This window comes from Cupressus sempervirens, chromosome 1, assembly GCF_028749045.1.
Source record: "Cupressus sempervirens isolate cs-2001-9-10 chromosome 1, ASM2874904v1, whole genome shotgun sequence".
NCBI lineage: Eukaryota > Viridiplantae > Streptophyta > Pinopsida > Cupressales > Cupressaceae > Cupressus > Cupressus sempervirens.
In genome coordinates, this window is record NC_143118.1 from 311,842,959 (window position 1) to 311,987,137 (window position 144,179).

Genomic DNA, 144,179 nt, shown 5'->3' on the forward strand with positions numbered 1-144,179 from the left:
AGATCTCAACTTGTGCTCGCAAGCCACCAAGCAACCTCCTTGTTTCTAAACCACAGTCACCAGCTCTTCTCACAAACTCTATCTAAGATCCAAGTGTAAACTGCCTCACATTCGGCACTCTGTCTACACATTCACAAGTCCATCACAATCTTGTTGTAAACTGCCTCACATTCGGTGCTCTGTTCATAGACTCAGGAAAACTCACTCTTCACTTCCTCCTTCTTTTTCACACCTTGAAGCCTTCCAAGCTTTCCAAGCTTTCCTTCCAAAGCTTCCACTTCTCAAGATTTCACTCCTCGAGCTTCTACTCCTCGAGCTTTTGCAAGCTTCACCTTCCACAACTTTCACCTTTCCAAGCTTCCACTTCTCAAGTTTCTACTCGTCAAGCTTCTCCTTGAGCTTCCAGTTCTCAAGCTACTCCTTGAGCTTGATTAGAAATGCTCATATGCCTTGCTTAAATAGGCACTTACCACCCCATGCATGACTTATCCACAACCTTCTACAACTTCCATACCCTTCTACAATATCCACAACTTTCTACAATATTCATAATTTTCTTGAATTCTTCTCACACAACTCGATAAGTGGAATGACAACCATTTATTTTTTATTTTTTTCTATTATGCCACCTATGCTCCTCGAAAATAGAAATCCCCATTTCCTTTCTTTTCTCCTTTTTTCCCCTTTTAATTTTTTTATTATTTCTCCTCTAATTTTCCTCCCTTTCTCTCTCCTCTAAACTATTTTTTTTCTCAATAATTGTTTTTTTTTTTCAATAATTTTTCACGCAAGATGCTCCTGCATCAGACTCTCCCGGTAGATAGGAAAGTGTGTCCCACACTTTGACGCCAAAAGAAACGTCTTCAACCATCTTTATCTTCACCAAAGGCTTCCACCTCAATAGGGACAATAAAACCACCATGAAAATCTTCCACATCTGCATTACTCTATCAAACACAAAAATCTCAACCATCGAATTAGCATGCTCACTCCCAACAATAAACTCAACATAATGCTTCAACAGAAAACTCTGATCCACATCAGTAACTAGTGAATTCACACCAGTAGCAACAAACCCCACATTAGCAACAACAAACTCCATATCAGCACCAACATGTAGATCTCCATCAATACATGCCAAACTAGAAATATCATTTCTCACAACAAGATGCTCTGCAATACATAACTCACCTCCAACAACAACCGGATCATGCACGACCAAGTACTCTGCAACATACAAGTCACCACCAACATCTACTAGATCATCCATGACCAAATGCTTTGTAGTCTCCATGTCAGACTCAGCCAATTGATCATGAAAACCAATCTCCATCCCAACATCAGCAAGGTTAGAAATATCCTCAGCAACAACCTCTAGTTTCTCTTCAGATTCTACATTAGACTCCATAATCTGATCAACAAAACCAACCTCTTCCACCTTGACCTTCTTAGCTTGATTAGCCAATCTAGCATCCAACCGAGCAAACATCTTAGAAAAATTCCTCTCCACTATATCATGGATTTTGCCAATTATCTTAGGGTCCAACCCTCTCAGGGCCATTTCCAAAGATCTTTGTAAACCCTCTACAAAAAATCCTTCCTACGCTCCTTGTGACAACCAAATTGTTTGCAAGTCAGATTGCAACCTACCCCCTTGCACGAACAATAAGAAACCAAATCACAAGTCTAGGACAACGAATTTGCAATCCACCAACTCTCCACAATCATACCTCAACAAGTTCAGTCTTCCATCTCCACATCCATTGATCAATTTGCATGTCCTCCCAAGGTCTTAATGCAAACTACCTCAGCTTTGGAAATCTATTTACATGCTCAGGAACTCTGATAAACTTCACCCAACCAAGGTCCTGTTACAAACTACCTCACACTTCTGCAATCTGCTTGTACACTCAGGAACTCTTGCTCTGATACCAACTGGTGAAGGTACACTCTGATACCACTTGATGATGGGCCACACTACCCTTACCTACTCACAACCAAGAATGAAGACCAAGAGAAAATAAAATGCTTCCCAAAAAACACTTTTATTATACTTTAAAATCCAATAGCAATTACATTAACATTTTTGCAAGATCTCTCAAGATCTAGTCCAAACCCAAGCTAGTCTAGATCCACACTCCAGTAGAAACCTCTGAGATCTCAACTTGTGCTCGCAAGCCACCAAGAAACCTCCTTGTTTCTAAACCGTAGTCACTAGCTCTTCTCACAAACTCTATCTAAGATCCAAGTGTAAACTGCCTCACATTCAGCATTGTGTCTACACGCTCACAAGTCCATCACAATCCTGTTGTAAACTGCCTCATATTTGACGCTCTGTTCATAGACTCAGGAAAACTCACTCTTCAGTTCCTCCTTCTCTTTCACACCTTGAAGCCTTCCAAGCTTTCCAAGCTTTCCTTCCAAAGCTTCCACTTCTCAAGCTTTCACTCCTCGGGCTTCTATTCCTTGAGCTTTTCCAAGCTTCACCTTCCACAACTTTCACCTTTCCAATCTTTCACTTCTCAAGCTTCCACTTCTCAAGCTTCTACTCCTCAAGCTTCTCCTTGAGCTTCCACTTCTCAAGCTACTCCTTGAGCTTGATTAGAAATGCTGATATGCCTTGCTTAAATAGGCACTTACCACCCATGCATGACTTATCCACAACCTTCTAGAATTCCTCCACAACCTTCTACAACTTCCATAACCTTCTACAATATCCACAACTTTCTACAATATTCATAATTTTCTAGAATTCTTCCCACACACCTCGATAAGCGGAATGACAACCATTTATTTTTTATTTTTTTCTATTATGCCACCTATGCACCTCGAAAATAGAAATCCCCATTTCCTTTCTTTTCTCCTTTTTTCCCCTTTTTATTTTTTTATTATTTCTCCTCTAATTTTCATCACTTTCTCTCTCCTCATAATTTTTTTTTTTTGAATAAATTTTTTTTTTTCAATAATTTTTCATGCAAGATGCTCCTGCATCATTGACTATCATGCCTGGGTTCTTATCCTCTATATAGAGTATAGGAAGAAGATAGCATGGAAGCCATTTGATCCTGAGGCATTAAAGAAGATAGCATGGAAGCCATTTGATCCTGAGGCATTAAAGGCTCCCATGGAGAAAATCACTTCTTTCTACTCATCCTCAGTAACTTTTTTGATCAAATTCTAACTCATATCCTCACCCACCACCAAGGTTATGATTATTAGAAGTTCCTCACTTGTACTCCTATTAGGAGAAAGGTTGGACTGATTGTAGATATCTTGAAAGTATTTAGTAGCCTAGTTCCCTAAATCATCTTCCTCGATATGGTCTCCATTATTGTCATCTTGTAGATTGGTAATAGTGTTATTGTCATTTTAGAGATAGACATATGAAAAAAATCACTATTCCTATCGCCCTTTGTAAGGCATTGGATCTACAATCCTTTCTTCCAAGAGATTTCCTCCCTCTGAACAATTTAATTCCATTTATTTCTTAATTCCCTTTCTACCTTGTTAATATCCTCAAAGTAATCGCCATAGCCATGGCATTGTGAGTATCCTCAATCTTCTTCTTAATTCCTTTTTATGTTTAAAAATGTCCCCAAACTTGGATTTCCTCCAGCTACTCACCTCGCTTTGAATACTTTCTAAATTTCTAGCTATTATATAACAGTTGTATGTTCCACACTAATGTTCCACCTCTACTTGATGCACTCCCTAAAATGAGGGTGGATGTGCCAAATAATCTCATATTGAAAGGGTTTGCGACCCGAAGAATCATGATTGGGCCAACTAAATAGAATCATGGACTAGTCAAAAATTATCATAGGGAATGCACAAAATTGATTATATTTAGTTAATAAATTAGGTTTCGATTGTTCCTTTAATAGCCCCATTTTTAATAAAATATTTTAGCATTATTTAATTAATTTTTCTTATGTGTCGTATAAGAAGATTTGATTAAATGAATATTTGCATTAATTTTGTTAAATAAATATATGCTCTTCCCTTCCACTATGAAATTAAGTAAATTGTCATGTCCTCTGGATTCAATTCATTTAGCTACTTCCTTTAGATAGAATTTAAATTAGTTTTTATTTAAGTCCTGACCTCTTAATGTGAAATATCCTCCTACATTTGCTAACTCCAAAGCAAACCACCCCATAATCCTCTCCAGCTAGCTTAATTACTCTTCTAAATATGTGCACATTCCTAGTCCAAAATAATTAAGATAAATAAATAGTTATGTCTTAAGTCATTTTCTCTCTTAAAAGCACCGTGTCTTTCTAACTTCCCCCAACCACTTGTTGTCCAATGTTCACACTTGTCACCCTTATATAAATGATTAGCCAAAGCCACTCCTTTGAATTTGTTTCTTATTACCACTTTCCAATAAAATAGAACAAAGTGTGTGATTGCTTGACTAAATAGGCTTGAAAGAATGTTAGTGGCTGAAATATTAAAGAGAAGGGTGGGTTTCCTTGTGATAATATGAAAACATTAAAAATATTACTGTTGGAAAACAAGATTATGCAATCTTGATGCTTGAGACTTCTTTTGAAAATCTTTCATTTGTTTCTTATCTTTTAGTAGACCCACAACTTGTACTTTATATTTCTCACTTCATTTTAATAATCTTTACCTATATTTTTATAATGCATACTAATTAAATTATATGTAACTTAAATATCACTCTATTTTATATTCGACTTTAATCTATCGTATTATAAAATCAAATTATTTTCTTAATCAACTATCATCAAATCTATTCATACATTATATCAGTGCCTTGCAAGTATTGGATGGACGTTGACTGAAATACAAGGCATATATACAAAAGACGGCTACAGCTAGGCAACATGATGAAGTAAAATTAAGCTTTGAAGTTTTGCTTATTGGAGTACTAAGAAATTAAAAGTATTCTGAAAATTAATTATAATCCATACATTTAAGTTGTATACATGTATGTGGTCAATTGGGAACATAGAACCTCACTATGGTTCAACCAAAGGAATAATAATGAAAGAGCACAAGGTGAATGTTTTCGACAGAAGGAATTGCAATGTCTTCCGAGTCGAGTTGACAGAATGATACTTTACCAAAACTGCAAGCGATTTGAAATAAATAATAATAAAAAGAAAGCAAAAATGATCTGTAATTATTCCCCAGACACGGCGGAACTGTAAACCTAAACGTATCTTGTATGATAAAAATTTGTTACACACTGTAATTTTAAATTTCAAATACAATGAAAACCACTAGTATAATAATTATTTTAAATTTATTATTGTAACCATATCTTAAAGTGATTTTATTGATAAAAAATTACTTTTTATTTTTATTTTTAAAATGAATTTATAGAATAATAGATGGAAAAAAAAAAAAAACATTATGTTTCTATATATTAAATAAATAAATATAATATAATAAAGTTCTTAAAATTCAAAATAATATCAATTAAATTAAGAGTTTACTTCTTATTATTTGTATAGTTTCAATCATTACTTTGATTTGTTTTACAATTGTTTTATTTTCAATTTAAATGTTCAACATATAATTTAATTTTTATTTAAAAGTATTTATTTTCAATTTGAAATGTAATATTATAATTTTATTTTAATTGTAGTTGAAAGGAAATTATGATACAGGAACAATTGATCAAGATGCACCAATCTAAAAATAATATAATAATTAAGATCAAATATTTTAATAGAACTATAAAATTAAAGAAAATAAAAAATGTATTATATAAGAATTTGTGAAGCTCAGCTTCATAATAATAATTTAGGATGAGGAATGATAATGAGGACAATCCTATATCATATATATAATTTTTTTTCTTTTTATTAGGCCTAGATTAGTTTTTGTTATTTATTGTAATTAATTACTTTTAAGTGAACTCAAACCCAAGACCTCCCATATGCGATGCTCACAAGTTACGACTGTGTTGTAGGCTCTTTTTTTTTTTATAAATACTAATTTAATTCATTAAAATATATTTTTGCTAGTAATAATAGTATAAATTAAAAAGAAATATAATAGATTCTATATTAAATTATTAAGTCTTTCTTTATAAAAGATAAGAATATCAATCTATTTACATATATGCATATTTACATATACATATGCATATGCATATACATAGATAGATTGAAAGTTAGTAATATGTGGATATAGTATGTATAAACACACATAGAGTTCTTAAAGTCTTTAAGTAATGCAAAAAAGACACGTTCTTAGAAGACAATGCTTAATTGTTCAACTACATCAACTTCAAAGATTGGTTCAAATTTACCAATAAAATATTGGTGAGTGAGAGAACATTCTAAGATTCATAATGCTAGAAAAGAGCATGAACATTGTTTCTGATTAAAAGAGGTAGGAAAAGGGTCGTAAATCTGAATGAAGAACAAGGAAGGAAACATCAATCAACTCTTCCCTAGACCATTACAACCAAACAACAAAGAAGAAGAACACGGAGCAAGACAACTAGATAACCAATCAATCAACAAAATTAATCAAAAAAAACTCTATAATTCCAGAATATAAATATCATTTAAAACATCCCAAACAACCAAACCAAAGGTCCGATACGAAATTCATATATAAACTACCATTAAAGCTTGAACAATGTTGACTTCAACAATAATGTCATATTTTAACCTAACACATTAACTCAATAGTGGAAACAATTATAGATTATTTTAATAGCTTTTCATACTTTAACATTAATTTCATATTGTTTCTCTTCTCAACAATTAAGCTAAGAGAGCTAAGATGAATTCTAGAGTGGTGAGAAGGGAAGCAGAAGAATCAAACATCAAATGTAATTTCCAATAGCAAGCTAAACCTGGTTGAAGCTACCTTTATTTTCCTGACGCAGTCCACTGAACTTGCAAAGCCCAGAGATAAAATCATGAATAAGTTCATCAGCGGAACGGAGACCGTTGAGAAGCCCACACTGCTCTGCTCGTAACCAGACTTTTTGAGCAATTTCATCCAGTATAAGAGATACACCGCAGAGCCGATGAAATCTTGCCCGCTTCACTACAAAGTGTATCGATTGACGCACAAATGCGAGAACGCCACACAAAGTAATGGCAATGAGACTTCCCAATACAACCCAAGAGAAGGTCTTTACCTTACGAGCCATCATCACATAGACCGCAGACATAAAACCGTATGCGGTGAATGCAAAGCTGTAGCAAACAACGAAACTGTTGATGGTCATGAACACCATCTTCTTCTCTGTTGTAAGCTGAGAGCTCATCTCCCACATGATACAAACAAAGAGGGAGAGAAAGAAGGCTATGCAGTCAAAAATAATGAAGAGCTTAAACGAAGTGAGGGATATAAGAAGAGGGCTCCCAAGATACTCTTTACCACCAGTCTGATCATCCGAGTGAAAACCGCCTGGGACTGTGAAAGCAGCGGCACATGTCATGGTGGCCAAAAGTGCCGCCACAACGAGCTCTGCATTGCGTCTCTCTTCGTAGGCTTTGTTTGCCATTGACCTTGCATTGCTGTACTTTTTAAGGTTCACCTGTGGTACACAGTAATGCTTCTTCTGCCTCCGTCTAAAATCTCCCAGCTTTTTTATAATCCTGAATGATTCGTGGTACTCAGTGACTTCTCTTGCAATCTCAAATGGTGTCTTCCCCTCACTGTTCTGCGCAAGCTTGTTCACCCCGGGCACTTTTACCAGGAAATTCACCATCTAATCGACAACAGAAAACAACAGAATGCCAATTAGATCCATTCAAAGCAAAAATATCTTAAAAAGTGAAGATTGATGGGCATTAAGACCACAAAAGTTTCTTACGCTCTCGTATTTGTTCCTTCCAGCAATGTGTAAAGGAGTGTCCCCTCGCTGAACAACTGGCTGGTCACTTTCCATGAGATGGTGGGGAATTGTAGCACCATTACCTTCATTTTCTGGACGCGGATTTGTTGGAGGGCAGTAAGGCTGATTGATAAGCTCACAGGTCTACCTTTTTCTTAATTAAATATTCCATTAGCTTTACTTGGTTAAGCTCCACAATGTAGTGCAAGGCGTTTGATGTGCGAGCGATTAACTCTACAGGTCCTCTGGATACAAGGCTTACTGCCAATTTTAGTGGAGTTTCTCCTTCATTATTTACACACTCACACAAATTGGTAGCCAAATCTACCAACTGTTTCATTATATTCACGCGATTTTTTCTCACAGCTAAATGTAAAGCCGTGTCTCCTTTTTCATCGGCCTTTTCTATTATGTTGATTAAACCTGCATGAATCACGCAGTTAAGAAGCAAAAACAAATAAGGCATACCTTTGCAAATTATAGAAAATGAGTTCAGGAAGAGAATGACTCGAATCTCGTAGCCTTTCTGCCAAATCCCGCAACAAATCTGCGTTTTTTATGAGATGAACTTGTTAAGCAAGAGAAACAAGCGAAAAATAGGCTTGTAACTAAAATAAGAGTATACATGAACACATGAAAACCTGCATCTCCTGCAATTACTGCCATATGAAAGCATGTTCTTCCCTCCGAGGTCTTCTTTTGAATTAGGCTTGACAGATCAAGCTGTCCAAGCAGGTTTTTTGCAGCGTCTGCGTCACCCCTTTCACAAGCTTCAAAGAATGTCGATATGTTATCCATTTTTCGAAGAATTTAGCCCTGAACACTGCTTAATCCATTCTACATAGATAATACAGCTTCCTTAGCTCACGGTAGCTGGGTACAATGTATTCACCTTAATGGATCTAGGTAGCCAATTTATTTCCCAGCGGTTGGCAATAAGCATCATGAATAGTATTGGGCAAATTATTACAGCAATTTCATAAATCTTAAAAAATGACTCAAAATTTGTATTTTTATAGATCTTAAAAAATGACTCAAAATTTGTATTTTTATAGTGCTTCCTAAAAAACCTGTACAAGAGGCTAAATGCTTTTAGCCAATAAGATAGCTACAAATAAGTTTTGTTCATTTCTAAACATAAAAATATTGCATCTTCACTATACAATATATTAATTTTATAAGAAAATGTAACAATAATTGATTTCTATTGGTGGAAGTAAAGAGTTTTATTCACTAATTAAGTTAGAGACCTCAAAAAGGGATACAATATTACTTAGCCTATCAGTTAGCTTATCAGCAAGTACTAATAATAGAATTCTTCTTTGGTGAGAAAATACATCCAAATAATAATCTATAGGAAAGTAAACATTGATGAGTAAAGTATAGATTATGGCGAGCGCGAGCAGTGGTTAGGGAGGTTTTCAAAATTTGAATTCTGAAAAGGGTGGGATCCCTCTGGATTGTCGGAATCAGATCCCTGGGCTAGAGCACGAGTTGCAGAAGGGGGACAGTTAGGTGTCATGTATAGGGGATCGGTTAGAGAATGCTAATGGGCACCCAAATGCTGCCCTCAAGGAAGTGGACAAGATTCCCTTGGTTCCCAAAGGTGGTCAGCTAGCTAAATGGTCATCCCTTTTCAGGATCAAGTCTTCACATAAGTCTTCTTTCCCGCCTATTAAGATTCTTCCAGAGACAGAGAAAGGTTCTTGTGTGCCATTGCCATCCTAGATGAAATCATGGATCGCAACATTCAATCCATGGCTTCTACCTTGATTGGAAAATTCCTAGGGCCTATAGTGAATATCGATGTTGTGAGGATTTTATTAAGAAGAAATGGGCTCTTAAAGTTCATGTTTCGGTCACGACCATGGCTAAGGGTTTTTTGTCTTTTGAATTCACCTGCATGGAAGATCTTTTTTCCATTCTCAGCGAAGGTCAATGGGCTATTGGTCATTCCACTTTGGTCCTCTAGAAGTGGTCTTCCAAGTTGAATTTGAATGACTCTTTTTTTGTTCAAGCACCAGTGTGGGTTACACTTTCCGAACTACCTTTAGAATACTAGAACAAAGATGTTTTTGTGGGGCTAGCAAGGTCTTTTGGAGAACTTCTATCTATTGATCCAATCACTGCCTTCAAAAGATGCCTCAACTATGCATGCATCCACATAGGGGTTAGAGAAGGAACAAGCATGCCAGAAACTGTGACTTTCCACTCAAAACTTGGGGTGCATGTCCAAAAATTGATCTATGAAACTATGCCTTTTGCCTGCTTCCTTTGTTTGGAGGCTGGTCATAAAGAAAATTAGTGCACAAAGGCTTTGAAGTAGAATAGTCAAAAAATTCAAGTTCCTATTAACTCGGCCAAAACAAAGAAGAAATCCAAACCCACTGGAACCTCTATTAAGGGAGGGAAGAAACTGATCTAGAGACACAAACCTACTAAGCTACCTGAGAATCGTGATGGCAAGGAGGCTATGAGTAACTCTGCTAGGCAGGATGGAGTCCAAGGTGATAAGAGTGGTAACTACCCATCCCACCCTGACTCAGATACTCAAGTTAGTGTCCAAGGTAGTGTTCCAAAGGAGTCTTTGAAGGACAACCCAATTGTTGTGGCCATAGCTATTGTAGAAGATAATGTGATCCCTGAGAAGGAGCAGAAGGAAGGAAGGTAGGAGACCCCCCAAATGGAGATTCCAAGGATATCTGACTCAGACCCCCAAAATGAAGCTATCAGTAATGGGCCTGGTCAAGTGGGAAGTCTTGGTCCTCTAACAAACCAAGCAGTATCCAAAGATATGGGGACTAAGATCATATAGTTTATTAACAACTCTTCCCCAAAAAAGATCTCACAATGGGAAGATTGGATTGACAGCTGTTCTCAAGATAGTATCAATGGTTGGAGTATGGTTATTAAAAAAAAAAAAAGAACCATGACCATCCTCCTCTATCACTAGCGACAACCAAAAGTAGGGTTAAGGCTGATGTTGGGGGTAAAATCAAGACTCCAGGAAGGAAAAACATGAACCAGTTACTGAAAGAAGAGGGTAGAATGAACTTAGCAGATGGGAGCCAGATAACCATCAAGGAATACTCTAGAAGTAAGAATTGAAGTTCATCTCTTGGAATATAAGGGGCCTAAATGGGGCTCACAAAAATGAGTTAGTTAGGAACATGATTAGAGACTAAAGACCAGACTTTTTACTGATTCAACAAACCAAAATGAGAAAAGATGCGGTAGGCAAGCTCTCCTTCAACAAAAACTTGAGTTGTGAGGCCATAGACTTAGAGGGAGCTGCAGGAGGGGTGTTGATCCATTATACTAGCAAGGCTTATTAGGTTTTTACTATCTATAATGCAGGTAATGCCCTCCTATGCAAGGTGTCGCATATACATAGTAATGAATCCTAGTTTATTTTAAACCGTTATGCTCCCAATTCCAAAAGGGAGAGAGAGGTTTTCTAGGCTAATCTTATAGAGGTTATCAATTCCAACAACATAAAAAAAGGGATTATAATGGGGGATTTTAACTCCCCCCTATCTAATGATGAGAAAAGTGGAGGGATTGCCCAGGATCAGGACCGTAAGTTAGACCTTTCAAACTTCATTAACAACTTGACCTTAATGGATGTTGATCTCACGGGGGGCATATTCACTTGGCCTAATAGGTGAGTTAGGAGGGATTGTATCTAGGTCGGTCTTGATAGAGCCCTTATTTACCCTATTTGGTTGCAAACTCACTCCTGCAAGCTTTCTTTTCTCCCTAGAATGGGATCAGACCACTCCCCCATTTCTCTCTCTGTTTGTCCTCTTATGTTCAAAAGATCCTTCCCTTGCCATTTCGAGAAAATGTGGATTTTTCATGCGGCTTTGGAAACCAAGATTTCTTCATGGTGGAACATTGAGGTGGAGGGTACTATAATGTTCAGGGAGCCTCAAAAATTGATGAATGTGAAAAGAAATATTAAAATTTGGAACAAAATGGACTTTGGCCACATTTTCTAAGAAAAGGATGAGAGGACTGATCAGCCCCGCATTATCCAAGAAGAGATACAACAAGATGGATATAATGATCAGAATTGGCTAGAGGAAAGGTCTATTCTCTCTTACCTTCATAACATCATCTCCAAGGAAGAACATTTTTGGAAGTAGAGATCAAGAGTAAATTGGCTTAAAGAAGGGGACTAGAACACTAGGTTCTTCCACTTATCCACTTTAAATCATAGGGCTATTAATAGGATTTCCAGTATTAGGAAAGGACAAGCTCTGTTATCTAATGACAATGAGATAGCAGATGAAGTAGTGTATTTTTTCTCTACTCTCCTCTATAAGGATCATACTCTCTCGAGGCCTGATCAAGAAGATATTTTGTGCACTATTCCTTCTATTTTGCAAGCCCACCATAACTCTATGTTGAAAGCTATTCCAACCTCGGAGAAAAACTTTCAAGCTCTCATTTCTCTTCTGGATGATAAGGCCTCTAGCCTAGATTGATTCCTGACTTTCTTTTTCCAAGTCTACTGGGAAGTGGTCAAAATGGACATTGTGAAGGCTATGCAGGAAATCTTCAAGACCAGAAACCTTTTGAAAGAACTCAATGCCACCTTTTTGGTCCTCATTCTAAAAATCCTTGGGGTAGATTCGATGGATAAGTTTAGACCCATCAGCCTTTGTAAGTCTTTCTACAAAATCATTTCCAAGGTCCTTACTACTAGGATTCTTAGAGTTCTTTATTTTATTATCTCCCCTTAGCAAATTGGTTTTATTCTTGGGAGATAGATTTTAGATTCTATTATCATAGTGCATAAGGTGATTCACTCTCTTGAAGCTGGCAAGAAGGAAGGTTTCCTACTCAAAGCTTGATATGTCCAAAGCTTATGATAGGGTGGATTGGAATTTCTTGATGGCAGTCCTCCAAGCTTTTGGCTTTGACGCCTAGGTTTGTAAACTCATCTTTCAGCTTATTTCTTCCCCCTTTTCTTTTGTTTTGGTTAATGGCTCCCCTTCAAATTTCTTTTTCCCTTAAAGAGGGTTGAGACAGTGTGATCCCCTATGCTCTGTTCTCTTCATCATTTTGGCTAACTATCTAGGAAGACTTATTTTAAGAAAAAGACAAGACCATAGTTTGCAAGGTCTCAGACCATCGTCTGGTTATCTTTCTTTCATCCACCAGCAAATTGTGGATGATACTATTGTAGAGGGAGAGGCCATGGTCTAGGAGGCTAGAGTGTTCAAGGCCTTGCTTAATACTTATACCAGGGTTTCTGGCTAGGGTATCAATTGGGACAAGAGTTCAATCTACTTCATCAATACTCCATTGGAGAGATAGAGGAAAATTGCTCATATATTGGGAAGTGGTATTGGCACCCTTCTTGCAAGTTATCTTGGTATGCCTTTGGGTTCCAAACCCCCATAATCTTTTTGGAATAGCATCATAGATAGATTCAACAAGAAACTTGTGGGCTAGAAAGGTGCGTCTCTCAGTTAGGCAAGCAAATGCACTTTGGTGAAATCAATATTCCTGAACCTCCCCACTTATGCCTTAAGCCTCTTTGGGATTCCAACTAAGCAAGCTTACAGAATGGAGAAATTTCAAAGGAACTTTCTTTGGATAGGGGTTGAAGAGCATAAAAGATATCATCTAGTTGCCTAGGACCATGTTTGCCTTCCCAAATATTATGGAGACCATGGTATTAGAAAAATTAGACATCTTAAAAATGCCCTTTAAGCCAAATAGATATGGAACATATTTTAGAGTATAGGAGAATGGAAGGAAATTATGATTGAAAAGTATCTGAGCAGGCAGTCACTTATCCTTTTGCTTCATGAGGTTGACATCCCTCAAGGATCTTACATATGGAATGGGATCCTAAAGACTATGACTCTGGCTAATTCCAAGGTGAAATGGAAAGTTGGTAAAGGCGAGAATATCTTATTTTAGTAGTATGACTAGACTAGCTAGGGACCTCTTATTGGCCACCCTAGTTATGGTAGATGGGCAGATCCATGTATAAAAAGATATGGTCTAAAAGTTAGTGATTATAGAATAGGTAATGGATGGCTGGACTTGTTTATGATCTCCCTAGATCTTAATTCTTTGATGATTAGCCTAAATAATATTTTCATAAATAATAAGGAGGATGAAGTCATTTGGGGAGGTAACTCAAATGGCCATTACTCTGCAACCTCTGAATACTTTTCATTGTGGGATAGAATGGAGAAACCCATCTAGGCTAAGGCATGGATCCCTGGCCTTACCCCAAAAATTAACATATTTTTTGGCTTTTGCTCCAAGACAAAATATTTACTCTAGACAATCTAGCTAAGCAAGGCCAGCTCATCCACAACAGATGTAGTTTATGCAAGCATGCTTCGGAGATGGTTAATCATTTATTTATTCATTGCCCCTATTCCTCCAATGTTTGGAACCTCCTAACCAAGGACTTTGGGGTCAGCTGGTGCCCCCTAGCCAACATTCAAGATTTCTTCAACCAATGGAAGAGTTCACATAATGGTTTAATCTCCCAATTAATTGGCTCCTGGTCCCTTCCACATTTCTATTGGGGTATTTGGAAAGAGCAGAATAACCAAATTAATATTTTCATAAATAATAAGGAGGATGAAGTCATTTGGGGAGGTAACTCAAATGGCCATTACTCTGTCACCTCTGAATACTTTTCATTGTGGGATAGAATGGAGAAACCCATCTAGGCTAAGGCATGGATCCCTGGCCTTACCCCAAAAATTAACATATTTTTTGGCTTTTTCTCCAAGACAAAATATTTACTCTAGACAATCTAGCTAAGCAAGGCCAACTCATCCCCAACAGATGTAGTTTATGCAAGCATGCTTTGGAGATGGTTAATCATTTATTTATTCATTGCCCCTATTCCTCCAATGTTTGGAACCTCCTGACCAAGGACTTTGGGGTCAGTTGGTGCCCCCTAGCCAACATTCAAGATTTCTTCAACCAATGGAAGAGTTCACATAATGGTTTAAGCTCCCAATTAATTGGCTCCTGGTCCCTTCCACATTTCTATTGGGGTATTTGGAAAGAGCAGAATAACCATATCTTTAGAGACAGGGAATCCCTTGAGTTTGTCATTGCTGAAAAAATTGAAGGACTAATGAAGGAGAAATTTTCCACCACTAAGGAAGCAAACTTTGAAGAAGGAGGGAACAATAGACAAATGAAAATGGAAAGGGATAGGAAAAGACAGGAGGCCAAGTGGTCTTTTCCCCCAGAAAATTAGTTCAAGGCCAATTTTGATGGGCTGCTAAAGAGAACCCAGGCCCTACGAGCAGTGGAGGCATTATCAAAAATAGATATTGTAGAGGAGTAGTGGCTTTTTCTTGCCCTCTCGAACATCAAATGAACCATTTCACTAAAGCTAGTGCTACCAGTCACATTGTTAAACTAGCCCTAGCTTCTGGGATTGAGAACCTATGGTTGGAGGGGACTCATTAAACATCATTAATTGTATCAATGGTCATGTTATGCCCTCATGGACCATTGTGAATATAATCAAGGAATTAAAGGCTGACCTGAGCAAGTTCAACAAGACCTATATTAGCCACATATATTAGCCACGTGTACAGGGAGGCCAATTCAGCTACTGACTGGTTTGCTAATGAAGTGTTCATTAATAATGCAAAGATGACATGGCATGTTAGCAACATCTTTTCGATGGCAATAATTAATTTAATATTGCAAGATCACATTGAGGGAAGTACTAGAAAAATCCAAAATAAATGATGGGAAGATTTGCAAGATTGCACGTAGGAGAGAGAGTTATTAAAAATCATGCGAAACTCTTTTCAAAAAATAATAGCATGTACATACGACATGCTTTAAGGGTTGTTTTGAATACTACCATTAATACTGGTATTTTTTAAAACATCTTCAAGTTTCACAGTTTGAAGGAGGCTAAGGTCTGTAAGCATTCTATGAGCAAGTGGGGGCTTTCAAAATAAGGGGAAATCATGGTGGGAGAGAGAAGCAAGAGGGAACCATTGGGAGAGGTAGGGAATTGGAAGGAGAAACTGAAGGTTTGGCACAAACTACAAAAGTGCTGAATCATTCAATTTTTGAAGAAGCTTCATGGTTTTGATGTGGGGATAGCAAAGATTATGGTGGATTCTTGGAAAAATGAGAGAGTCAAAATTGATGGGGTCACCCACCATGTCAATGTAGAATTGATAACGTGGGTTGCCGAAATCCCTCTAGAAGGGAGCAATTTTTTTATAGATAAGAAAATGTTGACAAATGTAGGATGAAAAGGAGCTAAATAAGCTCGTCAAGGTGGAGATGTATTATGAGATGGAGTCAATTAAAAAGCTATGGAGGTATGCTCTTAGGATCATCATTGAGTATATTTCCCTGCACCCCAAATTTGATAGGATAACAATGCATCATTTGGTCTTGCTTAATCACTTCAAGCATAGTATCAAAATCTTTTTTCCTTTTTACCTTGTCACCTCCATGAGCAAGGGTATTGAGGGTTTCAAGAGAAAACCTACCACTAAGCCATCTCTTCATGAGGGATTACTCCTTCTAGTTTACAAGCATGTAAAGGCTCAAACGAGGGGAAAATCCCTTGGTGATACTAGGTGTGCTTCTAAGGAAACTAGGAGCTCGAATTCTAAGGATGTGCAGAGCATAAAATTGGAAGAAGAGGATTCTAAATCCAAAGAAGAAGGGAAATCCTTTGCCCACATTCCCTGTAGAAAGAGCCATAGAGGTTTACCCCCCATTCCCCCTAAGCCTGAGCCTCAAGAGGAGGTAGAGGATAATGACTTATAGGAAGAGGAGAAGGGAGAGGATGATGAGAAGGAGGAGAAGAAGGGGAGAGATAGTGAAAAGGAGGAGAAGGATTTAGTCAATGTGTCAGGGAATCTTAAGAAAAGGAAAGCAGATGAGGCCTTTGACACCAAAGACCAAATTCCTAAGATTTTGGGCCCTAGCCCCACTTCTTACCTGACTATAGATATTTTGGGAAAAGAGAGTGGGGAGGTGATAACAAAAAATAGGAGGAGGTCTTGGAGGAATTTTAATTCAAATAAAGCCAAATTGGGGATTGTTAGGGAGCCATTGAATATTGAAGTGATGGAGGACATTGATGGCAAAACCCACTATGGTGATCTCATTGATCCTGGTTTGGTTGTGATATTTGATAATGCTACGGAAAATGGGCTTAACCTTTTGAAAAAAACTAGGAAAAACATGATAGACAACTTTCAGTCTATCAAATGGTTATTCTGTGAAATTGAAGAATTCAAGGGGAGAAGAAACCAGGAGGGTAACCGAAAAAGTGGCAGTTACCAGGGGCACAATGAAGAGGATAGAAGCTAGGATGGAAGCCAATAACACCTCAACATCTAGGAACACAAGGCTGACCAGTAGGATAGAATCACCAAGGTTGAACAAAGAGTCCAAAGGATGGAGTTCTTCCAACAAAACCTAACAAATCGGGTGATTGCCACCTTGAATACTCTGAATGAAAATATTAACAGCCTAGGTGAATCACTAATTAGTGTTGGATTTGGCAGTGAAAAGCTAGAGAAGACCAACCTAGAAAATGGGTAGGCTAAGGATGATTTAATAGAAGCCAGGGACCAGGTGGATGCGTAGAACCAGGACCAGGAGGACATAGACAAAAGAAAAACCATAGAAGTTGTAGAATCCCTATAGGTTCTTGATAAAGAGAATTGATATTTTGGTTGTTGTCTTTTGCTTTCTTAATGTAGATGGTTCTTTCTTGTTCTAGTCTTGCTGGTTTTTCGTTCTTTGCCATGGGCCAGTTTTTAGGGTTGGCTTCTGTTAAGTAGTTTCGCCAATGCTGGACTTTTCTGAATATTTCTATTTTTGATATGCTGTAAAACTTTCAAGTTTCAAGATCTCTGTAAAACCTATTTTACTTAATCAAAAACATTGATGAGTAAAGTAGATGTATAATTTTCTTATGATGATGCAATGTAGAACATATGATAGACAATATTAGAATGTTGTGTAGAACATTTCATCTTTCTACTTATTTAAAACCATGTTTGTTGCATTTGTGAAATGATACATTTCTATTATATATTATCTTTCATATATTTTACACAAAATATGTATTACTTCCAATCTTATCAATCATTTATCTCTAAAACCATCATCATAGACAAAGTTATATCTAGCTATAATAATATATGTCCAATTTCTCAATTTTCATATAATGTTTTAAATTTATACAACTTTTATTGAAAGTAAGTTATTTGAACTATAAAGGTTGAATCATTCCAATTAGTCACAAAGTTATGTGGTAAAATTGAATTTAAGAGCATGGATATGATAAGTATTCATGTTAAGTTTTTAGGAATACAATTGTCTAAGAGAAAAATATGATTCATTCAATAGTAAATAGTAGACTTGAAATTACAAACAATATTTACCATATTACTCATAAGACCCCTCCTAAAAATTGCACACATTATAAAAGTAAGGAACCTAGTTAAGCCATCTCCATTGATCCCTAGTTGGGTCAAATTAAACTTTGACAACTCATCACTTGATAATCAGGGTTGAGAAAGAGGTGGTGGTCTTCGAAGAGACAGATCGAGTGCCATGATGGTGTATATTTTATTAAGCTTGGCTCATAGGTTTCCTACGTGGTTGAAGTGTACATGACTTATCATTAGATAGAGTTGGAAATTGTGTGATATTATACAAAATTTAAAATCGAGCGAGATGCAAAAAATATCATTGTATTACTGGTAGTAAAAATTACATCAAGATGGGAGATAGTTTGCATCGTTGACAAAATTGAATATCTCCTTTCTAGATTAGATGATTACAAATGCCAACACATCTTTAGGGTAGGAAATGACATCATTAATAGATTGGTAACTATGGGTCATTTTACAAGAAATTATCATATCTTTGAATAGGTTACAAGATCTTCCCAAGGTGGTTCATATGGAGATTTCAAAAGAAGGTGGTTCAAGTTAATAATGATGCTAAAACTACAATACTTTCCTTTTGGATTCAGATTTAGTATTTTAATGTTATCTCAATTATTGATACTCATTTGACCTAGGATTTCTTCTATTAAACCTTTATGTGAGGCCTCACGTTGACACATCATAACATAGCTATTTATTTTCATTTTGCATACTTTATATTGTGAGACCTTGTTATACTTTAGGGTTTTAGGGATAGTTATTCAGACTACTAGATGCCATGTGATGATTACGAAATGATGCTTATTTGTGATGATAAGGACTTATTATGATGATTAATGATTAATTATATTCATATACATATTTTCTTATTCTACCAATGGATATGGATTAATGTTTTAATATTTTATGTTAGATAAAGGATATCATGTTCAGTTTCATGATGCACATTGGTTTAGAAATGGAAAATTTTATTTGAAAATTGATTTAAAAAGGTTTACATGGTAATTCAGTTATGAATACAAAATTGATTTAGGATGTATATTATTGACCCTATGATAAGACATATTGTCAATTAGTGACAAACATTTAAGTCATTTAGGAAGATCAGTTAATACTACAAGCTAGATTTCATTTAGTTAGCATGCTTCAATATAGTCCGAGGAGATTGAGGGTATCATATGTTAACCTAGCACTATCACATGGAAAAACATCATAGTGTAAACTAAGTTAGTAGTGTGAACTGAGCTAATAGTGTTCACTAAGTTCTTAGTTCAACCAAGGCATCCAGTGTCACCCAAGTTCCAGAATATCACCTAAGCATCCATTGTCACCTGAGTTCCAGAATATCACCTAAGCTCACTGAACTATCCAAGCATCGACATAACACCTAAGTTGATAGAGTGACCCAAGAATCAACATTTAGCCAACCTAAAGATGTAATTTGATTAGTATAAGGGCATCTCTTGTTTTGAGCCAACTTAGAATGAAAATATTGTTTGATGGCTATTTAAGAAAAGTAAATAATTTTATCTAAGATGTGAATAAGAGTAAAAAGAAGAATATGAGATAGATATAAGTAAGTGGATCAAGCGAATATGAAATAAAAAAAGGAAGATAGAGAAAATTGATACAATGGCTACTAGTAGTATAGATGGAAAAGCAAAGACACATCTATTGTAAGAATTTGGTATAGCTCTGATACCATGTAAGAATTTGTCATAGGGAAAAATGATGCCAAGATCAAGAAGCTCAGGACTAGCACATTATGGACCAAATAATGTATGATCATAATAATATGATAATGAATAATTAATTATCTTTGGATATTAGATTGTTCAATGATAGATAATTGATTTTGTTGATGTGATGTTCAAGTACACTAGGAGTGCCTGTGTATAAAGGCCTCTAGAATGCTTCTAGAATGTCTAGGAGTTAGAAATATGATAACCCTCACAATTAAGCACATGTCCACCAAGAGTGGATTATCCTTCATTAAATATAGGAGTTAGTGTGATAATGAGAGGATAAGCCTACAAAGGTGTGTCACATAAAATTATGTTGTAGACACCATGTGCTTAATTATGAGTGTGAACAACTATGTTGTCAACATGACAACTTAGTTGATTATGCAAACTCTAGTGTTGTAGACACCATGTGCTAAATTAGAGTTTCTTACTCCTATGTTGTCAACAAGACAACTCATATGAGTATGCAAACTCCTAGGTCTCTACCTAATAAATAATAAAATAATACATTTATATCCTAAATAAACTTAAGTAAACTATAAATGATAATTATTTACAATAACACCCCCCCTTAAGTGCAACTTAAAGGAATGCACTTAAGCACACAAAAGCTATGATGAAATGCATAATGGGTCTCAACTACTAGGTCATGTTAGGTACCCAAGTACAAATGCAATGTTGTACATATAATACAATGAAATAAAATGCAATGAAATCTCTCTCCAAATAGAGAAAGAGGGAAAACCTCATGGGAAAAACCCTCTCCTAAAAAGAGAGATATGTACAATAAAGAAAGATGCATGTATGGATGGAGTAATCAAGATGCCCCAATTATGACATATATCATACATATACAAAATTTTGTAGTCGTCATTATCTTAGCCAATGGAAAAGTCTTTGAGTATGGCAACGTTAGGTATGATTTTTTATATAATTTCTTCTTTGCTTCAATGTGTTGTTATTTTGAATGATTTGAATGGTTTGTATTTCTTTTTGGAGAGTGATTGTTTAGTATAAATGGCTACGAAATGGTGGTATTATTTGAAAATATGAAAGAAATAGTTTACATATGTGGAGAATTTGAAGAGATTTATGGTGTTTGAACAAGAAGCCATGGAAACTTTGATTTATTAATGGCTGACTAAGTGTCTTTATATTTTTAAATTAAATGTCTTTGTAAAGAGTGTTGTAAATCTTAGGGAATGGATGATTCTTTTAAGTAGAAATGTAATATTTCGAAGGTTGTGCACTTTAAAAATGTGAGACAACAAGAAAATGCTTTTTAGAAATTTATCAGGCTTTACAGTAGTTGCTAGCATGAGTTTTTGATAGTCTTGATCCTGTTATATAGTAGACTTTACAATATTTGAGAAATTAGGTGGCATAGTGGAAAATAAATGAAAAAATCATGTCAATTAAATTAAATTATTTGTGAGGCATGGTGTACATACAGATATACATTTATGTTGACAAAACATTCAATAAATGCAAAATTTTGTTTGAAGTTACCTCACTACACCATAAAAATGCAATTCAATCAAATGCATAGACATTTTCTTCCAACATGCAGTAAGGTTTCTTATTTGGGCTAAAATCAGTAATTGTTTTATAATTTGTAATACATATTAGAGAGACTTGTTCTATTTTTATTTTCACAAACATTCCACTATAGTTTTTAGAGAATGTCTAGCACAAGCTATATGAAAAGTAATTCAATGTATTTTGTCTACCTCAACACACTTCATTAACCATATTATATCACTTCTTTTGTAGATCAATTAATTGCCACTATAGTTCTTTCATAATTTGTTTGAGTGATTTGGTTCATCACAAGGATCAACTTGACAATGCCACAACATCGACAGTTTGATTTTTGTAGCCGATTTATTACTTTGCTAGTGTTTGAATGATTTGGTTATTGTGTGTATACTATTTATTTAAAAATGGTGATTGAAATCTTTGCATCATAAGTATATGTTTTGCCAACACTATTTGCAATTGGCAGTTTCACAATATTTTTTCTTTGATCAACAGTATTGGAATTGTAAGTAGTTGGGGTTTATTATTATTGTATATTTAAATTCTCTAAGCTTTATCTTAAATGAAAGATTCTATAGGACAAGCAAAAAATGAAGAATAAAATTTGTTATCTATTTCATCCCATCTTTGTTTTGATAAAAAAATACTATTTAGTTTCAGTACTTATAAATTTGTTCTGTAGCACCAACAGGACTAGAAGTTATTTCTACAATGCTTTTGGGATTCAAGTGAAGCCCCAGTCTTTATTGAACTTCCTCGACATCCAACACTTTTAGGATCTTTTCTATACACATCATCATATTTTAGGTACCTTTTCTATATTTTGGACATTATTGTACTTTCAAATTCAAATACTTTGTTTAACTATTTGGTCCTATCCAAACATTTCTCTATACTATCCCCTATTAGAACCATAAGTTAATATTAAGAAATGATTGAGTCTGATTGGTTTCTTGAGCATCACTTTATCATTGTTTATAGTTATATCCTCTGCAATAGTTCCATGGCAGGAAATACTAATTAATACATTGAAAGTGGTTTTGCACAATCCATGAATGATGTCAAAAAATGCTCAAATCATTGCACCTATCATCACTTGACAACATTAATAGTTGTTTCATGGACAGTATTGAATAGCTCAAATATAATTACAAATTATGTCATTGTTTGAGTGTGGAGAGCCATTGTGAGAAATGAATAAAGGATTTCTTGTGAAATTCAGAGAAATAAGGAAATTAGAGCTAATTAGGAGAGGATGAGAGTATGAAAAGCACAAGGTAAAAGGTCTGTATTTTTGCAGCCTTGAAAATGGTTGTGATTTAAATTCATATGACATTTTCCAAATTATCCCCTCAAACAACATACCCTATTAATAATTAGCACAATGCCTAAAACCTATCTACTTTGATAATATTCATTTGATTTGGGAAACAAACCTCATCTTGGCCTTGAGCTCAGTTTTTGTAACACATACAGTATAACATGGGGTAGAAATGGCCCATGGAACAGTCTTTAGCAGTAAGGATGTGTCCTTTCCTTCTTTCACTTCATGTCAAGATGGTTTTCTAAAACATGAATTCTATTAAATTCACCACCATGTTCTCATAGCTATTCCTATAGCTTTCTTTGATCATGACTATTGCTCTGCTGACTGGACTTCACATGGGAGATTCTCACTATTATTAAGAAACATTCTCAGAGGGACTCCATTTTGGACTGAACTTTTTTAGATAATTCTTTGGAAGGTTGCACTTCTTTTTACATTGAAAGAGTTAATTTCTAGAAAATACTTAATTTGGTAGGTTGTTTATTGCAAAAATAAAAAACATAGTGAAGGTTTATTATTTTTTGGCATTACTTTTTGTATGTTATCCACATTACTGCCAATTTGTTTTAGATACTTCAAAACATGCTTGTAAATGTTGGTCCTACATAATAATTTTTGTTTCATTTGTTTTTCTCATAATTTATTGGTGGGTTATGCTAATCAGCTTAGAAACCATTGTTTCATTGTCTAGTCCTTGCATGTAGACATACAAGATCCATACATCGCTTTATTTGTTGAACCAAAAAATGATATGAACTTAAGTTCAAGAAGTAAGGTAGGAAATTTTCTAGAGATATATATAAACAATTGATGCAATGCCATGTCACAGTTAGTCAGAAGCAAGATATTACAGTAGGACAAGTGTAACAAATACCACAATCTAAGTCAACCATGAGGAATCATAGGTGTGCAGACCTTGTATAACAGGTTTATTCCACTTGTCACAACTACACCCTATTTTTATCTAGATATTGAGATAGGTTCATAGGTTAAAATCAGTTGCATAGGTTCTTCATGAATCTAACTGTGTAGAATGAACTGCACAGTTTGACTAGCTTCTGATTAATTTCATCAATCCACTAGATAGGGCATTGTTTTGGATCAACCTATCAATTGGGAAAGGATTAAAGCTAATGAGTCTAGTAGAGAGATCTAACTCATAGTAGTTTAATTAAGATTAATCAATTTATTTTTGTGCAGATTTATCATCAATGAAAGGTTCAAACTAATCGATTTAGTGCAAAGACCATTTTTTAAATTTGACTAAACTTTTGTTCTTTGGGTCTCTACTAGTTCTATCATGATGGAAATAATTGAGATCTTTGGTTCCTCTATCAAACCTATCAAACTAACTGATCACAAGTACCAAACTTGTGGCTTTGAACAATGCCCAGGTGTCTTAAGCTACTTTTACAAATCTTTTCCTATATTGACCAAATGAAATTGAAAACCTAGAACCTTTTCACATTTAATACTACCCTCTTCTTTTGGTTTAAATGATTGAGCCCTATTTTTTTTGTAACATATTATTCAAGTTGTGCCTTTTGGGTTTCCTATCTAACCTAGCCCTAATACTAAATTAATTTACAAGAATAAGCTTAAAGATTCGAATCCATAACCATCTATCTTCTTTGAGGTTTTGGGCATGGGGGTGTTCTTCCAAATTATTTAATTGCTAAAAATAATGTCATTGAAATGAGAGTATACCTGAACAAAGGCCCAGTTGTTAGTAAACTAGAAAATGTATTCCATTAATCTCAGGTAACAGTGAACATGGGAGAAGAAAAATTCATCTTCTCCTTCAACCATATTCATTTCCCGTCCCCACCATACAAAAAATAGACTTATCACCCACCACAAAAGCTAAATTAATTTTTATTCTTTGTATAGGATAATTTTTGGAAATAAGATGTTCATGTTTGATTACAAGGACTTGAAAAACTTCTAGAAAAGTTACTAAGATTGATGCCAAATTGATGCTTCCCAAAGATGTTGTTAGGGCTCTCTGGAAAGAGAAATGAATGTTTCACTGCATTCCCCTTAGATAAAATAATGCCAAAACCATTGCGGTTGTGATGTGCACTATATTTTTTAGTACCTCCATCACCCATCCCAAATAGAGTATGAACGTCGTTATGCTCAGGGCTACATATTTCTAGTTGCCAGAAATAGATCCATATAAATACAATAAAAATGACCCAATAAGAGGGACATATAAGCTCTAGGTATTTCTTAGTTTGGGACAGAGCCTTGGGGAGCAACTTTGATATATATTTTATCCTACAAGTGACATTGGGAAACAATTTATACATGAGAGGGTTTTGAAATATGCATGTTCGCTTTCTTACAATGAATATCCTAATTCCAGATAGGATACACAGAATGCATTGAACTTCTAAGCATTGCACATCTCATTAGTCATGCAAGAGAGGTAAACTAGAGTCACAGTCACAATAATCAAGCACGATATTGTAGTTGAGGATTAGAAAATCATTTTATATAATGTGATTCCTATAGACCTTTTTTGCTAGATTTGGATTACAATTTGTTTCATTACTAAATTTTTTTGTTGTGGTTGTGGAAATCTATTCTTTATAAAAGAATCCTTTTGCAAAGACAATTTCTTATTTTCTCTGGAAGACACTCTTTTCTTATTTATAGGTGTAGATCTAAGTTACAAATTATCATCATCCTATATAAAGTTATTACTCTGATATTGCCAGTTCAATATGTAAAAATGGTGAAATGAAATTCATTGGGTCAATAGATAATAAAAATGTTGACCTGTGATAGATAGTTGTTTGGTTGAAGGTAAATTGTTTCTTTGCAATCTTGTTTTCCAATGTTCTATTTCGATGTATTTCAGTTTTGTATTCTTATGTTTCTCATCACTGAAGATGCTTTCTTATTATTTGATCACATGTGTTTCTATTTTTTGTGGTTCACTTCATACATTGGCTTACTATAAATTGAATATTTTTTTCATCTTGCAGGCAAGAAGAGTGTTTAAGGCCGTTTGAATAAAAACAGCTCACACAAGATATTTATCAAATCAAAATAAAATTCTTTCATGCATACACATTCTAATGACTATGATATGAGGAGAGTGTACATGTGCATGAGTTTGGACACATGAATGATGACTCCATTTCTTCATTCTAATGATTAGAATGATCATAAACTCTATCAAGTTTGTTATTTTTCCTATTGAATGTCATAGTCTTCATAACCCAATTTTTTTGTTGTAGCTTTCTATTTCAAAATATTCGTGGTGTCCACACAAAATGGTAGACCAGGTATTTATGTTGTTTTTGTACTCCTGATATCATTTTATTTAAATGAAATAGTAAATAGAATTTAATATTTATCTCATAGAGTAATATTTCATATCATCATTAAAATGATTAAAATACTAAACTGGTTAGTTTTAATTTTATTTAGAGTAATTTACACTATTTATGAAATGTCTTTGTGACTATGATGAAACCCTTGAAATTAGAAAATACCTTCAAAAATCTTACCATACAATGATTCTATGCATAATAAGTTAGAAAAATACATTAATCTTACATTTGGGATATTGAACTAACATAATCATAAGGTTTGAGGAGAGATTTTTGAAGAGAACTATGTTTCTTAGATGGTGCTTAGGTACGGTTGTGTGATGAGATGGTGGAGATGGTGCTTACCTATGGTCACGTCCTTTTTTTGCTACAGAACTATGTTAAACAACAATACAAATAATTCTAACATATTATCTCAAGTTAGCTAAAGACATAAAAATATACAAATTAGGTTTTCCAAATTTTAATTTTCTCAAGTTGCAATCATGAGCTGTTGAAGAATATATACTATGCAAGTTAAAAAATTAGCACACTTATTGTTGATAGTACATGGTGGATTCAAGAAAATAGGACATTGTCATCATCTGAATATTTAGATGAATGAGCACCAAGACCTGCTCCAGGTACAAATGCATACTTCAATGAAATGATATATTGCACTTGCAAAAGGTGTGAAAATAGGAAACTAAAGAAGCGATGACTTGTTGGTATCCAAAGAATGAAATATGGAGTTTATATAGAAGAGGTATATTGTAATAATATATCTTATAATAAAAATTCATATGCATATTGTTTAATACTTTATTTCTGATCATTTTATTTGATTTTTTTATTTATGAAAAGCCACTTCCAACTCCGAACATCATTGAAGAACCAATGAATGATAGTGATGATAGCCAATCCTGAGATGAAGAGCAAGATGCATTTGTGGATGAAAGCACTTCATAGATAAATGAGGCTGGAGTTAATCAATTTATCCTAGACTTCTACACATCTTCTGAAGAATTTATTGATTCACCCATAGCTCAGCTGGCTAGGATGCCTCTATTTCTAAATGTAGACACTTCTATACTAGCGACACTTATGTTATTGTTGAACTTGAAGATTGCACATGGATTGACAAATACATGCTTTACTGACATATTAAGGTAGGATATATATTGCTATAAATTAGTTCTCTTTGGTGTCTTCATTTTTTTAAGTATTTTGTATACTTATTAAAACTTATTAAAAAATAAATTTCATCACGTAGGCTTCTGGCAAACAAAATACTTTCAAAGGACAATAAGTTGCCTCATTCTCATAGAGAAGTATCTTCAATGATGAAAGACATTGGAATGGAGTACAATACATATGACGCATGTCCAAATGAGCATATATTGTACTATGGAAAGAATGCAAATTTGAAGTAATGTCCAATGTGTCACACAAGTAGGTATTGCCAAGATCAAGTGTCCAAGAAGGTTCCACATAAACTATTATGACATATTCCACTAAAGCCAAGGTTTGAGAGAATGTTCAAATGCAAGGAATTGGAAAAATATATGAATTATAATGTAGATGGGAGAAGTCAATATGGTCTCATGCGTATTGCTGCAGATAGAAAATATTGGAAAGAGATTGAGGAAAAATGGCCACATTTAAGAAGTGAGCCAAGGAATGCAAGGATATCTCTAGCAATGGATGGTGTCAATCCTTCTGGAGATCTTAGAACAACATATTTTGTATGGCCAGTTTTAATTATTAACAGCAATCTTCCCCCATGGATGGAAATGAAAAAGGAGCATGCAATGTTAACTCTTATCATACCAGGTATTAGAACATATAAATTCAATGCTTTCTTGAAGATTTTATACAAATACTTCATTTTTCTTGAAACCAAATAATTTTGTTCTTTTATTTAGGGAAGTATCAAGTAAAGGATATGGATGTATACATGGAGCCCCTCATTGATGAGCTTTGTGAACTATGGAATGGTATAAATATGTATGATGTATCAAGATCAATCAATGATAGAAACTTCCTCTTTCATGCAATATTGATTTGGACAATACATGATGCCCCTGGGCTCTCTATTTGTTGTGGTAATATACAAAAAATTTCATTTTGTAATTATTATTTTCATTGTACCATTTACTAACTCTAATTTCCATTCTTATTTTAGGGCTACAAATAAAGGGGAAACATGCTTTTCCAACATATGGGCCAAAAACCTTACACAGGCAGTCAAAAGATCTCAATAAAATTGTGTATGATGAGTATAGACATTTCTTACCACAAAATCATTGCTATGAAGTGTGTGAAAAAAACAAGTTTAATGGACAAGAAGTAGAAACAAGAAAGCCAAGAAGAATGAACCCTTCTAGGTGGAAAGCGATGCATGACAAAAAGGAAGGGGCAAGATTTCCACTAGGAATGAAAAGGCTCTCAATTTTCTACAAATTAGAATATTATGAGAACTTGCGAATAGCCCATCTATTTGATACTATCCACATTGGAAAAAATGTGGTAGAATGCTTATGGAAACATCTAAATGGAACCAATCATGAAGCACAAATTAAGTTGCGGAAGGACTTGCAAGTTGCCAATATCATGTCGAACATGTGGTTACATGGAGACAACTCATATGTTGGTGTTCCATGGACTCTTACGTCAAGCAAGAAAGATAACATCATTGAAACAATGAAAGTGATTAGATTGCCTTCTGGATTTGGTGCATCATTAAAAAACTTATTCACAAGAGATGGATCAAATTTATCAGGCCTAAAAACACACGATTGGCATAATTGGATAAACGTAACTTTGTAGTATGTTACAAATATTTCAAACCTAGTTAGAAATTTTCATATCCAAGTAATAGTATTAGGTCATGCATATTTTAAAATATTTATTCATCAATGGTTGTGCAGTATGTGTTGCCCACAACAATACCAAGTAGTTTTGATCATGATGTCACATTAACAATATACAAATTGTCGAAATATTTGAGGTATTTTGAATTAATAATGCATAATAATATATTTATCTTATCTTTTTCAGTGCATCATTACTTTTGCCTATGTACGAGCTAATCCTTTTGGTTTTGAAGATATCAAAAATCTTTATCTAATAATTGAAAATGTTTGTAGGTGGGTTTCATCTAAAGAGATACATCAAGATGACTTGAAGTACTGGAAAAGGAATATTTCACTTTTGATGTGTGATATTCAAATGTGCTTCCCTACTAGTTTTTTTAATTCTCAAGAGCACTACCTTGTACACCTAGTAGAAGAGATTGAGTCGTGTGGTCCTATTCATATTTGGACAATGTGGCTAGTGGAGAGATATATGAAAGTTTTAAAAAAAATTGTTAGGCAAAAGGCTCAACCAGAAGGATCCATGGTTGAGGGGTATGTGGTTTTCCAAGAAATGGTTCATTTGAGTGAGTACTTGCCTCAATTGCACCTTGAAGCTCCACAATTATGGAATTATAACCAACCTCTATCATTTGAAGGAGAAAAATTAGAGGGGCAGGGGGCATCAAAGCGGATAAAAGGTATGGAATAATGTTGAAGCAATAATTTTATGTTAAATTTAACAATGAAATAATTTAAATAATTATTAACTTATTGATCAATTTATTGTTTCTTTGTAGATGCTAAGGAGTGGGAGGCATTACATTTATATATTGCGTACAATTCTGAGTTTATGTTGGAATGGATGGAGAAGTATGTTGAACAAATGAAATTAGAGGATGAAAAGGCATGGGCCGACATATATAATAGACATGGTCAAAAAACTTCTCGAGGGCTACCTGCAAGCCATAAAAGAAGATGGATAGATAGATGCTCATGGAATTGGCTAAAGACCAATATTGAACATGAGGCAACAAAAAATAAGAATAGAGTGACACCACAAAAATTAAACTTTGTTAACGAATCAATGAATCAAGAGGTGATTCATATATATTAGCATATTGGATATGTCTACTATGTTTCATTTTATTTTTTGTATAATTGAATCTAATTAGTTCTTATTTTAATGATTTTAGGTAAAATATTACAAAGCAATGTGGAATCTTGGTCATCATTTTTGCATTAGAAAAGTTGACGAAAAGAGACAAAACTATGATTGTGGTGTTTCAACATCATTTGAGGTGGAATGTCATTCACATGCAAATGATAGAGAACCAATCACAAGCACGCTTCAGTATTATGGAGTGTTGGAGGATATTATAGAGCTTGATTTTAGGTCTTTCACGAAATTTGTTTTTCGTGTTGAATGGTACAGGCTAATCAAAATGGGCGAAGATAAAACAATCTTTTTGCACAATAATAGATTCTATATGATCAATACTTCTAGATTTGAAGCCACTTCTGAACCTTATGTGTTTCCAAATCAATGTGACCAAATATTTCTCATTCCAAATTTAGAACAACTTGGTTGGTCATTTGTTATTGCTTATGATCCGAGAGGGTTAAGAGTAACATTTGTTGAAGCAAACAACCATGGCTTACTTGAAGATGCAGAAGTCCCACTTGAAGACATAGATGACAATGATGGTGATGATGAAATTTTTATTTTCAATGATACATATGACCATGATGAAGATCTTGCTGATTTTAATGAAGTGCTTGAAACACATGAGGAAGCACAATGATAACAAGTCCATGAAGATGATGACTTCATTGATTTTCATTTACCTATAGTTGAAGGTGATGAAGATTATAAAAGTGATAGTATTAATTTATTTATGGATTTAGGGCCTAGTAATGATGGGTTATTTATGCCATCAGATGAGGACATTGCATCTGAGGATGATATGGTTTGATACCCATGCTCACTTTAAGATTATTGTACGTAATAAGTACATTAATAGACACTTATATATGAGTATTGAGTTTATTATTATACACAAAATGTAATGAACAATTACTAATTCGAATTCTTTTATAGTGGATGTTTGTAATGTCAATACATAAAACTTCATTTTTTTTCAATTGGATAAGTTTATGTTTAATTGTATTTATGTTTTCTTTCTTCAAGCATTTATTCAAAAAATAATTTTATGTTTGCTGGAGGCACATGATATAACATGCTACAAATTCTCAATTGAATTTCAGGGAAACTTTACACAATCAAAAGCTAGGAACTTTATGCAATCACCACCTACTCAAGATAAATGTAATATTAAAAAACTCAAAAAAATGCATATTGACCACTGCTTATGTTGATGATTAATGAAATTTGTATATGTTATTGTTAATGGAGAACTAAATTTGAATTTTTTACTAATATTGTTTGCATATGTTCTCTAATAAATATGTTCTTATTTTTATTATATTGTCATTGTGTACATCTTCAAGAATGTGGCCCAAAGTGCTACAAATTCTTCTGTGGGGGATCCATTGATTTTAAATGCTGTAGTTGAAATGTTAAAAAATAGACAAGGGCAATAGATAACGATGATGGTTCATGAGGCAAGCTTTAAAATTATTGTTTATAATATCAATTATCAAATGTTACCTTTTATATAATGTTATTTTATATCTATGGAATGCAAGCCATTTCAAAAGTCATTCCAACCCCTATTACATCAGTTAGTACATCTACTACTATAACAGTGGTAAAATATGATCAAGATTATTATGCATTTAATAACCTTATTTCAGTTTATCTAGTTACTATTTTTTCTACTTTTCTATACACAATAAATTTGGAAGTAACTCAATTAAGCATGTATTTTGCTAGTATGCAAGATTCAACTATGCCCACCAATACATCTATTGCTATGCCAAAGGTAGGATGACATGAATTTTTTGAGTAAGCTTGATTAAAATATTTAACTTATTATATCATCAAAATATTTATATTTGTACTTGCAGAATATATCAAGGACAACTCCAACAAGCATGCAATCTACTAGTGTACAGGCTCATGGTAAACCCTCTATGTGTAGAACAAAAACACCTATGACACGAGTTGGATCAAGTTTAAAACCTCATAGCAGACCATCTAAATCTTAAAAAAATGTTCCTAACGAACCTGTTGAATAAAAAAATGACTGGCCCTATTAGGAGCACATCAAATATGGGTTCTTTAAGAATTCTTCCCCCTACATTGGAACACATTTAGTTAAGGAGTAATAAATACTCACAATTCCATCTTTAATATAATGTTATTTTATATCTATAGAATGCAGGTCATTTTGAATGTCATTTCAACCTCTATTACATTAGCTACTACATCTAGTACTATATTAGTGGTAAAATCTGATCAAAATTATTATGCATTTATTATCTGCATTTTAGTTTCTCTACCTACTATTTTTTGTGTTTTTTTTAAACACAAGACATTTGGAAAGTAACTCAATTGACCATGTATTCTTCTGGTATGCAGGATCCAACTATGCCCACCAATACATCTTTTGGTATGCCAAAGGTAGGATCTAATGACATTTTTGAGCAAGCTTACTTACATTAATTTCATCTTATTATACCATCAAAATATGTATATTTGTACTTGCAAAATATTTCAGGGACAACTCCAACAAGCATGCATTGTACTGGTGTAGAGGCTTATGGTATACCGTCTATATCTACAAAAAAAACACCTATGACAAGAGTGGGATCAAGTGAAAAACCTCATACCAGACCATCTACATCAAACAGTAATGTTCCTAATGGACCTGTTGAGTTGCGAATGAATGCCCTTATAAGGAGCACACCAAATGTGGGTTCTATAAGAATTCTTGTACCTACATTGGAACAAATTTTCTTGAGTAATAGAGACTCGCAATCAAGAATGTTAAGGATGTTACCAAATACTCCTAAAAATATTGGAATCAGACAAGAAATGATTAAACAAATTCAACTATGTGATAGGGCATTACTGGAGACTATAGGGACTACCTCAAATGAATAGGTAAAATTACAAAGAGATATAATAAATTCTTGTTCGTGTGAAGTTCATATATTTTTTTAGAAATATAGATTTTAATTTTTGTTACTTTTTAATTTTCAAATATTGAAAGGATTGGTTTATTCTTAGATTTGATTTATCACTGTTAACTTGTAGTGTAAGAGATATATTTAGAATGGAATTTGTTCTTTCTTTTGTTTGCTACTGATATCAATGAACTGAAATAATATTTTTCCTCATCAATGACTTCTCCCACCAACATCATGTTAGTATACAAATATATAGGAAAATAAATAGTCACTTGTTGATTAAATTAGTGTTGTTGTATTCAGTGATCAATACTTGCTATATAATTATTGAACGAGTGAAGGAGAATTGTTGCCAGATTGAAGATTTGATATATATATATATATATATATCAGTAATATCACTTCATATATTTCTTAACTATTACTGTAATTTTCTTTCTTTACTTCTGTACTTGACAGTATAAGTTTGTATGCTCCAAATATATGTTGTTGCATATGGGTGTTTCATATTTATATCATTTTACTGGTACATAGACATGCCTTGTAGAACTTTATGTATTATATATATATATATATATATATTTCAGATGTAAACAACGAATCTGAAATTTTCTACGGCTCTTCGTGTAGCAGCAATATTTATTATATATGTGTGTGTATCAATGTTGACATAAATGATATAATAGAGTAACAAGTATTCCTTTTTTGGCACATGATTATTTGAAAATTAATTCTTATCCTCAGTATAGTCTATTTGTTAGCATTGTCTTTTATTTGATTTCTCAATTATGGATAATGTCTTTGCACTTGTTCTGGATTTGACAATAGTTTAATATTTTGGTTGGGGTTTAACTGATTTCAAAATTTAATTATAAATACAAGAAGTAAATGAGCAAGTGACTGATGTGTTTGTAAGGGGATTTGCCTCAACCCCCAAGACTACAAAAGTATCATTAGTAACTACAAAAAGGATTGCAAGAACTAACAATATTTATCACCTCTAAAGGAAATGTGTTGAAGGATGAAACAAGCCTAAAATACTTTCACTTTATATATCGACATGTGGAAAATTTATTTGGAGATACCAGCCAAAGGGATTGGAGGAATCAACCTATAGATAAAAAGGAAGAATTCTTTAATGATGTCATTACAACATTTGGAAATCATAGTTTTAATAAAGATGTTATTCTAGATATAGCATGTAAGTACATACACTCAAAAAGAGATAATTTAAGGCTAAAATTGGTCAAAAATTTGAAGTACCCACGTCCAGCTTGGATCACAAATCAAGTGACATGTTATGAACTTGTGAAAGATGCCAAGTTTAAGACGAAGGTTGATGACAATCCAAACTACAAGGCATCTATACAAGGAAGTAAAAGATGCCTTCATGATACAAACAATGCAACCAAAGCTCAAGTGTCAAGGACCAGTTCTCATAAATTAGGATCTGGTGGATATAATAGCATTCATGCTAACATGGTAAGTGAATATTTAATCTATTATATTCACTATCTTAGTAATAAGTTTCTAAGTTAATTCAGTTTTGTGAGTCATTGTACCTTATAAGTTTATTTCTCTTTGTTAATATAGGCTCACCATTTTGAAAAGGAGGTAGTAGAGGAGGACTTGAAGTATGCTCTGCTACATGGTTCACAAGGCCTTCGACAATACATGATTGATTAAATGGACAAATTAATCAATAGTGAAAAGTTTGATGTATGTAATTTATATATTTTATGACATGGATTAAATTAATTGGATAAATTATGTTTTAATACCTAAATTGTTTTGTGTATAGGAAGCTAAAAAGTCAAACTCATCAAATGAAGCATCTAGTAGTGAGCATGAAGATGAGATGCATTCACACGATGCAATAAATGTCCCTGAAACTCAAAAGTCTACCATCATTGAGTCTCAACAAATGGGAGAGCAGAATAATGACAAAAATGTTCAATGCAATGAGTAATCTGAAATGACAATCCGTTTAGTGCCTCGTAGAAAGAGAACAAAAAGGAAACAGATGCATACAAATATTTCGTAGAAGATAACATAAAAATAGATAAAATTTAATATGACTTTGCCTTTTACTTATAAAAATAATGCATGCATTATTTCCAGGCTTTGTTTCTACTACTATTATTTGTGCACATTGTGCTATATTCTATTCTTGGAGTTGCAAAAAACTTTAATAAATATGTTAAACTAATGAAGTAGTAGTAATTTGTGGTGTTTGAGAACATTCACTTGGTAATAATCTTTGAACTCTTTGCATATAACATATCTAATTTGATTGTTGTAAAGACATTTTTTCATTTAATTGTTGAGGTTAGTAGAAATTAGAAGAGATCAAGGTAATATTGTTATTCTTTTCTATTATTCTTTTGGGTTATTATATAGTATTGGGTACCACTTGCAGTTTTTAGTATGGGAGGTAATTTGAAATGAGTTGTAATTTTATTTGGCTTTGACACATTTTTATTTTTGTTATAGATCATTTGGTTAAGCTCTCAAATGAGTTTTTGTTGACTATACATTCATAGGAAACATTAAATTCTACCTATACGAGGCACTAGATTCTTTCCATTATCTACCTCTCTAGTGAAAAAACTTTCGTACTTCTAAATTTTAGAGAACATATGGGAGACACTCATACAAGGGTGAGAACTATAGAGACTAACCAAGATATAAGTTGTGTGACTGGGTTGCAATAAATCCGTAAGCAATTTCTGAAAAAGTTTAAATAGGTAAGCCTTTACACATTCTAATTAGGGCATTCAATAAACATATTCTATTTTTGTAATGACAAGTGGGTCTCTAACCCTTTATCTTATCATTGTTTGACCTCAAATGGATGAATTCTGACTTGTATTTACTGTAGGTTTCCCTAGGAGATGATGGGTAAAATGCAAATGGGTTATGTGAATTAGGCAGCACATTCAAATTGATAGAGACTACAACAAACCAATTTAGGTAGTTATTTTAGATTCCTCAACTATGATATATATGAGTTATAAATGTAATATTGAACTATTCTTATTTAATACAGTTATTTGAAGAGATGAGGTGGACCACGTGTGTTGGACTTGGATATGAAGTCCATAATGACTGGTGGTGTGCAAGATATCAATGGAGAAGATGTTGTAACTCAAAACCACATCATTAATTGTTGGAGTACATTACTATTGTCAGGCAATTTTGTAATCACATTTCTTATTGCTAACATTATACTATTTTAGAGATCTATGATATATAGTTTTACTGATTCTGAATTTGATTGTCTTCACTTGACAAGAGATCATTACTTACTATTTGTAGGTAAATTCATCATTAATTTTTTTTCTGCTAACATAATCTTAACTTAGAGATGGCATCATTTCACTAGATATGTATATTACTGATTCTGAATTTGATTGTCTAGATTTAGTTACATCCATCAGTACCTTACAATATATAATATATTTATGTAATGTTAAATTGATGTGTGTATTTATCGTTGATATGGACAAAATATTAACATGAAAGTGTTTATCAAACAATCAATGGGCATGACCAACATAATTATGGTATCTTTAGCATTGCCAGTAACTGGATTATCATAATTTACATACTTTTAGTTGGGACCAGCTTTTCAATATATACATATATATATATTTTAGTAAAAGGTTCATAGACCCGTACTATTATTAGATAGAAGAAAATATTACAACAGTAGGAATGTTTCCAAGCATAGTCAAAACAACATAAAGTACAATGTCATAATGAGAGTGTCATTTAGATCATCAAGAGGATGAAGAAGACTAGGATGCTTGCTTACACATAGCCAACCCTATATTTTTATATCAGCATTTGTTCAGATATCGCTCTTTCAACACAACCTCTGAGCCATTCTAAGGGTAAATGATTAGAAAACCCAAGGGAGGAATCAAATCTCTAAGTAGAAAATCTGCAACTACAAAACTCGACTGGATAAGACTCTGCTCTGTACTCACATTAAAATGGGTATGATAGTTGTTATCCAACAAACACATTGGGTGTTGAAGTTCCTAAACCTTTTGAAAAGTGGAGACCATATGAGAAGCAGGGGCAGGTTGTGATTTCAACATAGAGATGCACTCTACCTTCGAGAGAGTACCCTCTATGGTAAATGTAGCTTGCACTACTCCCTCAGGTACTGCTTGAACCTCCATGGGAAAATAATTTTCTTTCCCAAAAACAAAAGTGGGAATCTCCAAATTTGCCCCAACCTTGGAAAGTCCTTTGACTAACCTACTCTCGTCAGAGGGTGAAGAACTCATAACAGAATCCTTGACCTAAAAATGAAGCCCCTTGCATGATGTAACTTGAACACTCAAATCTGGGTCCAATAGTTGAAACTATACTTGGAGGGGATTTTGAAGCTGCAAATCCTCCTCTGCCCCCCTCAGATGGTAATTTATAACATTCATAACCTCCTATTGGTTATTGATAATGTTTAAATTCTCCTAATGGTTATTGATAACATTCATGTCCTGAGAATCACCATTACCCAATTTGACATGATGTGAAAGACCCTCAAGATCAATATCCAAAGAATTTGTAGTGATAAGTTGACAAGGCTTGTTCTGATCCTCGTGGGAACAATGGACATTTTTTGGGGGTTTATTTCTTGAAGAATTTTGTTCAAGAGAAGATGGATCAGGACAAAATCAATACCCTCTACTGGAACCCCACACTCAAAAACCATATGTGGTAGTTTCATTTGTCTGTCATTGGCCATGTCAGGAGGATCAATACAAAAAATTTCAGCCAAATCTCTCATCATTGATTTGAGAATGATTACAGCAGGCCATTCCTTTCTATTATCTTTGAAAACACAAATCCTTGAAGGGTAGTTACAGTCTTCAAAGAAATAGAGATCTAATCTCAAAAAGATACCCAAGGAATTTCCAATAACCTCTAAAATATCGGTATACCTATATTCCAGGGCTAGGGAAGGAAGTGAAATCGAAGTAGGATAAAATGGCACAAAATTTTCTTTGGGGACAAAATTTATGTGCCATACTATCAAAACAAGTCCTCGACCACCCACAAACCAATCTTTTTTTCTATGCACACAATCCCTAGATCCCTTATCTTTGAACAACACAATAAAATACCCTTCACCATCAATACTGAAAGATTCAAGAGAACCTACCCAATTCTGAGAGACCCATTTACAAATAAAAACTTGATCTGGGGAAAGATCTTGAACCTTACCTATAAGAGCCCTAGCCTTTTAGATCGTCTACCTAATCTTTTAGCATATGATCTAGGATAGTAATAGAGAATCCATTCTTCTTACTAGCATCTAGATTTGTCATTGGTACATTCTTTATTCTATCATTAATTAAACTTCATAGCATCTTTTCATCGTCACTGCATATCATTACTTTGATGATTGCTCACAAGTCACAACAAATGGGCCTCTGTATTAAATCTTTAAACAAACTATTACTTACCATTAATTTCTATTTATGTTTTTCTAATATTGTATATATTTTTTACTAGTGTTCCTTAGTTTTTATTAAAATCTTTCAAACCACTATTCCACATGATGCCTGATAACCATATACCTATTATCTTTTCAAGCCTCTTATTTTCACGTACTTACACTGAAAAAAAGTAGTTACAAACTCCATGTCCACTCACAGTAGAGTATGAGGGAAGAGTATGAGGTAAAGCATATAAACTTTCCTATTTCTGAGTTTCTAGTTTCATTCTCTGATATGCATGTAGATTATATTACTCCCTTAATCTTGAGATACAACTAACTAGGATGTGATCATAAAGTTATTGGTATCTATGTAATCCATTAAGTACACAATCATATTTTTTTAATATAAATTCATCAATATTCTTTGTCATCTTACTATTGACATCAGTGACAAAGATCAACAATATCATGAATGCCCTTGACATCCTTAATACTTCATCAAGTCTCCAATATTATCTCTCAAATAGAGGCAAAAACTTTGGGCTCCATCACCCTTGAGGGCCATTACAATTTCCCAATTGAAATCCTGGTCATCTCTTCCAAATTGGCCATAGGCAGAAATCTTTTGGAACCTCTGAGCTCTTCCCCTCTTCAAATCAAAGTTGATTGCAATCACATCAGGCCTAAAATCAATGGTCTTCTTAAGTATGATGAGGATTTCCTTGTTATGGATCTTTCCAGTTCTCTGTGTGTCCACAAATATGTTAGGAATAAGGTGTCTCAACCTTGTATAATTCCTATTCTTATTATTTGTTTTGTAAAATGTATTTCTTGCAAATAATGTTGATGTGTCGACAACTTGAATTGTGTCTAAGGAGATCATGGCTAAAATAGTTATGATGGATACCTATGACACATAAGAGCTATGTTAGGAAGATTCAATGACAGGTGAAGACATGTGGCATCTAAGATATTTGAGTACTGTACACTCTACCCCAATAGTCAGGTTCGAGGCATCATCCCTAAATTTTTTTAGGGTTCCTATTTTCTCAGAGATTGCTAAAACCCTAATATAGTTTACCTTTGGGAGTACCCTGAAGTGAGGCACATGTTATAAGCATTTTTAGGGTTGCGAAGAGAAGTGATGCGAGAGAGTGTATTGTATTGGTACTGTGAGTTGCTATTGGAGTCTTCTGTTGTCGCTGTTGAGCTTGCACTGCAAGTGTATTGTAACCTTTTGTTGAAGATAATACATTGTGCAAGTTCTGAAGGGGTGGGGTTGTTTTACTATAGCATTTTTCCCCACCAAAAAATCATTGTGCCATGTGTTTCTTTCTCTATTTATTTTCTTTATGCTTTCTTGGCTCAAATATTGTTTTTTACATGATATTGAATCTATAAGTGCAAAAGATTTTAATAGGATTTGCACCATACTTCTCTTAAGAGATTAGTTGTTGGGTAGGGTTTTTTGAGCTAATCTCAAGTTGAGTGGGACCCTTGTGTAGAGCATCCTGAATCTTATTTACAGATTGAGATGGCGAGTTCATCATATGGAAGAATGGAAGTGGAGAAATTTAATGGCACTAATTTCAAGTTGTGGAAACTCAAGATGGAAGACATGTTGGAAGATCATGACCTATGGTAAGTGACTACAAGTGCTACAAGACCAGCAACTATAGCTCAAGCAGATTGGGATATCAAAGACCGTAAAGCTAAGGGTCACATAAGACTGTTTAACTGATGTAGTTCTTTTGAATGTTCTAGATGAGAAAACCACATATAGTTTGTGGGAGAGACTTCAGGCCGTGTATCAGGACAAATCTTTGGTGAACAAGTTGTTCCCAAGGAAGAAGTTGTATTCTCTGTGAATGGAGGAAGGTGGATCCTTAATAGATCATTTATATGCATTTAATCTGCTAGCTGCACAATTGACATCAGCTAGTGTCATGTTAGAGGAGGAGGATCGTTGCTACACACTTTTGTGTTCTTTACCGGATTCCAAGTGTGGCACAAGACCTATTATCTATAAGTATGGTAAATGATGTAGGTGTGCAAGTTGTTTTTTTGAAAGAAGGATGCAAGATGATGAGAGGATCGATAGTGCTTGCAAGGGGTACTAGGAGAGGTACCTTATTTCAGCTAGATGCATGTATTCCTCTATGTAATAGTTCTTCATCCTCACCATCTGAACGAGCAGTGAAGAATACTATGGTTATTGGTTCTGATTGCAATACAAATACTTTGGAAGGTAAGCTTCCTACAGAAAAGACAATGTTATGGCATTTGAGATTTGGTCACATTGGTGAAAAGGGTCTCAGAACCCTGAAAAATAAAAATCTTGTTGAGGGGTTAAATGATTGCAATCTCGAGTTTGACTTCTGTGAACACTATGTCTATGGTAAACAAAATCGTGTTCAGTTTTACTATAGTTCTCACAAATCTTCTGATGTTTTGGATCTTATTCATTCTGATGTATTTGGTCTTGTAAAAGTTCCTTCAATCTCTAAGTCTATATTTTTTGTATCTTTCATAGATGATTACAGTAGAGGGACATGGATTTATTTCCTTAAAAGTAAGACACAAGTCTTTAGTCAATTCAAGGAATTTAAAGCCCTTGTAGAGAATCAGACTAGTAAGAAGATTAAGTGTGTGAGAACTGACAATGGTGGTGAGTTTTGCTTAGCAGAGTTTGAATAGTTCTATAAAGAACAAGGTATCGAGAGGCATAAGACAACTCCTTATACCCCAGAGAAAAATGTATTTGCAGAGAGAATAAATAGGGCACTGATGGAGAAGGCTAGGAGTATGCTTAGTGGAGCTAGTTTAGAAAAAAGGTTCTGGGCCGAAGTTATGGCCGCTGCTTGCTATCTGGTTAATAGATCTCTTACATCAGCCCTTGTTGGTAAGATACCCATGGAGGTGTGGTCTGGTAAGAAGCCTTCGATTAGACATCTTCATTTTTTTGGTTGGGAAGCTTATGCACATGTTCCAAAGGAGAAAAGATCTAAGTTAGAAAACAAAGCTATTAAATGTATTTTCATTGGATATAGTGCTGGTGTGAAAGGATACAAGCTTTGGGATCGTGTGACTAGTAAGGCGTTTTATAGTAGAAATTTTATTTTTAGAGAGCTAACATCTTCTCCTATTGTGCTACAACTAGATGAAAAAGAAAAGGAAAAAGATGTTGTTCAATTGCCTCCTACCCCTGAGAAGACTAAATAGAGAGACCATGTTGGGTCTAATGATGAGGAGAGATCTAGCAACTCTGACAGTTTAGAAAAAGAGGAAGAAAAACCTCAACCTCAACCCTTGAGGAGATACACAAGAGAAAGAAAGAAACCAGAAAGGTTTGGTTATTCTATGTTAGATTCCAGTTGCGCTTTTGCTTTGATTACTAACACTGATGAGCCTAGATCTGTGAAAGAGGCTTTGGGCATGGAAGATGCAGGTTCCTAGATTGAGGCTATGGATGATGAGATGGCTTCATTACAGAAAAACAAAACTTGGGACCTTGTACCTTTTCCTAAAGGGAGAAAATTTGTTGGCTATAAATGGGTGTTCAAGAAGAAATTCTGTGCAGATGGTAGTGTTGAAAGGTACAAAGCTAGATTGGTTGCAAAGGGGTATTCATAGGTAGAGGGAATAGATTATGGTGAAATATTCTCTCCTATTGCAAATTTGACATCCATTAGATTTCTGTTATCTCTTGCTGCATCATATGATTTAGAGATAGAATAGATGGATGTGAAGATAGCTTTCCTTCATGGTGATTTGGAGGAAGAGATTTATATGTCATAGCCTGAGCACTCTCCTAGGATGTGGTACCTTAAGTTTGATGCCTTTGTGTTGTCAATTAGATTTTTAAAATCACAATTAGATCATTGTGTTTATTTCAGAGTTGAAAATGATCGCCTTCTTATTGTTGCATTATATGTTGATGATATGTTGCTGTTTGGGAAGGGTAAGGGTATGATTTCTAATTTTAAATCTCAGTTGTCAGCACAGTTTGAGATGAAAGATCTTGGGGCAGCTAGGTACATCTTGGGTATGGAAATCAGTAGAGATAGGTCTAACAGAAAACTTTGGTTGAGTCAGAGTAGGTATGTGAAGTCTGTGTTGGATAGGTTCAAGATGGCAAATTGTAGACCACTATGTGTTCCTATTCCTGTGGGAACAAAGTTATCTATAGATGATTGTCCAAAATCTCCTAGTGAGGTGGAGGACATGAGTAGAGTACCTTATGCTAGTGCAGTTGGCAGTCTGATGTATGCTATGGCCTATACTAGACTAGACATTGCCCAAGCAGTGGGAGTCTTGAGTTGATTTATGGCTAATCCTGGACGGATACATTGGGATGCAGTTAAGCGAGTATTCAGATATTTGAGGGGTACATCATATTACTCCATATGTTATCATGGCAACTCTTCTAGATTTTCGCATTCAATTTGTATTCATGGGTTTGTGGATTCAGATTAGTTAGGTGATATTGACCACAGGAGATCCACCAGTGGTTATGTGTTCACTATGTTTGGTGGTGCCATTAGTTGGATGAGCAAGCGACAACCTATGGTTGCTTTGTCCACTACAGAAGCTGAGTACATGGCTACTACTCATGCTTGTAAGGAAGCCATTTGGCTTAAGAGATTGTGTTCTGATGTTGGTGTTAATGAAGAATAGATTACTATTTGGTGTGACAGTCATAGTGCTATTTGCCTTGCGAAGAATCCAACTTTCCATGCCAGAACGAAGCACATTGATGTGCAGTATCACTTTGTGAGAGATATGGTGGAAGATGGAAAGGTAAATCTCGAAAAGGTAGATACTGTGAAGAATGTTGCAGATGCATTAACAAAACTAGTGGGCACTGAGAAGTTCAGATGGTGTTCAAAGTCTATGGGCCTTTCGACCTATAGCAGTTAGTTCTTGTATGTTCCTATAGCTCTTACAAGGTGTTCGACAAGTGGGAGAATGTTAGAAATAAGGTGTCTCAACCTTGTATAATTCCTATTCTTATTTTTTTTTTTGTAATATTTATTTCTTGCAAATAATGTTGATGTGTTGACATCTTGAATTGTGTGTAAGGAGATCATGGCTAAAATGGTTATGATGGATTCCTATGACACGTAAGAGCTATGTTAGGAAGATTCAATGACAGGTGAAGACATGTGGCAACTAAGATATTTGAGTACTCTACACTCTACCCCAATAGTGGGGTTCGGGGCATCACCCCAAAATTTTTTTTAGGGTTCCTATTTTCTCAAAGAATGGTAAAACCCTAATACAATTTACCTTTGGGCGCAGTCCTAAAGTGAAGCGCATGTTATAAGCATTTTTAGGGTTGCAAAGAGAAGTGATGCAAGAGAGTGTGTTGTTGGTCCTGTGAGCTGCTATTGGAATCTTCTGTTGTCGTTGTTGAGCTTGCACTGTAAGTGTATTGTAACCTTTTGTTGAAGATAATACATTGTGCAGGTTTTGAAGGGGTGGGGTTGTTTCACCGAAAGGTTTTTCCCCACTGGCAAATCATTGTGTCATGTGTTTCTTTCTCTGTCTATTTTCTTTATGCTTGCTTGGCTGAAATATTGTTGTTTACATGATATTGAATCTGTAAGTGCAAAATATTTTAATAGGATTTGCACCATACTTCTCTTAGGAGATTAGTGTAGGAAGCTATTTTTTCATCTGAGTTTCCTTACAAAATATAGTCTTTGACACTACAATTCCATATAAAACTTGCGCGATGCATCGTCTTGCAAGCCCAGTGGCCACAAAACTTTTGCCAACCTGTCTGATTATATATGCTCCACTAAAATCCACCTTGGTTAGATCATTTCCCGAGAATGCCCCTCCTCCATGAGCTCCCCAACCTCCATATCTATCACTGAATGGGGTTCTATCAGAAACTTTCCTGATGGATTCAAGTGGAAGATAGCGTTCTCATCCAGGTACTTATCTGGGATCACTTGTTTAATGACATGCTCCTTGAGATCTGCCACAATCTAGTCATTGGTGACAATTTTGTGATGCTAAGTGGAGATGAGAATGGTGTGCTCAACATTCAAGAACCATGACACCTCCTTTCTTTATGTACTCCATGGTGACCTGGGTCTTACCATCATGCATCAACCAAGGGTAAGTACCATATTGTCTGACCTCTGTTAGCTTTGCACCCAACTTGGTGGCCAAGATATGAGTGAGAGGCATGAGCTCGAGCATCTCATCAGTTGCATAGCCAAACATGTGACTCTAGTCACAAGCTCTAGTTTCCTTGGGCCTCTTGGTAAGATGTTTGTGCACACCCTGGGTAATATCAGGGCTCTACTACTTAATGTTCATTAGCACCTTGCAACTTTTAGCATCTAGATCAACATCGTGGATAGCTGGTGTGTACTGAGCCCATATCTAGGTTTCTCACTATGTTTTTAACTTTGATTCTGATTAGGTAACTACCCACCGATCTGAACTGTACATCTTGAACTTAGTGTAAATCACCATAATAATCCATCTTTGCTATGATTAGTACGATCATCTATAATGTCCCCATTTTAGCAGTTGACCAAGTGTGTGTGCGTTAGCCTTGTTCTACATGGTCCTAAGGGCTAACGAAGGGTTTAATGGGATCCTGGAGTGTTTTGGCCTAGTCATTTCTAGTGTTTATGTTGTATGATACCAATTCCATGCACAAAACACAACAAAAAAATAAACGTTTGATTTTCGGATTTATAAGGGGTTCAACACATTAAACTGAGAAATAAGAGGTTGAATACAAATTGTTTGACAAAATTCCTTTCAGCAAATTGGTTTAGTTTTTTGGGACATCCAAGGGTGCCCATTACAGTGGTATTAGAGCTCTAAGTCCTACCATCCTATGGAGGTCTTATAGGGAATTTGGAACACCTGGATAGAGGGAAAAGTGTTTGACAAAATGTCAAAACACTAAAATCAAAAATAAAATAAAAAAACACAGGCTAAGCATTTATGTTTGAGCATGCGACAGGGGCCTTATAATTTCTGCGATACCAGAGCAAGACAAAATAGGATTTTAGACTTGCAAAGAAAACAGCCTAGTACATCTGTGCAGGGGGACATTGAATCTAGCCATACAGACACATAGGAGATATTCTTTGATCAGGACAATAATATGGGTGATCGAGATGATAGGAATACAGGATTAGGCGGAGGCAAAAATGCTGGTCCAGATCAGGGGGAGGTACTGTTTAGACAATTACTGGATACATTAGAGCAGGGGTAGCGTATGCAGCAGGAGCAGAATAGGTGAATGGACATGATGTTGCAGCTCATGGCTAGATAGATGGCTGTCAATATTAATCCAGGTGATGCCAACAACAGAAACAATAACAATGAGGGAAAAAATAAAAAATGGGGGGAACAATAACCATGGAGGCCAAGGCAACAAAAATGGTCCTGAGAATAACATTAATGGTAATAATGGACATGACAATAATGGGAATGAGGTTGATAACTTTAGACACGTTGCATGCCTAGCGCAGACTATGAGCTCGAGACCTCTTCTACCCACCTTCCCACCCAGAGATCCGGTTCAACAAGTAAACAAACCACAAATTACCGAGTTACAGGATTAGTTTAGGAGGGACTGGGAGGCTAGTGGACCAGAGTTTCAGGTAGATATTTCCCTCAGAGATTATATGGACTTGAGGAAGAGACACATGCCTAGAGCAGGAGGGAGTAATCAAAACTTTGAGCTAAGAAAGAAAGTTGGAAAACTTTCCTTACCTTATTATGATGCTTCAAGGAAGATGACTGCACGAGCTTGGGTGCAAAAGGTAGATACATACTTGCAACTAAATCCTATGCCTGAAGAGGAGGCTATCGAGTATGCGGCTATGCACTTGGATGGCATTGCACATGAATGGTGGCATCATGGCATGGTGACTTTGGGGCATAATCAGATTACATCCTATGAGGAATTCACCAAAACATTGATTGAGAGATTTGACACTAGGGATCCCAAGTTACATTTCAAGGAACTAGCATAGTTAAAATAGTTAGGTTCTATGGATGCTTACATTGCCGAGTTTCAACGCTTGTCTGTACTTGTTACTGATATCTCTCCTAGGAGATTGGTGGTGTTATTTTGTGATGGTCTTGTTGATCCATTACGAGGTTGGGTGAAGGGACATGATCCACTCACTTTAGCTAAAGCAACTAAAAAGGCATGAGATTTAGCCCCTTCCGTATACAAAGGAAAAAACCATTCAACAAATTCTTCCTACCGCAAGGACAAAGACAAAAAACCGTTCCAGAAAGAGTATAGCAAACCCAAAGAAGGATCAAAAGGACTAGACAACGAAACCTTGAATGAACTTTGAAAGAAAAAGCTCTGCTTCCATTGTAGAGAGCCTTGGGACTTATCTCATAAATGTTCTCTCAAGGCTAAGGAAAATCAAATTGATTATTTTTCAGTAGAAGATTCAAAGTCAGAGAGGGAGGATCAGCACTCTGATTCAGATGAGGGTAACACTATAGAGGAGAGCAGCGTTCCTAAGGATGTAGATCATTGGCACGCTTGATAGAGGCCCAAAAGGAAATCACATTTAAGGTCAGGGGTACTATCCAGGGGCAGAAAGTGATATCTCTTATTGATACTAGGGCTACACATAACTTCATAGATGCACAGTTGGTAGCCAGGAGATGGCTAAAAATAGAGGAGCATGATGGGTTTAGAGTCATGGTGGCTAACGGTGATAAGTTATTATGCACTCAAAAGATATCTAATCTTCGCATCAGGTTTAGAGATGGCTACGAGTTGGAGGATGAGTTCTATGTTGTGGACATGGGATATTATGATGTCATCCTCGGCATGACATGGATAGCTTCACTAGTTGAGTTCACACTCAACCTAGCAAAATTGGAGATGAGATTCCAGCATGAGGGCAGAACTGTGGTACTTAGAGGACTTTCAGATGGAGGTTGCAGAGTAGTGTCCTTGAGGAGAATGCAGAGACTTTTTTGTCATGATGACATAGAGTGGGCGGCAAAGTGCTACATTATGCCAACTTCACCAGAGCCACAAGAAAAGAGTCATCCACCAGATATCTAGAAGATACTTGATAGAAACGCTAAAGTATTTAGTGATATTCCTCATGGGGTTCCTCCTGACAGAGGGATGGAACATGTTATTGAGCTCGAGGAGGGAGTCAAACCAGTTATGATTACTCCCTATCGTCATCCTAAGAAACACAAGGATGAGATAAAAAAGGTGATTAAGGATTTGTTGGAGATGGGGCATATCAGGCCCAGTAAGAGCCATTTTGCTTCAGCAGTGGTATTGGTAAAGAAGAAGGATGGGATGATGCGCATGTGCATCGATTACAAGGCACTGAATAAGAAAACAATTAAAAATAGGTATCCCATTCCTAGGATTGATGAGCTGATTAATGAGTTGCATGGGGCATGCTTCTTCACTAAAATTGATTTGCGATTTGGATACCATCAGATCAGGATGAGAGCAAAGGAAATTGAGAAAACAGCCTTCTGATGTCATTACGGCCACTTTGAGTTCATGGTTATGCCATTTGGTCTAACCAATGCACTTGCTACATTTCAAATTTGTATGAACCAGGTATTTAGGAAGCAGCTGAGGAGATTTGTCTTGATCTTCTTTGATGACATCTTGGTCTTCAGTAAGACCTGGGAGGAGCACTTACATCATCTAGAGGAGGTGTTATCTATTCTAGAGAGAGAGTCATTGTATGCCAAGGAATCTAAATGTGAGTTTGGTATGACTGAGCTCCTTTACCTTGGGCATATCATTAGTGCAGATGGCGTTCGGGTTGATCCTGAAAAGATTAGAGCTATTGTAGAGTGGCCTACTCCCACAAACCTTACACAGCTTAAGGGATTCTTTGGTTTATGTGGTTTTTATAGGAGGTTTGTTAAGGGATTCTCACAGATTGCTACACCCTTGACAAATCTTACTAGGAAACGAGCCTTCGTGTGGACAGGGGCAGCACAAAGGTTTTTTGAGCATTTCAAGCAGGTAATGTCTTCATGTCTAGTTCTAGCTCTACCAAATTTCACGAAGCCTTTTGAGCTTCATTGTGATGCATCAGGTGATGGGATTGGAGTAGTATTGATGCAGGAGAAGCATCCCATTGCATTCAAGAGTAGGAAGCTCTGGGGAGTTGAGAAGAGTTATTCTATCTATGATCGGGAGATGTTGGCCATAATGCATGCATTGGCCAAATTTCGATCATATTTGGTAGGTGGACATTTTGTAATCAAGACTGATCACAAAAATTTTAAATACTTCATGAGCCAGCGTGATCTTAATGACCAGCAACAAAAATGGGTGACTAAATTGCAGGCTTATGACTTTGACATAGAGTTTGTGAAAGGTAAGAAAAATGTGGTGGTTGATGCCTTATCTTAGAGACCTCACTTATGTGCTCTGGCAGAGATTTCAGGAGATTGGAGAGATTGGATTATAGCAGAGTATGTCGGAGATGCTTGGGCTTCTCGATTGATTTTAGGTACCATACAAGATGATCACTATGAGGTGATAGATGGAATGATCAGAGTTTAGGATAGGGTTTATTTGATTCTGTCATCACATTTGAGAGAGGCAATACTGAAGGCATTTCATGATGCACCCACAGTTGGACATCCGGGGGTCTTCAAGACCTATAGGCAGATCCAAGAGCAATTTTCATGGAAAGGGCTCAAGGATGATGTTCAGAGGTATGTTAGGGAGTGTGTGGTTTGTCAATAGAATAAGGGAGAGCACACATTTCCTGTAGGTTTATTACAGCCCTTGCCCATTCCTGATAGGAAATCAGAAAGTATTTTGATGGACTTCATCACTAGTTTACCACGAGTGCAGGGAAGAGATTGCATCTATGTGGTGGTGGACTGCTTGACAAAGTTTTCTCACTTCTTTGCTATTCTGTCCACTTACACAGTAGCACAGGTGGCAGATCTTTTCTTTAGAGAGATATTCAGGTTACATGGGCTGCCCAGATTCATTGTCAGTGATTGGGATAATAATTTTATGAGTGTTTTTTGGCAAGAGTTGTTTAGGTTGTGTGGTATAGATCTTACACCTAGCACTAGTTATCATCCACAAATAGATGGGCAAATAGAGATTGTGAATAAATGGGTGGAAGGATATTTGAGGAATTATGTAACTGCACAACAAAAGGCTTGGATCAGATGGTTGCATATGGGAGAGTATTGTTATAACACCACTTATCATATGTCCATCAAGATGACTCCTTTCATGGCACTCTATGGCTATGAAGCACCTAGCTTCATGGATTTAGTTTTGGGGGACAGTAGAGTGCCCAAAGCCAAAAACTTATTGTAGGATAGTCAGGACATCCTGAAAGTGCTCAAAGAGAATATACAATAGGCCTAGAATCAACAGAAATTGTATGATGATCAGCATTGAATAGAGCGTAGCTTCAAGGTAGGGGATATGGTTTACTTGAGGCTACAACCATATAGACAGTCATCACTCAAGAAATGGGGAGCTGAAAATTTGAAACCTAGATTTTATGGTCCCTACAAGGTGATTCGCAAAGTGGGCAAAGTCATCTATGAGCTTGAGCTTCCAGAGGGCAATCGAGTGCACAATGTGTTTCATGTGTCTAGGCTTAAGAAAGCCATTGGTCAGAGTGTAGTGCCTTCTGTAGATTTACCCCCTTTGGATGAGGAGGGGAAGCTTGTGTTAGTACCCAAGGCTATTCTGGACACCAGAGAGAGGAAGATTAGAAACAAGATAGTGAAGGAGTATTTGGTCAGATGGAAAGACCTTTCAGAGGAAGATTCTACATAGGAGAGTGAGCAGGTTATTCAACAGGCTGGACTGAGATTGCTTGAGGACAAGCAATTTCAAGGGGGGGGGACTGTAATGTCCCCATTTTAGCAGTTGACCAAGTGTGTGTGTGTGTTAGCCTTGTTCTACATGGTCCCGAGGGCTAACAAAGGGTTTAATGGGATCCTGGAGTGTTTTGGCCTAGTCATTTCTAGTTTGGGCCAAAATGAAGTTGATTTACTCAGTTTCAAGCATACTTACTATTTTTATTAAGTCGGCAGGACACAGTGCAGGTCAATTTTTGTGATTGGATTCGATACTCCTCGGTGAGAGCTTTTCGATGAGCTATCACTCGCATTATTCGGAGTTTGATTGCTAATACATTTTAATGCCTGAAGTTTTATTAAAGTAACGTCTAATTTAATTGTAAAATATTAAAGTGTTACTTTAATATTTATTTTTTGGTGATGTGTACCCAAGGGAGACATAAGGGGTATTTTAATATATGTTTTATATATTACACATTTTTTATCCCACATTGCCCATATGAGTTGAGCGGACCCTTGGAAATAGAATAAAAGGAAGCATTTGTGGCTTCATTAGACAGGTTGAATATGAGAAGAAATTGGTGTTTGAGTTGTAGCTCCATTTTTGGCATTTGAGGACATCTATCCTCTCTTGTAACATTCTAGATGTCATTCCCTTGGGGTTTGGCCTTTGGAATTCTTTGTTATTGGCTTCATTATCAGGCAATTTTGTTGCATTTCCAGATACAGGTAGATTTGGTATTTTTCTCATATCTTCTTCACTACTTTTCCGACGCTTATGCCACTTTGAGGGAATGATATTATGAAGGTAGTGGACTGATTGAAGGAAAAAGCACTATAGTAGCAAGTTCGAAAGCATGGGCTGGAGTATTATGTCAATACTGCTGAAGTAATTAGTGAGTTGATAAATCTGCCATGTATTTGGTTTTATGAATTCTGAAAATAACATTTTATTAGCAGCAGTTCATTTCCACTTTACATATTATTGTAGTTTCTTTCTTTTTTATGTTGTATGATACCAATTCCATGCACAAAACACAACAAACAAATAAACATTTGATTTTTGGAGTTATAAGGGGTTTAACACATTAAACAGAGAAATAAGAGGTTGAATGCAAACTGTTTGGCAAAATTCCTTTCAGCAAATTGGTTTAGTTTTTTGGGACATCCAAGGGTGCCCATCACATCATCTACATATGGAGCAATACTGTTGATAATGACCAGATATGAAGGTTAGTTAAAATTAAGAATGGAGCACAATAAATTATTCAAAATAACACGAGATGCACAAAATATTCAGTTAAGTTCAAGGAGACTAATAAGACCAACAGTCTTTTTAATCATTATATATGATTAAATATGGAAACATGCATATATTAAAGTTGTCTTTTTTAAATATGCCTATCTACTGTCTTACAAACAACATCTTGAATCCACACATGATATGCACAATCTTATTAAACTTCTAATCATTGCACATCTCATAAGTCATGCAGGAGGTAAACTCACATGGTTTAAGTATGCTAATTACATAATAAATTAAACATTCTAGATTTATTTTCTAAAATCTTAGATATGATCAGGAGTGCCTTTGAAGATTATGAAAATGAAAGAATTCCACAAGCCTCTATTTTTGATGAAAAATCTCCCTCCATCGGTGTTAAATCAACTAATGCATTTTACAATTGTTTGTATATTGTTGTTCTAGAAGGCTAAATATTATAAGTGACTATAGTCTAATGAGTTTCTTTTATAGTTATTTTTTCAGGTCTAATGGAATGCATAAGCAACCATCAAAGTTAGGCAACTATTGCTTGCAAGGTAAGTAAAACACAATGTATATTCATCCCACTCATTGACATACTACTGGCTTTGAATATTAGTGCATTTTTAATCGTGGAATGGCAGGTAGTATGCATTCGCATACTTGAAATTGGATGTGTATGTTATAATAAAAAGTTGGAGCATTTTTTGTGAAGATGAACAATTTAAAGCTACAGGATTTGCCCTTCATTTTACCTACACAAGTATAGTATGGAATAAGAATAATAACCATGGGGCACATTACCACAACTTCCAGAAGAGCAAGATATTCTTCATTGCTAGGTTAGTTCTATTGCATTTCATTCATTTTGCTTATGTCTATGTGATTCATACATAAATATGGTGCACCATTTGGTATTTGAAATAATAATTTTCATTGTCCAAATTGAGTTGAGTATTGAAGTATATGGTGTTAAAAATTTTTCTCAAATGGATGGGAATATTTTCCCCTCTAGTCAAATTTCATTAAGTTAGGATACATTTGAGATTGCAACATGGCTTTAATCACAGTTTTTTACTCTGTTGTATATCTACTTTGTTTGTTGTTATCAATTAAACTATACACATTGCACATTAATGTCTATCTTCCAACATCTAAATGTGATGAATGTTTTAATGATTTCATCAGGTCTCGAGCTGCATCCTATATTTGAGAAAAGATGTTTTATACTACCTCCAAAGACAGACTTAGAAGGGAGATTGATGGTGTTCACTATGACTTGTAGGCCATAGACTTCACTAAGATGGACATTCATGTAATTAGGGACCATGCCAATTAGGTTGCAATATAAGTACAGGAATTTTTAGATCTCATGAGCTTATAAAAAGAGTGACATATCACTCCAGAAATCTAAAGAAGAAATCTCCTTATCATTTTCTTCATAAAAATGTGTATTTATAGCAAGGATCTTTTGTACTACACCATTAAACTTGTTGGTTGTGTAATATGAAGGTGTCTGGGTTAGTTTAGGAACTTCACTATGAGGCTATAGAGTTAAGGGAAGTCATTGCGGTGGACATTTAATATCCACGATGTACTTTATTGGTTGTGGTGGAGCAACTCCCACATCATTTTGTAAGAAAAGCATTGGAAATAATTAAATTAATACGAATTTTTCTTGCGAATTAAGTTTGTTATGCTACATTATTGACTATCTTGTAAGGACTATTGAAAATAATTATAGTTAATATTTCTATTATTAAACAATAGATGTAGAGATTGTAAGAAAAAAATATTTTTAATAGATTCGTTTAATAATGTCTCTTAGAGACAATAGTTGGATGTAAATATGTATTGTCCCTTTGAAGACAATAGTTGGGATTGAAGTAAATTGTCTCTATAGAGAAGAAATTACTTTTCATTCATATTGTCTTATAGAGACAATACTTTACGACAATTTTTAAGACACTCGGTTAAAGACAAGATGTGAGACGATACATAACTTTTGTATTGTCTCAGATAGAGACAATTGATTAATGAATTGTCATAACAAATGTCTTTATACCCCCTCCATGTTGTAGTGATATGAGTCTCAACAATTTGGTGGTTTGCCTGAGCTTTGGCTTCATCGCTTTTGGGTTTATAATGTGTGTTGTTTACACGATGATGATGCCTAAGGTTAAGACCTTCTCTTGGGTGGTGTTGGGAAGTCTCATATTCATTACTTTGTAGCGTTCTCACATTTGTTTATCAATTTGTAGACTTTGCAGTGAAGCGGGATAGAGCCAACCACCTGTGTGGCATAGCTCTTGCTTATGATGGCCTTGTTAAAAAGGTATGTCATGGAGCAGAACGTCTTGAGCTTCTCGAGCTTTTCTGCTCGGTCGATGAGGCTTCTTGTTATTTAATCACTGGGGTGCGCTAGTCCAAATGTGGTAAAACTGATCAGAGCTCAACACCCTCGGGCTCCTTCAACAATGTTTAGCTATCGCCCTACTCTCATTTGTGGTTATAGGAATTATACATAGTTTGTATGTTTATAGTCATATTTAGATTGTAAAATTACTAATTTTTATTTTAGAGGTTTTTCAAATATTTATTTTGGAACAAGACCTTTGATTTGTAACCTTATTAGTATTTTTCATTAGGCTAGGTACTATTGTATCATTTTTTGAATTGTTATGCTTAACTAGTTATTAAATAACAAAAATTTCGACCGATCTCTAGGAATGAACTTCTTTTTTATGTGAAAATTTTAATATTTTTTATAGTTTAGATGTATGTTTTTTAAGCCAATGAATCGTGAAAAATATTTATTAATTATGTGATTGGTTTTCAATGTTTGAGTCTTATATGCACAATTTTTGAAACAGGAAAAAAAACTAACAATTTTATAACCACATTTTTAACCATAGTTATTTTAAATAATTTTTTCATTTGTTTTTATAATTAGATATAAAGAATATTACATTTATTATTATTATGTATTTAAAATATTTATTATATTATATTTATATATTTTCTAAAAGCTTTCTATTCTTTTGAACATGCACTTTTTTAGTTTTTATTTTATTTTATTTTAATTGTAGATTTTATTAATTTTTTTTTTTTACTTATTAAAAGTTTTTGATATTATATATTATTTTGATTAATTTAGAATTAGAATTATATAATTTAATAATATATAATGTTATAATAAAATTAAAATAAGATGGAAAATTAATATTAGAGATAACAGAAAGACAATTAAATAATAATAAAATAGATCCATCTTTTTATTTCTAATATTTAAGTTTTTTAAATATTAAATAAATTATAAAACTTTAATTTTTTATTTATTTTGGATTGGTAAGAGGCACTTAGATAAGAGGCTTACAATTTACCATTGTGTTGTAGACAATTGCCTATAAAACTTAATTTAATTTTAATAGAGCTATAAATTAATTAAAGACTATGTTTGTGTAGATCTAATAGTTAATTATCTTCACACACACACACACACACACACACATGTATGTATACATACACACACACATATACATGTGTGTGTGTGTGTGTGTGTGTGTGTGTGTGTGTGTGTGTGTGTGTGTGTGTGTGTGTGTGTGTGTACACATACATATATGTATATTTTATTTTACATATTCAAAGTAAAGATAATTAACTATTAGATCTACACAATATTCAAAACACACACACACGTATGTATATGTGTGTGTGTATGTATACATACATGTGTGTGTGTGTGTGTGTGTGTGTGTGTGTGTGTGTGTGTGTGTGTGTGTGTGTGTGTGTGTGTGTGTGTGTGTACACATACATATATGTATATTTTATTTTACATATTCAAAGTAAAGATAATTAACTATTAGATCTACACAATATTCAAAATTTCTTTTTTTTTTTAACATTTATTATGTTAATAAAATGTATATATGTACATATACATTTGTATGCATATCTACATAGCTATATACATATGTACATATGTATATGTATACATATATTTGTATATGTATAGATGTACATATATATGTATATATGTACATATACATTTATATGCATATCTACATTTATATGTACATATACATATATCTATACACATATGTATACATATACATATGTACATATGTATACATATATATGTACATATTTATACATATATATGTACATGTGCATATATATGTATATGTGTACATGTATATATTTTATTAACATAATAAATGTAAAAAAAAATAAAAAATTATATATTGTGTAGATCTAATAGTTAATTAAATTTACTTTGAATATGTAAAAACATGTGTTTGGCAATGTGATTTTTCAAATATGTTGGGAATGCCCTTCTTAGTATTCCCTTAAAGGAAAATGATGATTTTCTCTATGGAGAAAGCCCAAGAATTTAGAAAGAAATAAGAATATGGAAGGTCTTCTCATATTTGGGGCAACAAGTGCGGATAATATGCCTTTAAGGATCAAACATAATTTCTTATATTTGTGACCATAGGTGTCAGAATCAAATATGATCTTATTGCAAAAGAAAAATAGAATCAAGGGGTGCCAAATTTTAGCATATTATTTTATGATGAAAATTTATAATTGGAGAGAAATATGAATCAACAAAGGAGAATATCATTACAAAAATTATTCTAAGCAATTAAAAATAAAGGCCAAGAATGAATAATTGAAGCTGAGAAAAACATTTTCCACAACAAACTAATCCTCCACAGTTTGCCCATGAAAATAAAAATCTTCCAAGAATAATAGACAGAAAGCAAAAATATCAATTGTTTGCGAAACTAGGAATTCAAGAAACAATTATGTAACCTAGGAAAGCACTTCTTAAATTAATAATTGACAAGAATAAACAAATTAAACAAGAAAGTATTTATGTAAAAAAATAGATTTAATGTAGTATACTATATTTATTGGAACCCCTCCAATCAAATATAATTTTTTAGAAGAAGCAGTAGTAAGTGAATAAAATAGGCCCATTTCTAAGTTGAGGGTATCCAAGACAAGGAACTAAAATAAGAGACTTAGAAGAAAAAAAATCTTATTAAGAAAAAAATTCTTTGGGAAAAGAATTAGAACCTCTAAAATGATCATTAAAAAAATGAATTGGATTTTATGGTTTATTTGGTTGCTAGAATCAAATAATCTCATAATTTTCAAATTCTAATATTTGACAATTCTAGAAGTTTCAAATATGGAAAATGTTCTTTGAAAATAGAGTTGAACTATTTGGTTCACTTAGAATTCATATGAAATTCATAATTTGTAGATGGATTTTCTACATTTGGTTCCATATTTCTAGAGTTAGAATACCACTTAAATTAAATTTTTTAATCTTTTTATATATATAACTAAATAAAAACTTACTGTGAGTGGATTGAAGAAAGACATGAACCAATCATATTGGATATTTTGTCAAGTCAATTTCCGAATTAGTTTGGAGAGAAATCAAATGCTAATGGTAGTCTTTCTACTCTACTGGGAGATCAACAAGATGGAGAAAATTTCATTAATTTTTCAAGGATTCGAAGAGATGACTATGGTGGTGGTGGATATCACCATAATGATGTGAAGATGAATGATTTACACCAATATTTAATTCAAGAAAATAGTTAAAATAACTCTTTAATTAAAATGTGACCTAAATAGTTTCTATGTAATAAACTATTTTCAAAAAAAGAAATTATATCTCCTTTCTATACCATGGAATTCAAAAACATAAAAATGTTCACCCCACATGCATCATTGGTATGTAGAATAAGAAGAAGCATTGAGTGTTGCAATTTGATGGCCAAGAACATTTATTTGGTAAAATTTGTGACAACTAGTTAAGAAGAAGAAGTCTAGAGATATCATTTGAGAAGGACTAGCATATACTCTAGTACACCTGAGAAGAAGGTGGAAATGGATATCACTTTATCCAAGTCATCAATACAATGAGTCATTATTGATGTGACAAAAGGGAAAAGATAAATGGTGCAAGCAGACAAGAATGACAAGTTGTTATTGGTGTACAACTAAGAACAATGTTACCAACCTAGACCCTAGAAATAGGGTTCATGGATCTTCCATGAACAAACCAAACTTGAAATTGAAATTTTGAATTCAAACTTATGGGTAATTGTGCCTAGATATTGACAAAAGGATGCATTCAACAAAGTTTAAAGGAGATTTATTTTGCCATTAAGTAAGACAATATAGAGAAGAGAGTTGTGAATAAAGTACACTGCCATGGGCTAAGTTTTAGCAAAAGTGGTAGAGTGAAAGAAGAGAAGTGATGAATTAAACCAGGTGAAAAAAGGAGAGGTGAAGTTACAACACTCACTAGTTAAATAAGAAGATCAACACATATTCACTAGAGACAGAGTAGATATCTACATAGTAAATCAGTGCCATACTCAAGTCAAATAGTTAGTATTATTTTTTACCATTGCATCTATTTGTGATCTCCTAGTAGGGCTAGCTTCATAGGGAATCTTATTGTAAAATTCTCTAACAAGATTATAAGTAGATAGGGAATCTTATTGCACAATCCTTTAACTAGATAGCTATAATAGTTGTAACCCTAATAGATTATAAGCATTTGTAATAGAATGGGTTTCTAGAAAAAGCATTTGTACCTCTTAATAAGACACCCCTTTACATGCAATATAAGGGCTAGTGGGTATATGACATCCACCATGGTTTTCACCCTCTCATCACTGGTTTCCACGCATAAAACATCTATGTCAATTTGACAAATTCTTTAGCATGTGAGTTAATTTGGTTCTACTCTACTAAATTTATCATGTTTCTAATTGTAAAGTGGATTAGAATAAGGATAGTTGAAAGGATAAGAAGAAAAACTAGTTTTGTGAATAGTACCAATTCACCCCCCCAGTACCAGTTGGGACCAACAATTGGTATCAGAGTGCAAATACTATCATAACAAGTCTAGCAACTTGAGGGAAGATCAAATGGCATCGCTACAAAAACAACTTAAAGAAGCCTTGGATGTGATTGATGACTTTAAATTAAAGTTAACAAAGACCCTAGCTAAAATGAAGAAGTTGGTGCAAAAACTCGTCAAAAATTTAGGAAATCATTGAACAACAATAATATAGATTTGAAGAGTTAGAAGAAGTCATCTTTGATTTAAAGGCTAAAGTACATTAACTAATAGGAACCTTTCCTTAGCTAAGAAAGGGGAAATATGAGCAAATCAAAGAAGTTAGTAAATCCCAAGCCGAATGAGACATTGTCATCCTAACAAGAGATGAAGCCATTCCAGCCACAAGGAGAGAAGCTGAACTAAAGAGTTTAGAGTGTAATCACCCAAATATGGATTTTTTTATGGAATTGATTAAGAAAGTAATCAAAATTACTAAGGAGATAAAAAGAATGAATGAATGAAATGAAAAGATGAGGAGATTCAACGAGAGCTCCAAGAAGATTGATTAGAAACTAAAGGCTCAAAGGAGAAGAAAAAGAACATTCAATCTCGGTTACCAATGTGACAAAAAGATTGAAGGAAAAGAGAATTTTGAAGGAAAGAGCCTGAATAATAGAGGATAAGGGAGAAAGTCTCCATAAGGTAAGGTGCTACCAAACCCACTTGTACTTTTGTGGTAAGATAAGGCACACACCTAGTGTATGTTGTTTTAAGAAGATAACATTGATTCAATAATGTACCTATGGAGGATATTGTAACAACTACCATCTCTATAGCCATACTACATAGCTTTGTATATCTCATTTTAATAAGAAAAGAATCAATGGATGTTTGTACTACTATGACAATTATGGACATAGGGCATAAGACTATAGAACCAAAGCTCAAGATAATCAAAGGTCTCCTAAGGAAATAAGTCTAGTTGGAACCAATCTGCATGACCTATGGAAATAAAGGACACCCTATAGCTTAATACAAGAGAAATCAAAAAATAGCACCGAACCATGGAAAGCTACTATAGTAATATTATATCTAACATAAAATTGGACATCTTGCAAGAGATTGTAGATGCAATTGAAGAAGGGGCAATCAGTTGCTTTTTAGAAAGGAGTAGGCAATGATCGTAGAGTAGTTGGAGAAAGAAATTTCAACTTAGTAGATAAAGAAGAGAAAAGAGGCTAAGAAAACACCAGCTAAGGTAAAGGACTCATCGATCATTGTTGAGACCTCACAAAATGACTAAGCTCACATAGCTTAAAGGGGTTAGAAGACTAAGGAAATAATCTAAAATTAGTCCCATAATTCAAAACTAGTAAAATTGTTTATATGTAGAGAGGCAATATAAACACTAGGCACAACTTGTTGACCAAAGTCTAGGAAAATGAGAACATTATGAAATGACTCAATGGATTTATGATATATGTCACGTCTAGTAGGTAAGGTATTTATCAACTGTTATAAGCCTAATAGTACAATTATTGATGACACAAATATGAGAACCATGTGTCATTTGTTACTTTTCATTGTGAAAACACTTATGCTTCCATATTGCAAAAAACCCTAAGTGATAAAAGGTGAAAGATTGTGAAAGCATCATTTGTGCGAACCAATTCTTGCAAAATCTATCTATACAATAAGGAATCTTGAGTCAAGAGAAATGTAAAAGGAAATCGACAAAGTTAAACCTAATTGAGAGCAAGGTAAATATTCACCTACAATACAAAGGAATCATAGTAAGAGGAAGAGATGTTGAAGATGAAACTACACTATCATCGCTACATGATGATATCATGCTCAAGGAAGATGTGCTTACTTAGAAGTTGAGAGGAAAGAAATTGGAGATAGAGATAAGTGAGCTATATGAGACATTCTCCTAGAAAGGATTCCTAGAATAAGAACACAAGGATCTGGTGGAGTCCATGCTTATAATGCCCCACTCTAGAACCCAAGAGAATCAAATCTAAAAATTCACAATGTTTACTAAACTAATTTTTAAAAAAGTTTAAACAACATCAAATAACAATGTGGAAGCAATGTACATAAACACATCAATCACAATAGAGATTTTATTCCTCAAAGGTTCCTTTTCATTGAGTCACATTTAAGAATTTAATATTAATATTTTTAAATCTCAAGTACCATGTCGTTATTACAAGGAAATAATGGAGACATCATCTCATAAGCAAATCAATAACTAAAACTGATATATAATGAAGAACATCTAATATAACATCCACTACACATGTCGCAAGGTATGAAAGAAAAGATATAAGTACATTGAAATACAAAATATGCGTTAACATATATACATCAACTAATACCAAAGTCTCTGAGATAGGAATAAAAATGATAATGGTACAACTACATTTATGAATATCCAACAAACTAGCAATTTGAGGGAGGCCCAAATGGTACGAAGACACTACCTCTCCACCGCATGGTCACCTAGTCAGGATTCCACTCCCCTATGTATGAAAGATAATGAATGATCCACATAATGATACCGAACCATAAAATAACGCTTAGAAAGGAATTCTAATAGCCGATTCTACCTCAATGGTTACAAACTACTAATAAAGAAAAGATAACATTATCAAAAAGGCACTCATTCCAATACCAATACCACATACCAAAGTCAACATATAGATACCAAGTATAAATCAAGTACCAAAACCAAAGGATACAATAGTGAAAGAATAACTATTTCCAAACCAAGTACCAAATACCAAAAGTAAAATAACTAACAAATCACCAAGTGACATCAATGAAAGTAAATCACCAATTAACAAATACAATAGTCAATACACCACTAATAAATATGCTACTAAAAATACACCACCAGAGGTAATTTAAAGAAATATCTATGGAGGAGACTCAGGCTACATTCTAGGGAGTATCATCACATGGTCAAAATATTTGAGTTAACCTAGACTAGTCTCTAAATAGACCCCAGACTGTCATCGTGACACATGTGGAACCAAAACACTCTCTCATACAAACAAGGAAAAACAATCATGCCTCTCACTAGGTATCATCTTATTCTCATCCTTACCCTATACAAGCACTCACAACATGGGCAAGGAAAACATCTCTAACTTATCTTTTTAGTGTGTCTCAAGGAAAGGACTAGAAAAAATATTTTAATTACTATGTTATCACTTGTTACACAACTTACTGACCACTTTGGGTCCTATACCCCTATTGCAAGCCACTTCCAAACACATGCACCTAGTCAACCTCTCTCAAGTACACAGATTACAATTGTGTCCCATACCACAACAGCCATAATGATCGGACTCAACTCCATAATAAGAAACTCAAAAATGGTATTGGTTCTCAAAATCCAAGTTCTCATGAATACTAATCAAAATAAATCTTAATTCAAATCATAAAGTACATCATGATATACAGTCAAATAATATCATACAAGAAAACTCAAAGACACCTTTGGTGCATATCCTAATTTGGCCTACTAAATAACCCACAAAGAAAACCATCGTGAAATTAAACATCATAAGACTATAAATAAAATATGAGAAAATGATTTTTTTCAACCATGTAGTTTAATTCCATGTTTATCTATGTTTAGCTTGAGTCATAAAGATGTGTTGAACAATAAGGTAAGAATGTACATGTTTACATAAATTGTTAGTTAATATACTTATTTAAATGAATGAGTATTTAAATATCATGCAATATTATCATGTTATTAATTTAAATAATCTCTAGGCAAGAGCCTACAACACAACGGTAAATTGTGTTCCTCCTATGTGGGAGGTCTTGGGTTCGAATCTACTAAAGATTAATACTTAATAATAATAATTAGTCACAACAAATAACAATCATAAAGATTCTTGGCTTCGGCCTCTTATCGATAAAAAATTAATAATTTAAATAATCTTAAATCATAAATCATCCAATAATTAATAACATAAGTTTATATTATAAGATTTAAATATTAATATCAATTTTATTTCTAAAATATTAATTGACTTCAATTTAAGTGAAAAATTAATATTTACTTTCTTTTAATCCATAATGCAACTACAAATAACTCAAACTTGAGATTATAATTTTTATTAATTACTTATAATTTCTCTCATAATAATAAATAAACTTAACTAGTTGATTACATAGTTAAATCCACTATAAATTCTCTTAAAAATATAATTAAAGTCACAAATATTTATTTATTAAATTCTCACTTGTACTAATATATATATAATCACTTATATACAACTAATAGTATAACTAGACTTAGACAAGAGCCTACAACACAACAATAATTTGTGAGCCTCTCATGTGGGATGTCTGGTGTTCAAATCTAGTCAAACTTAAAATACAAAATAAAATTAATTATAACAAATTATTATTATTATTAATTTAGGCTTTCGCCCATTACCGATCCAAAAAAATGTTTAACTAGATTTACAAACAGATGACCAATTATTTATTTAATTTTCAAAGTTAATACATACATATATTTTTTCCAAAAAATAAATTTAATTTTTTTCTAAATTTTTGAATTTAATAAATTATTATTATTATTATTGAAAATTAATGTATATATATTTATTTAAAAATAAAAATAAACTTTTATGCCTTTTTCCACATGTCTATTTACTCTTAACATTCAAAATTATTATATCTATTTTAAGCATGTATTTATTCTTTTTTCAACATGCATAAGTATATTTATTTATATGTATTCATTTATATGCATAACTAAATTGATTTACATGTATACCTCTATACATATATATTTTTAAAATCATATTTCTTTTCACAATAAACATATACTTTTTTAAATATATAAATATTATTTTGTCATGTGATTTTCTCAATTTTATTTTCACCTTTTTTGAAATATTAGATTTATATTTTAACTTGCATAATAATGCCTAATTTATCTTTGAATTTCAATTTTTTTTAAATTTATTAAAAATTGGTTAGGCATTTAATCAAACTCTAAATTGGATGAATATTCATATTTCCTAACAATTTTGCATGTACATTTTCTCAAGAAGAACCTAGTGTTTTGACAGGTTTCAAGCAGCATGTTTTTTGCTAAATTTTGAACAAGGGTTTCTAGATTTGAGTTTTATCATAGTTTTCTACATAATAATAGTAATTAATTTTCTCTCAATTCCTCAAAAATAATATAACCTAGAAGTAATTTCTCTTTTAAATTTCACAAATAAACTCCATGCATAAATTCTAATATTCACTAAAATACAACTAGACAGACACAAAGAGGACAATCTTTTGAAAGAAATATGTGCAAGAAACTAGAAAGACGTGAAGTAGACAGATATTTTCAAATGAAATATACTATTATGCATCTCAAATGCTACATCATGATGACCCTAACAATCTGATAACCTAGTGAAAAGCCTTACTAAGTCAAAACACTCCAAAGCATCCAAAACTTCTTTTTCTAAAAAATCTCAAAAATTGCTCCCCAAAACCTTGTGTGGAATGATGTCCCAAAAACCTCTAATATAGAGTCCTAACTCCCTCTAGGTTTTCTATCTCTTAAAGCCCTAAAATATAATTTATTTTATTTAATTATCTATTCATGCATATTTACTCACTTTTTTATTTGAAGTATTATTTTATTTTATTTCCCACATTAATATTTAATGAAAGCATGCTAAAAGTAATTATTTATTATTTTAATCAATAAAGATAATTAGAGTTCATTATTAAAATGCATCTCTAATTTTAATCAATATTAATTATTTATTCACACTAAAAATAATTTAATATTTCAAATATTTTAATTTAGTTCTCTAAATTAGAACTTTAAATTAAATCTTTTGATTTAGCCAAATATTTGAATAATTCCAATGAATGAAATATCATCTTATTTTAATACTTTTCCCTTAACTGAATAACATTTAATAATTTAAATATCAATGGCTAATCTAAAGATCATAAATAAGCATTATACCAAGAAAACCACATGAAATGAATTATAAGGTAAATCAACATAAAAGAAAATCAAACCATATAGGCACAAAAAGACTCATGGGTCTAAAAAGGGTAGACAGTCAGTCACGAGTCCTCCTTGGAAGACAAGTATTTAGACTATGGCTGGGGCTAGACCAAACCATTGTCTTCACATTCTTACCATTGATTTATTGTGATGGGGCATGCTCATCCTAGAACTTGAGGGAAGTTGATGCTCGGTGCCTCCATCCTGCATAAAAGAAAATCATGTACATATGCATACATATCTAAACTAAACATGAATTGGAAGGGAATGGTACATCATGTAGATCCTAACTAGAAGGTGACTATAACTCCCTCTCTTAACCACATTAGACATGTTAAATACAAAAGTAAAACATACACACACACACCATACACATGCAAGTATGGGGCAAGTACCATAATAAACCACAAGTCAATTCATCTAATGCTTAGATATAACATTGCATAATCTAAATATAAAATAATCATCATTTGAAGACCAATCATATGACATCATCATGAAAGTAATCACATTTACTAAATTAGAATCATTACAGTATCATTAATGTGCAAGTAATCATAATCATCAAATAACATGTGAAATATAATCAACTTTATATGTAATCCAAATTATGAAACAATATCATATAATTATAAATTTGATATCTCTAAAACTTATCAATAAATGAGATAGGCCTAAAAGAATCTGGCAATTAGCACAGAGATAAAAACCTACAAGTGGGCATTATAATGCTAAATAGTTGGGTGTAAATGCCCAATCTTGTCTATGAGGAACCATGGTAAGGTTTGTTCTATGAAAAATCCACAATCAACATATGTGGCTGGAAAAACCACATATGATCACCAAAGCCTTAATTGAGAAGGTAACTAGGTTCAATTCATATGGTATCAACTTGTCCATGAGTGTTTTCTTAGCAAAACAAGAAACCTCATTTACTTGAGGAAAGATAACACAAGATAGAATGACATGTACCATAAGTGACATTCGAAATGCTAAGTTGAGGTTTGTAGCCATGGTCTTAGGCTGCAAGTTGTGCCATAATAGAAAAATTGATAATGTTCTAGGCAAAATCACCTACAAAGCATTTTAGACAATCCACAAAAAATTAAAGGTTGATCTACATGGGTATCTTTATAGCTAGATGTTGGAAAATATTAGGAAAATAATGAGTGATCAGAGTCCAAAAAATGAGATATGAATCCATACTGATATGTTTCTTCTTCTATCTCAAAAGATAATTTCCAAAATCTCCAAAAATCAACTAAAATGAAGATTAACCAACCATAATACGTATAGGAAATTAGATGGAAAAGAAAACTCCTTGTTGTGGGATTACTTCAAAAAATTCTAGAAGGAAATGAATCAGAGAGAAAGAATAGCTAGAAGTCTAGTAGAAAGCAACAAGGACAAGGTATTCTTTCTAGCAAGCATAGATAAGTGCAATATGTTCTCAACATGGCCTAGAACTATGTGGAAAATACCTTTTTGCTACAAGGTGAAAGATGAGGAAGTCAAACACCACATAGAAAGTCTTTTGGCCTTGGAGGAGAGAATGGGTATTCTTTCTAGCAAGCATATATAAGTACAATATGTTCTCAACATGACCTAGAACTTTGTGGAAAACACCTTTTTGCTACAAGGTGAAAGATGAGGAAGTCAGGTACCACATAGAAAGGCTTTTGGCCTTTGAGGAAAGAATCATTGTGCCAAGGTTTGGTAGCTGTGTAAAAATTAGAAATCAACTCTTACTAGAGAAAAAGGAAACACTAAAGCCCAATTCATGAATGATGATAAGGAATCAGGTAATAGAGAAAGGGATAGAATCATCTTTTGAGGAACCAAAAGGTAAAGAAATTGACAAATATTCACCACTTAAATTATCTAGGTTGAATCATTTCTCTTATGATGTAAAGTCTTACAATGAGCATAAGAAATTTCTTATTATACATGGAAGATATTGATTAAATATTGTATATATAATCTTAAGACAAGTGCTACTTGTTTTTTATAAAACCAATAGGAAGAGGGTTCTCACCCATAGTAAAAATAATACTTTATAAACACATTAACAAAGTATTAACAACTTCCACAGGGTAGAAAGAAACTTGTGTCCCCATAGTAACTTACCTATAACAAACACTAACTTACAAAAAGATTTAAGGTTATGAGTTCTAGCATGAACAAAAAATAGAAACCAAAAAAAACTATGAGAGATCATCATAACATAGTAAACTAAACTATTAAGCCACATAGGCCTAGAGTTTTTAAACATAAACAACATATTAAAAGTATCAAAGCCCCATAGGTTATCCAAGCAAAAAAAAAACCAATGTAAGGAAAAATAGCTCCCACAAAGCCTCTTGAAAAAACAAAATGGCCATTCGTTCCTCATTAAGAAACTAAAAAATCTCCTTGGCCTCTTTTTCCTACATAGCATCTGTAGTAGGACTCTTTCTCTATAGAGCACAAAAAGTGGTAGCATTGGCACACACAATTTTGAGGGTAAACTTATTGATGTCCCTAAACCTTTTTTTAAGACCCACAATCTCATCTTTCAACTACTCCATCACTTTCTTGAGCTTGTTCACCTAGGCTATCAAAGAGCTAAGAAAACCACTAGAATATCCTCCTTTAGTAACATTTTCACCTGCCATGAAAACATTATTGGGGGGAGGGTGAATTCAAGGTGAAAACTTGAGGGAAAGTGGGAGACATGGACTAGATAGAAGATTGGGGGGATGGGGAGCAGATGATCATTCTCAGAGGTTTTAGTGTCCTTTGAAGAAGAGTCAGAGTCAAATCCTAAGCCTTCTTCGACAGTAGTTGTTGATAATTGGCTATATGTAGTGATGTAATTATTTTCATTAATGAAAATACATGATATATATACTTGTAGTAAACCTCAAAAATAAAGATACTTAGCTTTTGGTACTCAAAAAATTGTCTAAGTATGAAATTGGTTTACAACAGTGTATTGTTTTGTATGTAACTTGTTACTGATGTCATATTATGACTAGTGAAGTTAGATGGAGACTATATACATGTTAATGCTGACATGTATAACCTTGGATATCAGTATAGATAGTACAAAAAAGAGATATTCTTGATTTACCAGTGAAATAGAATAGAAAAATTAAAGGAAAGGAATTATTTTCTTTACAAAATAATTACTTGACCAATTAGGGCTGACGTCCTAGATGTTTACTCTAAGTTTGAAAAGTATATTATGGTCTTAGCTAACCTAGCAGAAATTTGTGTAAAGGCATGGTATATATGCAAAGGCCATCTTGCAAAAAATGGTGTGCAATTGAGTTGTGATAAGTGATATGTGAACTTCTTGTGAAACGATATATGCAAAGTTTTTGAGAACCTGATTTTGTGATCTGAGATCAGTCGAGAAGAAGTTATTGCATCTATACATCTATATTTGAGATACTTAAAGATCAGTTACTTGTTTAGGAAGTGAGATTTTCTTGTAATTGGAAGTGCATGTTTGGGCAGTGAGCTCATCTTGCTTCTATTGTACCACAACTCCTAATAGGGTGTGAATCTCCTAATAGGTATTTAAAGTCTCCTAATAGGGACTCTCTATACTAAATTTGCTCATTTACTCCTAACAAGGTCCATCCTCTAGCAAGGAACATATATATCAGTATATCATCTAGTGGGCATCATCCCCACTAGGGTTTTCCCGTGGCTAGGGTTTCCCTAGTTAACAAAATATGGTTTTATGAGTTCTCTTTATGCATGGTTATTATTTTTGTTCAACATTACTTGTTTACTTTGTTATGCATGGTACAAGGTAATTAATAATATCTAGTTGGTGACAAAATTTTGTAGAATATTGATCCCCCCCCCCCCTCTCAGTATTCCCTATTTCTAACAATTGTTGTCAGAGCATAGTTACTCAAAAGAGGCTTAATAGCTTGAGTAAGATCCCTATGGATGTGGAACAATTGATAAAGAACCTTGAAGAGGCACTTGAACAAATCGATCTCCTTATTGAAGAAAGAGATAAGTTGAAAGATAGATATGAAGACTCCAAAGTATGCATAGGACAATTAAAGGATAAGATTGAACATCTTAAATCCAAGCTTGAATCTACTAAATCTAAAACTAAAGATGATGATTATTCAAAACTGAAGATAGAGTACAAGATCTTGAATCATGAATTGAAGATTACCAATCTAAAGTTGACCTTGAAGAATGATCCTAGAAAAGTTGAATTTGATTTGAAGATTGAAAATTTAGATCTTAGAGAAAGTCTAGAAAAGATGACATCTGAGCTTGTAACATAAAAAATAGATCATGAAGAACTTTAGAATTATAATGCTATTGTGAAAGGTGAATTAGAACTCAGAGAAAAGTACAGATTGAAAAATTGTATTCTAGCAGAGAAAAGCTTGATGATTCAATGTCAATACAAAGACCTACCTATGATAAGACTGGTCTTGGTTATCTATTTAACATGTCTACAAAGAAACCTAAAAGTAAATCAGATCTAAAAGAAAAAGATAGATCTAATGATAGGTGGCATATGTATTTGGGTTGTTTGTGAGAAATGACAGGTGGTTTTCTTTACCTTGTTCTTTCCTCTTACTCCTCATTTGTCTTACTTTTGTAAATTAGAATTTGTATTTATTAGTTTAATTCTCTAGCTATGGCCTTTTAAAAAGAATGACAATAATGATAATTAAATGTCTAAATTATTAGTTAAATTATTATAATTTGTTAAAAGTACTATGTTACTAGAAAAAATGATTAAGAAGAACGATATTTATAGATATAAAAATACTAAGCTAATTAAATTTGCAGGATATGTTAGTTATCTATAAATGATCATTATTTCAATGATAATTTAAAAAGTAAATACATTTGAAATTAAAAGCAGCAAAAAATGGGGGCAAATCCAATTATACATGCTGAAAAATGGCTAACAATCATGAATGCTAAATAGTTAACCTACTGACCTTCTTAATTTCTAAAACCTCTAAACTAGAGTATCCCAAAATCTAAGAGCACTAATAAAGATAATAATCAAAATAAATACAAAAATAGTAATTACAAAGAGTCTTAAAAAGAACAATAAACAAAGCTTAAATGGGTCAAGTGCTGAAATATATAACATAACAAAAACTTAAAATAAATATAGAGCTAGAACTCTTTTCTTTTGTCCTTCCCCTCCAACTTGTCCAATATTTCTAAAGCTAATCATTAGGAAAGAATATGTAAAGAGAACTATTTGTATCCACCCCCACCACAACAGTTAGACCTTCATTTTCAACATGTAGCAAGTGAAGAGTAGAATTCACTAAATACATATACCAAATTGTAAACCTCCTCACATAATCAAACCTTTCCTCTAGAATCTCCTATCTCTCCTTATGCTTCTTAAAGCTCTTCTCTAGGGTTGTAAGCTCCACCTTTTGGGACTAGGTTTCTCCTTTGAGGGTTAGTTGGGGTCAATATCTTGACTCTACTTATCAAGTCTAGGCTGACAAGAGGAGGAGGTGATGGTATCTCCCTTTTCTTCCAACCTCTTGATTTTATCAAGAGTGTTATTCATGAAAGTATTAGATACATGGGACAACATATAGTAAAAATGGCTAACCATAAGGTTGATCCCCCCCACCCCACCACACCTTGTCATCACTAGCAGTGTCTTCATTGTTATCCTCAATATAATTTTTTCTATCGGCCCCCTTTTTCTTCATTTTCCAATGTGATTTTTTCTTTCCACTACCCATGGAATCCAAAATAACAAGGTATTCATGTTTGGCCTTAGGATCCTTTTGTATGTACGTCTTCTTTTTCCTAGGGAATCTCCTTCTCCATCCCTCTACCTCCACGTCAAAATCAACAATCTAAACTTTCTTCTCCATGTTAATTTATTTGAGCATTTTCGGCTGACAGGTCTTAGGAAATTTATTTTCAACAGTAGACAGAACCTACACATAGAGTTGAGGGGTTGAGGTGGATATAGTTGGGTTTGGTAACACAACCTAGACATTAATAAGTTGGGGGTGGGGGGGTGTGGGTGATGGCTTTGTGGAAGTTGTAGATTTTAAACATAAAATCTTGATGAAGAATAATATAAGGTTTACCTAACTTTATATTTTTCCTAACATTAAGAATATTATCCTCCATATAATGCAAAATTAGATAATGGAACAAAATTAGGTCATGATTTATAAAATGGTCTAGGATAGGGAAATGGTAACATTTAAAAATATGAAAGCTATCCTCCAGAGTGATATAGCACATAATGGCATAACATACCTCTTTCCAGATATTTGGTAAGGTAATTCTCACAAAACCACTATAATCACAACATGAGCTCTCATCAAAGTGGAAGAACTAGTTGAGGTTGGCTTCATCCGACACCCTAGTTTATTTTCTCCACTTCTAACCTTCTAAGGAAAGATTCTCCACCTTTGTGATGACCTCTTCATTGATTTCAAATGGCATACCATTCACAATAAAACTTCTATTATTACAAGAATCAATGAACTACACAGACACAACTGCATCATATCCTTCAATATATTACATATAAGGAAGCATACCACACTCTTTTAGGTAGGTCTACATAGTTTCACTGTATTTTTCAATGGTATCTAGCTTAATGTACATAGTATTCTCATCCATAAATCTTCTCTAAAATCTTCAATCAAATCCTCAGAAGAACTTGACATAACTATACCCTCCCCACCAAGTAGCATAAAAATTGCAAGAGAAATTACATAGAGAAATTTGGGAATAAACCAATTTAAATGACAGACAAACAAATGATAATTTTCCAACTAAATATAATGAGCCATGGGCTCAAACCACCAAAAATCATTATGACTCTGAGTATAGACCCTACAATGCCAGCCACATATTCTCTTGGTTGTGGTGATCATACTATTATTATTTAAGACGTGTTTTCTCTCATCTCTGACATGATCCCACCTAATATTTTCTAAGGTGGCATTCTCTTTTATGTGAAAACCCCTTAAACATTGATTGTCATTATTAAGAACCATCATGTCATTTCTAAAATTATGGGAATTAGTTTAGCTCATGTAATCATTTAAAGGGGCACACATATAATGATTACACCAATGTAACACAAAAATAATAATTAATTCTTATCTCCATAAAATCTAATTTATTTCTTTCAAAACTAGGTCCTAAACTTTAATTGGAAGGTTGTCAATATTAACCCAATTACATATGCTATTTATCTTGTGACCAATCACCACTAGTGCATCAACCACTTGGTTACATTCATGGTAAGTGTGATGAATGGACACTTTTAAAAATATTGATACGAAGGTGTGGGCATCATTGATTATTGGGGAAACCTTCCAATTAATTTTACTATGTCCCTCGGCTACTTTAATAATGAGCTATGAATCACCTTCAACTTCTAATTTTTGAATTCCAATTGAGCTAGCATATTTGATTTGCCAAATTAGTCACATAGCTTCTATAAAGTTTTCGGTGTTTCCACCATAGTTAGGTCACAGTACTTATGACATCAATAGATTGCCTTTATCATTCCATATAATTCCTCCCACAACAACAATCTACCATCCTAGGATGAACCATATAAATTGAGATTAAACCAAGATGTTGGAGGTGACTTCGATCTCAATTTCTCAGTGGCAAGAGTTTTGGAATTATAAAATTTAGAGACCAGATCAATCATTCCCTAATTTTCATCAATAATACACTCATTTAGTGTAGGGTGATTGTGAGGGGAATTACATCTCTAGAGGAGGGTGCATTTTCTTAAGAGATTAATAGTGGTTTGTAGAGTAACTGAGAGGGGAGAGAACATATCTCTACAAATATAGTTGTTCCTTTCCTCTAATAGGTGCCAACACACATATGGGGGTAAATCCTTCCATAGCTTCTTAATAAGGGGGTGCATAGATGGGGCCTCCCACACAAGGATAAATTTTAAAGATCATTTATGAAAATCCACTTGACTCCAAATCTATATAATATTAATGTCCAAACCTCACTAGCATGGATACATTGGATAAGAAGATTAGCAAAGGATTATTACTCCTTGTAGCATAGAACATATTTCTTAATGAGTTAGAAACCCCCTCTTTTGAGATTGTCAACCGTGAGTATTCTTTTCTATAGTGCCACCCAGCAAAAGGAGTTATTCTTTAGGATGATACCTAGGTTCCAAAAATGTTTCCAATCCATGCCCTCCACCTAGTCAATAATAACATTGTAGGATAATTTGACACTAAACTCCCCAAAGGTATTTTGATCTCAAACTATAGAATTCTCAATAGGGAATGTTAGAATCTAGGTTCCTTCCATAATTCTTTGAAGCCCTGGGATTAAATTCTAGTTCAGGATGATTTGGTCAGGTTTTTTCCATTGCCTATTGTTATTGATATAGTTATTTAACCATATGTAAAACTAATTTATACAAACATTCCTCACTATATTATACTATGATTCACATAAGGGACATCCACTCCAATTTTTATCCTAGAATTTAATACTATTCTTATTCCCAATGATCCAATTCACACCCTTCCTCAAAAGTTTCCTGCTATTGACAATGTTGGCCCATATATTTGATCTAGTGAGGAGGTCCATGAAAAATGATATGATATTTGGCCTCCAAAATTCTACACCATCCCACCACATTCCTTATTTTTTAGTGTAAATAATTATTTATTATTAAACTTTACTTAAGTTTACTTAGGTTAATGCAATATTTAATTATTTATTAGGTTAGACACCTAGGAGTATGCATACTCATATGAGTTCTCTTGTTGACAACACTAGAGTTTACATAATCAACTCAGTTGTCATGTAGACAACAAAGTTATTCACACTCTAATTAAGCACATGGTGTCTACAACATAATTTCACATGACATAGCCATGTTGAGCTTATCCTCTCATCATGACACTAACTTCTATGCTCAATGGAGGATAATCCACTCTTAGTGGACATGTGCTTAGTTGTGAGACTTATCACTATGTTGACTCCTAGTCATTCTAGAGGCGTTTATATTTAGGCACTCCTAGTGTGTATGTATATAAATTGATTTTCATATTGTTACTCTAATCATACTTTATTGGTCTATATTGCGCTAGTGCTTGAGCTTCTTGATCTTGGCTGATTTTTCCCTAAGGCAAATTCTTACATGGTAATAGAGCTGAAGGAGTTTCTCTTCACATAGCCATTAGAGACCATTTTTGCTTCACCTTTCAGAGAACCATGATTTAGATCCAGAGTATCTACAGTTATTGGGAGTGTGTAGAGCCAAAGTAGACCTCACCATTGCATCTGGAAGATTGATTCGGTGAATTTTGACTCTAAATTTGCCTACGCTAGGCCATAATCAAATCTAAGGCAAAAAAAATTTGCAAACTGGAACCTGAAGGCCTGATTTCTAAAATTGGTATGATCTCTTCAAATCTATGCAATTAATTTTTTAGATCTAAATTTTTTTGTGTCTCTAAATTTTTTCTTTTCAGATTTGTATTTTATTTCTGAAATTCTGTGAAAAAATTGGCCTTTTAGGCCAATAGGAGAGTTTTTTTTTTTTTGGACAGGATGTGAACTTGCTAGTACAAATCAGATATTGGCATCATATTTAGAAGGTCAAAAAACCCCCAAATTGACTTTTGTTTCATCAAAATCAGCCATTTGAGGTGAAATCTAGAGTAAATTGATTTTTGGAGGTGCAACAATGACGATTTAGGAAAAATAATTATAGAGGTGATTTTCAAACAACGATATCTCCCTCATACGGACTCCTTTCTTCAAGCAATTTTTTTTTGTTTTGGGGTAGAATTTCATGATCTACACATTGGTGTATGATGTTTGAGATCTCTATTCCTAAATTTTTCTACAAGTCACAAATCTCTATTTCATCAACTTCAAAGGCTTAGTTCAAGCTCATCTAAAAACATTTTCGAGTTCCATTTTTTTGAAAGTGTTAAATTTTTATCTACTTTCTAGATCTAAAATCAAATTATAGGCTTGTGTGGATAGCAATACCACTTTCAAAAATAGGTCTTTTTTTTTTTACATTGTATTGCTCTGATTAAATTTTAAAATTGTTGAATATCTAAGCTACATTGCTAAGTACCAGATTTGAACTCCAAGAGGAGGTTGTACATAGCAAAATCAGAAGCCCACTTTTTTCCATTTTGACAAGTGGCCTATTGTGAACTCGCTATATATAAAGTGCCAAAAGCATCACTTTGTGAGGGTTCTTTGATTGAGTGAATAGGGGGTGTGTGTCTTGTGTTCTTGTGCCTCTCTTTCTCTCTTGTGATTATTTTTATTTTTTGCATCATGGGTTCACCTAAAACTCCACTTTTAACTTCACACAATTATACTACATGGAAAGATATTGTATGGAGTAGACTAATGGAAAAAGGCTTAATGCACAAGTTGATAGAGATATCTTTAGGAATTATTAGGAGTTATGTTCATAGAGATATCTTCTTCCACATTTCCAGCTTTAAGGATGCCAAGAGTTCTTGGGAAAAACTTGAAGGTTTATATGGTAAAGTGGATGAGGAAAAGGGATTTTAGATTGAGGATGATCTACTTCTCTTGGATCTTAAGAATTTTGACACAATTCAAGACTATGTCAATAAAGCCAATAAATTGAGAACACTACTTAAAGATTGTGGTAATCCCACAAAGGATGATAGATTGATTCATTACATCTTGAAGAGGCTACCTTTAGAGTATGCATCTTTTGTTTCAAGTTACAACACTCACAGGTTGACCATGGGAAGTACCTTCACTAAGCCTACATTTGATGCATTTGCAGAAATGTTGATGTTGGAACAATCCAAGTTGATAGATATGTGAATTCTCAAATCATCCAAGTCTACATCATTGGTGGCTAGTAATGAGAACCAATAAAATCAAGGTGGAAAAGGTTTTACCAATAGTAAGAAAAATCAATAGAAGCCAAAATCACAATTAGAGACACAACAATCTTCCTCCTCACAATAAGGCAATTTTTCTTCCAACAAGAAGGGAAACAACAACAACAACAAGGATGAACTATTTTGTGCATATTGCAAGAAACCAAATCATGAGGAGCATCACTGCAAGACTAAGAGAATAGATGAGTTAGAAAACTTACTTAGGAAGAAAAAAATCAATGCTCCAAGTACTTCCAAGGATTCAAATCCATCAACTTCAAAGGGAAAAGGGAAAGCATTTATGGAAAGTTCAAGTTCTTTAGGGGAATAGATTTTTGACTCAGGTGCCTCATATCATATGGGTTCTTCAAAAGGACACTTTTCTTCATTGAAGTAGTCTAAGGTACCTCACCTCATATCTTTATAGGAAATGATACACAAGTAGAAGTTGAAGGGAAAGGACAAGTTGAGACGGAAAACAAAGAGTTCAAAGATGTTCTCTATGCTCCTAACCTTAGTACTAATCTCTTTCAATTTACCAAATCACTCACTATTGAGGTGGCAATAAAGTTGAGTTCCTTGCTGATTTAGTAATGGTGCACAATCTTAAGGATGATTCATTGGTTGCAGTGGGTAAAGTCAATCATGACACAAGGCTTTATTATTTCTCCAACTTTGTGCCAAAGTCTCCTTCACATGCCTTTTTGACACAATCACAACCACAAACTAAATTGTGGCATAAATAGTATGGACATCTTGCCTTCTGATATCTTCATCAACTTAGCTCAAAAAAAAATGGTCAAAGCTCTACCTACAATCAACTTTTCTACATGTGAATGTTCAAATTGTTTAATGGATATGCATCTAGAAGATAAGTTTGACAAAGGGAATTCTTCAAGAGCATCAATTATTCTTGAGTTGGTTCACACTATTCTAGTAAGCCCCTTTTTAGTAACATCAATTAGCAAGGGTCACTATGTCCTCACTTTCACTCATGACTTTTCATGCTACACATGGGTCTACTTTCATGATCACAAGAATGAAGTGTTTGATAAGTTTCTAGCCTTCAAGAGTCATGTTGAAAAGCAATGAAGGAAAGCCATAAAAGTTCTTCATATGGACAATGAAAGTAGATATGTTAACTCAAGACTTAGAGACTTTTGTGAACTTGAGGGTATTGACCTTCAAAATTCTATAGTATTTAGTCCACAAAAGACAAGTGTTTGAGCAATGAGGATTAGAACTCTTAAATCCATGGCAAGTTGCATGATTCAAGCCAAGTCTCTTGATCCATCACTTGAAATCAAAGCTATAAGTAGTACTGATCACATCCTTAATATGTGTCCTAATAATGTCTTAGATGGAATGACTCCTTTTGAGACATGGTGTTAAAGAAAACTAGTTGTGAAACAATTCATAGTTTTTGGTTGTCCAGCATGGGCACACATATCTTCAAGAGAATGCAAGGCACCACTACCAAAGCCTTGTACTTTCATTGGATATGACAAAAGTATTAAGGCATATAGACTTATGGATCTTGAGACTCACGAGATATTCATAGAGAGGAATGTTCACTTTGAGGAAATTTCACCTAGCTTATCCTCTAATCCTCTCCATACTTCATACATTTTGGAAAATGATAGTGACAACAGTGATAGTGATTCAACAGGTTCACTTATGGGGGATTCTATTAATAGATGCAAGATGAGATCACAACATCAGAAATTCCAAATGCATACATTTCTATAGTGATAGGTCCATGTAATTCCATACAGTTAAGTACACCTTGTCTTCCAATTCTAGAATCAAGGGATGACTACATGACAAATATTTCAGGTTTGTTTGTGGAGTCCTGCATAGCAGATTTGGGAGACATTATTGATGATATACATCTTGTCTTTGATGAAGATGATCCTTCTTCAGTTGTTGTGAGGGAACACTCTAACCCTCTTGTCCATTCTCCACATGATTAGTCTCACAAGGTTGATATGATTGTGGATCCTTATGTACAATATTTTTAGGAGGTCTTTTGATCATTCGAGGAGACAATTGGTTCTTTGGGATATGTTCTACATCCATCGTTGCTAGATCCAAAATTGTTCTTTTCAATAGTGTTGGAAGGGGCAACCATCAGTATTGACACAAGGACAGTTGAGTAGGTTTCAGAGACACCATTCATCTTCAAGATTCTTTCTACACATTGGGGAAGAATCACATATGTACCTATGAAATTGTTTCTTCCTAAGGGGAGGAACATTATTTAGCAGTCTACATTGATCAACTTCTACATTCATCTTAGAGCACCTATCACTGATTGATATTCTACATTTGTGGGGGGGGGGGGGGGGCGGGGGCGGGGGGCAGACTCCTTTGTCTCCTTTCTTCTTCTCTCTTATGGTGGGGGGGGGGGGGGGGGGGGGGTTGGGGGGGCGGGGAACCTTTCCCTCTTATGGGGTTTTTTCCTTCTCATACTTCTCTATTGTATATACATGATGTATGTCGTAATGGGGGGGTCTTGATTACTCCATCCATCCATGCATCTTGTTTTTTCATCACTCTTTTTGGGGGAGGGTTTTTCCCATGAGGTTTTTCCTCTTTTTCCATTTTGAAAGAGATTGCACTACATTTGTACATGGGTAGCTAACATGGCCTAGTAGCCAGGACCCATCATGCATTTTCATTATAGCTTTCATAAGCTTAAGTGCATTCCCCTAAGTTGCACTTAAGGAGGGTGTTAGTGTAAAAAAAAAATTATTATTACACTTTACTTAAGTTTACTTAGGTTAATGCATTATTTTATTATTTATTGGGATAGATACCTAGGAGTATGTGTACTAATATGAGTTGTCTTGTTGACAACATAGGAGTTAGCATCTCATTTTACCACATGGTGTCTACAACATTGGAGTTTGCATAATCAACTAAGTTTTCATGTAGACAACATAGTTGTTCGCACTCTAATTAAGCACATGGTGTCTACAACATAATTTTACATGACAGACGCATGTTAAGCTTATCCTCTCATCATCACACTAACTTTTGTGCTCAATGGAGGATAATCACTCTTAGTGGACATGTGCTTAGTTGTGAGACTTATCATTGTGCTGAATCCTAGTCATTCTAGAGGCCTTTATATTCAGGCACTCCTAGTGTGTATGTATATCAATTGATTTTTATATTGTTATTCTGATCCTACTTTATTGGTCCATATTGTGCTAGTGCTTGAGCTTCTTGATCTTGGGTGATTTTTCCCTAATGCAAATTCTTACAAATCAACCTCTAGCTCACATTAAGCACTCAATTAAGAGATCAACATTATTTCTCAAGTTTAACCCCCCTTACAATCTAGGTTTTCAAACCTTCTCATAGGCAATAAGGCTCACCCTAGATTTCTCCTCCATTCTTGACCACAAATAATTGTGTTGTATTTTCTCAATAGTAACCCTAACTTTTTAAAAATCTTGAAAAGGGATAGGAAATAAAAGGTAATACATTGTAAGAAGCTAGAAAGTAATTGTAATTTTTTAGTAGTATTGAGCACTTTCTCTTTACATATGTTCCACTACCGAGTTCTAAAATTGGGGAGTGACCTCCTAGGTAGTGAGGGGCATTCAAAGATAAGTGTCAAGAAGGGTAGACATTTGGAAATTTTACTCCCTTATAACTTGGCCTTGAAGATCTCTCTCAGTGTTGAAGAAATAGATCTTTCACCTATGACAGTTACAATGATGTCTCAAAGCCTTAACATAACAATCAAGGAGCTTCTTCTAGCATCTAGCCTCTCTAATTCAAAATAAATTCCATAAAATAAAGTATATCAATAAATTGATAAAGAACTTCTTGGAGGAGGCTTGTAGCTAGTTTGATGCCTTTTATTTGGCCTAGTTGGACCATAGTTAAGAAATTCCTCCCAAGGACCTCAACAACAATGATAAATAAGTAGTGGGAAAGGGGGTCACCTTACCTAAGCCCTTTGGAGTTTTTAAATAACTTCTAAATACTTCCATAAAGGAGAAAACCAAATTGGATAAAATTGAATATCTCCTTTAGCAAGTGAATAAATCTCTCCCAAAATTCAAGTCTAGCCATGATTTCAAATAGGAAATTCCATCACATTTTTTTCATATGGATTTGAGATATCCAATTTCATGTCCATGCTCAAGTTCTTACTCCTATCGATAGAGTGCAGGACTTCATGAGAAGTAAAAACTACATCCAAGATCTGGTTCCCAAGGACAAAGCCATTTTGGGAAGGGATAATGAACATGTCTAGAAGTGGTTTTAGTTGATTGATAAGGATTTAGAGACAATCTCTTACATAGTATTCCAGAGGTTGATAGGTTGGAAATCCTCCATCTTTGTTGGCTCACCAACTTTAGGAACCAAAAAAATATAAGTTTGACTAATGTCTTTGTTGGGCATTTGTTTTGCATGAGGTCAATGGTAGGAATCCATAGTGTAATTCCTCTCTTGAAAAGAAAATCTTTTTTAATGATCTGCTCCAAGGTTCAGTGTTTGTCTTGCGATGTACCAAAATCCACTCAGTAGAAGATAAATGTGAATGTTCACAAGGAGGCCTTTCCTGGTTCCAAAAACTCTTTTACCTTAGAATCAAGTAAAATCTATTCGTTGTCTCAAAAAATCACACCAAAAGAACAATATTTTTTGTATTTTCTATTTTTCAATGAATGCAACTACTATGAGGTCCTATTCTAACAGGGGGTTAGCAAAGAAAATAGTGAAACTGAAAGAAAATAACATGAAATCAAATAACTTGAAATTAAAATTCCTAAATGGACATAAGCTACAGAACATAACATGTTGCAAGTTAAACCTTCGAAGAAATTGGTAGGAAACCAATGAAAATAGGAGCAGTGCTTCCTAGAATCCACTAATGCAATCATCAGTGAGAATCTATAACAAATCAAATGATGTTTCACTCTTCATCAAATCGCAAGGCCACAAAAAGTGTGCTCATGCGAGACAAAAAGCTATGTAGACACAATCAGGTGATCTCTTCTCAAGCGTGTTACGTCAACAAAATTCATATATCTGTAACAAACACCAGAACTAAAAGATTGCACAACCAGAAACAATGCAATAAACCTTTGGCTCAATCATAATCTCATGAATAAAATCCACAAAACAATGAAACATTCAGGCAAGAATAGCTACACTCTGAATGCTAGCACGAAAAGCATAATTTTATTGCATAATAACGGCAGCCCCTTGTTACATTTCATAATGGGGTATTTATAAGAAATCGTCTCCTCAATTTGTGTTAAGAGTGAGAGATATCTTAATTCAATAAAATGCTTTTAAACTATTAAAACAAACTAAATATATACAAACTAACAATCTAACTAGTGCTTAGAGAGACTCCATCCATATTTTATTCATTAATTGGATGCATGAGCCCTTTACATGTCAAAAACAAAGAAACCATGAGAGAGAAAGTACAAGGAAGCCATCAATCAAAGTAGAAGTGCATGGAGACACCAAAAATAGAAGGTACCCCTTCACTAGGCACGTGTCGGTGTTAAACTTGCCATCAGAATGTTCTCCCAATGAATGGAAAGTGCTATTTTTGGAACTGACAGTTAACTGTTGGCGCACCTATGAATTGCGGAGCTACATGAAAATGTGGAGCTACAGACTTGCATACCTATAGAGAGATAGACCTATGTACCTACGAAGTTGCGGACCTATGGAGCTACGGAGCTGCAGACCTGCGAAGCTTAATTCGCCAAAAAATCAAATTTCTCAATTTTGAAAATAGTTTCTGGGTTTTTCTCAAATGAGGTTTTAGATCACTTTTTGTAAATGCTCCATACCCTATTCTGATGATTTACACCCTCTTTATAGCTAATTACTTTCATAAACTTGCACTCCCTCTACTTCTTCAATCAAAAATCTCAAGGCACCTGCGTTGAATCTTGTCCCCAATAGCTGCATAAGATGAGGAACCTGATTTTCTTTATGCATCCAACCTCTGTATCTTCAACCTCTGTCTTCTCTCCACCTATCCAATCCTTCCCGGCAAGAAACCAAGTGATCCAGATTATCCAAGACAATCAAATGTTTTCAACTTTTCATATTTTTTCACAAATTTTTTCTAGGCCTTTTTAAATGACCTTTTTGTAGGCCTTTTGCTCAAAATTTCAAGTTGGAACCTTCATCAGTCCTTAAAATTGGGTAGCCAAAGGCTCACTATTTTAGGGACTAAAATTAGATCTTCAGTTCTTCTTTCCAACGATGTAAGCAGTTCTAAATTCTGAGGCTCAAGTCAAAAGTTACGATCTCGACAAGTTGAGGATGCCATTTTTACCTACAAAAGAAGAAAACATTAGTCCGTAGAGTTAACAATGCATAGTAAAGAAACTAGCCACTCAAACAAAACTAGAGAAAAATCTTGAAATCTGGCTAAGTCTGAAATCCTAAAGCCCTGAAATTTGGCTAAGTCTAGATTCTTGAAGCCCTGAAATTTGGTTAAGTCTGGATTTTTGAAGCACAAAAATTTCCTAGAATCTGTACCTTATCTCGGAGAGGTCTGAAACCTATCTCAAAAGATTCGTCGCATATATTGACATATATCTCAAGTATAATGATATATTTTAAACCCCTCTTATGACTACTCGTACAAAATTGGAGGTGAAAGGGCAGCTTGGTAAGGGCACATGGTGCTTTGCGAGTGTGTGGTGTGAATGTGCATGAGGCACCTTGATTGTGTGCACATGCACATGCACGAACTGCGGTGACACTAACGTGCATGTGTCGCAGAGGCATGAACACGAGGCGCGGTAGCACAAGTCACATGGTACACAGGCGCAACGTCGTACAGGTGCGACAATGCCCGGTGGCACGCAATGCAAACACAATTGGTGGCACAAATGTGATGCTTTTTCAATTTTTATTTTTTATTTTTTGTTTTTTATTTTTTTTTTTTTTGGGTTATTTTTTCAATTTTTCAATTTTTTGTGATTTTTTCAAATATTTGACTTTAAAATCCTAAGGTCTAAAAAAACTCTTCTTCTCCTAACTTCTGAACTATGAGTTCAGGAGTCAAAAAAAGTAGGAGGGTCCCCATTCTAAGTAAGGAATGGGGCGTGTGTTGTGGACACCACAACAATCTTTTAGAAATCTCTCTTTATTTATAAATTTTTTTACCACATGAGTTAGGACCTACTTTATAATTTCCTAAAATTCTTGAAAGAAGGTAGTAAGGAAGTCATCTGAGCTCAAGGCCTTCAAGGGTCCCATGGATAAAATTACTTCTTTCTAGTCATTCTCACTCACTTTCTTGATCAAATTTCTAATTCATATCCCCATCTACCAACGAGGTTATGATTATTAGAATTTCCTCACTCTACTCCTATTAGGAGGAAAGGCAGATTGATTGTAGATATCCCAAAATTATTTAGTAGCCTAGTTCCTTAAATTATCTTCCTCAATAAGCTCTCTATTATTGTCATCTTGCACCTTGGTAATAGTGTTATTGTCATTTTAGAGGTAGGCCTATGAAAAAATGTAGTATTTATATCCCCCTCAATAAGCCATTGGATCTACTTTAAGAATATTTCCTCCTTCTCAACAATTTTTTTTCACTTATTTCTTAGTTTCCTTTCTTCCCTATATTTATATCCTTAGAGTAATCTCCATTATCTATGGCATTCTAGGTATCCTCAAGCTTCTTCTTAATACCTTTTTTCTATTTAAAAATGTCCCTAAAAGTGGATTTCCTCTAGCTACTCACCTCGCTTTTAATACTTTTCAATTGTCAAGCTATTCTATAATAATCGTAGCTCCCACTCTAACATTCCACCTTTGGTTGATGCACTCCATGAAATAAGGGTGCATGTGCCACATATTCAAATATCAAAAGGGTTTGCGACCTAGAAAATCATGACTAGCCTATGTAAAAAGAATCATGGATTGGGGAAAAATAATCCTAGGGAATGCATGAATTTGATTATGTTTAATTAATAAATTAGGTTTCTATTATTCCTTTAATAGAAGCATATTTTTAATTAAATATTTAAATCTTATTTGATTAATTTATTTTCTTATGTATCATATAGTAGATTTGATTAAATCAGTTTTTACGTTAATATTGTTAAATAAATCTCTTCCCTTCCCTTCCACTATGAAATTGAGCAAATTGTCATGTCCATTGAATTCAATTCATTTAGCTACATCTTTTGCTTAGAATTTAAGTTAATTTTTATTTAAGTACTCACCACTAAATTTGAAATATCCTCCTACATCTACTAACTCTAAAGTAAACCACCCCATAATCCTCTCTACCTAGCCTATTTACTCCCCTAAACATGTGCACATTCCTGGTAAAAAACAATTAAGATAAATAATCAGTTATATCTTAAGTTGTTTTCTCTCTAAAAGGCACCTTGCCCTCCTAAATTTCCCCAATGACTTGTTCTCCAAGGTTCACACTTTTGACCCTTACATGAATGATTAGCCTAAGCCACTCCTTTGAATGTGTTTCTTATTACCACTTTCTCTCAAAGTAGAACAAAGTGGTCAATTGCTTGAGTAAGTGGGCTTGAGAGAATGTTGATGAATGAGATGTTAAAGAGAGGGGTGGGTTTCCTTGTGATAATGTTCAAACATTAGAAAGTTTATTGTTGACGGACAAGATTATGTAATCTTATTGCTTCAGACTTCTTTTGAAAATATTTCATTTGTTGCTTGTCTTTTAATAGGCCCACACCTTGTACTTTATATTTCTCACTTCATTTTAATAATCTGTAACCAAATTTTGTTTATAAAGCATACTAATTAAATTATATGTAACTTATAATTAAATATAACTCTATTTTATATTCAACTTTAATCTATTGTATTATGAAAATAATTTATTTTCTTAATCAACTATCATCAAATCTGTTCATACATACATTACAGTGCCTCGCAAGTACTGGATAAACGTTGATTGGAGTATAAGGCATATATACAAAAGATGGCTACAGGTGGGCGACATGATAAAGTAAAATTAAGCATTGAAGTTTTTCATATTGGAAGACTAAGAAATTAAAAGTATTCTAAAAATAAATTATAATCTAAAAATTTAAGAAGTATACATGTATGTGGTCAATTGGGAACATAAAACATTATCATGGTTGAATGAAAGGAATAATAATGACTAGAAGCCCATTTGGCTAAACAATCAGCAGTTCTATTCCATTCACGAGGAATATACATGAACCTAATGAATTGAAAAGAGGAAGAGAAGAAAAGAATCTTCTTAACAACAGTGGCCAGCTGCCAACTAACATCCTCAAGCTCTTGCGAAGAAAGCATGTTCACCACCACCTGGGAATCAGACTCACAAATAATCTTACTCCATCCCCGCACACAACACTATTCCACAGCATATAAAATAGCCTGAGCTTCCATGAGATTGTTAGTATAATCACCCTTATGAACTGAGAAGAAAAATTTAACATCCCCAAAACTACAACGAGCCAATCTACCAATACCAGTCGGACCAGGATTCCCACAGGAACAACCATCAATGTTAATTTTCAGAACTCCACAGGGAGGAGGAATCCAGTGCCCATCCCGGTTAACCCAACCCTTCCTCTGATGGTGAAGCTACCTGGACATAGAAGGAGACCTATGAGCTGCAACCCCATCCTGCAGATGAAAATTGAGGCGATTATAGATAGCAAGATCAACCAGATCCATACCCCCATCAAGCTCACACTTCACAAGAATAGTTTCCTGAAGAGAATGTGATATTTTCCACCAAAGATACAAAACACCAAGCTGAACATCTTGGAATATGCGACGATTCCTCTCCAACCAGATATGCCAAAGCATGAAAGATGGGCCAGCAATCCAAGCAGCATGGAGAGAAGAAGACTTGGAGGGAGCACTACCCAAGCAGACCCAGAACTCAGCCAAAGAGGAAGCATGCCGACAAGAGCAACCCCAAGCGCTCCACCAAAGGTGCCATATCTGAGTAGAATAGGAGCAATGGAAGAACAGATGGGAGACAGACTCCTCGCCATTACCACACAAAACACAATAAGAGGGGCCCTGAAATCCACGTTTACGAAGATTATCCCAGGTAAGACAACGGTTGTGAGCCACTAGCCACATGAAAAAATTGCACTTGGACCAAGAAACTTTATTCCAAACTTGCTTCCACCAAGGGACCTCAGCATCCCCAAATAATTGTCTAGTTATCTCCTGATACCCAGCAGAGACATGATATTTACCAGACAAGGTACCGCCCCAAGCCAAAACATCTGGACCAATTATTCTAAATTTATTGTTTTCATCATATTTTAAAGTTATTTTATTCATTACAATATATTTTTAATTTTCTTTTATTTTACAATTAATTTGATGATTTTATATGAATAATAGAGTGAAAATAATAAGATAAAACTTTATGCTTTCATGTATTAAATGAGTAAATAAAATATAGTAAGATTTTTAGAATTCAAAATAATATGAATTAAAAGAACAATTTCTTTCTTTCTATTATTTGGATAGTTTCAAGCATTAATTTGATTTTTTTTACAATTATTTTATTTTCAATTTAAATGTTAAATATATAATTTTATTATTATTTAAAAGTATTCAGTTTCAATTTGAAATTTAAAATTAAAATTTTATTTTAATTATAGTTCAAAAGAAATTATGATACAAGAATGGATTGATCTAGATGCAGAATTTAAATTAATTTAGTGTTTAAGATCAAATATGTTAATACAAGTATCAAATTAAATAAAATGAAATATTTATTAGATATTGTTTCAACTTTATTTTCTCCACAATCCATATACCAAGCAACTATTATGTACTACTACTCCCTAAGGTCAACTTGAGGTAGTCCCCTCATAAAGGCCAAATGCAAAGATCTAGGCTTAGAAAAAGCTAATGATGACCAAATTGAGGTTTCTAAATATTGTATTTCAGCCTAGTTCACAAAGTCATCTTGGGTTCTCGATAACATCACTTCTAATTTTTTTTGTCGGTCCATAAACTTCCCCTCCCTTTCTATAGTATACTTAGATTACCTTAAAGACCTTGGTGTCCATAAAAACAAATTCCCAATGAAAGAAGATAATAATGTAAACATTTAGGTTCTCTATGATCTAGATACACTAGAGAGGATAAGAAGGAATTAGTTATATAACCACTTGTAAATATCAGTCCTAAGCAAAGTCCTTGTACCTCCTGCCATTTATAGCTGCACAGGTAGAATATGAAAAACAATTATGGTTACTGAGTGCGATGTAAGAATTCTCTCTCTAAATCTTAAAATCTTTATTCTATTATAATTCATAATTATATTGATTTTCAAAATTTTAATTAGTTATTTTTAAAAACTAATACATAATATATATTTAATTTTTTAAATTTCTTATTAATATAAAAACTTCTATATAAATTTATCTTTTCAGTTTGAGATAAAAATTTAGAAAAGGATTAGCCTAAAATATTTTTCTTTTAAAATATTAAAAATATTGATAGATATTTTATTGCTGATATATTTTTGTAATTTAATTCTGTGTTCATCACCATTGTAATATAGAATACATTTAAAACCAAAGTAAATCAATAAATATATGAAGAATTTAATAAAGTATTATTTGTGGCTTAATATTATATTTCTATCATATATTTTACCTTTGAAACATTCAAAATTTAATTTTTTTCATAAACTATGTATTTAATTATTTATTTTATAAAACAAAAACAACATTGAAACATTGATCTTTGAAGATTTAAAGTTTTGAAACAAGCTAATAAAGGTTGATCTTTTAAAAAAAAATTAAATTTAAATTTAATTCTTACTTTTATAAAGAATTATAAATTAAAATTAATAATAAAATTATATTACAAATTGATAGTTAAATTAAAATTAATTAATAAACTGATATATTTATTTTTTAAACTATATTATAAATTAATATATAAAATGTAATTTTAATTTTTGAAATAATAATCATTTTATATTAAATTAAAAATTTCATTTATTTTTTATATAGTATATTACAACACCAATTAATAAACAAATTGACATATTTGTTTTTTCTAAATATATTATAAATAAATATATGAAGAGTAATTTTAATTTTTGAAATAGTAATCATTTTATATAAAATGTAAAAGATGATGTTTTTAAAGTCAAATTCTACACTATTATATAGTATACTACAACAAACTAGAATACCTAGATATGTTAGCAATTTTTTCTTTATGCCTTCAATTTTATGTTTTTACATTTATACAAATGCTCTCTACTTCCTCTCTTTTATACAATATATTGGAGTCTAGCCATCTTTATAATCTAATATTACTCCTTTCTTATTATTCTCAACCACCCTTTAAGACAATGACTCCAGCTCTAAAGAGCTCTTATTCTTTTATCTTTTATTTTGAATTTATTGGAGAATGCTTCTTTATTGTTTTATTTATTTTGAGTTAGATTGCAGATTCCATAAAGTTAGATTATTATTCTATGCAAAAAATTTCTTATGTACAATTATTATTAGTTCTTGCCTTTGTAAAAGGTAGGGAACTATTGGTTTTTTCTACCTCCCACCCAATTAATTTTCAAACAAAGAAACTATTTTTATAGGCTAAGGTTTGGGACTTTTTATTTTTTAATTCATTTATCAAAACCAAAATTTTAATTTCTAATTGGTTTAAGGCTATTTTCCTCGAGATAAATTTTATTTTTTGAATGGAAAAATATAGAAAAATATAGAAAGGATAAGCATCCAATTAATGTTCTTGCCACTATTTATTTGATATTTTAGTCAAAGTTTGACAAATGTTAGTAGGCGTTAGATGGAAGAGCAGATGAATTGACAATATATTGAAACATTAGCTATGTGTATTCATCCCATGCCTATTGGAAATGGACGGAGGCTCTGAAAATTATAAAAAAAACATATGACATACTCTTTGATTAAATAATAAGGTAGTGAAGGGGAAGTAAGAATGATATGGCAATGAACTAGTGCACAATGGAAAGTCGCGGATAGCATTGTGTGTGTTCTTGTTGAGAGCTAGGGTGTTGCGTGTTGGGGCTTGTGTTTTTTGCATGCCCTAGCCCCAATCTTCTACTCCTCCTCATGGCTTCGACTTGCTTCCTTTGCATGCATGGGGGTCTCTTTGGTGTTGTGAGGTGCGTTGAGGAACCAGCGGGTCTATTCTTTTATGGTGGGGGGTGTAAGCTTTTCTATGTTTTGGTTTGGCTAGAACATTCTTGGTCGAGATTTTGGTCTTGGATTGGAGACCATGGGTTTCCTATCCCAACTTTTATTAGTGGGATTGTTGAGCCCACTCCATGGTGAATTAGGGTTTAGGGTTATCTCACATTTCCTATGAGGATTTGGAGATGGCTGACCCATCATTTTCAACACATGAAAATGGTGGAAATTAGATGAGTAAACCTACAATGGGAGATGGGGTCTCCTCCTCAAATGGGATGCCTAGAATTAAAAAGGTAAATGGATGTTTGGAAAGATCTAAGGACAGACCTATTCTAGTTATTCAACTTGAGTAGATTTCAGAGGATGTTGAATACTAACATAATCATGCCCTTATCTGCAAATTTTTGGGCCTTTGTCTCTCCTTACCTATGTTGGATTCCTGGGCTCATCAGGTTTGGAACCCCAAAAGCAATATGGAGATCATTTTGGCAGTGAATAATTACTTTTTGGTTATCTTCTCTTACATGGTGGATAGGAATAGGGTATTTGAAGGAGGCCCTTACTTCTTTAACTAGGTGGGGTTTTTCATCAAGCCTTGGCACATGGGCTTCAATTTAGCCAAAGAGATTCTATTGCGGGTCGATGTGTGGGTTCATTTGCTGAGACTTCCATTGGAGTTTTGGAGGGATGATATTCTTCATTCAATCTCATTACTTCTTGGAAAACCTATGGGAGTGGCTACACAAACTCAGGATCATAAGGTAATTTCTTATGCTCATATTTGTGTTGAGGTTGATTTAACTAATCCATTACCAGATTCTATGGAAATATGCTTTGGATCCTCTTCCTGGATTCAACAACTAGATTATGAGACTCTCCCTTTTAGGTGTCAAATTTTCCATGAATATGGTCACTTGCTCTGCAAATGTCCTAGATTTAAGCCTGCTACTTTGGATGCATCCAGACCTCTTAAGGGGGACAAGGGGAAGGCTCCTACATCTACTAAACCTATACATAATGAGGGCTTTACTCAGATTAAAACCCAAAAAAAAGGCAAGGGTATAAAGAGAACTTAGCAGGAGAGACACAATGATGGTACTTCTAACAGATTTGATGTTCTTGAAGACCTAGTATAGGAGGAAGGTATTCTAGTTGATCTTTCTTCTAGGGATAAGGGTCTGAATGAAGTTCAAGAAGAAGAGGCAAAGGGGGAGGATTAGTTACAATCACCAGAGGATCCTCAAAGTGTATAGAAGTATATGGATCTACCTCCTCAAGTTCAGGATACTAGGGAGCCCTAGGGATCATAGGTTCTGATGAGTTCAATTGTAGTGGTTCTAGATCCCCCTACTCCTAAGGGGGCCTCAAATTTGGCCAAGGGCAACAAAACCCATCCTACTTTAGGTTTATGACAGAAATCCTTTAAAAAGGGGTCATTGGAGAAACTGTCAAGAAGTGGTAGAAAGACTGATCAAGAGAAGGTCAAGATTATGGGGGATACATTGGTTAAGTTTGGGTCTATGAAACCCATTGATTCCCATTTCTGACACCCCCATAAATGGTTGTATTATCATGGAATGTTCAGGGGTTGAACATAATCCCTAGACAAAAAGTTGTACATAGATTAATTTATTCTCAGTTACCTGATGTGGATAGTTTAGCTAGTTGTGCTTTGTGTATCTGGCCCCAGGGCAATTGGCAAGGGGTGGGAGCTCAAAATAGTTTAGGCAGGGTTGCTTGCTTCTGGAACCTGAGAAAAGTTCTTCCCTTATGGTGGATTTCAAGTCAATCCTCAATCTCTTTGGTTGCATCCTATTTGGCAATTGGGTAAAAGTGCCTTCTATTCAATATTTATACTCCTATTGAAATTTTGGGAAAGTCAAATATTTGGGCTCATATTAGCTGCATTTGGGCCCTAGATCCATTTCTCCCATGGATCTTGGTTGGTTATTTTAACTCTGTTACTAACTTAGATGAAAAATGTGGAGGAGTTTCTAGGTTGGACCCCTCTACAAATATTTTCAGGGATATGATAGATTCTGTGAATCTCATTGATGTGAAGCCAACTAATGGTGTCTTTACATGGAATAATAGGAGGTGTAGTGTTGAGGCTATCTCAAAAGGGCTTGATAGATTTTTGGTTTCCTGTTATTGGATGAACATCAGGTTGATCACCAATTCAGAAATTCTTGATTGGAGAGGCTTTGATCCTTGACCTATCAAACTCTCAGTTACTACTTATGGAGTCACCAAGAACCCTTCTTTTAAATTTTAGTTAATGTGGTTAAGAGATCAATCTTTCTAGGATATTATGATGGATAGTGGTATGAGGGGATGCCTGCCCATGGGATAGCAATGTTTTTTTTTTTTAAGAGGCTTCAACATGTTAAGTATAGGGTTAAGAAGTAGAATAAACAATGTTTTAGGAACCGACAAGCTCAAAGGATAGTTGCTCAAGCTAAGTTAGACAACATCAATTGGTTGATTGAGGATCAAGGGAGGACCTTTGATCTAAATGAAGCTGAGTCCTTGGCTCTAAAAGGATTAGAAGAGTGGGAGCTTTAGGAGGAGATATTTTGGAAGCAAAAATCTTGTATTGACTAGCCTCAGGAGGGGGGCACGAATACTACATTCTTTCATAACTCAATCAAGGCTCGGAGATAGGGGAATTCTTTTTCCTCCTTGATCTCGCCTGAAGAGATTCATCTTTCTTCCAATGTCGATATTTATAGGGAAATGGTCAACTATTTTTCAAATCTCTTTTCTAAGGGGGATCTTGATGCTAGGGTTGAGGAGAGGGCAATCTTGGACTGCATTCCTCACCTAGTCCCTGTAGAGATGAATGAGGGCCTCTTCATCCTATTCTACTATTTGAATTGGAGAAAGTGGTGTTTAACATGAAAAAAGGGAAGGCTCCTAGCCTGGATGGATTTCTAATTGACTATTTTTAGGAATTCTGGGAAATAATTAAGTTACATCTCCTTGAGGTGGTACAAGAGTCTCATAGGAATAAGCAGATGCTCAAGTCCATGAATTCTACTTTTTTGGCTCTTGTACCTAAGTAGGAGGGGGCTAATTAGTTGGCTCATTTTAGACCTATTGGACTTTGTAATGTTGTCTATAAGATCATCACCAAGCTGATTGTGAAGAGACTTTTAAGCCACTCCTCAACACTCTAATCTCTCTAGAGTAGGGGGTTTTGTTGAGGGAAGACAAATTTTAGATGGTGTTGTGGTTGCAATGGAAGCTATTCATTCTATTGCTAATTCAAAGGAGAGGGCTATGTTCATGAAGCTTGACATGGATAAAGCTTATGATTGGGTGAGCTAGGAATTCTTATAGAAAGTTCTCTTGGTGTTTGGCTTTGCTAAGGAATGGGTTAATTGGATTCTAAGTTGTTTGACCTCCTCTTCCTTTTCTGTCATTATAAATGGAGAACCATCAGATTCATTTAGTGCTTCTTGAGGACTTCAGCAAGGGGATCCTTTATCTCCTTATTTATTCATTATCATGGTCAAGGGTCTTGGAAGATTTATTAAATCTCAAGTGGGGCAAGGTCTTATTCAAGGTTGGAGTTGGAATGCCACTCTTCCTTCCTATTCTCATCTTCAGTTTCTATTTGATACTGTGTTTATGGGCATGGATAGAGTTAGTAAAGCTATAAATTTTAGGAGAGCCTTAGATATTTATTTGAAGGCTTTAGGTTAGTGTATTAATGATGATAAATCTTCCATTTTCTTCTTCAATACCCCTTAGCCTATTCAAAATAGGATTGCTAGGATCCTCAGATTTTAGATTGGTTCTCTTCCCCTATCATACCTTGGAGTCCCCTTGGTTTTGGGATCTCATTATAGAGTGTATTGGCAGGGGATTTTGGATAAATTTCAGAGTAAAGTCAGTCATTGGACTTATAGGTGGCTTTCTTCTATTGGCAGAGTGATTCTTCTTAAGACCATGGTGTAGTCTCTCCCTATTTACAGGTGTTGTGTGCAAGTTCCCCCTTCCACCTTTGAAAGGGATTTCGATGCTCTTTCTTGGCAATTTCTTTGGTCTAGTACCCTTCTTTCATCAAAGTGGAGTTTAGTTAAGTGGATGTGTTTCTGCAAGCCAAAGTATGATGGGGGTCTTGGTCTTAGGTCTATGGCACTTTTTGTCATGGCTTTATCTGCTAAGCTATATTGGAGGTGGTGCAACAATCAACACTCAGATTGGGCCAAGATTCTTATGCATAAGTAATTTCCTAGTGTTGATAGTTCATATGTGTCACACCTCACTTTGTTGGGTAAAGATTCTTGTGTTTAGAATACCCTTAAGAAGGGTGCTCAGCTAATTAAGGAAGGCCTCTTTTGGATTTGTAATGGAGGCTCAGATGCTCTATTTTTGAAGGACTCTTAGGATGGCCATCAGCCCATGATCTCTAACTTTCCCCAGCTTCAACCTCTCTGCCACACTTTCACTAATGTTGGCTGGTTTAAGGTGGAGCATTTTAAGACTCTCAAGCATTTGGGACAGGTGGAGGTGACTTGCTAGAAGGATTCTCAGGAGTGGCCTGTCAGTGGCTCTAATGAGGATGGTGCTCTTCTTGCTCATGTGTTGGAGAATAGGTTTTAGAGCTCTCTCAAGGGGAGGGATGTTCTGGCTTGGAATCCTAGTCCTAAAGGAAAATTCTCTGTGGCTCAAGGCTATGTTGTGCTAGATAGGAACCTACATGGTCTAGCTAAAGTGCACTAGTGGAAGAAGTTTTGGAATAACTTTTCTTAGCCCAAATGTAATTTCTTCGTATGGTTGTTCACCCAGAAAAAATGTCTCACATGGGAGAGTCTTCACAAAAGAGGATTTTAGGGACCTTTTGTTTATTTCTTATGTTCAAATAATGAGGAGTGTATCTCTCACTTATTTTTTCTTTGCCCCTTTTCAAAGTAAATATGGCATAGATGGTAGGAGGCATGGAGTCATGGCTGTATTCATGCCACTTATCTCATTGACTTGTGGGAAAGTTTGGACAGACCTCCAACAAAGACTTCGTTCTTGCAGAGTGCCTAGACAATTGGACCAATTTTTATTCTCTGGAACCTTTCGTTGGAGAGGAATCATAGGATTTTTTTTGACTCTAAGTTACATAGCCTTTAGTTGTGGATGAAGATTCTTAGTAGGTTATAGGAGACTATTTTTGCTAAGTGTGACATGTCCGGAAGTATAGATCCTGGGGAACAAACTATTGTGAGGAATTTGAACTTGGATGGCTATAATTGGAGATGCACTCTTGGAAAATGGTCGTGCCATGGAAACTAATGTGTTTGTAGAGATGGGCAGTGGACCCTTGCCCAGCTAGGATCTTGAAGATTAATATAGATGGGTCTTCTCAAGGAAATCCTGGTCATGCTAGTATTGGAGTTATAGCTAGAGGTAATGAAGGTGGTGTGATTTTTATGTTTTCTATTTACAAGGGTCAACATTCTAATAATCTAATGGAGGCACTTGCTATTAAGATTGTTGTGGAGAGAGGATGCTCTTTAAGCTGGAAAAAGATCATATGTGAGTTTGACTCACAGGTTGTTGTCAATATGTTGAATAAGTAGATTTTGGAGAATGTTAATTGGAGATTAGCCTCTTTGGCTAGAAAAATACTAAGCTTATGTAGTTCCTTGGATTCTGTCTCCTTTTTTCATATCCCTCGTGAATGGAACAAGGTTGTAGATTGTTTGGTGAAGTGGGCTTCAGAGAATGTGGATAGTTGGGATATTAATGGAAGGGATGAGTTACCTTGGGAATATTGTGAGATTCTTGATCCACTGCTATTGGAAGATAGGAATATATAGTTTTGTTGTGGGCCTTTGGCCTTTTCTTTGTAATCTAGATTTCATTAAATAAATTTTTACCCCTTTTTCAAAATAAAATAAAATAATAATAAGGCGATGGACAATAGTCTTCAATTAAATCTGATTTCAATCATTCCTCCTTGTGGTTTGGGTTGAATGCATATTAAAAATAATAATAACAAACTAAATTTGATTCCAATCATTTTCAGCCATTTTCACTTGCTTGTGCTTTGGTTTACTTTTTTAAACCAATAAACTATTATAAGCAACGAAGACATCTATAACTTTAAATATAAAATAATTATATTTATTCAGTGAAAAAAATTAATTTAGAATTATTATTTTTATTTTTCTTTTATTTTAATGTAGATTTATTTATTTTTATTTGGTAAATATAATTTTTTTAATTTATAATGTTAAATTACTAAGTTATTTTAATTAATTTATAATCAATAAAATTATATTAAAATATAATCACATTACCTTCATTTATATAGTGAAAAGAAAAATCATTAATTTTCTTTTTTAATATTCTTTTTCCGTTCTTTGAAAAAATTTAAGTAATACCTTATAATTTTATCCTAAAATTAGACTATTCATCATTATTATTTATTATATTGTAATACTAAATTATCAATTTCCTCTAAGAAGATGAAAAGGATAAGAAATTATTTAGAGTTCATTCTTGTAAAAGAAAATGTACTTAAAATGCAAAGTTATTTAAATACATATGGAAAAATATTTTAATAATAAAATTACACCATCATCTTAAAGAATCAATTCATAAGTGTTTTATTTGGTAAATCATTAGGTCAATAGATTAATAGTGGTACTTTGATACTATCATGTCTACATGCTTCAGTTTTATCATGAAAATGTTGGGCACTTAGTTCTAAAACTTATTTTATCAATTTAGGATATTGGTGAATTCTTATGATATTAGTAAAAATCTTACGATAAAATCCTCTAGCCACATATAAATGAGTATGCTTTCAAACTGAATTCAAGAAGACCCTGACTTTACACCTAAATTAAAGCCAACAAAGACTCAATCCACATGCTTCAAAATTGAATCCACCACAATCTACACCATAAGTTGGCAAATCTATTTCAATTTTTGGAAAACAAGTGCCTCAATTTTCTCTTAGCCAAAAGGCAGAGACTCTAGCTAGACTAGAGCTCTTTTTTATTCTTTATGTTTGCATCAAATTCTATATTCCAAACTGACAGCAAATAAATAAATATTATTGAAGTACACTTATTGGAGTTAAATTTATCAAAATATCTTTAATACACTTGTTGGTCTTTCGCAATCCCTTTTTCTATGGGGTTAGAACATTGTCTATTGTTTATGCGATGATGTTTGCCTTGATTGTTCGACAAGACAAGGCCATGTCCATGAACTTCAAGTTAGCTTTGACAAATCTTGCTCATTTGCTTTAACCATGTTTATCTATCTTTCTACAAATTCCAAGGTTCAATACTTCTCTTGCTTTGTCTTCATTGCTCCTATGACCATCCACTATAATCATTCTTATCAAGCAATAAAAGGCACTATCATGTCATCAATCTAACAATGAATTATTGTTATTGGTACCACTTAGTAAAGGTATATCATAGCTCTTGTACTGGAATATTTGGAAGTCGTGTATAATAATGTTGCAAGACCTCTATATAATGAGGCAATTGTAACTTTCATTATTAGTCAATTTAATTTTTAACCATTTTATGAAAAATTTAGCATCTTATTCGTATTAGTTAATTTGATTCTTAATCATTGTATTTCAAAATTCTTGTAGGGTTAAATCTATAGAACAATTTGTTAATAATATATCTTAGAGATAAAATATTATTATTTTAATTTTGCAATCATCAAAAATTGAAATAAGGTGAGATTGTTTCAATATTTTAAAATTCTTCTAATATCTCTAGCTTTTAATTCTCTTATTTTTTAAATTTTAACTTGTTTTTCTTTATTTCTAATAATACAAATTATTTTCATGATAAGTTCCTAGAAGTCTTTGGATGTATCTAATACCTTTACATAAAGAAATTATTATAAGTCATTTATTATTAATTAATCCAGGCCTTGTAGTTTCTTAAATAAATGAAATATTATTTATATTACAATGTTATATTTCTTTAAATTTGTAATAACTTCTTTAATCATTTTATGTTATTTTAATGACATTTGAAATTTGAAATCATTTTTTAAATATTCATATTTGGATGATTATATTAATAAATTCATATAATTAATGGTCAATAATTTTGATAGACCTTCTAAAGGTAGTCTAGTAGTGGACAAAATTGGATGATTTTTCCATGATGTAAAAGCACAAACCTATGTCACCTTTTATGAAGAAATGTGATATTAGAATGTGACAGTTCAACATTAATGACAAAAAAAAATGGTATTTGTGTTTATAATTTGAAAATGATGTAAATTGATGAAACGTGTAGAATTGGATGAAATTTATGCCTGTCATTTTTTAAAAAAATTTGAATAAGAATTTATTCATTTCTTTTATTTTGAAGTCCCATTTTTATATAAAAAATATAGGGTGTAGTTCCCATAAAAAAAAAAATGCAAATCATCTTTTTTTATTTTGATTCAAAAATATCTTATAGATGACATGTATATCTGGTGCACAAAAAAAGAAATAATTATTTTTTATCTATATTTTCTTTGTTATAAGTACTCAAGCTCGACCTTCTTAGAAGCCAATAGTTTTTTTCTCCCATCAAAAATTCCCAATCAAATATACACCTTCTTGAAAAAAAAATACATATTCATGAAGAGGAATCTCTCCTCTAGAGATAAATATAATTTTTTTGTTTTTTTGGTATGATTTACTATTTTTTTCCCTTTTTTAAGTGAGCATCTTCTGAAATGTTGAAATATCGACTTATAATATTTTGAAATTCTAACCTATTATAACTAATCAAAACACTCAAAATTTTATATAATGATGATATTGAATCTAAGATCTACAAAAGAGTATTTTTAGTTTTTGAAAAAAACTGAGTTTTGATAGAGAAATGAAATTTGACCAAAACAGGTTTTGATATCACAAACGGTGACACAGATCTGTGCTTTTACCCAAGAATTACTTTGAGTTTATGATATTAGTTATGTTGAGAATGACAAACATAGATTGGTAATGCCAAACACTGTATTGAAAGGGAGACACCATATGATCTAACAATAGTATCATGACATGTACACAATTTTGCGATGGAGTGTAATATCTACACAAAGTTTTGGATGGTCAAGTAGAGGAGTGATTGTCGTGATTATTGGATGGAGGAATGCCTAGGTTGTGAGTTTCTATTTTTTAAAGTGATAGTCAATGCACCGGATTTCATAATGTATCATAGTGTATAAACTATTGCATGTTTCATTTGTGGATGTGGTGTGAAATCGCTTTTTTTGTAATCAAACCTAAGCCTATGCAAAAGTTTGTTGGTGCGTGCATATAACATTGATTAATATAATGCAAAGAACTACTCAAGCTTTTTTGTGGTCAATTTTTTTTCCAAAAGTTTTTCCCATGTAAAAATTGTTATAACTATATGTATCTTGTGTTCTTGGTATCTTCATATTCTTGTGTTCTCACACATCTTTTTGTTTGAAATTTACTCTTGCTTATGTCCTAGTGAAGTCAACATTCTAAAAGTGTTTTCATAATGTAGATTCTATTACAAGTTGTATCATAGCCATGCCCCCTTTTTTTTCATCTTTGTTGGGTAGGGTTGGTCATTTACACCAATTTGGTTTTACTAAAGGTTTGCAAAGTTTTTGTGTATAAATAGAGATTGCTAGCACATTAAGATGAGTGTAAATTAAAATGTTCAATGGAAAAGCCTTTAAGTTGTGAAAACTTAAAGTTGAAGATATACTAGTTGGTTAAGATATGTTTATCACTATGCCTAGAAACAAGCCTTTAGATGTGAAGTAGGAAGATTGGGATCTAGGAGATCAAAAGGATAGAGGATTGAGAAGATTCAACACTATAGTTAATGAAGATAAAATTGTACATTCTTTGTAGAAGAAGTTGGAATATATTTATGAAGGAAAATCCTTGGTAAACAAGTTTTCCCTAAGAAACAATTTGGACTATCTAAATAATCATAGAGAAATGACTATCATAGATCATCTAAACTCATCTAATATGATGATTTCATAGTTAAGACCTATTAGTTTTTCCATTAGTGAAGAAGAACATTGTATGTTATTACTAAGCTAATTGTTGGATTCTTGGGATCACTTAGTAATGGCCATCAAAAGTATGACTACAATTTTAAAATGGCTAGAAAGTACTTATTACACTTCTCTCAAAGGAGATGTAGAGGAGATCTTTTGAGGTGGCTAAAGGAGATTTCACCACTTGAGATACATCAAAGGATAAATGAAGAAGGACATAAAGTATGAATATTCTAGAAAGAAGTCCAAATGAAGTGTTCAAACTACTCGAAGACTAGTCATACTAGAAAGGATCACAAAGATAAGAAGAATGAGAAATGAATATTTCTATTGATCTAGAGCCTCCACGTAGTGAAAATGAAGATGTTTGCAATGGTCCATTGTCTAAAAGATCACTTGATAATGACTAGTTAAATTAATTCATTCTTCATATCCAAAATATGTTTGTCACAATGTCATGTGTGACTTGACAACACAATTCAGTGGGAGTTTTTGGAAGTGATGTGGATTCTTCTATTGGCGAGTGATCTTCTTGATAGTATTATACAGGTTGGAATGTATCTTAGATCCTAATAAAGATAACATTTGAATTACTATTTAGATCTATGTTTATCTTCTTGTAACTAAAGATATTGACATCTTGAGGGCTCAATAGTGTCTTTAGTAAAGGCATGACTTATGTTTTCATTGACATGTTATGTTATGTTCATATGGATCATGTCATCTATTTGGTTGAGAAGGTTTTAGATCATGTTTTCATGTTTATCTTCTCGAGGCCATTTTTGTAACTTTGACATTGATCCATATATATATATATATATATATATATATATATATATATATAATTTCTTGGATAATTTAGTATATTTATATGTTTCAATTGGAGTTGGCATGGATTGATCAATTATAGGTGCTCATGGATACTTAGAGATGGTGTTGATGTTATTTTTTCTTATCATTAGAGATGCACTTTTTATGATAGTTAATGGTTTTAGTAGGAAGTTTGTGTGGAATTCATTGTATATGGAACTGAGAGGAGAATGTTCTTAGTTGAGTCTTAGTTGGATATGTAGATATCTTGATGATAATTCTCATTGTCTTATTTTCTCAGCTTGAAAATTTTCTGCTTGAGAGGCATTTCTCAATGTTCCTTTTAGTTGTATTATTCTCATCTTTCATGAATATGGATCTTGAGACACAGTGTCAGTTTGTTCTCAAAGATTCATTTAAAATATTGTAGGAGGGTGTGAGCACCAAGTTGTGGTGCCAAAAACATGACACTCCTTTTTTTTTTGGTTTATTAAAGCGCGTACGCACTATGGCTTGGGCTACCCAAGCCATAGCACGTACGTGCTTTAAAAAACTTTAAAAAATTATACATGGGTTGTAAACTTGCAACCCATTTCATTTTGCAAGATTTCCTCCTCATATCATGTACGCAAGTTGAAGGAATTGAAGACTTTCACCACTTGCCTCCTCAAAATGCCTCCCCGTCACCAATGTTTGAGATCGAGATCATGTTATATATTTTCTACTCTTGTTTTTGCATTGTTTTGTAGGTTTTTTTCAATTTTTCATTAAATTTATTTATTTATTTAGAGTGCAATTGGTTTCTTATCAGGAAACGTGGATAATAAACCACCAAATATCCAACAAGATCAAAACCAAAACCCTCCCCAAAATCCAAATGAAAACTCTCCACAAGATGAGAATCAAAACCCTCCACAACAAGAGCAAGAAATTTTGCAACCTACACCTATTGGAAGACCTCCTCCCAGCACACAAGACAACATAATAAATCAAATAGAAAGAGGGAAAAATGAATTAGAAGCACTCATTGGTAGGTTGAAAGCTTGTTGAAAAACTAATCCAATGAGAACACAATTGGAATCCTCCCTCAAGTCTATTATGACCCATGTAGCTTTTGTTAGTGGTAAATTGGATATTTGGCCTTTCTTGCTTTGGAGCTCTCTATTCGAAAGTGTTTCTCAATAACTATTGTTTGTAAATTTCTCAGGTTATTTAGGAATATTAGGAACTGGGGTTTGGTTGTTGAGTGTTCTCATTTTAGTCTAGATATCTAGAGATTTTGTGCTATGTGTTTCTTCATCGGTGTGCTAAGTGCTTGAGGTTCTATTTACTGAGCTAATGTTTTGGATGAAGGATTCAGATATTAGTTTTTAATTTATTTCTTTCTCATAAACTATGAACTAGGTATTTCTTTCTAACAATTACTATTATTATTATGCAATGTGTTGGTGGTATTTAACTAATATAGGTAGACTAATGTTTGTTGACTTTTCAAGGTCTTCTTTAATTAGCATGGATAGTTGTAGTATTTTTTCTACCCTTGTTGATTCAAAAGCCAAGAAGAAGGGATGGCTGCCTTGCTCTATTCAGATAGAATGTTTAACATATTAGCAAGAATGGCTCTAGATAATTGGCCACATATGGTTTTGACAAATGGATTGTTTGACTTTGTAATTTTTCAATTGAAACAATAATATACTATGTAATTTTGATTGGGGTATGCCCCTTTTATAATGTAATAATATAGGATGAATGTCCCAGGCTAGACTAGAGGTTTTCTTCTATGTTCTTTCCTACTAGTGCCTATTTGAATAGAGAACTATTTTTGTCATTTATTTAGTTAAATTAATAAATATAATAAAGGCCTTGACCATTGACCAATTTTAAAAATAAATAGTATTAATTAAAAAGAAATATAATAGATTCTATAATAAATTATTAAATCTTTCTTTATAAGAAATAAGAATATATATATATATATATATATATATATATATATATATATATATATATATCTTTGTGTGTGTGTGTGTGTGTGTGTGTGTGTGTACATATATCTATATATATATATATATATATATATACATATACATATATACATATGTATATGTATATGTATATATATATATATGTGTGTGTGTGTGTGTGTGTGTGTGTATGTATATGTATATATATATGTATATGTATATATATGTATATATATACATATATATATGTATATATATGTATATATATATGTACATGTGTATATGCATATGCATATACATAGATAGATTGAAAGTTAATGATATATGTATATATTATGTATAAACACATATAGAGTTCTTAAAGTCTTTTAGTAATGCAAAAAAGACATCTTCTTAGAAAACAATGCTTAATTGTTCAACTACATCAATTTCAAAGAATGGTTCAAATTTACCCATGAAATATAGGTGAGTGAGAGAACACTCTAAAGATTTATAATGGTAGAAAAAGAACATGAACATTGTTTTTGATTAAAAGAGGTAGGAAAAGGTTCCTAAATCTGAATGAATAACAAGGAAGGAAACATCAATAAACTCTTCCCTAGACCATTACAACCAAACAACAAAGAAGAACAACAGGGATGAAGGCAACTAGATGCCCTACCAATCAACAAAATTAATCAAAAAAAATCTATAGTTCCAAAATATTATAATTTCTAACATCAGAAACAACTACTAAAAACACATTGAAACTTCCCAACCAAACTAAAGGTACAATCAAAAATTTAGATATAAACTACCATTAAAGCTTGAACAATGTTGACTTCAACAATAATGTCATATTTTAACATAACACACTAGCTCAAATAATGAAAACAATTAAATATTTTTTTAATAGCTTTTCATATTTTAACATTAATTTCATATTGTTTCTCATCTCAATAATTAAGCTAAGATAAATTCTAGATTTGTGAGAAGGGATGCAGAAGAATAAAACATCAAATGTAATTTCCAATAGCAAGCTAAACCTAGTTGAAGCTACCTTTATCTTCTTGACGTAGTCCACTAAATGTGCAAAGCCCAGAGATTAAATCATGAATAAGTTCATCAGTGGAACAAAAACTATTGAGAAGCCCACACTGCTTTGCTCATAACCATACTTTTTGAGCAATTTCATCTAGTAAAAGAGATACACCCTAGAGCCGATGAAATCTTGCCCGCTTCACTACAAAGTGTATCGATTGACACACAAATGCGAGAATGCCACACAAAGTAATAGCAATGAGACTTCCCAATACAACCCAAGAGAAGGTCTTTACCTTACGAGCCATCATCACATAGACTGTGGACATAAAACCCTATGCGGTGAATGCAAAGTTGTAGAAAACAACAAAATTGTTGATGGTCATGAACACCATCTTACTCCCAAATGATAAAACAAAGAGGGAGAGAAAGAAGGCTATGCAGTTGAAAATAATGAAGAGCTTAAACGAAGTGAAGGATATAAGAAGAGCACTCCCAAGATTCTCTTTAGCACCAGTCTAATCATTCGAGTCAAAACTACCAAGGACTATGAAGGCAGCAGTACATGTCATGGTGGCAAAAAGTGCCACCACAATGAGCTCTAGATTGTGTCTCTCTTTGTAGGCTTTGTTTACCATTGACCTTGCATTGTTGTACTTTTTAAGGTTCACCTATGGTACACAGTACATGAAATACTTATGCTTCCTTCCAAAATCTCCCATCTTTTTTATAATCCTAAATGATTTTTGGTACTCGGTGTCTTCTCTTGCAATCTCAAATGGTGTCTACTCCTCACTATTCCATGCAAGCTTGTTCACCCCAGGCACTTTTACTAGTAAATTCACCATTTAATCCACGAAAAGGAAAACAACATAATGTCAATTAAATCCATTGAAAACAAAAATAACATTGAAAAGTGAAGATTGATGGGGCATTAAGACCCAAAAATTTTTGCACGCTCTCATATTTGTTCCTTGCTACAATGTGCAAAGTAGTTTCAGCTTACTGAACAATTGGCTGCTCACTTTCTATGAGATGGTGGGGAATTATAGCGCAATTACCTTGTGAGAAGTGTTATCACAACACATAAAATTTCTCTGAGCAACCACTATTGTCAAGTGCCATTTTTTCTTGGCACAATGCAATGTTGAGTGGTAGGAAGATGATGTCGAGCTAGCTTGGCACAAGAAGATTCCAAGTGAACTCAGCACTTGGGAAACTCGACACATGACAATGCTGAGTGAGCTTGATAGGGTCTGCAGAGAGGAAACTCAGTGAAGTCTAGACTGAGTGAGCAGAGTGACAAACTGCCATTAAAATGCAGAGAGCTAAAGGATGAAGATTTCAACAATGATCTTCTCTAATACAAAATAACATGTAATGAATAGAAGAAGAGTGACAACAACAAGATATGTTTGCCTGCTTGCTTGCTTGCTTTCTATTCAAATATGATTAAAACTATTACAAAATTTGGAAGCATTCAACTTCAACTAGAAAACTTTAAAATCTTCAACCTAATAAAACTTAAAGCTTAAACTTATAGCTCTAATGGCTACATTTAAAAATGCCTAGAGCAATCAATGGTTCACAGGTAGAACCAAAAATAATTTACAGAATGGAAAAGATCCAACACGTGCAACTCACAAAGCCGAAACCCTTTTGTCTTTTGAATTATTTACTCTGATCTGCTGATCAATTTGTTTCTCTTCAACTGCTTCAATCCTTCTCTCTACTTTTCTTTGCAGCTTCTCTTTGATTCCACTAACTGGTCAAATGGATCAGATCATTCCTTTTTGTCTTCTTCCCACAAAAAATTCCCTCTCAAATTTCAAACTCGCCTACTTGCATTCAAGTCTATGACACCATTAGGGTGGTAGGTGGGCATTTTGCTCTAGGGGAAAACCTACCATATTTAATATTTCAACACTCCCTCTTTGTCTTGAGCCAAACAAACAAGAATCAATTTTGATCCAAATCAACTACACCAAAACACTTTCTTAGGTGTACAAAAGTTCCAATGCCTAATGGCTTAGTAAAAATGTTTGTTAGCTACTACTCTGACTTGCAAAATTCCATTTTGATATCTCCATTCTCCACCAACTCTCTAATGAAGTGATATCTAATCTCTATATACTTGCTGAACTCCCATAGAAGACTAGATTCTTGGACAATGCAATTGAGGAGATGTTGTCACAATAAATTATGGTTTCATCCTTTTGCCTTTCATTCAAATCTGTCAAGATCCTCCTTAACCAAATAGCTTGACATGTTGTTGCATTTGCTGCTATGTATTTAGCCTCTGCTGTAGATTGAGCAACATTAGGTTGCTTCTTGAATGCCCATGAAATTGCACCAGATCCCATATGAAACATGTATGTGGAAGTGCTCTTTCTATCATCTAAACTTCTAGCCCAATCACTATCCATGTAACCAACCAACTTGAATTCATTTTTTTAAGTATACAAAATTTCAAATCCCTTGGTACCATTCACATACCTTAGGGTCCTCTTTCCCGCTTGCCAATGGGAATCCTTTGGTGTTTTTATAAATCTAAAAATCAAACTAACTGCTTGCATTATGTCTGGTAGAGTTGCAGTCAAATACATCAAACTTTCAACCATACTCTTGTATAGCATTGGATTCACACTTTTGTTGCAATCTTCCTTGCTCAACTTTAGACCTACTACTATTGGTGTTGGGGCTACCTTACTATACTACATTTTGAATCTCTCCAAGATTTATCTTGCATACTTTTCTTGGGAGATGAAGATGTCATCATGCATTTGTTTACTTCTATGCCTATAATTTACTTCAAGAGACCTAGGTCTATCATTTCAAATTCACTTTTCACGGGCTCTTTGAATTCACCAATTAGAAAATTGTCATTTTTGATGAAAATTAACTCTCTAACATACAATACAACAATCAACACATTATCATTTTCTGCCTTGATGTATAGTGTCAGCTCACCATCAATTTTGCTAAAGCCATTGCTCATCAAATATGATTCAATCTTATTGTACCATGCTCATGGAGCTTGCTTGAGCCCATATAGAGCTCTCTTTAATCAATAGACCTTGTTTTCTACACCTGCAACTTTATAACCAAGTGGCTACTTCACATACACTTCTTCTTTCAATACACCATTCAAGAAGGTGGACTTCACATCCATTTGATATACGTTCCATTGTGTTAGGCTACAATTGATATGATAGCACACACAATTTCCATTCTTGCAACTGGGGCATATGTCTCATCATAATCTCTACCATACTTCTACTTGTATCCCTTGACCACTAAATGTGCCTTATGCCTATCTATTTTTTCTTCAGTATTGCACTTGGTCTTATAAACCCATTTCACTCAAATTACATGCTTCTTGGGAAGCAGAGTAGTTAACTCACATGTCTCCTTCCTTTCAATAGAATCTACTTCCTTATCCATGGCATTACACCATTTCTCTTCATTTATAGCTTCCTCAAAATAAATTGGATCACTATGATAAAATAGGGAGGTGAGAGTGGGATCTGAATTATTAGTATTTTTGTTGCTACTATTTTGCATAGTAGTTTGAAGCTATCTTGAAGTGCTAGGAGCTATTGCTCAGCATGTTAGGGGTTGCTTGTCTTTTTGCCTTTGTCTGCAATCTATATTTGTTGCTCCATCTTCTTGTTGATCACCAATGTCATCTTCTTCCTCTTCAATGGTAGGAACTTTTCTTAAAGTGTCTGAGGATTCATCTACCGAGCCATCCCATGACCAATTTTCAAGAAACTCCACATCTCTTTAAATGATGATCTTCTTATCAATTGGATCATATATCCTATAGGCCTTCGATTCTGAGCTATAACCTGTGAAGATGCACTTCACACCTTTGTCATCTAGCTTTTGCCTTTGTTCCTTAGGCACATGTGCATATGCTACACATCCAAATACTCTCAAGTGATCAACTATCCATTTGCCCCTTGACCAAGCCTCAAGAGGTATCTTGTCATGAACTAATTTTGGAGGACACTTATTGATCAAGTATACTGCCATTGCTATAGCTTCTCTCCAATATTTAGTTGGGAGCCCTTTTGCTTTCATCATACTTCTTTTCATTTCAACAATGGTCTTACTCTTTCTCTTAGCCACTCCATTTTGTTGCAGAGAATAACTGGCTATAATCTCTTTCTTTATATCATTCTTCCTGCAAAAATTTACAAACATGTTAGAGGTATACTTCTCTCCTCTATCTGATTTAAGGACCTTAACATAGTTTCCATATTCTTTTTCAACTAGGGCTTTAAATTCTACAAATTTTTCAAATACTTCAAATTTATTCTTTAAAAAATACACCCATGTCCTACAACTGAAATCATCTATGAATGTCATAAAATAATTACTCCCCCCAATAGAAGTAGTTTGCATAAGGCCTACCAAATCAGAATGCACCAATTCTAATGGTGCTCTAGCCCTTCTAGAATTTTTAGAATTAAAGGAAAGCCTATGTTGCTTACCCAATATGCAAGCCTCACACTTGTCATATGAATCTAAAATGCTTAGCAAACCATCTACCATTCTTTTCTTGGACAGAAAATTTAAACTAGCAAAGCCAAGATGTCCATACTTGAGATGCCAAAGCTTGGAGAGGTCTTCAATCATGCTCCTACAAGCTGATTTCTGATGTACTATTGTACATGCATGCTTGGGAGGTGCAACACTAACTTGAGAGGAGAAACATGTCTCTATCCTCAACAGGAACATTTAGTTCTTTGTGATTTTGATTGCTACAAGTAATCTATTACTCCCATCCCTCTCATGAATGACACATTTTTCATTTTCCATTAGCACTTTGTATCCATTTTGAATGAGTTCTCCAACACTCATCAAGTTGTGCTTCATATCAGGGGCAAAATACACATTTTGTATCTCTTTCTTCTCATCTTGCTTGGTGTAGAGCATGATATATCCTTTGCCCATTATGGGAATTGTTCCATTATTTCCCATCTTAATTTCAGAGTTTAAAGTCTTATCAATGAAAGAAAATAAACTTTCATTACAACTCATGTGGTTGCTACAACCGCTATCCAGGTACCATATCTCAGGCTCCCTTCTTCACCAATGTTATGCATGATGAAGGTTGTGGGATTGATTGCATTTCCCATGTTCACCTTAGCCACATTAGCATTTTTCTTTGACTGATCACCCTATTTCTTCTAGCATTCACTTGCACAATGCCCATACTTATGACAGTAGTAGCATTCAGCAATACTCTTGTTGGAGTTGTAATTCTTCTTACCTCCTCTAGAGCTATTTTAAGAGGTGCTTGTTCCATCTTGGTTATTTTCTCTTCTTGAGCTTTCTGCACTAGCATTCCTTTGACTATTCCTTCCACAACCTCTAATTCTTGAGCCTCTACTAGAGCCATTTCTTCCTCACCCCCTACCTATTGAATTCTCTTGAGCCTTGAAAGATTGCTCTTGGGAAGTTATAGCTGACCTATTAACCCGATGCTCATGGGTTTGAAAAGTTCTCATCAACTCACATCCATGGTCAATGTGGTGAGGTCTTTTTCCTCCTCTATGGTCATGACAAGGTTGTCATATTTCTGAGGCAAACTCCTCATTATCTTCTCTACAATCCTTTTCTCTATAGATTCTTCTCCATTTGACTTGAGCTAGTTTATCAAAGTGGAGACTCGTGAGTTGAACTCTACAATAGGTTCATTGTCTCTCATCTGAAGGTTCTCAAAATCTCTTCTAATCATCTATAACTTTACTACTTTGACCTTATCAATCCCCTCGAAGTTCATCTCAAGGAAATCCCATGCTTTCTTTGCATAATTTGTTGCTACAATCTTGGGGAAAACTGTCTCTATCATTGATGCCTCAATTAGACTTAATGTCTTTGCATCATTTCTCCTTGACTCTTTCACTTGAGTCTTTTATGGATTTGAGAGGGCAGCATACATTGCTGGGACTATAACATCATTAAATCCATGGATCAAAAACTCCCACAAATCATTCACAACCATTATCGTTTTCATCTTCTTTGCCCATGTATCATAGTTCTGTCCATTAAAGGACAGTGGCTGCTGCCATATCTTACTTGCATCTCCTGCCATTTCAGATATCCCAGAAAAGAAAATGCCCTAACTCATTATGGATGTGGGGCCTCACAGCTCTAATACCATGTGAGAAGTGTACTCACAACACATAAAATTTTTCTTAGCAACCACTATTGTTGAGTGCCAGTTTTGCTCGACACAAAGCAGTGCCAAGTGGTAGGAAGATAGTGTCGAGCTAGCTCTGCACAACAAGACATCAAGTGAACTCAGCACATGGGCAACTTGACACATGATAATGCTGAGTGAGCTCGGTAGGGTCTGCAGAGAGGAAACTCAATCAAGTCTAGACTAAGTGAGTAGAGTGACAAACTGCTATTAAAACACAGAGAGCTGAAGGATGAAGATTTCAACAATAATCTTCTCTAATATAGTGATCTTAAGAGACATAAGCCTTTTAAAGGCAACATAAGGCTTGCGTGGGGCCCATAGTTGGCTAGTTGAGTGAACTTAATAGAAATTTTGGAAGTCGGGTTTGGAAAATCAAAGATGAAAGGCATATCAAGCATGACACAAATAACAAAACAAGAGCTCTTAGTGAGCTGTAGTCCCTGCCTTTTAAAATCATAGTTAACATTTGTATAGAAAGGAAATGTTTTTGTAATGTTTATGTCTAAATCAAAATGATTTGTAGCAGATAGTTAGGAAAGTAACTTGCTATGGATTCCTACTCCTATGAAATTTCAAATCTCCCTACACGCATCTCGTGGATCTCTCCCAAGCTTCTATTTTTGCCTATGAGCATGCTGCTGAGGATTTTCCTCTGGTGCCTTCAGGGTCTGTTACGAGGGGTAGGGCTTCCCTCATGCCCTCTACTGGTAGCATTCATCTTCCCTCTTATCCCATTTTTTCAGTTACAACACCTCTTGTGGCTAGTGCTATTTTGGTTCCACCTAGTGCCTCTGCGGTGGCCTCTCTCGTGTTTAATGCTACTATTGTGGCTAGTACCATTTCTACGAGTTCCCCTCCTATGGTTTTTGATCCATGGGGAAGGGTTTCTTCCTTTGCTAACATGGTTGCCTTTGAGGTCATTTTGCATTGTGATATTCCTCATGTGGGTCTCTCTTATGGGCCTTCTCATCCCCGAGAGGCCTCTCTGGCGAGTATCTCTAGCCCAACAAGGGCTATTTTAGACTAACATATTGCTGATGAATTTTTTAGTATGGTAGAGGAGTTCTCTGCCCTAGCTACTATTTTTTTGATTCTGGGGTTTTTGGCCCTCTCTTTCTAATCTCCATGCTTGGATCTCCGAGCATTGGGAACCAATCTTAAACCATGGTGTTCAGATCTTCTCGAATGCTAAAGGATTCTTCATTGTCAAGTTTGAAACTATTGAAGATAGGAAGACTATTCTGTGTGATAGTTTCTGATGGCAAGATTGTTACCCACTCATAGCCACACCATGGCATATGGATTTTGACTTGCTCACGGAGTCCTTCAACAAGATTCTTATTTCGGTTAGGCTTTTGAATCTCCCTATGCCTCTTTGGCTTGACTCTATTTTGGAATCTAGGGGGCACGCTATTGAAATTATTTTGTTTGTAGACTAGACTACTTATGATGTTCTCCATTGGATGTGTGCTCAAATTCTTGTTGAGTTGGATGTCTCAAAGGGCCTCCCAGAGAGAATTTTCTTGGTCTCTTCGCGGGGCTCTTGGACTCAAATACTGGATTATGAAGGTATCCCCTTCTGCTATAGGAATTTTCATATGACAGGTCACATGGTTGCTCGTTTCTTTAATGTGAAGACCAAGCTAAGGTGACCTCCTTCTTGATGGCTTGGGGCCTCCTCCGAGCACTATACAGTGCATAATTCTCTAGATGTGTCCTTGGATCCTGCGAATGGCTCTCCCCCTGTGGCTAGCCCTCTCCCAACTAACGCTACTTTGGGGCCATTGGTTGCTAAGGATGACTAGCCTTTGGGTCAGAATCTTGTCCCATCTCCTATCTCTGATTTGGCTGCTATTCATTGCCCTAGTGAGGGCCTGTCTTCTTCAGTTCCTCCTAGGGAGAATGATATGTTGGGTGCTTCTGCTTCTCCCGACCTCCTCTCTGACTCTTCTAGGGCTGGGCTTGGTGAGGCAGTAAGGGTGGAGGATGGATGGATTACTGTAAAAAGAATGAAATCTAAGCCCTCTATTCATCCACTAGATATGATTCTCAGGTCGAGTTTGGGAGGCTCTAAATCAAATGGCATATCGTGAGCTCCATTGTAGTGCTTGGTTTTTGGAGGTGGAGTCCAATTTTGGGTTCTTTGGCTCCTAGTTGAATGTTTATTTTTGTTGGTGATAGGCTCTTTTGTCACAATGGTTACCTCTCTTCTTAGGGGATAATTAGATCCTTCTTAGTCTGTTGTTCCTTTGCTATAGTGCTTATTGAAAATCTTAAGCTTTGTATAGGGTTTCAAGAACCCTTCAAAACCTATTTTCCTTAATCAAAAACATGTAATGATGAATAGAAGAAGAGTGATAGCAACAAGATATGTTTGTTTGGTTTCTTGCTTGCTTTCTATTCGAATATGATTAAAACTATTACAAAATCTGGGAGCATTTGGCTTCAACCAGAAAACCCTAAAATCTTCAACCTAATAAAACTTAAAACTTAAACTTACAACTCTAATGGCTGCATTCAACAATGCCTGGAGCATTCACTTCTTCACAGGTAGAACCAAAAATAACTTACAGAATGACAAAAGATCCAACATGTGCAACTCACAAAGCTGAAACCCTTCTGTCTTCTGAACTCTTTACTCTGATCTGCTAATCGATTTATTTCTCTGCAACTGCTTCAATCCTTTTCTTTGATTCCACTAATTGGTCAAATGGATCAGATCATTCCTTTTTGTCTTCTTTCCAAAAATGTTTCCCTCTGAAATTTCAAACTCACCTCAACTACCCGTATTCAAGTTAGTATGTGAGTGTTTGGCCAGGAGCAAACCTATCGTATTTAATATTTCAACATACCTTCATTATTTGGACGATTTTTTGGAGGGCAGTAAGGCTTATTGATAAGCTGTAACAAGTTTACCATTTTCTTAGTTAAATATTCCACTAGCTTTACTTGGTTAAGCTCCACAATGTAGTGCAGGGCATTTGATGTGCGAGTTATTAAAAACACTACAGGTCCTTTGGATACGAAGCTTACTGCCAATTTTAGTGGAGTTTCTCCTTCATTATTTGCATACTCACACAAATTGGCATCCAAATCTACCAACTGTTTCATTAGATCCACGCAGTTTTTTCTCACGGCTAAATGCAAAGCCATGTCTCCTCTTTCATCCACTTTTTCTATTATGTTGATTAAACCTGCGTGAATCATGAATTTAAGAAGGACAAACAAATAAGGCACAGATTTGCAAATTACAAAAAATGAGTTTAGAAAGAGAATGACCCGATTCCTGTAGCCTTTTTGCCAAATCCCGCAACAAATATGCGTTTTATGAGATAAGAGTGGTTAAACAAGAGAAATAAGGGGAAAATGGGCTTCTAACTTAGAGAAGAGTGGATATTAAGATATGAAAACCTTGATCGCCTGCAATTACTACCATATGGAAACATGTTCTTCCTTCCAAGGTCTTCTTTTGAATTAAGCTTGGCAGATCAAGTTGCTCGAGCTTGTTTCTGGCTGTGACTGCGTTACCCCTTTCCCAAGCTTCGAAGAAGCGACTAAGGTAGATTTGTTATCCATTTTTAGATGACTTTAGTCACGTTAAAGCTGAAGACTGCTTTTATCTCTTCTAGCCAGAGAACATAGCGTCCTTACTCGTCGATGGTAATGTGATCCCAGTGCTTGCCATTAAGTTCAATTTGACAGAATGTTTTCCAATGCGGTTGCATTATTTTACTTTTGTGCAGTGACCGTCATTCTCATCCTTTAGAATAGATTCTTCTAGTGACACCATCATAGTTTACCACTAGTACTATCCACTCGAATATTGCCACAACCGTATGTAAAGCTAATAATTGCACTCACTATGCAATGGGTTTGTGAGAAGTACGAATTTTGAATTGGAAAACTTTTGGTCTATTGGTCGAATACCTAGACCATGACAAAAATAAGCCTTTTTTAGAGAAAATTAGGTCTAATTGTCAACGTATTCGGATTTGAGAGAGAATATGGAATGTGTTCATAGGAAGTTATGACCAATCCAAAAAATCATTTTTTCACACTAAGCAATTCATCTTTAATGTCTTTTAGGTGTATGCATTATATATAATACTAAGAAATACATCTAAATAATAAAATAAGTAGGTAAACATTAATGATTAAAGTACATGTATAACTTTCTTACGTTGACCGGATCTAGAGGATAGGATTGACAATGTTGAAATATTTTGTGTCATATCTCATGTTTATAGTTATTTGAGAACACGTTTGTTGCATTTGTAAACTTATATATTTCTATTCTATATTATTTTTAATAGACAATTATTTTACACCTTATTAATCATTTTTTTCTCAAAAAATCATAGATTAAGTTGCATTGAACTATAATACTACATCTTTATTTTTTCAATTCTCGCAAAATATTAAAATCATATAGATTTTATGGAAAGTAAATTGATTAAAATCTAAAGGTTGAATCATCCTAATTAGTCACAGTGGTGTGGGAGATTTCAATTTAAGTTTATGGCCAAAATAGCAAACCATAAATCTATTAGCTAACAAATTGTTTGGAATAAAGTTATCTAAAAGAAAGCTTTGTTTCTTTCCATAGTCAATGACATAAAGTAAATCATGAACAACACATATTACTCATAAGATCCATCCTTCTTTAGAGGATTACACCATTTCTAGAAGCTAGAGTCTCTCTTGTTTCCTTCTCAAATATAAGTCACACATTATGGGAGTAAGAAACATGGTTACGTGGCCCCACTTGATCCTAGTTGGGTCAAACTAAAATCTTATGGCTCATCCCTTGATAGAGTAGGTTGAGTGGGAGGAGGTAATCTCATAAGATATATGGTTGTGTGATATTGGGTGTTTATTTTCTTAATCTTGGCTCCTAGGCTAACCACATGGCTGAGATTTATGTGGCTTATCATTGGTTGGAGTTAGTTGTCACCCAAAGTTACAAAAAAGTAATAGTGGAATGTGATGCCAAATAAATCATGATCTATCGTGCGGTAGATTTGATTGTCCTACACCAATCTACAAATTTATGCCACATCTCTTTAGGTCTCGAACATTGATTGCAAAATTTATATAAATTGTTTACCATTTGGATGGTACCATCTGTATCCTCATCCTTAATTATAGATGTCTTAAGTTTGAATGTTCCTTTAATTCTTCTACAATTATTATCATTGGGTTTTTCAATACACACTTTTTGCATAGATTAGGTAGTGATCTCAAATGGATGCATGAGAGACATGAATAGGGGCTTCTCTAGAGTTAGATTGGAAAGAAAAAATAGAGTTCTCAACATAAATGATGTCCAACCTATAGTAGACTCTTTGTTGACCTCCTTGATAATTAAATTGTGTAAGTCAGATATCAAGATAGGAACCTTTTTTAGATTTTCAAGGGTTGGCAATTCTAAAATTCCTCTTAAAGTTGAACTAGAAAAATAGTTCATTCCCCTTTCATTAATGTAGATTACCTCCATTTTAATCTTCTTTGTTTCTCCTACCATATTGAAATCCCCAAAAAAAATCTAATGTTCTTTAGGGAACCCAAAGGTTAGTCATTCCCATAAGCATCGCATGTCTCTATAATCATTAGGAGCATATATGTTACCAAATTTAATTGTAATATCAAGAAGTTTAAAGCTAATGTGGAGAGCTCTCTAGCATGGGCATACACCATTTGTCTCTATAATCATTAGGAGCATATATGTTACCAAATTTAATTGTAATATCAAGAAGTTTAAAGGTGATTTGGAGAGCTCTATAGCATGGGGATACACTATTTGTAATAATTTTATCAAGCCATTGAGAGCCAGCTAAAATAGAAATACCTCACTTACTTCTAGTATGATTAGACTAAAAACCACTAGATTGGTCCCATAGGAGTTTCAATATGGTTTAAGCTTGGAAACCAACAATTTTAATTTCTTGAAAACATTGATGTCTTTCATCTTGAGATTATTACACCATTTCCTAACCATAAATTTTCTATATGGCATCTCTAGCCTCTCACATTCCAACTATGTGTGCGCATTATTTGGGTTGCTAGTATTTGGAGTTGTTATAAAGTATATTAAAATAGTAAGGAATGTCCTTTCATGAATTTTTAATAGCACTAGAGATGGGCTACCCCTCAACAATTTTCCTCTTCCTTTTGAACGACTTATTGAGAACTTTAGTGAATGGTTCTTCATTTAATATTTCACTAACTACATTATTAACATCCTTATCTACAATAGTAAACTTTAGTGTCTTGATTAGTGATCTATCATTCTCTAGGGGTCTATTGGAGGTCCTCCTCATACTCCGTAATTTTTCTTATATGGATTTCATAGAAATTTATTCTGGATTTAATCTAGGAGGGAGTGAAGGTTTATTAATGCCCACCAACCCCTCCTCCGCTTCCCCGCTCTCTCTCCCTCCCTCCCTCCATCCAAATTAATCAAATCTCATCTATGTCCTAATTGCCAATTGGTTATGGTTTGGTTGATGCCACTATTAAAATCAATAACCACCTCAAAATATTCCTCAAAAAGAAGATTATGTGGACTGGGTAATTTTCCTTTATCAACATATTCATGTTCTACAATAATCTTGGTATATCCTCTATATTATCTTGACAAAAATCTTAATTAACATCACAATATTTCTCCCTAGGTGTATTTTCTATTTTATCTATTATATCTTTTTCCTCAATCATCCCCAACATTTCAACTTCCTTTCAATTATTATTTATATAAAACTTGTTAGAATTCTTTATAATAACTGAGATGGGGGGGGGGGCGCGAGGGTGGGTGTGTGAATCAGTTATCCAAGGTCCAAATGCCCTATTAATACTTTTTCACTACTTTGAATGAATCCATACACTTTTCATCCATCCAAACTTTTAAATCAACCATATTAGCAAGTTACAGTAAATCAACATGCAAAGATAAAACATGCAAGATCAACACATGACACAATGATTTACGTGGAAACCCAATTTGGGAAAAACCATTAGTAACATGCTACTTGATTCTCACTCTTTTGAAGCGATGCCCTGTTAAAAGCCTGCTCTGTTAAAGGCTTACAACACACTGTTCAATGTGACCTTGTTAGAGGATTTCACCAAATTGTTAGGAATGGGCCTGGTTATAGGACTTTAGAACATTCACTTGGAATGTCATCCTATTAAAGGATTTATCTCATGGCTATTAAACCAACCTAAGTCCATAGGATTTAAACTTTACTGTTACAATTGCTAGAAAGTAACGATAATAGTCTTTTGATCTGATATAACTTACAACATACTTTGCAAATTTTAGATCACACTTTCAATTCAATCCTAATGCTTGGCTTCAATCACTTTAGCTCTGACTGCTTGACTTCTTCTCAAGCTTCGTCTCCTTGAGTCTTCTAACTCATTGTACCAATGCATCCATATCAGGTGTCTTCTTACTAAAACAGAGTCACTATGATCTCTTATCTCCTTAGCACCTCCTTCAGCATTTCATGCTTTCATGCTTGACTGCCTCCCTCTCTCTCTCTTTTTTATTAACTTATGACTCCTTAAATAGAAATCTGATTTTCCTTTGCCACTCATTTCTCCCTCTCCAATTTTAGGGTTTCGAACGGATTAGGTAGATACAATTTATCTACCTCATATCTTGTTCTTATCTTCAAACTTCATCAGTTGTATTCTTAAAAATGTTTTACATGGTGTTCTGTGCCACCAGCTCATCATTCTTATCTTCCATTTAAATTTAAAAACTTTTAGATAACAACCTTGTCGGCTTAGATCTAGCGAATTTTTGATTTTCAAAATAATGCAGCAACTCGGCATTATTGATTTACTGGTGCTCGAAATCTCTGTGTTACTCAGCACTATTGGTTTTACTGGTGCTCGGCATCTCTATATTACTCGCCACCTATCTCTGCTCGGCACTCGATATCACTCGACACTTGAACTTGCTCGACACTTGAAGTTTACTCGGCACTTGAACTTGCTCGGCACTTGAACTTGCTCGGCACTTGAACTTTACTCGGCACTTGAACTTGCTTGGCACTTGAAGTTTACTCGGCACTGACTAAGAATTTTCTCGGCACATACTAGCTTACTCGGCTCCTTCTCTCTAATGAACTTAGTTGAGCTTTACAAATGTCTTAGCTAAAACCTTACATCTTTGATATGTTTCAGTGTGCCTATTCTCTATATCTTATAGTATGTAATCAAATACACTTTTTCATCAATGGCTTAGTTGATCCTTGTACTTCATTACAACATCATAACTTCAACCTTTCTCTAGGTGTTCTAGTTACATCTTATTGATTACCTCCTCCTTGACAATCAACTAATTGATAGTATTTGGATCACTAAAGCAATTGTCGTTCCTGCAAGTAGCAAGTTTGACATCAATGACAAAACAATGGTTGAGAACATTCTTTACCAGTTCCATATATCATTCCAACAACTTTTCTTATGATCATTTCAATCATCTCTAACAATCTCCCTCTTTGGCATTGATGGCAAACCAAACTGATCAATTGATCAACTTAGTTACCACCAAGATTGTATACATTGTCTACTATATTTCTTTGCTGCTGCATCTTTTACTACTAATTTGGTATATCTCCCTCTTTCATATATATCTCCCTCTTTCTTATATATTGATCAAGTTTCTACACATTTATCCCTCTTTGACATAAATGCCAAAGGTGTAGAATTTTTATCATGTTAAATATGAGCTTTTTCTTCTTGTTGTTTTCTCCCTCTGTCACCATGCTTGTGACTGATTTGGAGTTTCTGCTCCTGCTGTCATCCTCTGCATCACTCTTCTGATATTTCAATGATTTGTTTCTATTGACGCAGGGCAACATCCTTGTTCGTCTAAACTGCTTCAGTTAGGGGTATTACCCCCAACTTGCCTCTAAGATATTCATAAGCATCCTTGGGCAATGATTTGGTGAAGATATCTGTAGTTTGTTCCTTTGTGTGAATGTATTCCAACTTCACTTGTTTGTCTTCTACTAATTCTCTAACATAATGATACTTGATTGTGATATGCTTGGTTTTTGCATGCATCATTGGATTTTTGGATATGTTTATAGCACTTGTGTTATCACAATCCAATATCATAGGTTTTTTTACCTCCTCTTTCATTCCTTCTAATATATGTGTGAGCCACACAATGTTTTTGCAATCGACTGCTGCTGCCACATATTCTAACTCTACAGTGGACTGAGATGTGCATGTTTGTTTCTTGCTAGTCCAAGTAACTAGTCTTTTGCCTAGAAATAATGCGCCTCCACTTGTGCTTTTTCTATCATCAATGTTGCCTCCCCAATCTGCATCTATATATGCGTTGAGCTCAAATTTTTCATTCTTTTTGTAGTATAGACCAAAGTTATCAGTTCCTTTAAGATATCTCATTATTCTTTTTACTGCTATGAGATGATTTTCTTTGGGATTAGCAGAGAATCTGGCTACTATTCCAACTGCTAATGTTATGTTTTGTCTACTATGTACAACATATTGTAGTTTTCCAATCATGGATCTGTACATTGTTTGATTGACTTCAGTTGATTCATCATTTTTGGATAGCTTATTTTCTGTTGCCATTGGTGTGCTAACTAGTTTGGATTCCTCCAATCCAAATGTTTTAAGAATCTCTTTGATGTACTTTGATTGTGTCACAAATATACCATGTTTGAGTTGATGTACTTGCAATCCAACAAAGAATTTGATTTCTCCAAACATAAACATCTCAAATTCATGTTTCATTTTGTCAACAAAGCCTTTGCAAAGCACTTTCGTTCCACCAAACACTATGTCATCCACAAAGATTTCAGATACAATAATGCCTTTACCTTCTTCTGCTTTGATGTACATGTTGTTGTTATCATCAGTTCTTTCAAATCAAATTTGCACTAGATATTTGTGAAGTCTCTCATACCATGCTCTAGGTGTTTGTTTCAAACCATAGAGTGCTTTATGTAGCTTACACACCATATCCCTGTTGTTTTCATCAACAAATCCTTCTGGTTGTTCAATGTAGACTTCTTCTTCTAGTATAACATTTAAGAAAGTAGATTTTACATCCATCTGATAGACTTTAAAATCTTTGTAGGCAGCATATCCAAGTAAAGTTCTTACTCCTTCCATTCTAGCAACAGGGGCAAATGTTTCTCCATATTCTATTCCTTCTTCTTGAGCATAACCCTTCCATACTAGTCTAGCTTTATTTCTAGTAATCTCACCATTCTCATCTAGCTTGTTTCTGAATAGCCACTTGGTGTCAATCACATTCTTGTCAGTTGGTCCGGGAACCAAACTCTAGGTTTTGATTTTCTTTATTTGATCAATTTCTTCTTCCATAGCTTTACACCAGTTATCATCTTGTAATGCACCATATACTATCTTGGGTTCAGATTTGCTGATCAGACATGATTCATGTCTTAGTCTGTTCCTTGTCATTGGTCTTACATTTTGGTCACCAATTATCTGTACAGCAGGGTGATGTCTTTTTAAATATTTGGATAATCTTGGCTCTTTCCTTGTTTCCATGTTTGATCTTTCAGATTCAGGATCACTATGCACTTCGTTGTCAAGTTGTTCTTCATCATGTATACTGTCTTCAGAATTAGATTGTGCATTTCCTTCATTCTGCAACTCAGCTTCTGAATGCAACTTGGCTTCTGAAAGCAACTCGGCATTCACTAGTTGTGACTTGACTAAAACTGATACTTGTTGTTGATTTTCAATTTGATTGACATCATCCTCATCAACAGTCATTCCTTCAGAAGAATACACAAAGGTTCTGTACTCTTCCATTTTCTTTGGTACTTCAGCTTGGACTTCTGTGTGCTCATCAAAATTTATATTTGTACTTTCCACAATTTTGTTAGTGTTAATATTCAAACACTTATATGCCTTACTTCTAGTGGAGTAACCAAAAAATATACCTTCATCACTTTTTGCATCAAATTTTCCATTTCTAGCATCTTTAAGGATAAAGCATTTGTAACCAAACACATTGAATTGTTTTACATTGGGTGAGTGACCATACCATAATTCAAAAGGTGTTGTATATATACCTTTCTTGACTTGTACTCAGTTCAATGTATGAACAACTACACTTACAGCTTCTCTCTAGTATTTTAGAGCAACAGTCTTTTCCATCATTAGTGTTCTGGCATAGTCAATCACAGATCTGTTTCTTCTTTCAACAATTCCATTCTGTGGGAGATTTCTAGGAGCTGAAATTTGTGTTTTGATTCCTTTATCATTATAGAATATCTCGAATTCATTTGATGTGAATTCACCACCTCTGTCTGATCTTAAGCATTTCAAGCTTTTTCCTGTTTCTTTTTCAACTCTAGCCACATACCACTTAAACATTTGAAAAGCATTAGATTTTTGTTTTAAAAACATAATAATCATCATCCTGGAATAGTCATCAACAAACAACATTATGTATTTATCTCCTTTATAGCTTTGTACTTCCATTGGACCACATAAGTCAGTATGAACTAATTCAAGTACTTCTTTAGATGTATAGTTTTGGCTCTTGAAACTTGACTTAGTCATCTTTCCTAGCTGACATTGTTTGGACATGATATTATCAGGCTTCTTCAATTTTGGTAAACCTCTGACTTTCTTCATTTTACTGATGTTGACCAAATTGTCAAAGTTGACATGACATAATCTTCTATGCCATACCCATTCATCATCAAATTCTGTAATAAAACAAGTAACATCATCCATATCAAGGTAAAATAGATTACTCCTTGTTTGATCTCTTTTTCCTATCAGTTTACCATCAGTATCATAGATTTTTTCAATTTTCTTTCCAAATTCTACTTTGCATCCTATATTGCCTAACTGTGAGACACTTAGTAAATTGTAGTTTAATCCTTCAACATAGTATGCATTATCACATGAAATTTGTTCTGTGAGCTTAATGGAACCCTTTCCTTTGATTTAACATGGAGCATCATTATCAAATCTAACACTATTTCCATCATACTGAGTAAAGTTAACAAACTTACTTTTATCTCCTGTCATGTAATGTGACCATCCACTATCTATGATCCACCTGTCATTCTTGTTCATACATTTTACCAGTGCTGTGGGTTCTTCTTCATTAGATTGATCCTTCATGGCTACATAAACAACTTCATCATCATTGTCATCATAATTTTCTTCAACAATGTAACATTTCTTACATTTTTCTTTGTAATCTCTTTTGTCATCATCTCTTCTGTACTTATATTTGTTGCCTTCCTTGGAATGCTTTTTCTGTGGGCACTTGGCAGTAATATGACCTACTTCATTGCAATTGAAACAAATGATAAGCATCTTACCTTTGAATTTTCCTTTACCTCTGTGAAATCTTCTAGCAAGCAATGCTTCCAATTGTTCGACATCTTTCTCATCAGTGCTATTGTCACTAGATACATACTTCATTTTTCTTCCTTTATTTGATTTCACCTGTTCAGCATCTTTCAGTGATAACTTGGCCTTAAAGGCAGATTCAACATTCTCTGGTCTGTAGTTGTCAAAATTAGATAACTTAAATGCAGTGAGTCTACCTATTATTCCTTAAAAACTTAGATTTTTTCCTGGTATACATCTTAGCTCTTGTATTGCTGATACTCTAATAGTATAGATAGGAAGCAAGGTTCTTAAGAACTTACTATTAACAGTATCTTCATCCAATTGACCACTCAAGCATCTTATTGCACTTACCACTTCCTTTATTCTTGCACCATATTGAGCAACATTCTCATTTTCTTCCATTTTCATGTCATCAAACTTTCTTCTGAGACTTTCTTTTTTTGCTCTTTGTACATTTTGATCTCCTCCATAGATGTTTGATAGAGCTTTCCACATTTTGAATGCAGTGTCACATCCTTTGATATCATCAAATTTAGCATAGTTGAGTGCAGAGGCAATTTCTAGCATTGTTTGATTGTGTTCTTGCTTGTTTTTTCATATCTTCTATAGTAGGAGCACCTGTTGGATCTACATGTTCAGTGACAATTGAATTTTGGGCATAATTTCTTATGGATCCAAGATGTAGCTTCATCAAGCTTTGCCATGCAGAAAAGTTGTCTTTATTGAGCTTGGGAACTTCTTTCTTAGGCATTTTCATCTTTTCTGCTTATAGTTCCTTTAAACTGAATCAACAGTAAAGCTCTAATACCAATTGTTAGAATTCTTTAGTATAACTGAGAGGGGGGCGGGTGAATCAGTTATCCAAGGTCCAAATGCCCTATTAATACTTTTGCACTACTTTTAATGAATCCATACACTTTTCATCCATCCAAACTTTTAAATCAACCATATTAGCAAGTTACAGTAAATCAACATGCAAGATCAACACATGACACAATGATTTACGTGGAAACCTAATTTGGGAAAAACCACCAGTAACATGCTACTTGATTCTCACTCTTTTGAAGTGATGCCCTATTAAAAGCCTGCTCTGTAAAAGCCTTACAACACACTGTTAAATGTGACCTTGTTAGAGGATTTCACCAAACTGTTAGGAATGGGCTTGGTTAAAGGACTTTAGAACATTCACTTGGAATTTCACCCTGTTAAAGGATTTATCTCATAGCTATTAAACCAACCTAAGTCCATAGGATTTAAACTTTATTGTTACAATTTCTAGAAAGTAACGATAATGGTCTTTTGATCTGATATAACTTACAACATACTTTGCAGATTTCAGATCACACTTTTAGTTCAATCCTAATGCTTGGCTTCAATCACTTCAGCTCTGACTACTTGACTTCTTCTCAAGCTTCATCTCCTTGAGTCTTCTAACTCATTGTACCAATGCATCCATATCAGGAGTCTTCTTACTAAAACAGAGTCACTATGCTCTCTTATCTCCTTAGCACCTTCTTCAACATTTCATGCTTTCATGCTTGACCACCTCTCTCTCTCTCTCTCTCTCTCTCTCTCTCTCTCTCTCTCTCTCTTATTAACTTATGACTCCTTAAATAGAAATGTAATTTTCCTTTGCCGCTCATTTCTCCCTCTCCAATTTTAGGGTTTCAAACAGACTAGGTAGGATGCAATGTATCTACCTCATATCTTGTTCTTATCTTCAAACTTCGTCAGTTGTATTCTTAAAAATGTTTTATATGGTGTTCTATGCCACCAGCTCATCATTCTTATCTTCCATTTTAATTTACAAACTTTTAGATAACAACCTTGTCAGCTTAGATCTGACGAATTTTTGATTTTCAAAATAATGCAGCAACTCGGCATTATTGATTTACTGGTGCTCGGCATCTTTGTGTTACTCGACACTATTGGTTTTACTAGTGCTCAGCATCTCAGTGTTACTCAGCACCTATCTCTGCTCGACACTCGATAGCACTTGACACTTGAACTTGCTTGGCTCTTGAAGTTTACTCAGCACTTGAACTTGCTCAGCACTTGAAGTTTACTCGACACTTACTAAGAATTTTTTTGGCACATACTAGCTTGCTCGACTCCTTCTCTCTAATGAACTTAGTTGAGCTTTACAAATGTCTTAGCTAAAACCTTACATCTTTGATATGTTTCAGTGTGCCCATTCTCTGTATCTTATAGTATGTCATCAAATACACTTTTTCATCAATGACTTAGTTGATCCTTGTACTTCATTACAACATCACAACTTCAACCTTTCTCTAGGTGTTCTAGTTACATCTTATTGATTGCCTCCTCCTTGACAATCAACTAATTGATAGTATTTGGATCACTAAAGCAATTGTCATTCCTACAAGTAGCAAGTTTGACATCAATGAAAAAACAATGATTGAAAACATTCTTTACCAGTTCCATATATCATTCCAACAACTTTTCTTATGATCATTTCAATCATTTCCAACAAAACTTAGGGTTTTTGCAAAGTATTTCAAGAAGGGCATTCTTTTTTATATACCCTTTTTTTTGCAAAAGCAAAGCCTTGAGTTCCCCAATAAGGAAACTTACCACACAAAACCTTCTTCTTCTAATTCTATTGAAACAATCTTAGGAAAATCTATATGCAAAGATAGAGAAAGAAAAATCTTAGCATTCAAATGGGGTAATGTATTTTTAGAAGCTTCAATATGAAAAGTTGACAAAAGAGGTTGAATGAATAGAATTTGGTTTGTAGAATTTTAATTTCTATTCCATGAAGGGAAGAGCAGGCTATGACTTGCTCTACATTCCCTTTAGAGTATCATTGAAAAATCCTTAAAAGGGAATGATTCACATTATAATATCCTTTCTAATACTCTTTTCTGCATGCCATGTGATTTACAGAAAACTAAAAATAATCCTTTACGAATCATTCTATAGAAACGAACTTGAATGCTAGGTTTCTTACCCTACGTATTAGAAATCTAGTCATCAAAAAATCTACGAGATGGGAGAGGCTCTTTATCAATACGCAGAGAAAAAATAGAAAAAACTTTCAAAACAAAGTTGTTCTTTCCTGATTGCTTTAACCTTGTCCTCATTTATGCATAGGGAGAAAATTCTAAGGTCATGGGAAGAATGCTTACCACCTCAACTATTTCCCACAAACACATTTTCCTCCTTTCCTTTCCTATCCAATAAATGTCCATTGGCGGAGGGTCATCCACCTTCCCCGGACTTCCTAAAAAACTCCATTTAACACTGTCGAGGGTGGACACTCGGGCCTCAATTTGTCAGCAACCACTGCTCTTCACGTTGGCCTAGCTTTAGTTTTCTCTTTCTCTTCTGAACCCTTGGCCATGGCTTCGCTACTTGAATCCTTTTTATGTACAATATCCATTTCATTAACATTCTCATCATTATCGAGTGTGTTTATTCCTCACTTCGGAGAACCTGACTGGGAGCTGGAAGAGCCCGGTTCCAAGGGCATAAGACCCCACTTATGAACCAGCATGCCATAGGAAAAAGAAATTAAAACAATCTAAAACCAAAATAAAGGATGTAAAAAAATGATGGAAATGATGACATGGAGGGAGTTGAAGATCCTAAGTAGTAAATAAAGCGACACAAAGCATGGACACAGGAAATTCAAGGAGCCTACAGTGAGAATGGTTGTAGAAGGCACACGTCACCTTCCAGAAGCCGTATATTTTCAGAGATCCTCTAAAATTAAAAATTTTCATATTAAAAAAAAATGCGTTGTTATGTAAATAAGAAAAACATCGTTAGATGGAACATATTTTGAATCTTTATTATCTCTTTTCAAGTTATACACGAAATTTTATGTTTATTTGTCTTATTTTAGGTGGTCTATTTCCTACTATGAAGACAAGCATTTTCATCAAGAGTGTGTTCAAGGTCAGTGGAGAAGTTGGAGTAATGGTGGTAGGCATTCTTCATAAACTCAGTGCAACTTTTGTGGGGATGAACTTTTTCTCAATAGAGATGTCCTTTAGATGCTCCAGTATAAAGAAAATAAAGACTGACTCAAAATTATTTTTACAATGATATTTAAATAAATCAATGAGAGGTGAGAATAGATAAATATGAAAAGCAAAACATTTTTCATTGTAAGAGTGACTCAATATCTTGAAATGGTAGCTAAAACATTGGTAAAGTTACATTACATGACCTATGAGTAATATTATAATGAAAAAAGTATTGCCAAAATAAATTGCAATGGAGAAAGAGAAAATTGCAATAGATAATGCACATTTATAGGATGCGAGATAAAATAGGAGAAGCAAGGAATGATGATAGAAAAAGGAATGAGTAGGAAATAAATTAAATAAAAAAATTAAGCAGATCAAACTGTTAATTAAAATTAAGCTAGCAGTGGCATTACTCATCTTTTTCTTTACAAAATAATTATAATTATAGAGGCTGAACATTATAATAATTTTGTTGGTATTAGTATTTTCTCTATACTAAGTAGACTTTAATTAGTTATAGAGTTTTCTAAAATATAAGATTTTCATCATTTTTTTGGAATAGACAATTTTGTTTTTGATAGAGAAGGCATGGAAAGACCCTAAACCAATAAAACATCTTATAGCCAACTAGCAATGCCCTACGCCATGATAGTCTATTAGTAAGCTAGAACAAAAGTAGCCCAAAATAAGCCCAAAATAGCCAAATGCCAAGCCTTTAATCAAAATTATTAAAAACAATCAAGATTTCAACACTATCATTTAAACCATAAACTGCCAAAACATGACTACTATAGTAGTCCATGAGATAACTAAAACTAAATTAGAAAAACATATTGTTGGCATGAGTGTTTAAACCCAAAAAGTTTAACATTAAAATTTTAAACATAAAAAACTTGAAATTACAAAGAATCTTTAAAAAAAAAAAAATCCATTCCATTAGTATTCTCATCATTACCTATTGTGTTTAACTCTTGCTTGGATGAACTACATCAAGAGATGTGAGAGCCCTATTCCTAGGACATAAGACCCAACTTATGAACCAACACACCACTGATAAAAGAAACTAAACAATGTAATACTGAAACAAAGGATGCAAAACAAAATGATGGAAAATGATGACATGAAGAGAGATACATATCCCAAGGAGTAAGCGAAGAGACACAAGGGATGAAGAAAAGAAAATCATGAAGCCTACAACGAGTATGGCTCTAAAAGGAACCACATCACCCTCTAGAGTTGTACAATTGTAGAGCTCCTCTAAAATTTTCATTTTTCATTTTTTAAAAATATTTATTTATATAAATCAAGAACATAGGCATTAGATGGAACATGTTTTGAATATTTATCATCTCTTTTCAAGCTATACACTAAATTCTAAGTTTATTTTTCTTATTTTAGGTGGTCTATTTCTGACTATGAAGACAAGCATCTCATCAAAAGGAGTGTCTTCAAGGTAAATGGAGAAGTTGGAGTAATGTTGGTAGACATTCTTCATAAACTTAGTACATCTCCTATAGGGATGAACATTTTCTCAATAGAGATAATCCTTTAGATGCTCCACTATTAAGAAAGTAAAGACCGAGTCAAAATTATTTTTACAATGTTATTTAAATAAATGAATGAGAGTTGAGAATAGGAAAAGAAAAGAAGTGACTCAATATCTTCAAATAGTAGTTTAAAACACTAGTAAAGTTACTATAAAATGTTAGATAATGTTGGTGAATATTTATACAAGTAAGAGAGGGGGTGAATTGAATGCCAATTTTATTATTATTTTATATTTCATTTGTCCCAAATTGATACATAAACACTTTTCCCACTTAATTAAATCACATTTAATAATGAATGATTATACACATGAATCAAACAAAATGAATAATATAGTTTTACTAGCAAAAAATGATATAGTAAAAAACATGGAGAAGTTGATTCTTGTGAATAAAATTGGATATAGTTGCAACTCACCACCTATCATATTGCCTTAACTTTTGACATCTTTGACAAACATGTCAAAGAAAATAATTATATATAGTTTCGTGAATCTCCAAAAAACTTTGTATAATTTTGGTACTCTCACAAAGGGGCTATGTCATACATGAAGTATAAATATAGAGGTAGTGACTTTTTCATTATAAAAAATTCTATTTCAGTATAGTTTGGTCTCTTTCATTGCTTTCCTAGTTATCCAACTAGTTGACATCCATATTTATCTCATTATACATAGTTGGTTATATGTCTCTTCAATTTATTAATTAATCCAAATATTATGCCTAGAAAATCGTATAATTTCTTTCTCTATATTGACATGTTCCTTAAGGTGTTTATAATTACATATAAAGCTCCCTAAATTCCAAAACCTTGGATATTTTCTTGTAAACATTTATTTAAGTCATCGGGCATTTAATTATACAAAGATTTTCACGCTCTTGGATTTTTTTGTCTTTTCTCATTTGTTACAAGTCCCATTGAATTTATAAACCTTAAATATTTTCTTCTAAACATTTCTTTAATCCATTGTACACTTCTTTAAGAAAATGTTTTTTGGCTATCTAAATTCTTAATCCTTGCTCATTTCTTACAATGCAAAATGCACCAAACAATACTTAAATTATCTCTTAAACATTCATTATAACACATATTATAGGACTTGATTTGTTGTAATTTCTATTCAAAAATGGATCTCTTTTGTCATGACTCAATTCCCATAGCCTTCAAACCCAATTCACACAACCTCCAGTAATAGAAGGATACATAGACAAGAGCAATTCTTCTTTATTCTATAATACTCATAGTTATTTGTTATCTTTATATTTTCTATTATTTAAATGATAGTTCTTTTATTTTAATATGAGCAATGAATGGTGGAACATAATATCACAATTGTGTAACTTATAAGTACTGTCTTCTTTTATCTTAGGTATAATAATTGTTAGGATATTAATAAATATAAATTTTAAAATATCTATAAATATTTTTTGGTTTCTTGTTCAAATTATTATTTTTTGAATTTTTTTTTTTTTAAAATCAACTTATTAAAAATAGATAGGATAATCTAATAAACAAATAAATAAGAGTCCTTTAAATTTTTTGATTCACTATAAATTAGTTGTAAAGTAAAAATTTAAAAAAAAAAAAAAATTCAATCATTTAATTATTTTTTTAAAATAAAAAAATGTAAATACATTTAATTATTTGTTTGAAATAAAAAATGTAAATACATTTGGAAATATAAAAATAACAAAATTAATTCACAAATATGTATGATGCTTTTGACCTATTTTATGAACCATTACATCATCAACGAGGGGATTTGTCCTAACATGAACTAGTCAACAATAATACATCAATATTTATTTAAAAATTCATTGTAGGTTTTACAATAACATATATTATAGGTTGTTGTTTGTATAAATTTATTAGTACTATGCTCAAAATATAAATATTATGAATATGATTCAAAATTCAAAAGTACTAAAAAATAATATAGAATGATTGATGAGTAGATGATAAATTGAAAGAAATGTAGTATTGCAACATAAATAAATGTTTCACTCATTATAGAAGCTACAAGAACCAAATTACTCCATAATGGATGAACTTATAATTATCTATTTATATAGAGGTATTAGATACATCCATAAACTTCTAGAATTTTATTAGGAAGATTTTTATTTTTAGAAACAAAGAAATAAAAAAGAGTTAAATCTAAAAATGTTGAATGTAAAATATAATATAGAAATTAGAAGAATTCTAAAATATTAAAAACTATCCTCTTAATTCAAATGCTATTATTAGTAATAGAAATAATATATTTTAAGAATCAAACAAAATTTTAATAGAATAGTGAAGAATCCAAGACTTCTACAACCTTATCATATATATATATATATATATGACTAGTAAATATTCCATTACAAGTACCATATTGTCCCTTTACTAAAAGGAGCTGATAATAACATTCCATTACTATATCTATGACATGATAGTGCCAATTACAGTGGACGGATATAGGAGGGAGGAATAGAAATGGAGAGAAGTAGTGAGCCGCGGAAGTTGTAGAGCGATAGCTAAACTTGGTTAAAGCTGGACGAGGGTGATGAGCGAGATGGAAACTATAGTCAAAGATATCCATGCATTGCAGTGCCAGTGCCTTACAGCTAAATAGTATATGCTCGATAAACGTTCCTGAAGTTTAGGGCTTATATACGGGTGACTTTAAAATCGTAAGGTATTGTGTAGCAAAAAGGTTCCAAACCAAAAGAATGATTGAGGAAGACAACAGGAATAAATTAAATATATTTTGACAAAGTAAAATACAATGTGCACTTTGATAAACTTTATTTATTCGCAGTCAGTTATGTGGAATTTAATCCGTGCTCAAATATAAAGAGTAAATGATAATTGCACGTAAAACAAATGTTCCCGACAGATGGAGGAGTAATCTAACTTTTTGGAGTCTTGCACTTATTGGATCTAACATTTTCTTTACTCTTTCATTTATTTTGAATTGATTGGAGTTTTGATAAAGTTAGGATACATAGTTGTCAATATATATTACTTTTATATTAAAAAATTATATTATTTAAAATTTCAATGGATGACCTATAAATAGTATTATATTGAAAAAAAAGTATTGACAAAATCAATTGTCATGGAAAAAGAGAATAGTGTAGTAGAAAATGTACAATTATCAGATATGCAAGATAAAATAGGAGAAACAAGGAAAGATGATGGAAAAAGGAATGAATAGGAAATAAAATAATTAAGAAGATCAAACTATTAACTAAAATTAAACAGGTAGTTAGATCACTTGTCTTTTTATTTAGAACTAATTATAATTTTTGAGTTTGAACATTATAATAGTTTATTGGTATTAACTATTTTCTCTATATTAAATAGACTTTAATTGGTTATAGAGTTCTAATAATTGTTTTAGAATCTACAATAGTCTAGCCATGGCAGTCAAGCAATGAGTTAGAACAACAAGGGCCTAAAATAGTTAAATGACAAGCCTTCAATCAAAACTATTAAAAATGGTCAAGTTTTTAACGCTATCATTCAAACCATAGACCACCAAAAACATAACTACTATAGCAGTCAATGAGATAACTAAAACTAAACTAGCAAAATATATTGTTGTCATGAGTTTAATCCCCGAAACTTTGACATAATATTTTTAAATATAAAAGAATGAAATTACCAAGTATATGAAAAAAAAATGATAGACTCCCTAGAGTCTAGCCATTCAAATTAGGTCTACTTGATGGCTTCCCAATCCTTGACAAACATATTGAAGTCTTCAATTAAGGCATTATAATTTGTCAAGTCATGTTTCTCAACTTGGTTATCCTTGTTTTCCTCGCCAACTTCCTTCAACTTGGTATTGCCAATAAGGCCAAATTCATTATTAGTTATAGCTTCTGTGTACATACTATTCAAAGAACTTATTTTTCTTTGATGGTTGTCTACGTGTTTCATTAATTGTTGTTTGATTCTTTTTAGGTTAGCATTGACCCGATCAAGGGTCAAATTCTAGACACCTCTTTGTCCTCCTTTTTAGTTGTGACTTTACACTATTTTTGTTCTTCCATCCTCAAATTGACCTCAATACAGGACTCTTGTTCTTCTTCCTAGGCCTTCTTTATATTCTCCACATCTTCATCTTTGTAGTACCCATCCTCATGGTTAGACACCTCTTGATTACCTTTAGACATCTCCTTTTTCATTTCATAAATCACTTCCTCCTCTTCAATTTTTTGGGTATTATTATTTCTATCCTCCATGTTAGTAGTTTCCTTTTTCTTTGCAACCACTCTAATCTACTTTCACTCAATCCAAAGTGATATATTATCTCAGTAACATTAGGGTTCAAATCTTTACTCCAGTGATCAGACTCAGACTCATATATTTCAACATCAATAATTTCACTTTCTAATTTATAGGGTTTGGGGGTTAGAAGCAAGGTTAATTTTGGCATTTTCATTACTTTTTTGGTAAGGAGTTTCCACCAGAAGAGTTTCTTCCTTAAAGCTAAACTCAAAATTTTTGACCTTGGGACTTTTAAGTTTCTTCTCACATTTAATAAAGATGGAGGGGATATTGAGAAAGGGCTTAGGTCCTATCTCTTTTATCCAAGTAAAGGAACCCTACCCAACAAAAGATTTTTTTATCAAAATTTAAGCATCTCACAAACCCTAGCTAATGAGAGAAAACATGTTCATATAGAATAGAAGGAATCCCTTGGTAGAGTGGGAGATTGTCACAATTGGCAATGTTATTTTTCAAGGAGAAAAGTACGAAAAATGGAACATTCATCCTATTTATGTGCGTAAGAAGGTTGAGTAGAGGGAAATAGTACCCATAAAAGGTTGTAAAATGCCCTTCTAAAGTAAAATATGTCATTACCCATAAATAAATGACAAAAAAAGGATGGGGGAACGAAAATCTTTCATATCTATTATTAGATTTAACACACACTAAATCTTTATCATCTTTAATGAATCACTTCTTATACTTGTTCTAATTCCTTGTACTTTTGTGTTCCATCCAATCTCCTTCACACTTTCACCCATGGATTCCACTATTGGTTCAAGAGTAACATTTTTTTTTATAATACTAATCATGATACGGCGCTTATGTGAGGAGTTATCAAATTTTGAGGAGATGAGGCTATTAAAACTTTTCCTCACCTAAATGTAACAATCAAACCTTTTGGTGCTTGTTAATGGGACTCTTTAGGTTTTTTCTCTTCATCCCAAGGGCTACACCAAGGTGGCCCCCTATCCCCATATATTTTTCATTATTGTGGCTGAGCTCCTTCGTAGAAATTTGTTTTCAATGAACAATGTTGGCAAGTTAAGAGGTGTTTGACTTGCATCCTTATGTCCTTCTAAAACTATTTAGCCATTTTTGGATGACACCTTCTTATTCGGTATCTCCTCTATCCATGAAACTAGGGAGTGGAAAAGTTTTCTAAACCAATATGCAGAGGTTTCTGGTCAATGCATAAATTATTAGAAACAAAAAGTGTATTTCTTCAACATTGTTACCAACCTAAGAGGTAAGGTTACTTGAATTCTAGAATTCTAGGAGGCTTTTTCTCCCAAACACTTACCTTGGGCTCCCACTCACAATTAAAGAAGTTCCAAATCAGTTTTAGATTGGTCTTGTGGAACTCTTTTAAAGAAAACTGGTGGGATGAAAAGGTAAGATTCTAAGCAGCATTGGGAAACTCTAGATTCTCTCTACCTCCCTACAAAGCATCCCAATTTAATTACTATCCATTTTAAAACTCCCTGGAAGGTTAAAAGATATCCTAGAAGAACTACAACATAAATTCTTTTGATCTGGCACTGAAGAAAAAATGAGGATGAGTTTGGTAAGTTGGGAAAAAGTATGTTATCCTAAAGACCCCAAATGTTTAAATATAAGAAGGATTGGACATATGAATAAAGCCCTCCTATCCAAAGTTGGCTAGAAGTTGACGAATTCAGTGGGTAATTGGTGTGAATTTGTGAGGGCCAAGTACCTTGGAGGAGAATCATTTCATCATGCCCTATGGTCCCAAGCTCTTCTCCAAGGCTCTAAAATTTGGAATTATTTGGTGCACACCCAGAAAATTCTTAAGATGGGGTGTCATTGGATTGTTGGGAATGGTGACACCATTCATTTATGGGAAGATCAATGGCTCCAAGATTACCCATTCAAGCACACTAAATTCCTCCCATTGAATGAGACATAGACCAGAGCTTATGGATCCATGACTCGAAACTATATCACCCTAGAATGCCAATGCATTGGGATCTAGCACCAAGCTCTTGTGGGGGTGGGTCTTGCTTTGGAATTTCAAAACCTATGGAATAATTATAGGATCCCCCTCATCTCGATTGAGGATTCCATGGTTTGGAGTTTACTGCCTGGGGGGAATTCACGGTGAATTCAACATACATGTGTTGCCTTGGGGGGCAAGAGGCCTAGGGAGATTGGAGAAAGGTCTGGCACCCATGGATCCTCCCAAAGATAAAAATTTTTTTGTGGGTGATGTTACATGGATCTATCATTACAGTGGAAAATCTCTAAAGGAGAGGATGTCAGCTTGCAAATTGTCATCTCCTTTGTCTTTCGGATGTAGAATCTCTATCACACCTTCTTATTCATTGCCCTTTTGCCTCAGAGGTCTAGAGGGAGGTACTTGCATTATGGGGAATCCAATTGTGTGCTTATGAAGGTCTGCGATAGTTTGTTCATTGGAATGGCCCATGTTCCCACCCATACCTAAATAACTTATGGTTAGTAATTCCTCCTTATGTTTCATGGGAAATCTAGAAGGAATGGAATAACAAATTATTGAAGGATAAAGCTACTACCAGTCTAGAGGTGGCGCAACAGGTTATTAGACTCCTAAAGGAATGTAGTGGAATCTAGTGATGGAAACCTCCCCGAACCCCCTAGGTAGACTTGATAGGTAGTGGGCTTCTACTTGGGGAGTGGGAGATATGGTGGCATAGTTTGATAGCTCCAAATCCTTGTCTAGGAAGAATATGGTGTGGAACCTGCCCCCAGAGACAGTTTAATCTTAATTTTGATGTCTCAGGCATCGTGGGAAGTTCTGCTACTAAGGGTGTTTTATGTAATTTTATAAGGAAAATGGTTATGGCTTATTCTAGAAACTGTGGGGGTGGCTCAAATAATGAAGTTGAAGCATTAGCTCTTCTATGAGGTTTGAGATTTGTGAGTTAACAAAGAATTAACAAGTTGATGGTTGAGGGTGATTTGATGCTAATTATCAAAGTCGTTAAAGGGGACAATAAAAATTTTAAGATAATCAAGGTGATAATTGAGGAAACCTTTAAGATGGCAAAGGAACACAAGGAAATCTAGGAGAATCATATTTACCATGAAGGTAATTTCATGGTAGATGAGTTGGCTAATTTCAACATAGTATTACAAGGTTAATTGAATGGGAAGACATCAACCTTATTCCATCATCAACTAAACTATTGATGGAATGTGAAAGTAATTTTAACACTTCTGTATGAATCATCACAATATGTGACACATTTTCAAGTTTTCGCATGAGTGAGAAAGCAAAAGGGCTCATAAAATTCACATTTGGAAATATTATATGTGGATACACTTTTATCTTCTCCTTGTGGTAAATGTTATTTATTTCCACAAAAGGAAGAAGGTAATGGATTTTCTAAGATTGATAAATCTAACTATAAAAGATAATAATGACACCTCACTCTTACCCCACTATATTTACAGCTAGCGTCGTGCAATTTTGGAAAGAAAGGGACAATTCCCATGTGTTAGGGAAAGAGCTTTTTTTGGCTTAAAAAAACCTTATGGCCTTATGATGGCTTTCTACTACCTCTACATTTGCATCTTGAGTATATTTTATTTAACTTCTGAAAACTATCTTACATACAACTCAGCAATGTAAAATTTTTTTGAGGAGTTGGTGGAAAAAATATGAAGAGTTGGGTGGCGGTATGTATTGAACTTATGGGAGTGGAGGAATACATTTGCAAGAGTGAAGCGGTGATTTTTTAATCTTTGGGAGGGCAACCTGTTACCCTTTATGGAAGGGGAGATAAAACATGAGGAAAACATCTCTATGTAGTACTTCAATTTGTGGAATGACAGTAGGGTGGTCGTCAATGGGATGAGTTTTGAAATCACTGAGGATCTTATTGCTAGGGTTGGTGGGTTTCCCATGGGTGGCAAGAACTAGAGCAAATAAGTTCACGTGAATGATAAAACCAGCCTATGAAAATTCTTCAAGTTCAATGAAGAACTGGCTCACATGCATGGTGGGTTTTCTAGGGAACACCTCTCTAAGCCCTAGGATGTCATCGGCTATGCTATTATGAGATACATAACTCTAGAGGACTAGTTTCAGGTACTATATTTTTACCATTTTCCCATCCTCAACCATTTTAGAAATTTGGTTCAAATCTCTTTTCCATTCCTTTTGTTCAATTCTTTGGAAGATAGTATTTCAAAGCTAGGAGAAAGAAGGAGGGAAAACCCTTCTACCTCATCCACCAAGGTTTAATGAAAAATTTGTATACCCATCACCTTGCCCAAAATTTTCCACTCCTAGTTAACCCTCTAGCTACTGCTACCCTTCAAGCCTCTATTGACCCTAGCCCTGGGCTTAGCCATAAAAGATTCAGCTAAACCCCCAATCTCAAGGTCACAATTAGTCTCACACACTCCGTCACGGATACTAGGAAGAGAAAATAGAGTATTTGTAGATCCAACAAACACCTCCAAATGGAGAAGTTTAAGTCCCCTCCCAAATAGGTCCTTAGCTCAGAGTCTACTGAAAGTGACATTATACCGCCTAAGATGAAGAAACCCCACTAGGAAATTGGCAAGAAGTCTAGCTTCAACCCTCCCAACCCTTCTTATATTTTTCATACCTTGGAGGCTAACCCTTCCCATGCTAGAAGAGGTGGTGGGGACATTACTTCCCCCTAGATGGAAATCCCTAAGGGGGCAGGAAAGCATGGCCATGAAGAAAGCATGACATGATCATTTGACAATCTATTCTCATGAAGAAAATCTAAATCATTTAAATAGTAAATTGCTTCTACCAAATTACCAATTTCATCATGAGAAAAAACTTGAGGGTTTGGAGACACACTTGTATTGAATGTTTGATTAGAATGTGCACCTAAATCTCCTTGTATTGGGTTCTCTTCTTCAATATCCTCAATATCTTTCTCTTCTAAAACATTGCTCACCTCTCTAATTCTTTGTCTTCACTCTCATTGATGTTGTGCCTCATTCTCTTTTTTTGTTACAATCTCCTCATTAGTTAGAATTTTTGTTTTCTTCTTTCTTCATTATTTTGATCCCATGCCTGCACCAATTTTGAATTCAAATCAATAGCTTGCAAATTGTGCAAGATGAGAAGAAAATAGAATAATTGTGACAAGTAGTAAAATAAGTGCTTTTTGGGGCATCTTTTCGGGCCCAATAGGTACCTAATAATTGGGTACCTAATTTTTAAACAATCAGGTAACCAATTCTAAATTGGGTGCTTGATTTGTAAAATAGCTATATTAGAATTGGGGTACCCGATTCTAATGCCATGGGCAGGAATTTCCCTTTGGCATCAGGTTTTACCTTGGGGAACAACATGGAATAGGCTTGGTGGGACCAAGCTTGTGCCTTTATGTATCAAATTTTGATTAAGACAATTAATCAACAATTTCAAATATTGTTGTAATTTTTATATAATCTTTCCCATTGAATTTTTTGACAAAACAAATACCCATTATAGGTCTTACTATTCTGATTTCAAAAATGTAAATTTTATAGTGTTATGAGTTCATTTGCTATTTTTTCATTATTTATTAATAAAAAATGTCTCTTAAACATAAAATAGCGAGATTCGCTAAAACTTTAATAACTTTTTTTAATTTTTCATATTTCTTAAAATAATGTATAGTTCATCAATCTTTACACAATTCTTTTGAAGTTAAAAAAAAACCAAAAAAGTTAAATTTTAATTAAATTATGGTGTCTATACAAAAGAGGTTTTAGAAATTAGCTTAATCATCAATTAAAAATTAATAAATAAATAAATATTCATTAAATAATTATAGGAAATTATTCTCATCAATCTTTGGTGTGTTAGGTAACTTTGTTTAAAAGGATTCACAGAAATTTATTTAGTTGTGTCAAATTGTCGTGTTCATACATGAGTGTGGTATGGTCCTTAAACTAGCATTTTTTAAAAATGGTTTTTAAAGATCCATACCAAAAGAATAATCTATCATATGGGTATACAAATAATTTACATATTCAAAAAGGAAATTCCAGAAACTATAGTTTTTATGTCTAAAGATTTTATACATTTAATCTCTAAATGCCTCAAATTCTGGCATTAATTCATAATATATTTCAAAAATAGGAAAAACACTTCCACTTTTTGGCCAAAAGTGAGACCCAACTTCTTGCACTAGCCCTTCCTTTAACTATCATACTTCTAAGCTCCTATTTCAATGTTTTCTTTAAATAAGTGTTAGACTCACTCTAAATCTAATATCAATCTAACTTTTACTATAATAACATACTCAAAGAAAAAGATCAAGGCAAATAGCTTTTATAAAATGTATAAGAGATCAACTACAAAAACTAAAAATAGTTGTCAAGATTAAAAAAACTTATCTCTTATAATATACTTTAGAGATAGTATCTCTAAAAATGACTCTCCACGAAACACTTGGATTACTCATATTTTAGCTTTTCATAAAGACTTTTAAATATTTTTAAATTAAAAAATCAAATTTTCCTTTTCTTGGTATTCTTCTATCTTTCCATTTCATATAATATTATAGGTTTCTTTAATAATAATACTAATGATTTAGAAATAAGTATGATGTTACTAATCCAAGTTTAATTGAAATTGAAAATGCATGTACCTCATGTAGAATATTACTTACCTGCCCACTAACATTAGGGATTGTACCATTATTTTGATATGCATAGCATGATTTGTGAGGATTTTGGACTATTATACATCTAACATAGCACTAATAATAATTTCCTTTATTTGCATACAATTCTTTTTCTCTTATCTTTCCTTCCATGTATTACTATACTAAGACTACATCAACAACCAAGTAGTTATTCATAGTGTATATCTTGTATTACATGGGAGATCGTACTATAGTCTAGCTTTCGTTATTTTCTCAGTTTGCAAAATTCCTCTAATTGTACCTTTTTTATGTCCCTATGAATTGCTGGTGGTGAGTGGAGATGTTCTTTAGGACTAGAATGGGTTCATGTAGGAAGGTTCCTCCACTCATTTATGTATTTGTCCATTCCTATCCTCATGAATTTTAAGACCTCCAATGGTGGCACTATCGCCCTCCATGACTACCAACATGGAGCTTTAGTAGTGATAGAGGGTCACACCACCCTTACCCACTCACAATCAAGAAAGCAACAATATGGAGACCAATAAAAAAAATGCTTCACAAGAAATTTTATTATACTTGAAGATCCTTACAACACCCACAAGATGATATCAAGCTTCTCCTTGAGCTTCCACTGCTCGAGCTTCTCCTTGAGCTTCTACTCCTCAAGCTTCCGCCTTGAGCTTGATTTATAAATGCTCATATGCCTTGCTTAAATAGGCACTTCTAACCCAAGACATTACAAACACAACCAATGTGGGATACAACTATCTTTAAATAAATATTAAATTCCCACCCAAATACAACTAAGCACCCAACAAATATTAAATACATGATTTATCCAAAACCTTCTAGAATTTCCACCTACACACCTCGATTAATGGAATGACAACTATTTTTCTTATTTTTCTATTTTATGCCACCTATGCACCTCGAAAATAGAAATTCCTCTTTTTCTTCTTTTTCTCCTTTTTATTTTTTTTATTATTTCTCCTCTAATTTTCGTCACTTTCTCTCTCCAATTTTTTTTTTTTTTTTTCCAATAATTTTCCAATGCAAGATGCTCCTGCATCAAGTAGCAAGACTATTAGATTTGGATAATTCATCGATATTTCTCAATCAAATCCTTATGGTGAAATTGAAGTCCATTCCTTCAGAGATAAAATAAGGGTGACACTTGAAACTCAATCACATGTATTTGTCACCACTAAAGGAAAATTTGTTCACCTCCATCCATAGTGCTTGGCAAAGACAATGTTTTCAACAATAATTTAATAGTTAATATCCCAACGCACTTAGCCTGGGTGATTATATATGATGTTATTTTTTTCCTTGACTAACTCTAACATTTTCTCACTGCTCTTACACACAAAATCTAGATGCTCTATTGCCATTACTTCCACTTAAACTATTGACCTCAAGGACCACAAGGCTCTTCTCATTTGATGATGCTATTAAGTCATCTTTGGCAAGTGATGTTGATACTTTTATTGTGAGTTTGCATAATTTAACTTTGGAAGGGAGAGATTTGAAACTTGGGTTAAGGCGCGAGTGTAACACAAGCCCTGTAGGTTAGTGGGAAATTATAGAGGCTACAGATGTAGTCATGGCTGCTCTCTACCATATTCTTCTAATTTTTATTTTCTTATGTTTCTTACAGGTTCCAATTCCAGTACATAGAGAAACCAATTTAGGAAATTTTATCTTATATTTGCAACTAAGCTCTGATACCATGTTTATTTCTTAGGATCACTTGTAGATGTAATTGTATTACTATTTTGGTATATGCTTTTCAAATTCATCAATCTCCTTCTTCTTTTGTGTGTGTGTGTTACAAATGACACATGGAGAGACATGTATATCCATATAGTCTCATAGGTTTAAATGATTGAAGCTACCAAACAACAATAGGCTCTAATATAATTTCTAAGATTAACAACCCTCTCTTGACACTAACTTTCACAAAAAAAAATTATGAGGAGATAGATGATTTAAGACTAACTACTTTATGTAAAATAATTTATAAACCTCTTTGAGGGTTTAGAAAACAGACTTAAAAAAATTTAACCAATAGCATTTGATGGGAACAAATAATTTTTTTCCCAAATAGATAATATTTAAAATAATCATTATTAGTCCCTGCCTTATATAAGGCACAAAACTAATGTTTTTATTTGACCCATCTTTTATTTCTTTTTTTAGTAAGAAAATATATTTTTTAACTTTCTGAGCTATATATTTTTTTAATTAATTTATGAGGACCAAAATCATTTTTTCTAATTGGTTCAAGACTATTTTCTTGGCTATAAAAATAATTTTCATGGCTATAAATCTTATTTTTTGAATTGAAAAATCTAGAAAAAAAAGAAAGGGTAATAACGTAATTAATGCCAATGTCAGAATTTATTTGACACATTACAAATTGTAATAATGTGGTAACAATGTAAGCATGTGAAGGAAAGGTTTCACACATCCATAGCCTGACATGCTTGGATGTTGTGACACTTTTCATTTAGTTAATTCATCCTAGAAGCTTGAAGCGTGGTGTTTGTTGAATTTGAGCAGTTGCATGTAGTTTCTATTTGAAGGCCAATCAATCAATTGTCTAATATTTTAGAGATTTTCATGGTAATTTTGATGGCTTTAATTCTTGTTATGTGTTTGTCCTGGGTGTTCAATTTGAGATTGATTGCCTTCTAGTGAATTAAGAGAGAAACATATGTCGTGATATGGTGAAAAAATATGAGAATTTTTTAGGAGTAGAGTTTTTTTTTTTTGAAGGCCATCTTTTCACAAATTTTCCATAGCAAATTTACATAATAACTATTTTCTTTGTCAGATGAATCTCTCATGACTTTTATGTAGTCTCCCACTAAAGGAATATGTAATAGGTTTAAACTAGATTTCCCTATAAAATGAATACATTGTGTATTATATTGAAATTTTGTTTCATTTTTCTCCATGCTTTCTATTAAAAATTCCTTGTTGTTTAAAATAAGAAAAATCTAATTATCATGTTGCTGGTTTAGATTTTTTCTTTACCATGTTGCAGTCTACTTAAGAAAGGCATATATGTCAATATCTATGTTATACGACTACTTCTACCAATAAACAATCAAAGATGCTAAAGTATTCATGTAATTAACTATAATTTTTCTGTCTTTCCACTGAAATATGCCTACAAATACATGCATTCACTTATTTTGTTGAGCTAAAATATTTGTCTACCATTATCTCACTTCCATAAAAAAATTGTCAATGGTAAGAAGTATTTATATTGATATAGAAAATATGTTTATTATTACAAATAAACCCCATAACTTTAAATTTTTCTTGTTGAAAGGACTATTTTCCTGAGGTGTAATTTTATTTTTCACTATTGAAAAAGACAATAAAAAACTGAAAAGATAAACACACATTAATTACGCTCAGTCCTTACATCAACAAAGTTAATGTAAATATGATGCAGTCAACAATGTCCAATAAAATAATGTCATCAATTCTTCATGCAAACACATCAAATTAAATTTATCCTAGTTGTGTACGATGGCACTCGTATGTCAAATTTATTGAAACTTATTTGTGGAGTGTACACACATATAATACATCCATTAGATTTTGAAACTTGTCCAATTTTGAACTATAGAGTACTATATTTTATGTTATTATTTATTCTAATAATATGGATTCTGTAAAAATAACAAAAATAAAGTGACAAGTAAGTATATCAGATTTCTACAATTCATATTTTAATATAATATTCTTTCTCTATTGTATAAGTATTTTTAACTTGCTATATGATCGTTTGCTCTCCTACATTCATAATAGATCATGCTATATGATCCCAAACTTTGGTGCTAAAAATAAAAAGAATACAATACTAAAATTACAAAGTCTTTGAACTTGGTCGTGATATGATCCCAAACAAAAAGAATGCCATACTAAAGTGACAAAGTCTTGATTTATAAAATGCCGTGACGCAATGGTTAAGAGCAATCGGAAATGTAAAGTGATAACTGTTAAATTGGCGGGTCTGCTGATTTGATTGATGGCTGCCACTTGTGTACTTGGCATGTATGATTTGGTAGGCTTGACTATGGAAAGAGAGCGGCCACTGGCTGGGTGCAAACATTCCCTCATATAGTCAGTGCCATCTTGATGCTCATGACGCGTTGTCTATGGAGCAATATATATGGACTATTATTCAATAGAAGTAGGGATGAATTACAGTGATGTGACTGGAGGAATCTAAGGTGGTGTCACGCTACACACATAGAGATTGATGAAACATGAATGAATACGATGGTATACTGACAAATCGAACTTCCTGTTGAGTTCTGGAAAATAAATAGCCAATAAGGATCCAAGGTGATTCACACTTTCAGACAACAGCCAAGGACGCTGGTAAAGAAATAGCCAATAAGGATCTAAGGCGTTCCTGAGCTGCAACTTGACGGAACTCGTCTGTTTTAAATGGAGAACAAATCGGCCTTCTTTGAAGCTTGTGAAAGGGGTGATTTAGTCTCTGCCATAAACCAGCTCAGGCGGACTAATCTTTCATCTGAAGAGATACTACCAAAGCTGCGACAATCAGGTCAATCTCTTCTTACACTTTTTATTATTTAAATTAAAAGCTCTGTTTACTTTGTTTGGCTTGCTTAATGAGGTGGTTCCTGCAGGTTTCATAAACAAAATAATAAACACTGATGAAAAAGGAGAGACGGTTTTACATCTAGCTGTAAGGGAAGATTGGCAAAAGCTGGTGGAAATTTTGGTTAAATTGGATCCTAGTTTGTGTGATATTGCCAATTTGGAGGGAGAAAGTCCACTAAAATTGGCAGTGAGTTTGAGTTTTAGAGAAGCCGTCGAGGTTTTAGTAACTCACACTTCAAATGCCCTTCACTGCATCGCAGAGCTTAACCAAGTCGAACTTGTTGAATATCTCATTAGGAGAAAGATAAACTTGTTAGAGCTTATAAATAAGCCGTACCAGCTGCCAGCAAATGATCCTGATAATGTAGGTAATCATGAAGCTGATCCCCAGCATGACCAGCCAATTGTACGAGAAGGGGACACGCCTTTGCACATCGCAGCAAGTTACAAATTCGAGCACGTAAGATGTTTTTGGAGCCTTGAATCTTTATGTTTAATGGTTAATGATTTCTTAGCGCCTTTTGATATACAAGTATAACCGGAGCATTCACAAATAACCCTACACTTATAACAAGAAATAATGAGACAACTAATTGTACCTCTTTCTTTTCTTTTTCCTTATTTTGCTGTATAGATGGTGAATTTGTTGCTGAAGGTTCGGGGGTGAACAAGCTTGTTCGTAACAGCGAGGGCAAGACACCGTTTGAAATAGCAAAAGAGGTCATGGAGTACCATGAATCTTTCAGGACAATAAGAAGGCTTGGAGATTTTAGAGGGAAGTCCAAGCGATTCATGTACTGTGCACCACAGGCAAGCCATAAAAAGTACATGGAAGCGAGGTTAATGGTAAACAAAGCCTACGAAGACAGACGCAATGCGGAACTAGTTATGGCGGCGCTATCGGCTGGCATGACATGTGCCGCTGCTTTCACTGTCCCTGGCGGTTTCAATTCGGAGAGTGCAGTAAAAGAGAATGAAGGCAGCCCTACTCATCTGCACGATGATCAAGGCACCCCTCTTCTTATACCCCTCGTTTCTTTTAAGCTCTTCATCATTTTCGACTGCGTAGCCTTCTTTCTCTCCCTCTTTGTTTGTATCATGTGGGAGATGAGCTCAGAGCTCACCACAGGGGACAAGATGTTGTTCATGACTGTCAACAGTTTGGTTGTTTGTTGGAGCTTTGGCTTCACCTCTTATGGGTTTATGACCGCAGTCTACGCCATGCTGGCACGTAAGGCTAAGACCTTCTCTTGGGTTGTTCTTGGAAGTCTCATTGCAATTACTTCGTGTGGCGTCCTCGCATTTATACGTCAGTCCTTACATTTTGTTGTTACGAGAGCGAGATTCCACCGGCTGTGCGGTGTGTCTTGTTTCGTGGATGATATTGTTGAGAAGGTGTGGTGTGTAGCAAAGCGTTGTAGGCTCCTGAACCTCATGCGTTCAGGTGATGATGTCTCCCATGATTTGCTCTCTGGGCTTTGCAATTTCAAATCTGATGATGGTAGGACTCACAAGTCCCACTCTTGGCCCTCCTGCTGCTGCAACCATGTTTAACTATCGCTCTACAACCTCTCTCTCCGCTTCTCAAGACCGTGCAATGCTAAACTTTTGTACAATATAATAATTGACTATCATGTAATGTAGTATAAAACTAAAGCGTTATTCCTTCTACGAAGGAGGTATCTGATTGCTTTAATCAGTCTCATTAGATGAAGGGTAAAGTAGCTTTATAGTTTATGTATTCTAAATTTCTATATATTTTAACAAGTTTTTTTTGGTTGTCTTTTTGTGTGATTTCAATGTTTATAGTTATTAATTTGATTAGATTTTAGCTTGGTATCTCATACGAACTTCCTATTTGTTAAATAATTATTATTTTTTGATTATTACA

At 34.0% G+C, this 144,179-nt stretch overlaps 1 protein-coding gene and 3 pseudogenes across 1 annotated transcript; 2 read left to right on the forward strand and 2 right to left on the reverse strand.

The window, feature by feature from the left end:
- Positions 1 to 6,838: 6,838 nt before the first annotated feature.
- LOC149577356 (uncharacterized) lies at positions 6,839 to 8,635 on the reverse strand (annotated as a pseudogene).
- Positions 8,636 to 27,814: 19,179 nt separating this feature from the next.
- Positions 27,815 to 30,870, forward strand: LOC149577357 (uncharacterized). The gene is made up of 8 exons (XM_089796127.1): positions 27,815 to 28,043; positions 28,136 to 28,207; positions 28,396 to 29,027; positions 29,141 to 29,220; positions 29,360 to 29,428; positions 29,585 to 29,766; positions 29,866 to 29,972; positions 30,262 to 30,870. Exons 1-8 carry the CDS (start codon positions 27,815 to 27,817, stop codon positions 30,868 to 30,870), a joined length of 1,980 nt encoding a protein of 659 aa, XP_089652253.1.
- Positions 30,871 to 39,102: 8,232 nt separating this feature from the next.
- LOC149577358 (S-adenosylmethionine synthase-like) lies at positions 39,103 to 108,000 on the reverse strand (annotated as a pseudogene).
- Positions 108,001 to 142,108: 34,108 nt separating this feature from the next.
- Positions 142,109 to 144,070, forward strand: LOC149577359 (uncharacterized; annotated as a pseudogene).
- The last annotated feature ends 109 nt before the right edge of the window (positions 144,071 to 144,179 follow it).

What these genes read in the sequence shown, in the direction of transcription:
- LOC149577357 (XM_089796127.1), top strand. Translation starts at nt 27,815, where the DNA reads ATGCGTATTGCTGCAGATAGAAAATATTGGAAAGAGATTGAGGAAAAA. An exon ending in ATTGGCATAATTGGATAAAC is followed by an intron (nt 29,028 to 29,140) that starts GTAACTTTGTAG and finishes ATGGTTGTGCAG; the next exon opens with TATGTGTTGCCCACAACAAT. An exon ending in GGCATCAAAGCGGATAAAAG is followed by an intron (nt 29,767 to 29,865) that starts GTATGGAATAAT and finishes GTTTCTTTGTAG; the next exon opens with ATGCTAAGGAGTGGGAGGCA.